General features: G+C 37.5%; 2 long non-coding RNA genes across 5 annotated transcripts in view; both read left to right on the top strand.

The window, feature by feature from the left end:
• The first annotated feature begins 78,444 nt into the window (after positions 1–78,444).
• LOC139128101 (uncharacterized) lies at positions 78,445–128,485 on the top strand. The gene is made up of 3 exons (XR_011551186.1): positions 78,445–78,718; positions 87,533–87,676; positions 128,385–128,485. It is a non-coding gene; the product is annotated as an uncharacterized lncRNA (long non-coding RNA).
• An 11,179-nt stretch (positions 128,486–139,664) lies between these two features.
• The window catches only part of LOC139128102 (uncharacterized), a 12,336-nt gene continuing 7,821 nt past the window's right edge, over positions 139,665–144,179 (top strand). Inside the window, exons 1-3 of one of the 4 annotated variants that reach the window (XR_011551190.1) lie at positions 139,665–140,113; positions 140,820–140,897; positions 143,948–144,055. This is a non-coding gene — a long non-coding RNA (uncharacterized lncRNA). Of the gene's footprint in view, positions 140,114–140,819; positions 140,898–143,941; positions 144,056–144,179 lie in introns of all 4 variants that reach the window. The other 3 variants (XR_011551189.1, XR_011551188.1, XR_011551187.1) reach the window with 3 other exon arrangements.

Genomic DNA, 144,179 nt, shown 5'->3' with positions numbered 1-144,179 from the left:
AAACCTATCTTGAAGATTTACGTTCGTTTGCAATTTCACTTCTTGCCAGTTTGACGTAATGTTCCGATTATACCAATGTTTTCGGTGCCTCGAAATATTGCATTACTAACGAAACAAACCTTTTTTGCTTGGTGAACACGTCGAATTGATAAAATGCTGAAACCTCCGATTCGGTTTGGTGATCGCATTTTCAATTGGTAAAACGAAAAGCATATTCTGAAGAAATACTGGTGGTCAAATTTAAAAGCTTTTTCCCATATAGCTAATACCATACTTTCCCCTTGGTAGCGTTTTTGTCGGTCAATACACATTATTGCTCTATGCATGTGTGATGGCTGCCTCCATAATCAATTATTAGGATCAAGTCGCCTGTAAACTAGAGTCGATAATTAAATTAACACTTCAAAGGTCACTCGCGGTTATGCCTACACTGGCACGCCCCGTCGTTTTCCTGACAGTTACTGGCTGGCCGAGCCAACGCGTTTGACCTATGCAACAGCCTAACACTAACTCGGCAGTTTGCCGAATCATATTGGTATTATTTATTGTGTTTTGACATTTATTTACCCACATGCCAAAATACATACCAGCAGGCGGTGCAGCCGCAGACAGCAGCATTACCACCCAATTCAGGTTTTAAGAGAGTTTCAAAGGCATAAGCTTTCATGAACTTTGAGAAACCAAAGCGCTTCATGTGTTTACTTCAATCTGTGGAATGTAAATGTGTCGTTGACAGGAACAGGGCAAACTGCTTTGAAATATAGTACACAAGGGGTGACAAACAAATGTCAGGGTATTAATTGTTACCACGCTATCGCGACTGCAGGCGTTGCCGAGTCTGCGGAAAAAAGGAACCAAATAACCTCTGACCGTGCGCGAAATTTATGGAACCACTAGTACTGGCAGATGATAGCTCCCAACAACGTAAGCTGCCGGAGATATTGAGCAAAGCAATTAACAGACAAATAAAACAAACAAACAAAACTGTCGCGGATTTATATTTCTAGCTCGAGCGCTTTCGCCTAGGTTTTTATTTTTTCACTACGCGTTTACGCATGGCTTAAAAAGTTTAGGCTTTATGAGTGAAAACTCAGGCATCAGGTAACCAGAACCACACTTTATTGTTCTTTCGTTAGCAATTTATACTATGTGAGCAATATCATTGCGCTCTTATCTATAGCTACGCTGTCTTATCGTAAAAACAGTTGTGTTTCAAATAACAGTTCAGAGTTAAAACCGATGTGTAAAGGATTGAGGTAATATCATATGCGCCTAAAAATTGAAAGAACAAATTTTGCTCAAATTTTCCCCAAAGAAACTTTTAACTATTCTCTTACCAAATCAAGAATAAAAAATCAGGAGTCATTGTACAAACTTTGGTACTAGAGAAGCAAATTACCTAACATTTACCGGTATTTTTCGATTTTCAAAGGCCCACTTTTACGTATCCTGTTAATGGTAAATTCAGCTTTAACCAAGAGCAACGGCTGATATGCTTGATGTTTCAGTCATTGGCAATGCCAGGGCCGGATTCCAAATGTTCGAAAATACAAGAAACCGAAACTTTGTAAGAGTTACAGATTTCCATCAAAATGTAACTATGTGAAGTATTTGCTTTATTATCTTAGACTAACATCTGATGTTACGAGATTGGAATTCCTAAACACTCGCACCGAGTCACCTTAAAGGCGTCAATAATTAACCTGACATCGATACATAGCCAAGGCAATTAGGCAATAACTAAAAATTAACGTAGGTTTATGGATTCATTTGCATGAATACATTTTGTATGAATTAACAAATGCGTGCCTCAATATATAAAAGTACCGTTCCTTAGTCTCACTATCCATTTTAGAAAGGTTTGAAGACTATGTATACTATATATTTTGTCAATATGATGACAATAAATTTAGCAGAAAGCTTGATCTGACAAAAGCATTTTAACAACCTGAAATAATTTGTTCTCTAATGCAATTATTTCAATCGGACGAGTAGAATTCCTGTAGTAATAAAGGTTCTCGATAGCTAAAGAATTTTTTCATTTCGTCTTTCAATATCCCCAAAAGTGACACGACGTTGTCAAGATATGGATATCTTGTACCTTAAAATATATACTATAATGAATTGAAAAATACTGTTAGGTCGATGACTCACTGACAACATTGCATGCAAGGGCGCCCCCACAGTCAAGAATCTTACAGCGCCAGAATTCAAATGTTCAAATATGTGTCGAGCGAACACGTTTTGATGCAAGTTCGCTTGGGAATCCAATACTTTTATCGTGTAGGGCTTTGTTTAGGTTTCAGATAAGTTATGAATCACGTGACAGTGAGTTGCACTTACAGTCATCTGTCAGCGACTGACAAAACCTTTTTCAAATATTGTCAAAACAATGCCTTTTTAAACCAGTATATATATTTTAAAATGTCTCGGTAATAAGAAACCTGAACTCGCGTTCCCATACAAATAAATCATGGATAATTTGTTGCCCATACTATTCCACAGGTATCGTCAAAGTAGTTTCCAAATGCCAATGAAGCTAACGTGTAATATTTTATGTGTACCTACATGAGTGTACCTACATGAGTTGACAACTTCAACAGGTTGGAATTTTAAGGGACTGCAAGAGACTCTTGTTAGCATCAATGTCTGAAAATCGTCTTTCGACACTAGGTTACATCTGTGCCAAGTAAACCACGTTTTCTGCACTACAATAGGCTATGAATAGACATATCGCCCTTTGATGTGGTCGCGAGTTGTATGGCAGGCCAACCAACTTCCAATTACATACTTATCAGCAAAAAAATGTTATGCTCCGATAAGGTTTGTTTGACCATAGACAGTAGAGGGGGAAGAAAACTGCCCAGATCACTGGTATATGTACCAGTAAGATAAGCCCTCTTGACAGACTTCCCATAATACTATGTATGTATACATGTAAATTGACACGTGTCGCCGTGCGCAAATAGAAGGTGAAGAATCTTGGGTTTTCGACTACTTGTTTATGGACTTGAACTTTTAGGAACGAAAAGTGACTCAAAGTTCGAAAGGTGTCTTCGAAAATTGACCCTTTCCATTTGCTCTTGTAAAATAATTCAAGAAAGATATCTGCAGCTTAGATTCCCTTGTAACTGTTCTTCACTAGCACACCATCACACAATGTTGTAACAACATATCGGAATCATTTGCTTCTAAAGCCATAAATTTAAATAATATTATATAGGGCCAAGCCTTGGTGTCGCGCCAGAAATTAGGATTAGAAATGTTATTTGTATTGGTTCATGATTAGTAATAGTAGAGGATAAAACAAAATTCATTGTTACTTGCTATATTTGATTGTATGACAAGTATGCCTAGTTTACCCTCTGATGAAAACAGTTCACACGATAGTAGTAAAGTAAAGGTGTACTTTTGGGATTAATAAGAATTTTACACCCCATTTTATTCATTTATCTACATGAAGCGAAGGAAAAATTAACCATCCATGTAACTAAAGTATGACCCTGACCTATATACGAACTCACGCACGCGCAGCAGTGCATTGTCCTGAACTAAGCGGGGAAATTCCCTGCTGAGTCAGGTCCTGGACTTGCGCAATACAGTAGCTATGACTCACAGGGTATTAGAACGGACCACTAGTGGACATGTAGAAACTTGTTCTGTCTGACCTAAATACACAACATGTATAAACATGTACGGGAAATTCCATGGGAAATTCACCATCAACTAGCCTGTATAAAGGGACTTTTACCCGTGTTGTCAGTCAGTCGCGGAGTCTAGCTGATGTGAATTTTTTCCTACTGCATGACTGAGGTCTGAATTTCCGGTAGGTTTTTTGAACTCGGAGTTCCTATCGGTGCGAACTTGTTCACCCGATAGATAAAATTTTAGTAATTTCCTCCGAACTTAAAATATGTCGGAAGACCATTACTTCAAACAAAATGAGACGTTTCAGATGAATAACACTGATATCTAAAGTGTTCACTCTTTTATCTCTACGTACAAATGTAGTTCCTAAGTCGTTCTCTACTCTATTCCCACCAACAAAACATTCAATACTCATTTCATTGCGATCTTTATCGATACTTATAATAATATCACAAGTTGTTCTGTTATCTGTTTTCATAGCATAATATCCAACCAAATCGTCAAATTCATCTCCAGTAGCTAACTTTACACATCTAATGAGAACTGTACCATGTTGAAGTATTTTCATATTATCAGTCATCTGTTGATTTACTGTCTGTAAAGTGAGAACAGCTGCCTCATCACCAACACTTTTAAGACCCAGTTTCTTTAAAGTTGTGTCCCAAAATAATCTAACTGGAACTCCGCTAGCTGTATACGAGCAATAATTCTCCCCCTCGTTTATCCACCTTCTTAGTGTATTATCTGCCTTCATTATTGTATTAAGAGGACTAATTTTAAGGTGAATCGGTATACCAAGAAGTGCAATGTATGGATTCGTAGGAGTAAGCCAACTACGAAAATCTAACAACTTGTACTTGTTAACATTGCTATCGAAATAAATAACATTTGGAGTTCCTGGCAGTTCAGTAACTCCACCTGCAATTTCACTATCCAATATATCTAATATGTTACGTGGTACATTATAAGGCATGAATTTCTGACTATCTCCATCCCACGTCAGAGCAAAAGGAGTAGGATCATTCGAAGCCTTTGTGGCGTCAATTACAGTTTCATCAATGTCTTTAAGTTCGGAAAATTCTACAGCATGTTCGTGGGGTGGCGCCGCGGCATTGGCTAAAACGAAATATTTTTCGCGGTCTTTATAACGAAGGACGTAATCCTTATTATGATTAGCAGCCATCTTAGTATTATTGTTAACTTTAACATCACTCAGATCTTCAAGCTCAAGATTTTGCATACGAATTGTACCTAGACCGAAGCCACTTGGATCAGACATACTCCGTAGGGACCTATATACAGTGAAAATTAAAATAATACCTTGTAATATACACAATCATGGCTTCAGCTATAGGAATGACAGTTCTCGGTGCTGTATTAAATGCAACGGCATTCACAGGAGGAAATATTATCGGACAAAAGCTTACGGGAATGGTGATGCTCTTATTGAAGAGAAGGTCGGACATGATAAAGCATTAGAAAAATTTGAACATGATCGCAACGTCTGGTCAGAAAAAAGATTACTACAGGCTGACTGGGAAAGAGAAAATCAGGCAAAGGATGCACATGCTGCGGCAGAATTAAGAGATACAGATGCAGAAATCCTGGAAGAAGCAGAAGCGGTGCAAAGCAACTCTACGTCAAGCTGTTCCGAAGGGGCAGTTCAATTCTCAGATTATTACCAGCCCAGTCCTGAGCAAAAGAAATATGAGATGATCTATATTGCTGGAGGATTGGTCGTGGGATGGTTTATCTTCCGATAGGGTTACACCGGTAGGGGGGGCCCTTCGGAACGCTTCGGAACGACTACAACAATTCAATACAAAAGCTAATTGGCCAGTTATTGAAATCGATCATGTTCCCATCCTGATCTGTTATCCAGATACGAATTGAATTCATCCAATCTCCCCCTTTTCTCAATGGCATAGAAATTGCTCCGTTTTTAAAATCGTAAGTAACCTTTTCACTTATTTCTCTCGTATCCCGGATGGGAAGTATTTGTAAACAGTTCGATACTTTCCCCTGTATGTATTCACCCGAACCAAATGAAACATAATTTCCAGTAACATTGACTACATCTGAATGAACTATATATTTAGTGACTGTTAAGAAATCCACTTTCTTCGGACTAATAGTACTTTTTATAACTGGGTTGTCCTCAGGTTTATCTGAAAAACCAACTACGTTGGCAAAGCTACCTGTAGCATTGAAATAAACTTTAACATCTTTAGCCAAAGTTAGAAGAACGTGGTTTGTCGGCAGATGTTTTTCAAAATTAATTTTTTGCTTCAACCCGATTGCTTTGTTTAACGTATCGATATTGTAGTTACCTGGACGTATTGATTTAGTCTTCTTCGGTTGGTCACCTTCTTGATATTTTAGTACATTATTGTCGATGTTATGTTATGCCATGAATTATATAGTCCGCACTCTAGCAGTCTTATCTTCGTAAACTGTGTCGTGTCAATACAAGGGTAAAAATTAACAGTAACAGGTTCACCTGTTTGACTTTCAATCCAAATGATCATCGTTGTACGTTGTATGTATATATTACTAAGTATAAATGTTCGATGAATATTATTATTATTCCGAAGGTGCCCATTACACAGTATAAGGTTCTGCAGGAATAATATTTTTCTGTTCAAGGAGATCTTTGGTCGCAACCGCGGCAGCAGTCGCACCGCCTAATTTTGCCAATCGAGTCAAATTTGGTCGACTTGGATCGCCAACCTCTATTTTCAGAAATTTGCTGGAGATCATTAGATATCCCATCGCAAGTCCTGCGATTACAATACCATCGTACATTGTGTTTACAACTGTTTTAATATCCATGATTGCTGACTAGTATATAAAATAAAAAATAAAAATAAAAAATATGGGGAGTTAATCCATCTCATACAATGTAGAGGAGCTGGAAACCTCCCCCTCCCCCTCCCCCTCCCCTCCCCTCGGAACCCCTGTCGGAACTGTTCTGGAGGGAGCTGCTACGGGCTCTGTTTTTTTCGCTTTCTGAAGCGGTTCATCTTTCCGGGGAGGACAAATATGCCGAGCACGCCCCCAATATAGCCCTAATGCAGTCAATGAAACTCCCACAATTCCTAAAACAAGATAACATTTATTATACCAGCGTGAGCTATCACACTGTTCTTTCATTGTAGGCGGTAGGTCTGCTTCAGTCGCTACCGCATCACTATCATTCCCCTCCATTGCTTTTAGTTTCTTCTCCCTGTTTTGCCTGTTCCATTCCGCTAATTTCTTGCCCGCAGCAACTCTCCCTGGATGCTTCGGCGGTAACGTCATTTTCTCTATGTTGCGCTGTGTCGGAGGTGCCGGTGTTGGTGGTAGGATCGTCCCTGACGGAGCCTCTGACGGAGTCGTTTGCTGAGTCGGTGAAGTTGAATCCATTTATTTCAGGTACTATATTAAACCCGATTTTTTTAAAATTTAAATGTTTACCCATAATAAACCGGTGGAAATTAGTGCAATCAGGGGCCCCCACGTGTACGCTATCCGTCCTGATAATCGTTTTATTTCACTGTTTAGAATAAAATCCTTTTTAAGATCAGTGGCATAGTTATCTCGATCATCGATTGGAACTACCTGACTTATTGCACGGGCTCCTAGATCTATGAAACTTTGAGTGATGGTATCACTTATAAGAGAACTGTATTTCGCTTCATAGACTTTAAAGGCTCGTGTTATGAATTCATCGTTCCACCTTTCCACTTCTCTAACTGTAATCTCCTTGCCAAAAAATAACTTACTTTGACCACTTGCGATGACACAGAGTATTTTTTCACGTTTCGTCTCTATTATGGATCGATTATTGTCCGACGCTGCGGTTGGTCCTTCGGAATGCGCTGCCATATTTGCCGCTGCCGATGACTTTATTAAATTCTCCATTGTTTGCAGTATGTTATCTATTCTTAGTAAAAAATAAAAAATTCGTTTAAACCTGAATCCGAAATAAAGTATTAACATAGTCTGGAATGTTAGTAACCCTAACGGAACGATTCTGACAGGGATTCCGGGAAAATTCTCCTCCATTTAAATCTGTATGTATATAGAAACACGAATAATGAGTACAGACTTATTCCCAGTTGCTTTTCAATTGAATAAGACGAGCGTACCGACAGTACAGCATGCTGATATTCCTACCAAACCGGACAGGGGAATAAAACCTATTCTCATGGACTTAGAAATATATGTAACGCCGACAGATAAATTTACTTTCCATCAACGGGATGTGTTCAAAGATAATGTAATCACTCATAGAACAGCAAAAGAAAGTAATGTCTGGCTGGGCAGCCCGCATATGAAATATTGGGACCAGCAACTGAATTTCGCTGTATGGTGTAGCACTACTGGTTGTGGTATATCATTCGCCCATCTCTTTGATAAGAAATTTCCTCCGCAAATACGATCATTCTGCCGTTTCCATGTATACTTTACAATACGTCGGATCCTTCACGAAATGGGCGTTGCACTTCCAGACGATACCCCCACCTTCAAAGCGGGCGACAATCCGTACAATCTCGTCCAATATGAACTTCTATGTACAGAATTTGGAAATATAAGCCCAACGAAGTCCGACTTTCGTTATCGAAAAGGTCAAAATAAAGGTCTTGTTATGGATATGAATATTACACTAATCGTGGGCCTGTTCAACAGCCAAAAGCGATATACAACGGTCATGACTTTTTCCTCTCCTCCGACGGAGGCGTTTTCTATACACATACCATTTTTGGAAAGAAAAAACATGTACTACCCGACAAAGAACGACCGCACTACTATTTCTTCCGAAATGATGGATCGGAGGGGCAATACAATAGTTTCATTCCTCTGACAGGAGACTCGGGACTAACAAAGGCCGGTCTCGCTCGCCTCAATGAAAGCCTTGAAGCCTACGTATATTGCATACTTGGCGCACAAGCAAATATTCGCAGTACCATAGTAGGCGATACTGGCAGTGCAGTGCAAGTAAGAAAAGAATTCGGCGTTCTCCTCGAAGATGAAATTCGCAATACCGACAAAGTAATCAGTTATCGGCGATATCAAGACACAATAATGAATACTGGTGTCAAACTTGATATGGCAGTTTCGCCCAATTTACTTCTCTTACCGTCTGAGATGGTCATTCTTTCGGGCCCGGCAATCTCAGGTTATAATAATGAATTGCAATACGCAACAGAATCTATGGTGTTCGGGGTGAATGGTGATATAAACACGGAAGTTCGAGAAAGTGCTGTACACGAGATGGAAGGAGGGGAGGATCCTGTTAAGTGGCAGGACGAGCCCGGAGGAGCGACTGATACGAGTCGGGGGGCGTCCCCTCCCCTTCCCTCCCCTCCCCTCCCCCCGCCTTCGGAACGGGAACGGGCAGCATCTGCAGACCCTATTCACGAATTCGGCAAAATTGGTTTGTTATCTTTAGCAATATTCATTACTATTGTAGGTACTGGAATAAAGTCACTAAATATATAGATCCAGAGGAAATGTCAATATACGTAACCCCACCATTCAACATGATTATAACTGGACCGACATATTCTGGCAAAACAGAATTTATGTTGGACCTCCTCACCGGTCCGTACTTAAAGAAATTCGAATATGTGATATTCATTTGCCCAACATTCATGAATAATAAAGCGTATAATAGAAGATTCATTTTCACCGATGATAATGTGTTTATATTTCCAGTCGGACTCGATGCAGTGGATGATACATTAACCTACGTGCATAAAGAATGGGCTGGAACGAACACTTTAATAATCCTCGATGACTGCGCCTCGTCCAAAGATATGAAGAAGCGCAGTAACGTTTTAGTCCAACTTGGTTTCAGCGCAAGGCACGACGGATTATCTGTCTGGGTTCTGACTCAGCAATATACTAGTATTAGTAAACCATTCAGGGAAAACATACAGATGTTAGTACTTTTTTACACACCGAACAAGATAGACAACAAAACTATTATAAAAGAATATGGAATGGAGGTGTCAGAACGGAAGCCGTGGGCCTAATCAAGCAATTGAAAAGTAGGCCATTCAGTAAACTAGTATTTCGTTTACGGAATCCGTACGACATAAAATTATTCGTATAATATAGCAATTATGGAAGCTGAAGGTTCTACCGAAGGTACTCTTAGAGAATTATATTACAACCCGAAAACTGGTTTTGGAGGTGTACAAAAATTGTATGACGCAGCACGGGCCAGCGGACTCCACGTTACTAAGAAAGAGGTGCAGGACTGGTTAAAAACTCAGCTAACCTATAATCTACATAAACCGGTCCCTCGTACTCGTGGTGCCTTCCGGAGGGGCCGGCGCGTTTTTGTAACATCGATAGACGCCCAGTGGGAAGCGGATCTCGTGGAATTCCCTCCCCCGTTCGCAAAAGAGAATCATAACATTCGATACATGCTAACAGTAATCGATGTACTCAGTAAATATGCCTGGGCTAGGCCAATACAGTCAAAAACGGCCGATGACACTCTGAAGGCACTACAAGATGTGATTAAGAAATCTGGTAGGAAACCCGACAAACTTCAGACAGATGAGGGGCGGGAATTTACTAATCGAAAAATGCAGGGGTGGCTCCAGGAGTCAGGCATTCATTGGTTTCACACCTACAGTGACAAAAAAGCTAGCGTCGTTGAACGTTTTAATCGGACTCTTAAGACGATGATGTGGAAATACTTTACATATAAACAGACACGTTCCTGGCTCCCCATTCTACCCCACCTTCTCGAGAATTACAATAACACCGTTCACGGAAGTATCAAAATGAAACCCAGGGACGTAACAGAGGAGAACGATTGGCAGGCATTTTATACACTATTCGGTCCTGAGTTGGCAGCCGGGGGAGTTCAACCCTGAATTCAAGCCGGGAGAACGGGTCCGAATTACAAAATACAAGACCACTTTCAAGAAAGGATATTTACCAAATTGGACAGAGGAGATTTTCGTGGTTTCAAAAGTTGTGTACGCAGCTGGCTTGGGAACGCCACCAGTTTACAAAATAAAAGATCTGAATGGAGAGGAAATACTCGGCACTTTCTACTCCGATGAACTTCAGAGTGCCCTTTCGGAACGGGGAGCCGACGAGCTGTACAGAGTAGAACGAATTTTGAAGACGAAAAAAATTAGAGGAAAGAAATACTATCTGATAAAATGGAAAGGTTATCCAGAAAGTTTCAATAGTTGGGAGCCAGAGGAAAATGTTATTAGAACTAACGTAAGTACTTCGTAAGTTCCTGTGTTGGTACTTGTCAAGTACTAACGTAAGTACTACGTAAGTACTAACGTAAGTATTTACGAAAGTTACTCAATAAGTACCATGGAAAAAGTCTTAATTTCTTGAAAGAAGAAAGTGACAGCTTACCATTATTCTTCCAACCACCTGGCCAAGTATTTATCATGTACTGTCGTAAGTAATGTTCACTTACTGCATCTTTTTCGGCAGTATGTGGATGAGGTGGTATCTCAGTTCCTGAACATATTAAGTTTGCAAGATCTTCAAAACGACTGTGCATGTTACCACAGTCCGTTCTTTCGAGTCCCCCTTGTTCAGCTTTATCGATAAGTTTGGTTGAAGTATAATGTACACAACTGACATGAGCCATAGACAAGTAACTTCAAAGTCCCCCCTTTTCATAATGTCAAGTGCTCGTAGGTCAAACGGAGCATTATAAGCGTGCACAGATTCACAAGCGTTAAGAAGTTTGTGTATGTTCTTGAGTGAGACTCGTGGTTGTTCTAGTTGTTCTTGTCCAGGTGGGAAGTACGCTTTTTCAAGTTCCTCCTCCTTGAAACCGTCTATTAAAAATCCTTGGCTGCCGCCGCTCCATGCAATTCCAAAGTCAAAAGCTCGTGGATATTCTACTGGTCCGACTGTCTCGGTATCAATTGTTGGATTAAGTATATTCTTGAGAAGGGTAGGCGTAAGAGATTGATGAATTACCAAACATGGAAGTCTGTAGTCATTACAAATTTCTAAGAAAGTCTGTTTGAACTTATTGTGAATCTCTTCTAGTTCTTCTACGGCAGCTATTTCATATTGTCTGGCTCGAGTCAACACATTCCGCCTGCAATAATCCCAAGGCATATCTTTGAATATGATAATGAAACTGGGTAAATGGTCAAATGCTCTAGAAACAATCTTTTTTTCTTCCGTTGCCACGGAAACGCCCCGGATTCGAGAAAAAGTCAGATGTTGAATTATGGAAGAGTCACAAATAATGTAGTGTTCTGAAGGGGTACACCCCTCCCTCACCCAAGCCTGATATTGTAAATTAAGAGTATGTTCTATAAACTGTTTCTGAAAATCGGCAATCGAAACAACGACACGCCCATTATAAAAGTCGGCAATGTTGCTGGAAAAACTAGTGTCAAATTCTGGTACGTGAGTCATCGCCAAATTTACTGCATCGTAACTCTTACCACTTCCAGTTGGTCCATTTATGAATATGTATGACATTTTTGAGGATACTATATCATAGAAATTTTTTTAAATTTTTTTTTATTAAGATATATACGATAAGACAATGACAATCCTTTCTATTTCAACTGCAATAAAAATACTTGAAACCGGAGAAGAGAATATTCAAATCAGTGACGGCAAACTCATATTTGAAGAATATTTGGTAGATCCTTTCATATACGTAGACAGTGAGCTAGAAGTGGTTTTCCCCATCGGACCTAAGTACGGTTCTAGAGATCCTGCTACATGCGATGGGGTGTGTGTCCGTTGGCAACCGAGTCTTCAAAAGTTTACTGATTTAATAATATTCCGTACCCTAGGTGAAAGTTTCGATGCAAGCACTGCTAAAAGTTATGCTGCAAGCCTGGCCGCTCACTCCAAGAATACTATCGGAACCGTCACCGAAGGGAATCCTATCGGAACGACCTGCAGATTTTACAATCCATCTAAAGTGTATCAGAAACGAGGGAGCGGGGCGCAGCCAGTTGCGTATTTTAAATTTCAGTTTAAAAGAGGGGGAGGGGCTCACGATTTCGCTACATGTATTGATATGGTTCAAGAAATTGACTGTGCTTTTAAAACAGTGAGCCCATTGCCAGTCCGAGAAAATCCTGCTATTGTACCTCGTAATATCAGGAAAGGTAGTAAGATAGAATTCTTAGCATTTAAACCGCGCTTAAGTAAGCGTGGCCTTTCTTTCACTGTTGAGAGGTTATTTTGTGCTGCGCCTAATAAACCAGAAATTCAAGATGCGGAAGAACTAGTCGACTTAGAAAGATTAGGTGAGATATATAAACAAATAAATGCTGACAAAAATATTATAGTGGATTTTGATGACCTATCATAGAATAATTATTTTTCATTTTAAAAATTTTAGGATAGTATATATCATAAAGATTATTATGGCCAGTCAATTACATACAGCATTCAAGGGAGCAGTTTTACGAAAAGAATTTCCTGAAGTCAAGCGAGTCAAGGATATCGGGGAGCTGGTGGATATTGAAGGTATGGTCAAAGAAAGCCATTCGGAACGAAAGATGTACTCTGTTTATACTGAAATGGAAGTCAAATTATCGGATCCGAAAACTGGTAATACACAAAATCGTACATTGCATGTTAAATTAAAAGATACATACACAAAAGATGTAAGAGGGGCGGATGTGGGGCAAACAATTAATAGATCGCTACGATCGTATGCTTGATACAATTGAAAATGTTGAGGGTTCTGGCCTCGTTCTCGAGGAGATACTTAATTTTGAAGTAATTCTAGTAGAAGTTTTACTCGGGGCTGGAACGCGTTCCGAAGGGGAACGGATTCAACTTCCCGGATGGTTAAAAAATAAGCATTGTGTGAGTGATCTTATTCTACCGGTGGGGGCTGAGAACTGTTTTCAATACGCCATCGTAGCAAGTATAAAGTTGGTCGATCCTGAGTTTCGCAAAAGAAATGTGGTCAGGTAAGGAGAAAATGGAATACGTACGTCCCATTTATGGCTGACTACTGTTGGGAAGGAATACCCACGCCCACGCCCGCCGATCTGACTGTATTCAGGCGCTTCGAGCAGCAAAATCCGAGCACGAAACTTCAAGTGTTTCAGATCCACGAGTCCGATCCCGCCCCGTCAGACATAACTGTGTTATATAGAGGAACCCCTGACGGAACCGTTCCGATAGGGGAAGGTGGAACGTATCAAATAGCCAATATATTACTGATAGTTGGTGAAGAGGGAAGAACCCGGGGTCACTTCGTGCCAATTACTTCGTTAAATCGTCTTCTTAATTCTCATACTAATCGAAAGAATGAGCGCAGACGGAAGTGTATTTGCCTGGTTTGTAAAAGAGGTTTTAAGTCAACAGAAGAATTAGAAATACATCAGGTGTACTGTGGAACAGACGACGCCCAGCCAGTTTTTCCTAAGGAAGTGTGTCAATTCGAAGGACATCGGAAGAAGGTCCCCGCCCCCTACGTCGTCTATGCAGATACTGAGGCAATTATTGAGAAGGGGACCGGCCGACACATTCCAATTTGTCTTTCGTATGTTATGGTGGAACGGTGGGTGGGTCCCTTCGGAACGAGGCCACCCACTGTTTATGGTAAAAGAACATTCACAGGTCTCTCCTGTGTTACAGACTTTCTAAAGGATATGAAAGAACGGGCCGAGTATTATTCGAAATCGTATTATTGGAAAATAATACCGATGAAAGATAGATCTAATTACCAGCGTGACGGATGTGATCCAGTCTGTATTGCATGTGGAGAGCCGGCAGGATACCGAGTAGTGAAGGAGGAGGCGACTTTTTATTGCGAAGGATGCCGACCGTCGAGAACCATTCCTATCTACTTTCACAACCTCAAGGGATACGATGGTTCTTTTATTTTGAAAAAGTTACATGAAATAGATGGAGGGGATGGTTCCGGACCAGAGCCTAAAATCATAGCTAAGACGAGCAATGGTGGAATTATGGGCCTCTCGAAAACATTTATTTTTCACGCCTCAATTGTTGTTGATGGGAAGAGGGAGATAAAGAAACGTTTCTTTTCTATAAAGTTTATGGACAGTGCTCAGTTGATGATGGGGTCATTGGCGAAGTTGGCAAAAACTGTGCCGGAGGATGGGTGGACGGCGGCCCACTTTCGTACCCGGACATTCAAAGGGCGAAAGGTTTCTTCCCCTACGAATATTTAGACTCGGTTGACAGACTGGGAGAGAACCAGCTCCCGGAGAGGGGGGAATTTTATAGCGAATTGACGGAAGAGGGGATTTCAGAGTCTGATTACGAACATGCATTAAGAGTATGGGACGAAGTTGGATGTAAGACGATTCGTGATTATATGGAATTCTATTGTGAGACTGACGTTCTACTTCTTGCAAATATATTTGAAAATTTTCGTGACACATGTTTAGAAGCATATAAGTTAGATCCGGCCCATTACATGTCGGCGCCCGGCTTGACATGGGATGCTATGTTACTTTACACGGGTAATAAATTTGGGCTCATTCAAGATGCTGACCAGATGAATTTCGTACAGAGGGGAATTCGAGGCGGTATCAGCCAGTGTAATATTCATTATTTACAGACAAATCATCCTGCTTACGGGAATTACGATCCGGAGAAACCGGTGACCGAAATAAAATATCTCGATGCAAACAATCTCTACGGCTGGGCAATGAGTCAGGCAATGCCTACGGGCGGACTTCATTGGATGACGATGGAAGAGTGGGAGGAATGGGGAGCGGGTTCCGGAGGGTGGGGACCTGGTTCCACCTTTCCACCAAGTTTTCTAGAAGTAGACTTAGAATATCCCCCCGAATTACATGAAGAACACAGCGATTTGCCATTAGCGCCGCATCACTATGAATTTCCGAGGCAGGGCGGTCGACTGATTACAAGTGTGATGGATAGAGAGAGATACGTCTTACACTACAAGTTGCTGGAATTCTATCTTCGGATGGGAATGAGATTGAAAAAGATTTATCGGGTGCTTGCTTTCGATGAGAGGGCATGTCTCGCGAAATATATTGACTTTAACACTAAAATGAGGACAAAGGGGGGGACAGATTTCGAAAAGAATTTCTATAAGCTGATGAATAATGCAATGTTCGGTAAGACAATAGAAGATGTTCGAAAGTACAGAGACTTTAAATTTGTTTTGGACTGGAACGGCACGGATAGTGGACGTAAAAAGATTCAGAAGTAGGGGCACGGATAGTGGACGTAAAAAGATTCAGAGTATAATCCAAAGATGAAACATATAACTTTCATAACTTCCGAAGAGGATGGTGATTCCTGCGACAGTGCCCTACTGGAACTGAAAACGGATGAGCATAGATATGTAAAACCAGTTTTCATCGGCGCCGCAGTACTGGAACTTTCTAAGCTGCTTATGTATGAGACGCATTACAATTACTTTCGGGTACGGTTCCCTGGAATACGATTGGCCTACATGGATACTGACAGTTTTGTTTACAGTGTACCGATACCGGACCCGGACGTAACTTTCAATGATATAGTTCGGGAAGATGTGGAAAAGAATGGTGAGAAGTCTATATATGATACTAGTGGGATGCCCGGACCCAACTTTCCGAAGATTAATAAAAAAGTGATAGGTAAATTTAAAGATGAGTTGAATGGTGAACCTATTCTTGATTTTGTCGGCATACGCTCGAAAGTGTATGCTTTTCGAACTCCCGTTTCCGAGACGAAAAAAAATAAAGGGGTGAAAGATGTTTGTGTTAGAAAACATTTGAACTTTGAAGATTATAAAGATCTGTTTGAAACTGGGAAGAAGCCGGAGCCGGCACAGTTTGTACAGTTTGTACGGAAAAGGCTGGAGAAATCCGTAGTGAAAAGCGCAGTAAAATCATGATGGCGCCAAATGATATCAAACGTGTGCAGTTATACAATCCAGACACAGGCGAATGGCTGGCAGAAACATGGCCGATAGGAATGACGGGTCATGGTTACGGTTTAAAATTGTAAAGACTTTAATCTACTATTTTCAATAGAGACCAGGGCATCACTGATAACATAAATGTGGGCAAATATATTATCATTGTGAGCGTCATCGCCACCCCACGAGGCATCTTTCTTCAGGATCTCAAGCTGAATTCCGTCCTTTGTGTTCATTACTTTTAAACCATTTCCATGAAACTCAATATCTTTAAAGCTACGCAGATCGATAAAGAGACAGAATTTATTCTTCAAATAATCGGCCTCATCTATATCATTTCACACCAATCTTTATCTTCAGCAAAATACCGTCGCACCTCTCGCCAAATTGTCTTGGTATCATCTTCTGAGCGTACACTTTATTTGCAATGCCTTCGATTGATACAGACACAGATTCAATGGATGGATTAAAGAAAAGTTCACTGTTCAGTTCTGACTGATTCTGATTTTTAGTGAAGAGTATAGCGATACCTCTAATGCTACGTCGTGGTACATTTATATTTTCATTGATAACCGTGTCCGATTCTTTGAATGGGATTGTTCTAAAATAATGTATATGCTCGTAAAGGTAACTTTTTCCACTGTTGTAATAACCAGCAGTTGACCTCGCGAGATCGAGGTCAGAAATTGTCTCGTATTCCATTTGAATGTTTTTTAATTTATAATTGACTGTAACAACCTGATTACTGACAAGTAATTGGTAGGCGGGTGCCAACGTAATTTCCCATTCAATATGACTCCCTAACGCTTTTGGATATGCAACTCCATGACCTGTCACGAGGGGATGAGTGAGACGAATAGCATATTTTGTTTTATATGTGTCGAAAAGTAACTTATCGCCCACGACGGTGGCATCTGCATCGGTCGCACCGCTTCTCAATTTTCTTAGATTTTCGTTCTGAATTCCGTACAGTGTCATGTTCGTTCTCTCCTTTTTATGTTTGAAGAGATCACGATAGCATTCAATAAAGTTATATTTACTCAAATCGGAAAGTGTCTGACCCTCAAATGTGAGTTTCATACGCTCCACCAAATTTTTTGCAACATTTTGTACTACTCGGTTATATTCATCTCCCGTTACTTCGAGATCAAAAACCAGGTTGAAAGTATCTGGAACTAAGAGTACTCCGCTTTCTAACTTCGGACATCGTATGATAAGTGTCTGGCCTGGATCTGCCTCACTTGGATTATGAGCAATCACGTGATGAGTTCTTTCTGACTTTGTTCCATTCGGTATTCGGTTGGTGAAAGTCGGTGATAATGTTCTATCGTACCCCATTTTTCGTGTAATGTATATAGTAGAAGAAAAAAAGAAATTAATCACATCTTTACGTAAATATTTCCGTCTGACTGAAAGATAAATCGATTGCCTGTGTCGCGAATCAATCGAAGAACCCAATATTCTTGGAGATGATGAGCCTCTTGGTCATCCTCAGTATCCTGGAATACAGCTATGAATTCTAGTCGCTTAAAGAAGTTAGTCTTTTGACATTCCTTCACGAAAGCTAATATGTTATGATAAAGATTATCATCCTTTAGTCGGACACCTGGATTTGCTCGAAGGATATGTCGATTTACCCGTCGAAGTTTGCACCATTCCAATTCGACAGAGAAACCAAACAGGTCTTTATTTTTAGAAAGAAACTTTGCAATATTCTTTTCACCAAACATGCCGATTCCGTAGGGGGTGATATATTAATACATAATTTTATTTATAATGACTAATGTTAATCCAGTTAAAAATATCCATAGCTGTTCTCCAACAAATCCGACCACCGATCCTGCTGTTTTTAATAGAAAACTGACAAGGGAGCCGATTAAACCTGGTATTGCAGCAGCACTTTTTGCGGCCAAGGTTTTTAACCATTCACCAAATTGCTTTACAATTTCTTTCGCTTTTGTATATACTTTGGGCGGACCTGAACCAGACCCGCCAGTTCCTGCTCCTGCTCCCCCTCCTCCTCCTCCTCTAGTCACAGCCAAGGCAATCGTTGATATTGTCATTCCAAGGGCAGTCAGTATTGCAGCGATTGTTATACCATTTCGTTTAAATAACTCTGTTAGCTTCAGCCTGAGTGACAATTCTGGATCGGAAATTACATCACGAAGAGACCTAGTCGTAGCCAGACTTTCACGTGCCCCGCTAATCTTACCATTTTCGTATTCAATTCGATTGTCAATTTTAGCTTCTCTTGTTATGAGTTCAGCTAGTAGTTTCTTGGCTTTTTCTTTTCCTTGGGTGTGATCTTCAGGAATTTCCTTTAACTGTTTTTCAACTTCTCTTTTCTCTAGCCTTATTTAACTTTTTCATTGTTAAGCTCGCCAGACGCATATTCGCAATCCTTAATTGATCATTAATAGCTCTATATTCTGGGTTTAGATTGTTCCATTGTTCGATTTTATTTTCAAAAGCTTGTATTTTATCTGCATTACCAGACGCATCTTGTCGTAAGAATGTCAGTTCATCTTTGTATACACCCATGTCTTCTGGCGTCATCTTCTCAGCTGGTATTTTATCGTTTTTCACATCTTCAGAATACAATGTAGAACTTACAATTCGGGCTCTGCGCTTTTGACTCCACTCCATCCGTATACTTTATTTATAAATTCAGAACCTCCTGCCCTCTTTTTTAACGTAGATTTCTCTAAAAATCTACTTCTTTTATCTGTTGTAACTCTGATTTCTTTATAATACAGTTCACCACCTTCAATATTAGTATTTAAAATAAATTCGTTTCGTGCATCCGGATTAGTAATCCTATATTTGTTTAAGAGTCGTTCAGCCTCTTGCTTTGTAAGTTCTACTCTATGTCTAGTCGAAGGATCCACCTGCGGGCTATCGCGTAGGCCAGCCTGGGAAGGACCGGCTTCTGCAAAGGTATCATCATCATAGGAAAAAGTTGTTTCAGCAGTAGCGTCATCATCATCGTCATTAAAATTTGCATCATCGAAATCCTGGATTGGTATATCTTCTCCTCCTTCTGCCATATTGTATTTCTATATTACTACAATTATTTTTATCATCCCTTACATATACAGTAAAAATGCACATCTCAGTTGTTGAAAGCGTTGAACAATTGGCTGATTACATAGAAAGAACAAGTGCTGCATATCGACGAAGTTACAAATTAATGGGTCGAATTGATATGGCTCTTAATATTACTAAGGGAATTCTTGTAAGCTCTGCTGTAATAGCAGCAATTCCAACAGTTCCGGTACTGTTAGCCTTAACTCCTATACCAGGTGTTGTTATTGATGTAATACAAGGGAAAACGGGTGTAGCAAAGAGGCGAGAGAAATATAAACATTATTACGTTCAATATAAACAGCTGCTTACACAAATACAAGAAAAAGGTGCAACAACAGAGGCTCCGGGGTCAGAACTTATTCAGAACATATTTCATCAGGCGCTAGAAATTCAAAAACAAGAAGGATTTAGTCCACCTCTGGAAAGATACCTAAGACATTATGGATTGAATGGATATGAAATTTAGTTAACTTCGTGTTCAACATCAGCTAGACTCCGCGACTGACTGACAACGGGGGTCCCTTTATATAGGCTAGTTTGATGGTGATGACTCACACAGAATTTCCCGTACACCTTCGGAACGTGTTTATACATGTTGTGTATTTAGGTCAGACAGAACAAGTTTCACATGTCCACTAGTGGTCCGTCTAATCCACGTGAGCATAGCTAGTATTGCGCAAGTCCAGGACCTGACTCAGCAGGGAATTTCCCCGCTTAGTTCAGGACAATGCACTGCTGCGCGTGAGTTCGTATATAGGTCAGGGTCATACTTTAGTTACATGGATGGTTAATTTTTCCTTCGCTTCATGTAGATAAATGAATAAAATGGGTGTAAAATTCTTATTAATCCCAAAAGTACACCTTTACTTTACTACTCACGATGTCAAATCCTGCAGATATAGATTTTCTGCGTAAAATGTGTAAAAATGTTGGACATAAATTGGCATTTTTTGCAATGATGACTACCTATTGTGTTTAACAAAGGACATATTGTGTCATCATTATCGTTGCAATAGTAATTGCACTGCTCAACTTCCACTTGCAAGCTGGCGTTCCGTCTAAAAACTGGCAATTTTTGCATCAAGTTATTGATGCAGAGGGCGCTTTTCCATAATTCAAACCAGCATTCTTTGCGTATGCCCTCGTTCATATGCACAACGGTTTTTTTTCATTTTTAGGCGTGATAGTAACGATAATTTGTATCTGTGACAAGGTGGATAATAATACTTGCTGATTAATGAAAAAGATATATTATATTAATGGCAAGTTATAAAATAATAATTTGCTCGTTTCGTATTTGTTTATTTTGAGCACTCAAACAAAAATTTGGCGTCCACGAATTAAGTCGGGTACACTTCCAGTTACTCGCAGAGTATATTATTAATCTGCGCATGCGTAGTCAGTAAGCTGCTGGTGCAACTATAAATATTCACTACAACAGTGGCTCAGAATACAGAAAGTTCAGGCAAAATGGAGACTGAAGACGAAGCCTACCAAAGTTTTTCCTCAGTTGGAGTAGAAGTAAAGCCGATATGATAGACAAAGGCACCTGGCCATTGATACCAATGCTGCCTTAACTACAATGTACATGATAATGGTATGTCCCAAACTACCACCCAGTTGAACAAGTATTACAGTACCATAGACAAATGGAAAAATTTCAAAACACACAGACATTGATGTATAAGGACAAATGGGAAAATTCCAAATACAACATATATCTCTCAAGGAGTCTGCGGCATCCGTTTATGTACATCTGTTTAAAGCTCTTCTAACCAATATTTTAAAAATCAAACCAGGGATTCATTAGGAAGCCATTATGTGACATACATGGACAAATATTTTACAAATGAACAAAATAACGATGAAAAGAAACAGAAGCCCTGCAAACCAAATTTCAAAGCAATTTCAGCATTTTTATTAATACAAAATAGTCACCCTCACATCCACAGATGTACGATTTGGTAAATAATAACCTGACCTTGTGGATTGAGCAGCAACGTTTGCTTTCTACACAAATAATATTTTTGCTTGTGAATACTTATGTCATTCAGCATACTTGTAAATGAAAAGTTGATTGTTTACAAGATCCTCTAAAGTGACGTCTTGTAGACTTATCATATGGCTACTTCGTTGCGAACACTTTTTGTAAATATGGTATGCAAGCTGTTCCCAATCTGACCAACTGTTAGTGAGATTTTTCACAAAGTTTTTCCACTTTTTCTGCTCATTAGCACATTTTAGCAATGTTAAGTTCATTTGAACAAATAAACAGATAAAATTTGCAGCAATTCTCAAGTTTTAGCAATTGGATAAGGGACTCCAGAATATCACATTTGGCTTAGCCAAAATTGTCCCCGATTATTAGATCTGTACCCAAAAAATTATTTTAATGTCTTTGAACTCGCTCGGTTTATTTCCTAATGCGCCACAACAACGGACGCACAGCAAGGGATTCTTTCATACGTTTGCGGCGCGTTCGTTCTTGACTTTCTCAAAGTTTATCCTCTGATAATCTCTGATAAAATGGTGACAGAGTACACAGATTGTGTAACTTACCCTTGCTTACTTTGGCACAGCTTTGAGGTTTTCTAACACCATGATAGAAGTAACATAGTTATAAAACTTGTTTTAATATTATCACAGGATAGATATATGTGTAAATTATCAAAGGACAAATATGTGACACAATGAAAGAGAAAAAGAAATATTTACAAAACCACTGCTAAAATTACACCGAATAGTGTACCTTACATGTACACTTCTTTGGCAATACTCCTCGAAGATAGTCTTTAAGGCCAAAACTTCGAGGAGATATATACTAGCGCCAAATTTCTTGACATGCACCGTGATGTAGGGTTATTTTGGTTTCCGTTCACAGTTTAATAATCTTGGGGGACGTTAACCACGCCATAAGGCACAAATTGTGTCGGTCCCACAAGAACAAAGTCTAGTACATGCCGTATGTTGTGGGTTCAAATCCAATTGAAAACTAGCCGTACTTTCTACCCTGGGTTGGTAACACTGCTGGTGGACAGAATTGTCCCCGAGGTTATCGTTCGCCCAGTTAAAGCGATGATTTGTTTCTTTCTTCGCTTCGATAAAGTGTGTATGTGCGATGTATGATAGTGAGCATGCGTTCGTGAGTGCTTCACGAACTCTACAACGTGTTGAACGGTCTCAGTCAGAAATATATGTAACAACTTAGCCGGCTATTGAACCACTCTTTTTTGGGAGTGGAGATTTAGCCGAGTGTTCTGTCTGTGGCCCCTCAGCTAGGCGACTGATGCCGTATGTTGTGGGTTCGAATCCGATTGAAAACTAGCCGTATCTAGTAAATAACCTGGAATAGAACAAGGTATTGTAGCCCCTGCTATTACTGGCTTGTCTGAGTAAGCAGGTCCTTATGTATTGATTTACTCCGTATAGAAAATTCGATAAGTAAACTGTCAGAGTACCGCATTGCGGGTTGCAAAGGTGTATGTTTTAAGGACACCAGAAAATACCTTGCAACAGCATAATTACTGCATCCTCTGCTAACAGCTGCTGTTCTAAACCGGCTCCTCGAAATTTAGTAATGCCAACTGTACCCAAAGGCCTGCTATACGGATGTATACCTTTAGGCAAGTAGACTTTAGGCATCCAAAACCTCTTCTTGGTTTTTGGAAGGCTTGTCGTTGAAGTAGTAGTGACATACTGGTGTTGATAATGGGATTAAAAATGGTAATACTGCCAAAGCAAAAGGAAAATTGAGCTTATGATAACATTACTCTACTGCAAAGGGCCCGGTGGAACGTCGCTCACATAGCAGCGGGCACTTTTACTAAATTATTTGCATTTACTGGATAATATAGGAAAATCAGAAGGGTAAAATAAGAAAATTACTTTTAGTAGTCACATTGGTCAAATGTAGGAAATATTACATACACCGTATTTTTTGAGGACATTGGCCAAAATGAAAGAAAAATTAAACAAACAATTAAACATACTTAATTGGTAATGCATGCGCAATTTTAGCATGTTGTTTACAAACAACTGGCTGTATTGGTATGTCATATTTAACTTAAGGTCTCTCATATCACTCGAAAGCTATAATTTCATATGCAGTCATGCAGATGCGTAAATCGTTTAGAGGAGGTCTTTGGTCCTTGCAAACTTTGCAGCCCTCTAAGTCTGCGTATGGTGATTTGTGTTCGTCCTCAGTGTTTCCCTCTATTGTGGTGTAGGGTAACATAGTGAACGAAACTTGTGCACAAAGGTACACACAGCATCGTACCTTTGGTGCAACAGAAAAAATGACAATTGTTTGTTTCTATAGATGGGGATTGATTTCATGCAATTAGCACCTAATTAAAGTCTGTGGCAACTTTTAAGAGAACACAAACGGACTCTGAAGCATTTCCTCCATGTAGGAACAGACCTTGTCCGTGATGTAGGGGACATCATAGTTCTTTACTCCATGGATCCACTATGTGGATTGGTGGGACACAATAGAAATGTTTTCTTTTTTCGGCCTAACCACATTTGTTGCAAATTTGATTGTATTTTTATTTACTGAACTGATATGACCGCCACCAACTTGAACATTTGATGTCGATTTGTGGCACCGAAGTTGATATTTGCTGCCGTCCAGTGATGCCTATTGGTCGTTGCTATGGTTACCCTAATAAGCCGTTGACCGTGATATCAGAATACACCAAACGAAATTACGTCATCCTTCTCAATGTCCACCGACTTCCAGTTCACTCGTCTTACAAAGAAATTAAAGAATATAATCTATGATATGACGCATTTTTGAATGGTTTTGAGTCGATTTTCTTTTCTTTTATGTAGAGTAGTTGAACTTGAGTTTGTCATTGATGTATTTTAAGTAGATTACAATTGTCAGCTACCGCCATGCTCCGTCACTCGTTTTGACCAGCGAAGACGCTGGTTATTAAAAAGGTGGGAGAGTGTAACGCTCTCCCCTGTAGGGATTTCGCCTCGAAGCGTCCCTCACATGACCAAGGCGTGTGAAGGTCATGGACTCAAATCGTATGGGAGGCGATAAAAGATAGTGTGATATTTTATTATTTTAATGAGAACAATCGAGGACGGGATATTCGCGGTGTAATCTTATTTAATCTTTAGAAACAATCAAAGGCTGGCGGGAAAATGATCACGTGTCAACCATTGTAATTATGTAAGCTTAGAAACGTAGTAAACTTGGTAGCGAATTTACACTAAAGACGATCATTTCGTACCGATAAAAGTATATAAGTATCGACTATTCTTTTTGAGTTTGGAAAATAGACGTTTAGTGCAGATGTTATAATAACTTAATTTCAGAACTTTCGTTTTCTTTTTGAAATGTATTGTAACAAGGTATTGCAAGGGTCACGTGGTCGATTCATCAAAGCAGTGTGATTGAGTGTATGCGTGGCGTGACCTTGCTGCCTTGTACGTTAAATCGTTTAGATCTGGTACATTTTGGAGCTCCCTTTAATCACTTCCTTTTATGACTATATGTAATTTTTGGGGTTTTTGTTGATGGTACACTTATCATATTGTCCGGCGAGGACGCTGGTTTGAAAAGTGTGGGAGTGTGTCACAGTCTTGAATTTCTCACATCGGCGTATATTTTCCACTAAGTACCGAGTGACACGAACAGGGTTTTATGATGTTGATTTATGCTGTAAAATCTCCCAGTCAGCATTTTACACGTCAGCATCTTGGCGTGATTGTACAAACTTGCAGCGCGTGATGTTTCAAGGTGACAATCCAGGTGGCAATAAAAGTGCCGACAATGACTGTAAGTTTGCAGAGTCAACATATCATGAAGAGTCAGCATTTCGTTGTATCACGAGATGGTGTGTCAATAGAATACAATGTGTATTGTCGTTTAATTAAAGGTAGATCACGTAAGAGAGTAAGCTTAAAATTGTGGTAAATGAGAAATGACATTCAGTCAGAGGGAGAGACGATGAGGAGACGATGGTGAGAGAGTTTCAGTTGTAACTCGGGCCGAGTTCCGTGCAGTAAATAAAGCCATCAATCTCAATTCTACCGGCGTGTTCGTCTTCAATTACACAAGTATTACGGTCCCATGGTACCTTCGATATCTGCTAAGGACCGGGCAACTATGGCTACTGTTCGCTACAGAGAGATTCTGGCTATTCCCCTTAGTAAAATCCAGAGTGAAGGTGGACAGAGTTGCGACATTAGAACCCACTGAGAAGAACTCGGCATGGCGTCTCAAACGAACCTTTTAGTAGTGTAACAGCTTTTTGTAGTTTAGTTCAGAACATAGACAGTAGAGGGCGACGTCCCCTCTACTGTCTATGTTTAGAACTACTATTATATAGACAACATGAAGTCTAACCAGTACATAGGCCTAGGGTAAGTACAAATGCTCAGAACAGCCATTATATCCAATCAAATACGCGTGAAAGGTGTCAAAACATTGGGCTGATCTAACATTTGTAGATAAACATCGAGAACAATAGTTTTATGCATGCGTTATAATCCCAAGGAGGCCAGTTTGTGTGTGGGGAAAAGTTGGAATGGTGAAATCAGCGATTTTCTTTAAAATAAATTTATTGAAAACTAATAGTTAAATCTAGGGTGTAAATTAAATAAAATTACACTGCGGAGCAAAAATTACTTACATCAGCTAAACTGAACCAAGGTCATGGAGGAGAATGAGCTACAAACAGTGTACAGCTTTTGTGATGTTTGGTTTTCGTTTTGTTTGGGTTTTTTTACGACAAAGGCCTTTTTTATTTGATGTTGCTGAAGTCGACATTGCATTCATGAAATATGTTAGACTTTGTTGTTGATTTTTGTCTTTGTTTTACATTTCAGATGAGCTTAAGAGAATTAAATTCCTCGTAAGCAGTCGCATCCCCCAGAGCGCTCTTAAAAACGTCTACTATCCGTTCGATATTTTTAAAGCTTTAGAAGAAAGAGGCATTATAACAGAATATAACTGTGCGTTCTTAACAAAGCTGTTAGAGACGATTGGAAGAACAGATTTGGCAGCTGATTTTAAAAAATACTTGGGTAAGTTAACTTTATTCTTAATATTTCTGTGTCTGCTCATTTTGCTTTTGCGGTCATTACCTTTCAAAATTGTCAAACAAATGACTCTCGTGAGCGTTTTACAACCACATTCAATCATATTGACTAGGGGGAAAGACTTCAGACGAAAATTTGAATGGTAGCTAAAACTGTTACTTTCTTAGTACAGTCAGTGAGTATTTCTAGTATTCCCATGGCACAAAATGGATTTTACGATCTTTTGTACTGTGAACCTGGACTTCTAAAAATAACTATTGATTATAACGTGGTTGAGGCAAAATAGAAGCATCCGTTCCTGATCGGACCTGGGGAGAGATCCGTGCACTCATGCGCACTATTTCAGGGCAACGAAAGTTATTTCAGGCTATAGGATCTTCGATATTGAGGAATGTCGTCCGATCGACGTCTGGCAGTCTAAACTCGATACTGAAAACCTGTGATGACGTACTGGAACATAATTATCTTATTCAACTTGCTAACGTTCCGAGTTGGAAACCGCGCAGACTGTACTGACTTTGACCGACATGTAAATATATCCAGGGAAAATTGTTTTAGCCCAAATTAAATAAGAGCGGGACAAAAGCTTGAATGTCGGACTTTATTGGGTATCGAATCGCATGTGTTGACGTCATTATTTTCGGTTGCAATAAGTTGGGATCGGAAAAAGTTCTAAATGTCGGACTTTATCAGGTAAGAGATTAGGCGAGATATGAACCTGCAACGTTTGTGCCGGCGTGGTTGGCACTTGTTCTCATTTGCATACAATTTTGCACCTCAAAATTACATTAGATGACACTGTTAGATCTGGGGTGCAAACTTTTTCTAGACTCCCCTCTCGCTACGTATCGAAGTGTTACGAGCGTAGCGAAGACTGGGAAAAGAAGTCTTATTACAGCGAAATATATCAATGCACAGCGTGTTTTAGTCGGGACTATTTTCACGTATAGTGTCTAGTATGCAACAGTGCGATCTTTCCATCGATTGATATATCGTGAATAATCGTTCTTTACATAAGAGAAAGAAATTTGAAGAGTAATAAAATAGAGAGGGTCCCCGAAACCGTGTTAAAGGTTGCCAGGGACCCCTACGGACGATATAAAACTATATCTATGGTAACTAAGCGATGGATGAAAGTTAAAACACATTAATTTTGAAGAGATGGATTGATGTGATGCACCAACCATCAGCTACGAAAGTATATTGATCGCGGTGTAATCTGCCATATAGTTCTATGAGTAATATACCCCAAGTGTTTCTGTACGGCTACAAAGTTCTATGCGTAACGTACGCACAGAACTTTGTGCCGTGATGGCATGATGCTGGATAGGAGACACAGTATTTTGCTGTGGAAGTAGGTTCAAAGGGTTTTCAAATGTGACTCTCCGTTCGTGCCTCAAGTATATAGGTCTCTCAAATAAAGAAATCAGGAGGGCTGTACACAGCAACTCCATGACAGCCCTGAGAGCAACCTGTACATTATGGCTAGCAAGAACACGATTGGAACTAATTTGGGATCATAATTGGATCTCCATATTTTTCAAATTTCTCTAAAGTGTTAGGTACCTTATAGCTGAATGGTGCAATATTTCAAACTACTCATGAAACAAGTGTATATCTTAAAAAGAAAAGCAGATGAGCGTAAATTTGCAGATTAAATAGACATTACTTCACCATCCAATTATCCCAAATTAGTTCCAACCGTGTTCAAGGGATAATAAAGTCTTTGGAAGTTGGGAGTTGGTACACAGACCAGAAGGGACAACAGCACGGAGAGGGAGGGTCCCTTGGGCCAAAGCCCTTAACCCGTCACCGCCCTTCCCAAGTAGGGGGCAGCTGGAATCTGTTTGAAATTAGTCCAGCTAGTTAAAATAATCCTGGGCTAGGTACAACATCTTTAATAATTTCTGTGCATGTCAAATAAAGGCGTTGTTGCAGACCAAGCTAAGAAGTGGCTCAAGACGGCCATGGTGTTAACCCCCTATGGATACCCTGATGCACACGGCATCATGGAATCAGTAAAATAACTGTAGAGATAGAATGGAACTATCCATTAAGTAGAAGCGGATGTTGTTGTAATGCGTGTATGTAGCGTCCAACCAATTTATTGAAAATTGAAAATTGAAATCACCTTCAAAATGCGATTTACATTTTAATGAAATAATAACCAATTTTTAATATTCGTTTTTTTGCAGACAAAATTTTTATTTTACCGATTTTTGGTACGGTTTTCGCGGCCAATCAATTCTCAAAATATTAAACAGCCTTTTGGCATAGAAAGCAACATTTGAAATGTTTCAATCGAAAATTATTTTTCATTTTTATCTTCGTTGAAAAAAAAAGATTGACGGCCCGTTTTAGATAAAGCTTCTGCTATTTCATTATTAATGAAACATAATTCTGTTTCACCTTTTTCATATTTTGAATCCGAAAAGCAATTTTCAGTAAACACAAATTAAGCTTTAATCATTAATTCTGTTTCATTCATTAGATTTGAAGACACAAGTTCGGGTTTACTTTTATTGAACGTTCCTTGTTTTCATATTTTGATTTTAATTTATTTTTTAAAAATGATGTTGTCATTCTCAACAAAGCATAGAAATAATTTCAAGTCTTCAACTTTATTCTATCTTAACATAACAAAAATGTTATTTCTTCAGATTTTTGTAAAATATAAAATGTAGGATAATTTTGACATTTGAAGGAGAACAAAAATGATGAGAATCGAAACTCGTTAATACTAAATCATGTACAACTAATTTAAAATGAATTCGCTGTTCATTTTGTTACTTGCGAAAATTGAAAATGGTAAGTTTCAACCTTTTTCATTTTTTTGAAAATGGTCGAAAAACGACTCATCACATGTTATTTCAATTTCTTTGCTGCCCCTGACCCTCTACCGGCCAGTGGGCGAGCAGCGATGCGTGCGAGATTTCCGGCTTCCGTCAACGCAAGAACTGGGGTAAATTTAAAATGGAGTTGTCTTCCTTAGTCTCTGAAGAGTTTATGCGGCAAATGGTTGTTTTTGAAGGTAAAACACACCGCGAGATAGCATGTACTTTGAAAGACTTGTATCCTGATCATAATCTGTCAGGATTAAGCGAGAGATCAGTGCGCAGATTTTGTGAAATACATGGTATCACGGTCCTTTTGTGGAGGGACTGTGATAAAATTAAGGGACGCCACACGCTGAACAATGACCAATAATTAGTACAACATTTACTGTTAACATAACGAGCACTAGCAACGCTCAAAATATGCCCTAAAACAAAAATCCTTATAAGCGTCCAGAAACTCCGGTCGATGCTGGGTCATGTTAATTATAATATGACACCACACACCGGATCGCTCACATGGTATAGAGTCAGTCAATAGTGGTTAACTCTCTCAATAACGAATCTGGTTTCTCCTCCACGAGGACGAAGATGACTTCATCACCACACCAAGCGGAGGGATACAAAACCAGAGAGCGACTGATGAAGGAACCCCATTTTTGTTCCGAAACACCGTTAAGACAAATTACTCAATCAAAAAACTGGTTTACCGGGGACCCAGATCACAAGACCAGGGTCAAAGCACTATCGATTCATTGGTGTCTCGCCATGTACTCCACAAAAAATTAATCAAATGATCCTTTTATTCACCATATCGTAATACTAAACAATCTTGGTAGAGCCGATGTGTGGAGTTGCCCTCAATTCCCTTTATATCGTCTTCGGTGGCCAGTCTTCTGCAGTACATGCAGTAAGCGCAGGAACAAGTATGCGTTGCGGAAACCTGAAGTCTTGTACACATTGATGATGCTCGCCCACTGGCCGGTAGAGGGCCGGGAACAGCCAAGAAATCCAAATGAGTCGTCTTTCGATCATTTTCAAAAGAAATTAAAAAGGTTGACACTTACAATTTTCAATTTCTAATTTTCGCACGCACCAAAGTAAAATTGCAAATTCCTCTGAAATCGGTAAGACGTGATTTTATTTCAGAGTTCCGTTCTCTTCATTTTGATCTTCATCAAATAACATACGTACAATGTCCCGTAATAAATTTTACGAATCTATTTTTATTTTAAGATTAGGTAATATTTTGATACTGGTAATGATTTTTTTGTTTTGTTGAAAATGAAAACATCATTTTAGGATACAAATTATGATATGAAAACAAAGAACTTTCCTTAAAAATAATCCAGAACACGTGATTTTGAAATTTAAGAAATAAAATAGAATTAATAGATTAAATTTAATTTTGTTTTCACTGATAATTGCATTTCGGATTCAAAATATGAACAAGGCGAAACCGAGTTAAGTTTCATTAATAACAAAATAATAGAAGCTTTATTAAAATTGGTCTGTAAATTGGAAAATTCTGTTTCAATCATTTGAATAACGCTTTTTGTGCTAAAATGCATTTTAATATTTTTGAGAATTGATTGGCCGCGAAAACCGTACCAAAAAATCTGTAAAATAAAATTTTGTCAGAATAAACGAATATTAAAATTGGTTGTTATTTCATTAAAACGAAGATTGCATTTTGAAGGTGATTTCAATTTTCAATTTTCAAAAAATTGGTTGGACGCTACGTACACGCATTTGTTGTGTCTTTATGGTGTCACCCTGATAATGCAAATATCAAACAATGGAACCATTATGTTAACGGAATGTACATGTATTAATCGTTAGTCTAAGACCATACTATTTTCCAAGAGATTGTTCATGTACTCATCACCACAGTGTAATACCCACCCTATGCAGCCAAGAGAGCTATTCATCGAAAAAGCTATTCCGGAAGCATTTTTTGAGGGCCGGGGAAATTTTAATTTTACTAGGGCAGGGGACATATTTTTCGGTGGCAGGGGAGCAAATTTTAGTTGTTTTTGTCGGGCAGGGCAGATATTGGTTTATTGTCATGGGGACTGGGCTTTGCGAAAACCGAGGAGAGGGGAAGATACTTTTAAAACGGGGACAGGGGAATTTCAGCCATGGTGTTTCCGGGGATGGGGACACAGTGCAAGTACTTATACCTTTTAAAGGTTACCCAGACTACTTAGCCTATCGATTGACCCAACATCTCACTCTATGTAATGCGAGATGGAAACCAAATAGAAGGCCACTGCAGTATGTTTCTGCATGGGAATGTTAATTTTCAGGAGAATTTTTTTTTCTCAGGGCAAGGGAAAATCAACAGTTTTTTTTTTTTATCACAGGGTAGGGTAGCTTCATGTCTGCAGGGGAAATGGAATGACAAAATTTCGAGGGGAATTTTTTCCAGGGCAGGGAAACCAGCAATTTTTTTTTGGTTTTTTTGCCACGGGGCAGGAGAGCTTCAAACATTCACAGTGGGGAGGGGAAACAGGCAAAAATATGTGGGGAGCGGGTAAAAATGAAGTTTGAGTGCGGCAGGGTAAGTCGAAAAATTTCAGTGGGAGGGCAAATTATGAACAGCTAATTAATTACCCTCTTGACTTAAAATTAGTCAGTTAACATTACTTGTCATGTACAATATATCTTATCATAGTAAGGACCCCTTTAAAAGTGCATTGTTCGTTGGCTGCACTTGTGTTCTGGTGCCAGCCAAGGTACAGAAGAGACCAGCAGCAAAATTCATGATTTAGAATGCCACAATACACGTTTGAAGAGCATCCTGTTTTGATTCGTCAATGGTCACGAACAGTCGATCCCTTGGGCCTTGATTGACCGAAACTCTCTACGAATCGTGCAACATGTTGACTTTTGACCTTGTACGTCAGTAACGTGACGTTCTAAATTTTGATACACTTATCGGTCAATCATTAATTTCTGAACTTATTCCATAAGCTGGATGGATGCAATCAGTGGCCCATGACTTTCACGAATAAGAGAGCATCGACGAGTCTGTTGTAATTTTCTTATAAGTTTTGAAAGTTTCCAAAGTTAAACTTAAAACTCATTCGTCAACCAAAGCCTTGAAAGATGAAAGCGAATGTTTCGGATTTAATTATTTTGTTTTTGTTCCTTGAAAACAAATTGAACTGATTATTAACTGGTCCAATGTGTAAAGTCGCGTTTCATATCACATCACATCGGTACTTCTTTCATAGTGTAACCAGGAACATGTGAGAAATACGAAATAGACTTTTAACAGAAAAAATATTGGGAATCTACAGCTGTAACAGTCATATTTTGAAGGGTACCGTGTTACAATCGATAACGTAGTAACTAACCGATAACGTATCAAACCCGATACGTAGTAAAAAATTACCGATAACGTAGTAAATTAACCGATAACGTAGTAACGAACCGATAACGTAGTAATTTTTTTCTAACCGATAACGTAGTAAAAATTTACCGATAACGTAGTAATTTTTCCTAACCGATAACGTATCAATAAATTTACCGATAACGTATCAATTGAAGTATACTCTTTTCGTGATATTACTCAGACATCACGAATCGAATTTCATCAATTTGGAAAATGCAAATTAATTGATAAGTATTCCTGCAGAATGAATTAAAGATACAACACATATGAGAGTGTCTTTATCGACACACTTTCTAAGTTGGGAGGACTTGGAAAAAGTTTTCAATATGACCGATTATAAAATTCGTTACTTACAACGTCAGTATATCAAAATGACAATAAACCTTTACAAAATAATCGTAATCATACCCATCCGTAATCTGATAACACTAGGTAAAATTCGTAATACACTAGTTATAACATAGACACAAAACAGAACAGACAGTAAAGCACCGGTACACACTCATGTAACTCTCATTCTGGGACTGAATTACAGGTAAATCTGGACTCATTGCTCAATTGAATTCCTTATAATCACAATTCATTAATTTTGCAAATTACTCCTGTAAGCAAGCCGAGTCAACAGATTTTGTAGACAACGTATTGCTTTTTCTTTCCTTTTATCCTTTCTGTTGTGATTCACGTCGATTCACATCTTATTACGAAGACATCTCAAAATTATTGAGTAGTCATACATAGTATAGTGCTGATAGAAAAAATCGCTTAGGCCAAGAAAAATAAAAAGTTTGTTTCTCATCCTCGCGCGTGTCAATTGAGACCCGCCACGTCAACCTTTTTTTCTGCTCATGAGGAATATGTATAAAACAGAACTGTAAACAAAATAACTGACACTAACATTCCATTCAGAACTGTACACATATGTCACTGTTATATTAAGCTGACAAAACTGCATTGCTGCACTAAAAGTCAAACCGCAGAACTGTTGCTGTACAAAAATACTAAACAACACTACTGTGCATTTATCTCTGCGTGCATTCCTGTGTCGTTTTCATGTTTTTCGCGCATTCTTGTTGGTTGAAGAGTAAAAGAAATGAGAAGAAAAAAACTGCGTCACCGCATCAGTTTTGCAATATGTCTAGGATGAGAAACAAATATATTTATAACAATTTACGCTAAATGGAAAAAATTAATAGAAGAAAAATAATTGAGTAATAGACAATGTGATGACAAATCGGTCTATAGATCTATCTATTCACCTATCTATTGACCATTTAATCGAATTGATCGATCGATCTATCGATTAATTGATATATCTTTCTATCGAATTGATAGATCCTTCGTTCTATCGATCGATCTGCCCATCAATTTATCTATCGATCGATTGATCGATCGATCGATCGACCATCTATCGAACATCGATAGATAGATCGGTCGATCTATCGATTGAGTGATTGATTTATCTATCGATACATTGATCGACCTATCTATCTATCTATCTATCTATCTATCTATCTATCTATCTATCTATCTATCTATCTATCTATCTATCTATCTATCTATCTATCAATCGATCGATCTATTGCTCCCCATGATTCGCTTAATCAGATATTATCAACTAATTGATACGTTATTGGTCGTTTTTGATGTGGTATTGGTTGACTACTCTATATTGTCAGTTGGTTAAATCCGTTATTGTTCATTGATACGTTATCGGTAAATGTGTTGATACGTTATCGGTTAGGAGAAATTACTACGTTATCGGTAAATTTTTACTACGTTATCGGTTAGAAAAAATTACTACGTTATCGGTTCGTTACTACGTTATCGGTTGATTTATTACGTTATCGGTAAATTTCTACTACGTTATCGGGTTTGATACGTTATCGGTTAGTTACTACGTTATCGGTTGTAACATACCGCAAAATAACAGTGTTGTAGATTTGCATGCATTTTTGTTAAAACTGTCTCTTATTTATCTGCTGAGCTTGTTTTTGAATTTAACCTGGCTTGTTAGGTATCATTAGAAAGATAATTTATTCATCTTTAGAACTAGATATTGAAACATGCAATATCTTGTATAGTTTTCATGATATATAACCAAAACTTACCCCTTATCCCAAAGTTTACATTGAAAATTTCAGTCATAGCTAAACCAAATTCTACAATTTTTTTTAGCTTGACACAAAAACTCTGGCCGTTTTGCTATTAAATCTTTTATTTGGTACAGGGACATGTGAGAAATATGAAATAGACTTTTAACAGAAAAAATATTGGGAATCTACAGCTGTAACAGTCATATTTTGAAGGGTACCGCAAAATCACAGTGTTGCATATTTGCATGCATTTTTGTTAAAACTGTCTTCTTACAAGTTATCTGCTGAGCTTGTTTTTGAATATAGCCTTGCTTGTTAGGTATCATTAAAAAGATAATTTACTATTCTTTAGAATGACATATTGTAACATGCAATATCTTGTATAGTTTTCATGATATATAACCAAACTTACCCCTTACCCCAAAGTTTACATTGAAAATTTCTGTCATAGCTAAAACCAAATTCTACAATTTTTTTTTTTCGTAGACATATAAAATCTGGCCGTTTTTGCTATTAAATCTGTTTTATTAGGTACAGGAACATGTAAGAAATATGAAGTAGACTTTTAACAGAAAGAATATTGGGATTCTATGGCTGTAACAGGCATATTCTGTGGAGTACTGCAAAATCACAGCAGTGCGGACTCATATGTGTTTTTGTTAACTTTGTCCAATTGTAGTCATCTGCTGAGCTTATTTTATACATAACCATGTTTATTTTGTACCATTGAAAAGCTAATTTACTACTATTTAAAATGACATATTGTCATATGTCATATCTTATATAGTTTTCATGGAATATGACAAAAACTTACCCCATACGACAAAGTTTATATCGAAAACTACTTTCGTAGCTATCGTCAAATTCTACCAATTTTCTAAGTAGACATAACAAATAAGCCAATGCTTTATATAAAATCTTTTTGTTTGGTACTGTGGAATGTCAGAAATGTGAAATATACTTTTAACAGAAAATATATTGGGAATCTACAGCTGTAACAGTCATATTTTGAAGGGTCTCGCAAATCACAGTATTGAAAACTCGCTTGCTTTTTTGTTAAATCTGTCTTCTTATAAGTCATCTGCTGAGCTTGATTTTTGACATAACCTGGCTTGTTAGGTATCAATAGAAAGGTAATTTACTAGTCTTTAAAATGACATATTGTAATATGCAATGTCTTGTTTAGGTTTCATGAAATAGGACCAAAGCTTACCCCATACCCCAAGGTTTACACAGCAAATTACTGCAAATCTGAAACTCTATCATTTTTTACAATTTATTAACTTTGTATACAAAAGGCAATGCTTGTATGCAATCTATGAAATCTGTGTTTTGTTAAAAAAGTATGTTACAAATATGAAATTAACTTTTAACAGGAACATAATATGATTTTGTAGCCTTTTGGATCATATTTGGAAGGGTACCCAGGTATCAGGGCAAATTCAGTGCCGAAACACATACATTTGCAATATATGGGTTCCCCCTCCAAAAATGATCCAAGCGGCTACTAAATTGTATCATCTTCCCGTTAAAAGTTAATTTTATACTTGTAACATACTTTTGTAACAAATAAATCAGATTTTAAATAAGAATTGCCTTTTGTATTATGTGCAGCAAAAAATGGTAGAATTTAAGATGAGCCGTAATTTCCAATTTGAACTTTTTGGGTATGGGGTAAAGTTTGACCATATTCCAGGAAAACTATGAATGACATTGTATATTACAATATGTCATCTTAAAGAAGAATAAATTGCCCTACTAATGATACCTCACAAGCCAGGTTGTGTCACAAAATAAGTTCAGCAGATGACTTACAAGAAGAAGAATTTAACAAAAAAGGTGCCAGTTTGCGGTACTGCGATTTTGCATTTCCCTTCAAAATATGGCTGTTACAACTATACAGTCCAAATATTTTTTCTGTTAAAAGTCTATTTCACATTTCTGACATGACCCAGAACTATATATAACAGATTTAATACCGAAACAGAGCTATTTTTATCATGTCTAGCTAAAAACTCATGGAAATTGATCAAGTTATCTATGACAGTACTTTCAATATAAACCTAGGGGTATAGGGTACGTTTGGTCATATTCCATGAAAACTATACAAGATATTGCCTGTTACAATATTTCATTGTAAATACCAGTAAATTACCTTACTAATGATACTAAACAAACCCGGTTATAATCAATAACAAGCTCAGTAGACTACTTATAAGATGACAGATTTAACAAAAACGCATGCGAATCAGGAATACTGAGATTTTGCTGTACCCTTAAAAATACAGCTGTTACAGCTATAGAATCCCAATATTTTTTCTGTTCAAAGTTCATTTCATATTTCTTATATGGCCAAGTACAAAATAAAACATATTTCATACAAAAAATTGCCTAATTTATATGTCTGCGTAAAAAATTGCTTGAATTTGACATTAGCTATGACAGTAGTTTTCGATGTAAATTTTGGGGTATGGGGTAAGTTTTGGTAATATTTCATAAAAATCTGTACATGATATTGCATGTTACACTATGTCATATTAAAGACTAGTAAATGATCCTACTAATGATACCTAACAACTTACATTATATTCTATAAGAAGCTCAGCAGATGACTTACAAGACGATAGATTCAACAAAATGCACACAAGTCAGGAATACTGAGATTTTGCTGTACCCTTCAAAATCTGACTGTTACAACTACAGAATTCCAATCTTTTTCTGTTAAAAGTCTATTTTACATTTTTGACATGACCCATTACCGAATGAAATAGATTTCATGCAATAAATGCCTGATTTAATATGTCTAGGTAAAGAAAATGGTAGAATTTCATTTTAGCTATGACTGAAATTTTCAATGTAAATTTTGGGTATGGGGTAAGTTTTGGTCATATTTCATGAAAACTATACAAGATATTATATGTTACAATACGTCAATTTAATAATTAGTAAATTATCTTTCTAATGATACCTAGCAAGCAAGGTTATATTCAATAACAAGCTCAGTAGATAACTTATAAGAAGACAAATTTAACAAAAATGCATGCAAATCTGCAATACTGTGATTTTGCAGTACCCTTCAAAATATGACTGTTACAGCTGTAGATTCCAATATTTCTTCTGTTTAAAGTCTATTTAATATTTCTGACATGTCCTTGTACCTAATAAATAGATTTAATAGCAAAACGGCCAGATTTTTTGTGTCAAGCTAAAAAAATTGTAGAATTTGGTTTTAGCTTTGACTGCAATTTTCAATGTAAACTTTGGGGTATGGGGTAAGTTTTGGTTATATATCATGAAAACTATACAAGATATTGCATGTTACAATATCTCATTTTAAAGATTAGTGAATTATTTTTCTAATGATACCTAACAAGCAAGGTTATATTCAAAAACAAGCTCAGCAGATAACTTATAAGAAGACAAATTTAACAAAAATGCATGCAAATCTGCAACACTGTGATTTTGCGGTACCCTTCAAAATATGACTGTTACAGCTGTAGATTCCTAGTATTTTTTCTGTTAAAACTCTATTTGATATTTCTGACATGTACCTGTACCAAATAAAATAAATTTAATAGCAAAAACGGCCAGATTTTTTGTGTCAAGCTAAAAAAATTGTAGAATTTGGTTTTAGCTATGACTGAAATTTTCAATGTAAACTTTGGGGTAAGGGGTAAGTTTTGGTTATATTTGACAAAACTATAGAAGATATTGCATGTTACAATATCTCATTCTAAAGATTAGTGAATTATCTTTCTAATGATACCTAACAAGCCAGGTTATATTCAAAAACAAGCTCAGCAGATAACTTATAAGAAGACAAATTTAACAAAAATGCATGCAAATCTGCAATACTGTGATTTTGCAGTACCCTTCAAAATATGACTGTTACAGCTGTAGATTCCCAATATTTCTTCTGTTAAAAGTCTATTTGATATTTCTGACATGTCCTTGTACCAAATAAAATAGATTTAATAGCAAAAACGGCCAGATTTTTTGTGTCAAGCTAAAAAAATTGTAGAATTTGGTTTTAGCTATGACTGAAATTTTCAATGTAAACTTTGGGGTATGGGGAAGTTTTGGTTATATATCATGAAAACTATACAAGATATTGCATGTTACAATATCTCATTTTAAAGATTAGTGAATTATTTTTCTAATGATACCTAACAAGCCAGGTTATATTCAAAACAAGCTCAGCAGATAACTTATAAGAAGACAAATTTAACAAAAATGCATGCAAATCTGCAACACTGTGATTTTGCGGTACCCTTCAAAATATGACTGTTACAGCTGTAGAGTCCTAATATTTTTTCTGTTAAAACTCTATTTCATATTTCTGACATATCCCTGTACCAAATAAAACAGATTTAATAGCAAAAACGGCCAGATTTTTTGTGTCAAGCTAAAAAAATTGTAGAATTTGGTTTTAGCTATGACTGCAATTTTCAATGTAAACTTTGGGGTATGGGGTAAGTTTTGGTTATATTTGACAAAAACTATACAAGATATTGCCTGTTACAATATCTCATTTTAAAGATTAGTGAATTACCTTTCTAATGATACCTAACAAGCAGGTTATATTCAAAAACAAGCTCAGTAGATAACTTATAAGAAGACAAATTTAACAAAAATGCATGCAAATCTGCAATACTGTGATTTTGCAGTACCCTTCAAAATATGACTGTTACAGCTGTAGATTCCCAGTATTTCTTCTGTTAAAAGTCTATTTGATATTTCTGACATGTCCTTGTACCAATATAAAATAGATTTAATAGCAAAAACGGCCAGATTTTTTGTGTCAAGCTAAAAAATTGTAGAATTTGGTTTTAGCTATGACTGAAATTTTCAATGTAAACTTTGGGGTATGGGGTAAGTTTTGGTTATATATCATGAAAACTGTACAAGATATTGCATGTTACAATATGTCATTTTAAAGATTAGTAAATTATCTTTCTAATGATACCTAACAAGCAAGGTTATATTCAATAACAAGCTCAGCAGATAACTTATAAGAAGACATTTTAACAAAAATGCATGCAAATCTGCAACACTGTGATTTTGCGGTACCCTTCAAAATATGACTGTTACAGCTGTAGATTCCTAGTATTTTTTCTGTTAAAACTCTATTTGATATTTCTGACATGTCCTTGTACCAATAAATAGATTTAATAGCAAAAACGGCCAGATTTTTTGTGTCAAGCTAAAAATTGTAGAATTTGGTTTTAGCTATGACTCAAATTTTCAATGTAAACTTTGGGGTAAGGGGTAAGTTTTGGTTGTATTTGACAAAACTATACAAGATATTGCATGTTACAATATCTCATTTTAAAGATTAGTGAATTATCTTTATAATGATACCTAACAAGCAAGGTTATATTCAAAAACAAGCTCAGTAGATAACTTATAAGAAGACAAATTTAACAAAAATGCATGCAAATCTGCAACACTGTGATTTTGCGGTACCCTTCAAAATATGACTGTTACAGCTGTAGATTCCCAATATTTCTTCTGTTAAAAGTCTATTTCATATTTCTGACATGTCTCTGTATCAAATAAAACAGATTTCAGACAAAACATTGCATTTTTTATTATGCATAGCTAAAACATTGGTAGAATTTGAGATTTACTTTAATTTGCAATGTTAAATTTTGGGGTAAGTTTTGGTTATATTTGACAAAAACTGTAGAAGATATTGCATGTTGCAATATGTCATCTTAAAGAAGAATCAATTGCCTTTCTAATGATACCTAAGAAGTGAGGTTATGTCAAAAAGTGAGCTCAGCAAATGACTTACAAGAAGACAGATTTGACGAAAATGCATTTGGCTTGGAAAATCGTGATTTTGCGGTACCCTTCAAAACATGACCATAACAACTATTGCATCCCTATATTTTTTCTGTTAAAATTCCATATCGTATTCTAGGGATCCCAAGGCTTCTGAAAAATACAGGTTTGTTATCCTGTGGGGGTGCACGTAGACCCCCTCTAGCCCACGGACTATTTTATTTCACCCATTATTTCCATAGAGCAGAAGACACCGAGCGCTGCCGTTTCACAGCGCTACATAGCCAACACTACAGGAAAAGCCGATGCACGACCCGTGGGCTTCAATTATTTTAGCTACCTGCCTAGACTCAAATCCTGGCAGCCATGGCACCTATGCTGATTGATTCGCGCCTGCGCACTATGTCGAACTTGCCAAATGCAAATCGAACTTTATCTCCTACCGGTAATCACCCGTAAATCGCTAATTACTTCTTGGGCTAACCCTACAGACCGTTAGTACCGAAAGTTAACATCTGCTCACGCACTTTCAAAAAAGTTCAATTTCCTTCACCTTTTACAACTTTTTCATGACATATTGCGAAGTCTTTGCAACACAAATAGCTCACTTATCAGTAGTTATTGTGGTGGGGAAATCTGAAAATCACTAATATGTAGTTCAGCAGATTTTCAATCGGATTCTCAACGTACGGCACCCAGTTACCTAGTAAAGACATCCCAGTCAAAACCGCCCGACAAAATCCCCACCCTTAAAAAATGGTTCAATTAACGACAATGAATTTTCATTTCGAAATCGAAACAAAATTGAAAACGAATAATATTTTAGTTTCAAAAGTCAAAATTTTTATGGATATCAGAACAATTTCGAAATGACAATAGATATTAGAGTAGAAAGTCAAAAGTAAAACAAAGAACAATATCTCAATGAAAATAAATTCAAAGTCATAATATAGAAATTGTACACTTATAATGAAATTGAAAGTAAACATTAGAACAGAAATGAAAAAAATAAAAACTAGTGTTAATTTAATTAAAATTAAAATGAGTTTAGCTTTGAAACAAAATCAAAATTGAAAGGCAACCTGGAGTCAAAATTGCCATTAAATGTGAATATATATATATATATATATATATATATATATATATATATATATATATATATATATATATATATATATATATTGCCATTAAATTTTAATATATATATATATATATATATATATATATATATATATATATATATATATATATATATATATATATTCAAATAAAGTCATAATGGAAATATAATTTAATAATCAAATGATATGACGGCTAGAAAAAATATCGTTTTGAAATTGAGTAATCTCATAAATAAAAACAGTTTGATGAGCCTTCCCGATTGCCGTACTGCAGCGTGTGGAGGGGTTGCAGTCGGAAAAATTGTCACAAGTTTGCTCTGCTTCAGCTGTTTTCATTTTTGAGTTTGATTTCAATTTACATGTTTATTTTTTTGCATTGTCATTTTGAAATTGTTCTGATTTCCATTTTGATTTTGACTTTCGAAACACTGAAATAATTTCTTTTTGATATTTGTTTTGATTTTCGTTTTGAATTAAAAATGAAAATTCATTCGTTTTGATTTTACAATTATTTTAAACTTACCCTTGTTTTTGAATTTAAATTTGAAATCACCCCCAGTTTTCAACCTTTTGAGTGATCTACCCATGTTCTTGCTGTCACGTCACTGGCTTGACTGCTAAACCTTTGTTGTTGAGTTGGTGTGAAGATTTAACGACAAACCGTTCATCGAGGTACTCGCAAGCCGTTAAAGTTATGTCAATCTAGCATCGTATGCTAGAACTTGATACGTTATATCCCCGCGAACATCCGATCTCGCTAGTAGCTGTGCAGGCTTGTTGGCCGGCAACAGTACACATCCCTTCCATGTAGCGCTAGCATCCAATCCAGCTCCTTTGAGAGCACCGCGATGGCCGTAGGGCGTACTTACACGCTAGCCGGGCACACTGTACGCATTAACTGTAATTGAGAATCGTGAGCGCCAGCCTTCCGAATAGCAAAATTAACCTACGGTCACAGCTGTACGGGCAGCTTTGAATCTATCGAACCTTGGGTCTATTGCAACATTAATTTCAACCTTTAATCACATGTGCGTCTCTTCATCCGCTCTTGACTGAAAGATTTCGCCGAAACCACGATTTTTTGCGTTATTGGTTGATTTGGTACGTTATTGGTTGATTTGGTACGTAATTGGTTGATTTGATATGTTGTTCTTCACTTGGCTACATTAAAGGTTTATTTGATACACCATCTATCTATCTATCTATCTTTCTATCTATCTATCTATCTATCTATCTATCTATCTATCTATCTATCTATCTGTCTGTCCGTCCGTATCTATCTACCGGTCTATTTATCGATCGACAGATCAATCTACATATACAGAGGTATCAATCGATCTATTAATCGGTCGATAAATTCATACATTCAATTGATCATACAATCAATAGATCGATCGATTGATAGATCAATACAACGATAGATCGATCAATCTGTCGATCTTTCAATGGAGAGAATATATCTTTCCCCGTGAATCCCTTAATCCCATACGTTATAGGTTGATTTGATACATTATCGGCTAGGAAAAATTACCACATTATCGGTAAAATTTTACCACGCTACCGGTTTGAAAAATTACAACGTTATTGTTTCGTTACTACGTTATCGGTTGATTTGATCCGTTATCGGTACATTTTTACTACGTTATCGGTTTGATACGTTATCGGTTAGTTACTACGTTATCGGTTGTAACAGGGCCTCGGCTTAATGTAAGGGAGCTATGACCCTCACGATACGGTAACAGTAGTTCATTTTGGTGAAGACATCTTATTAGCTTCTACCACTCATACGTGTTCAAAGTTGAATGAAGGCAACCCATCCTCTACCATAGGGAAAGTACCACACTTTCCCGTCAATCGAACTAGGCTTTGCATTACATCTTGTTGGGTTTTTTCACATGCGTAGAGCACATTGACAGGAAGTAACCTTTTGATGTATTTATCTGACAAGACCACAAAGACAGGACAACACTCTTTTATTGTATCAAGACGACTACGCAGCAATATAGAGCATGCTCATTTGCCAGTGTTACCAATCAAACGATGTGAAGATATTACAAATACTTACATTACTATCCCTTGTTCAAATATGTTTAGCAACAAAAACATTGTAACATGCATCATGGTCCAGTGGGTGATTTTCAACTTTCCTGCTCGCAAAAGCAAAGTATCCAAATTTACTTGTAATAAGGGTATATTTGTTAAGAGAGAAGCAGTCTCAATTTGTCTGAAAGATCAGTGTAATTAATTCTTCATAAATGTTTAATGCTGACAAACGTTGAAGTGAGAGTTGACTCAATCAAAAGAATGAGAATTTTTTAATGATGTATTATACATTTGCTTAAGAAGAATTGAGAAAAGGTTTCCGACAACTGGACTTCTTCTGGGGGTGTTATTTAAAAGAAAATCTTAACTGTGATTTGGTATTATGAATTACACATTTGCAAGGCGGTTATAGATTCATGTCTAGAAAGTGGTATGTGCGTACGATGATAAAACTATAGATAAGTCATCTTTCATATACACGCAGTGAGTTTCGTTGATATTCCCGTGCTTTAACTATCTATTAAATCTTTATAATTTTGTAACAAGGCCCTCTGTAAACTTGGCCTTTTTTACTTTAACTCGAGCTGACAGCGGGATCTCACGAAATCAACATAAACTGATGATGTTTTCAGAGAATCTTTCATCCAAGGATCCAGCGTTCGTAAATGGCAATGATATTATATTAGCTAGGAAGTACAGATGGGTTCCTCCCAGTGTGCATACTACCTTGTACAGTTTGTTGACACGCGTCTTGCTTCCTGGAGACTTCTTAGAATAATACAAATCAGTACAAGAAAAATTTTGATGGCTGCTTACCAAAGTGCCCGGTTGCAACAGTTAGGCGTAATTTGTTTATCTCACGAAAAATACCAAGCTTTGAATTCTAAACCTCGTACCCTATGTGACTACGGATATATTAAGCCCAACACGTGGTACGGAAAACTTATCCCGATAATACAGGGTATCATGCAGTCTTTCTGTTGTTTAACAAAATCGACACGACCCGAGGGATGACAGTTGAACTGGACTGGAATAAACCACTGACTTTGGAAGGGGTTTGAGAAGAGGACTTTTCACTACTTATGTTATGTTATGTGATCCTTAATTGGCATCTCATCCATTGTGGGATCTGGATTAAAGTTACAACAAATGTCTTAATACAATAAAGTTACAGGCCGAGAAAAACAACACCAAACAAATAAAATTATATGATATATCATGCTACAAGCGCCAGTCTGGTTGAACGAGAGCTCATTCTACCGATGCTAAAATATTGTTTTGCAGTGGAGAAATGGCCCCTGAACCAGCATTTTCGAAAATTGCCCAGTCGGTGGATTTGAACATACCGAATGATGTAAACTTAATCAAAACATTCCTCTTTGTTTCAAAGACCGGAGTCCGATTTTCGATACACAGATAAAAGTATGGGTCTGTAACTCACCTCCTGGTGAAAATTATGTGGGGTCAATTATGAAAGACACCTCTGAAGCAGCACACTTTGGTTTGATGTACACAAATCATTGCATTTGGGCAACGGCACACCGTGCACTTTTGCTCGATTCAGCAAGAGTCGAGACGAGACACACAGCTCTTTAAAGGTGAAATGAAAAGAAAAAAATAGCGAAAAAGTTACGCTGTTCCATGTATTAAGTATGTACAGGAAGATTAAAGACAAAAAAGTGCAAAGAAAACGTCTAAAAAACCACCTTTTCGTTTTGACAAAAACACGATCTGCAAGTCTGACCCAGAATCAGTTTTGTTATCGATTTCTCAAAGTCACCATCAGAGGGCGTCTAGTGATGTCATATGAGTCAAACAAAATGTCGCTCAATGACAGCGAGAACGGTTCAGACTATTCAGAAGAAGACTTAGCCAGAGTAGAACGGTATTCTGGCCTAAAACTCTCAATATTTCATTCTTTTTCTATTAATTCAATATTGTGAAAGACCAAGTTTAAAAATAAAAAGCGCACAATTTTGTGAATGACTACGTACACATACCTACATGATCAGAATACTATTTCCTATGGCGTCGAGGCTACGACACCCGTACGAGCGCGTTGAAGCAATCGAGGTACTCCAGCCCGGGTAATGCTGGAAAATCTTTACTGCCAGCGACGCCAGCTGATGATCGACATGGCCGAAGTATTTCAATCCCGTTCCCGGTCACGGAGGTTAAGGAGACTCATGCCAGAAAATGCCAAGACATTTTGACCGGTTGACCTCGCTGTTATTTTATGCAGGAAATTACAATAACAATGCTTGGTCGAATGACGCAGTGCCTTGAGGGTGGGATCGCCAGTGGTATATGGGGAGGAGTACCTTCCCGATGGTGATAAGTGGTGCAGATTACCGTCGCCTAGGTGACTGGCGTATATGCGTGCCAAAAGACACCTATGGTTGATTTCCTGTTGACCAGTCGGATGGCAGAGTTGCAAATACCTGGACTGAACCATTTGGTTTTTTGTGGGTGTCGCTGTACTTTGACAATATAAGTAAAGATGCACATATATTGAGTTTATTGTCTTGTTTATGAGCGGCCAGTATTTCCAACAGCATAAATTATGTGCATTTGCCCTTGAAGAAATAAATAATTTCGAATAAATCATCGCGAATGTAACCACATTCCTTAAGCTCGACGTACACTTAAGTGCCCCAAAGAACCATGAAATCGCCAGACTTTCGATTGAAGAGATGAGTTTTGCCAAACCGCGTATACAGAAAAAGTGGCAGATGACTTTATTTTTAGAATCATAGACAGTATAGCGAGATGTAAAAAATGTGAAACAGGCTCCCCACCTAACTATCCTAAATGTTTTTGTGTCGAGTTTGTGTTTGATTCTTTTCGAAAATGTGTTCCTACATTCTTATCCGATTGTTTGTGTTCATGATATGTTTGTTTCGCTTTGGATATTTGTAGAGAAGTTTGGATTAGTGTGTACGGTAATGTTTTGTTTGTGTGGGAAAGCTTATGGCGAGACGCAGCCGGACCAATGTTGTTACAAAAGTTGATAGAGTCGCCCTTTGACGCTTGCGTTTCGAAACCCGAGTATGGTTTCTCATCAGTCGCAGTGTAGATTCTTTCCTTAGTTTGTGTTTGTGAAAATTTATTTTAATGCTTTTAGTGGTCTTGCTTTCCGATTAGCGAGGCAAGTATATTAATTTTGGTCACGTTGTGAGTCCGTTTGGTGGTTCGGTTTGTTTGTTCTATATTTCTTTACTTCGGTAAATTTTGTTTTGACTGGTGTGTCTTTTAGATTTTTGCGGAGGTTTGTGAATTTTTAGGCAATAAGTACCACTGCGGGGTACGGATCATGATACAAGTATCCTGGTTGATGTGCTTGTTCTCGTACATTTTAATTAATAGTTCGTTTACTTTGTTTACTGTTTGTTCTGGCTTGTTGTGTATAATACTGAGTGTTACGTAATTGCCTTTCGCATTCGAGTACGTAGTTTGTGTTGACAATAACGAAAAACCGACCCTTGTCGAAGGGTTATTTTCCCAAAATTTGTCCATTGTTTGCAAGCTGGTTTATCGCGATTCTTTTGGCACGCGATATGTTTTGTTTCCTTGTTTGAAAGGGTATCTCTAGAAGTGCGAGTTTAGAAGCTTCAGATAGCTTTCAAGTTTTGGTTTTTTGTTGTTCGTGTAGTCCAATTTGACTTTTCTTTGAATTGGTGTTGCGATTGTTGTGTCTCACGATGTAGCGTAGTCACATTATACTACTTTATTTTTTGAAATCCTGAGGTTGTTTTATTCTGTTTGGTTTTGTTGGTGTCCGAATGAATTTTAAGGCTTTTGCCTAGTACTATTTTTCGGAGTTTCATAGTTTGAGCGATGATAGGTTGTTGTTGAATTTCATGTTGTTGTCGGCTTTTCTTTAGAACAGCTGATTTATTTCCACGGCCATGTTTTCTGTTACGTTACTGTGATTGTTTATTTTGTATTTAATGTTGTGTTTCAGTTGTTTGTTATGTGTACGATTTTTGTTATTTATTTTAAGTCTTTGTGTGTTCTATGTCATTTTATCGTATTTTTTGGTAGTTCTCTTTTTGGAGTATTTGGTGGCCCTGAAAAGGGCCGCTTGGTATGGGTTTTTGTTAGCGCTTGGCGCGTTTGTTTTGGCGATGAGCCTAGCTTTTTTATGCTTCTTTTCGCCGATTCGATGTGCTTGGTGAGTAGGTGTTTGCCGCCTTCTTGTCACTGTGTGTGCGTACATGGACAGTCTGCATAGCCCTTAATGTGGTCTCGATTTTGATCAAACTTACAATTTAGGAGTATATATCAAAACTGATAAATGATTTATGTGATTACTGTAGCTATAGATAGGCTACACTCAGGACGGGCAGCGACGGGCAGTAATTAGTAGGCAAAACAGGTGTTTTTCACCGTGGGCAGAACTCGGTGCAATGATACTGAACATTAATAGCAAGCCTGTCACCTTGAAGGTAATACTGTAGGTGAAACAAGGACTTCAAACGCACGATGGTACAAACAACACCACAAGTGAAACGTACACATAGAAATACACGCGTCCCTACGTTGTGCCCACCCGGGCCACGCGATTAAAATATGACTGATACTGCTGGATAGTGTTAATTGGGTCGGTAAACAGTCAATTAATAGTTTAATTGACTACCTTGGTGATTGGCAGGTCGTGTCCAACGACGCACATGCAAAGCAGGCCAAAAGACAAAAGCCCCCAAAGTTATTGACAGCTGGCCAGGGGTCACCATGAATACGTAATGAAGCTTCACTACGCAGAAACTGCGTAGTCAAGCCCTTCTTAACCGGTCAAACTCTCTTGGCATTTTCCCTCATGACTGTGTTCGCGGACGCAGAAACTTGTTTTGACTCCCTGAACTAGGACATCGATGTCATCTACGGGGTGTAGGAGATACTTTGCCGGCCATGGCCTGATACTGAACCGTTATAGATGCGATCATCAGATGATCAAACATAGGGCCAAAGTCCCTGAAGCTACTATAGACATGGATACAAAATTAAGTATTTCCTGAGTGTATGAAATTATCTCATTAAGGTCATCCTTGGGACATGTAAACCAAATATTAAAGCTGTCTGACCAGCGGTTTTGAAAAAAACAAGCGACTCACAGTTGACAGAGCTCTGCTGTGTTATGTAGAGAATAACCTTTTGTGACACATGTATTGATGAAGAAGGTGGATATCTTTGATAGCTCATTTCAGGATGGCCTGACCAAAATGGAAAAAAATTCTGTAAAAATACAGATTTGCATATTTCATCAGACTATATTAGTCTATAATAGCAAATAAACGAGAGTTAATTACATTCTAATTAGAGTAAACAAGACTTGCTTAAATCAAGATTTACGTCATAAAAAAACAGCATATCTGTCAGGTTATAAAGAATCTTGAGCTGGTTATCTTTTAATATCAGTATTTTCATCCTACTAACCAAGCACATTTTAACTTTCAAATTAACATTGTAAGTAAGTTCTGTTAAATAAGTTGAGACTGTGCGTACTCAGAGAAAGCACACTGAAGAGACAAATGTTTGAAACTTAAGAGTTCAAGGTCATCAAAAGCATTATAAGGAATCATGTTACACTTTCATTGCACTGTTTACACAGATTGCATAAGTGCTATATATAGCATATGAGGAATCTTACAGCCAAGATTTACCATAAAAACCCTATCACTTTGACCACTCTTTTAATTGACCACTCTATTTTTTTCCACAAAAAGTACCAAGTCAACCATAAATGGAAATTAGAACTTTCTCTACCTCTATTTATTTGACCACCCTATCATGACAAACTATTATGAGCAATTTCTTTTAGATAACATAAATGGTGGTTCAGAATATATCAAAGTTGGGATTCAGGAAATAAGATGCCTTTACATGTTTTAATCCTCAAAGATGGTAAGCATTTCACTATGAACTGTCAAAAAAAGTTGAACTTTCTGATAATTCCACACTAAAATTATTTTGGCTTTGATGATTTCCTAATTAATTCAATTATCTAAAATCATATCAATTATTTTTTTCAGGGTGAATTGATAGGGTTTATACAGTACAAGAATTACATACAATGTAAGTCAAGTTTGACCAAAAATGACAAAAAAAAATTCCTGGAAAATACACATTTGCATATTTCATCACAATTTGAACAAATCTAAGTTGGGTTATCCCTAGGGACCTGCATACCAAATAACAAAGCTGTCTGACCAGCGGTTATGAAGAAGAAGATTTTTTACCAAAACACCTTTTTTGGCATTAATTTGCCTATTTTCAACAATATCAAAAAATTAAAAAAAAAACAGTTTCTCAAAATCATATTTTTCATCTACACAACAAATATCAAATCAGTAAGTACTGCGGTTCTCAAGATATTTGAGTGGACGGACGCCTCACAAACGTACGTACGTACGTACGTACATACATACATACATACATACATACATACATACATACATACATACATACATACATACATACATACATACATACATACATACATACATACATACATACATACATACATACATACATACATACATACATACATACATACATACATACATACATACATACATACATACATACATACATACATACATACATACATACATACATACATACATACATACTGACGACGGACGCCGGACGGATACCCATCCCAATAGCTTCTATAGACTATAGTCTATAGTAGCTAAAAACAAAACGGCAATAGGCCTTTTCAGGGCCACCACATCCTCCAAAAAGAGGTCATCCGTTTAATAATATTAAGATTCTACATCTTACCTCTGACACTCACAGAAAACTGTACTTGTTCACGCGTCCTACACACAGTACATGCACGCGTTCTCACAAATTGGCGCATTCATGTCACACATTTTGCTACTTTTTTGCGTCAGTGTTCTAAACCGCAGCATGCAGCGCTGCGACATTGAAGTGCCGGCGATGCCAAACGAGCCTAATTTTGCAGGATTGTGGGGCTCTAAATTTATTAAAATTTTCATCACTTTGTGTTTGAAAACATAATGGTCTAAACTACTGTAAATATGAAAAATACAATTATTATTTCTGTCACAGGAGGGACTGTGTTTCTGTACAATCCACTTGACTGTAAACAAACAACTTGCAGTTCTAAAAGCTAAACACGACTGAGGTCTGATTTTTTTGCCTACATTTCAATTTTACTTTAAAATTATGACTGAATTGTACATGCGATCATCAATGATACAAAATGTAATGCCAGTGTCACAGTTAAAAGTAATAGATAAGGAAAGGGATCAGACAGGCCTGCTTAAAATACCCCTCGCCGATGTTTCTGCATGAACCTTTGTGCGCGGTCGTACGATATCGTACACCTCTCAAATCTAGCTGGAGAACTTCCCTGAGGAGTCTTCAATGTTCCTGATCAGAATTCCGGTAATAAAAAAGTGTTTGAATAGCATTCGGCTTCAGGCGTTATGACTTTTTTGTAATCAAATTGATGCTATGATGCTCGGAGAAACGACAAATGCTGAGTCTTCAAAGTGCACCAAACACAGCCATGAGTATTGACTCGGCTGCCAATATTTTCTCTGGACTGCTTCAATCCATTTTATTTTCTGCATCGCGGCTCTGTAGGGAAGCTAAAAAAAGCTTGCTCCTGAGCCTGTACCGTAATTGCAATTAAATGCAACACAATAGACAATATTGGTTTCTGTTTACATATGGCTGACAAAGAGCGCAACAACTATTTACATATAAGAAAAGATAATACACTCTGCTATAGACCGTCGCCGTGGATAGCCATCACGCCACTTGTCTTTGGCTCAAATGACGTCACTGACCACAGACCCGGAAGTAAGGACGTTGGCGGGCATTTCAAATTGCGTTTTGTGGGCGGGTCTGACACCCAACTACATTTTCGAGAAATGCGATTAATTTTTCGCATCGCCGACAATTTTTTTATCATAATGAGCATATGTGAGATAGGATAAATAAAATGCTATAGATTTTGCACATTTTAAAATTATTTTTTCATTTCATCTTTAAAATGAAGCTTGTATTCGTTCATACACAAATAAATTGACACTTCCTGACAGTAACAGTATGTCAAACATTCTTTACCAAAGTTTGGGCTCTAACAGACGAGGAATTTCTAACGATGTAGACCAAGAAGTTCAAAATAACAATGGGATTATTCCTGGTGACTGCGACGAAAGTTGACATACAAATGCAACAAGCAGTGTCAGCGTCCAGCTCTCGCTGAATCGGGCAGCACACTCTGCAAAACTGTTGATCACAGTTGCTGTCATCCCAAGCCTGGATTATTTCAAAACTGCTTGTTTGCTGGTACAATAACGTCCAAGTTTGGACTACGTTGACAACAGACGCACACAGTATCTTACGATAACATACGCATTACGTTCATCAACATTGCATTTTATTCACATGCAACGTAAACAATTAATTGCGACCTGCTGCAGACACAGAAAATGGGTCAAGAGTTCAAATCACAAGAAAAAGTAACAATTTCTGTTGTCAACGTAGTCCAAACTTATAAAAATGTTCGGTCTCGGGCGCTAAATTTCCGACGTTCGAGCTCTCATACGTCCGTCCGTTTTCTGCATTGGGGCTTAGAGACGAAAATACCGTGACCAAAAGCAAGACAACAAAGACACACAAGCTGATATAATATAATAGCAATAACCCCCGCCGCAGTCGCGTTTACACTAGATTTTGATACAATTCGCTCCATATAACACTCGCCTATCGGTTCGTGCTACACGATATATGAGGTAAGATGTGTACGGGTGTCTTTTAAGGCTTTGATTTAGACCTTTATGCTGTTTTCGACTGAAGATGTTTACTGCGTATTTTGGTAGAAATTACTATTGTCTAATGACTGTTGGTTGATCCGCAGTTGTATTGAGATAACGAAGCCCAGTTTCAAAAAAAACGTTCGGCTATTCTATTTAGGCAACTAGTTCCCATGACAACATACGTTGGCGGAAAAAAATTGCGTTTTGTAAGTATGATTTGACAACGATGAAGATTCCTTGCCATGTAGTGTATTGTTTAATCTGTGTGTTTATAAATAAATATTGACTGCACTTTTTTGAAAAGGATTTGCACATGTTTTGGCAAATACGACAATTTCCATTTTGTGCCGAATTTGAATCTTCATCAGAAAGTTTTATTTTGATTACATGATACGGGGGTTCGACCTACGATAACCCACAGTCAGCACACAATGCAATTGAAATATTATCCTAATTTTTGTTCTATAAAACCCTTTACCTTAATCTTTTTCGTCATCTGGACAACAATTATGGCTAACAATATCTGTTGAGTTCATTCCATTTGTATAAACATGTTGTTTAAGCAGAAGACACACGTTTAAAGCGTTTTTGAAAAGATTTTTGTTCTATTTCAAAATTTGAGTCCCTGCCACATGACCTTTACATGGGTGAAAATGTCGATACAATATTGTGTTCGGAAATGCTTAAAATATTATCAAAATGATTTATTTTTGCGTTCTACGCGTACTTTTACATTCGATTATCTTTACTGCGTATGGATCAGTCAACAGATTATGTTAATTTTTCGATTTTAGTTTTGTGCGCATGCGCATATTTCCAGCGTGTTGCATGTAATGGTTACCGTAGCCAAAACGCTAGCAAGGTTGAATGAAGAAAGCGAATAAAGTCCTGGACGGGGTAACCAGAACTAGAGTAATATTGTTTGACTTGGGGTCATGCTACAGTAACGTGGCAGACAATATGTCGTACGTGATTTTTCTTCTGCAAGGAGAACCTCATCAATACGGTGAGTTTACCCCTTGGAGACCAGTTGTATTCAGGAGTTTGACAAAAGCCGGGGATAACTTGCTTATGCCGAAAACCCAAAACATGCCCGTTCCCTGATTGTATTGTGCATTTGAGTCCATACCTGATAAATTACAACATTCAAAATTGTTCCTGCTGCGAAATAATTAGGGCCGAAAATAAAACATCACTCCCTTTTCTGGAGGTATTCTACCCGTCGGTCAAACTCAGTAAAGTCCGCACCGTATTCTCCGATTCCGAACATTATTACAGCATGGAGCTAGTCCGTGTCTAGCTCCATGATTAGAGTGAATACAGATTACGTACTACAATGTCACGACAGGTTTTCATTGTCGTTTGTATTTTTAAAATTTTGGAATGCGACCGGGCGACAATCTACTTACATTCGTATCAACTCTCATGAAATCTGACGTACAGAACTGTCCCCGCTCTGAACGTACTGCGGCCAAATATTACATCTTTTACCCGCTCTGAACATATGTGCCAAAATTGTGGCCGGAAAAACATGTCTTTTACTGATGACATTTTACATGTTGTTCCAACTCAGTAAAGTCCAATCAGTATTCTAAAATGTCGCGTTCGTTCTTCAACTTTGAACGCTACAGTGAATAAAGTTTGAGAAGTGTACGTCTTTTTTGGTTCACATGAGGCAAGCCCATGCTGAGCCTGGATGGTGCGTTAGTGCAGTACATGCTTACTCCACGGTCCGGAACTCCTGAGTAAGCTCTCTCAAACGCGGAAGTTGGCGCGCCGATTCAGTCTGCCTACCAGGATAAGCTCTCTCTAATGCAAAGGTCGGCGATTAAAGTGAATATCTATGTGAATGAAACTGGATGAAGTGTCGAGTGCAGCCGATGCATATGCATAAATTTCGGGCGTGAGGTCCGACGTGACGAACGACCTTCACTGATACACGCTATGGCTTCCATAGCATGCATCGTAATGGCTCGATGTCAAAATGAATGCCGTTCTCTGATACTGTCGCTTGCGTAAAATTTCTCAGTTAGTCTCTGGCGGGCATAAAGATACTTCTAACCACGGTCCCTCCATCGCGGAGGGACTGCGTTCTAACTAAAGATAAACGGATTGAAAATACTTGACGGCCGTTTCCAGTTAACAAGCTTATTTTTCGTTTGAGAAACAGATTAGTCGTGGCAGTGTTTGTTAGCTTAATAAACCGCCCTCATTCCTCGCCACATCTCCAGAGTTTAAAGTCAATTTCTCCCAATTTTCTCGCTTTTTGTGGTCTTCCAAAGGGACACTTTATGAAAAATACAAAGCATTTAGTCTCTACCTTGATGCAAGTTCATGAACCAGAATAAAATGTCAGGAAAGTCATATCTATGATCGATTTTTTTGTACATGGAAGGGGTGTTCACACAATTCCTTGATTCCCTCGCGTCCGATTGGGCGTGACGTACGCAATTTCAAAAGAAATTAGGTGGGCGTTGGGATCACAGATCAATCTGATTTTTTACCAGGCGACGGTAAAAATTCTTCCCCATAAAACTTTTTCTCAGATTTCCGGTAAAGTTGATAAAGCAAGAGAAATGTTGGCTGAAGTGAACAAAAAGCGGTAATTTATTCAAAACCAATAGTTGTTACTTTCACAACTCATTGTGCTGAAGGTAACAGGAATTGAAAAATAATTTGTGTGGTGCCAAATGTGAAATTTAATGAGAAAAAATGAATTCAAAATAAATATCCGCAAACGTGTATCTACCTTAAGTTCTGCTGTGAACATAAGCTACAGTCAAGTAACACGGTAAAGACCCATGAGCTGTAACTCTGTGAAATTTGTCCAAACTCAAGGTACCTCCAATTTCCTCAGATATCCATAACAATCTACAAATTGAACGATATAGTCATTAACAATGCCTCAGCAACATTTACTTGTGGTAGAATAGGTACGAAATTGAACAGAATTTCGTTCATTTTAAATTTCCCGCCCTTTTCAAAATCATGCCATATTAGGTGAAAAGCCGAGATTTTTTTCAATTTTTTTTCAAATTGGAGTGAATCCCTTTCCTTTCCTTATAGTCGGTTGAGTAAACATCCCTCAGAAAGATTCTTTCTATGAATTAATTTTAATCTAAATATAATATCATGAAAATAATAACTAAAGTTGCAGCTCATGTGCCTTTCAGTTTAAGTTAAATTCATAATATACATGTCCGTCAGCAATAAATTAATTTATTACATCATTGTAACACAGCCTTGTGGCAGTAAATGGTAAGTTATCTATCATAAGGGCTGGTCAATTGGAGCCATAGTCCTTCCCGGGATCTAATGGAATCTATCTTTGATATCTGTGTACGTCAAAAGCTGCGAGTCGACGTCGTCGTGTTGAGTTGGAATAGACCTGGAGACGGTGCATTCTATTTTCAAACAGTAGTATGTTGTGAAGAAAGCGACATTTAACATTGTCAAAATCGAGACGCCAATTCTATGTACTGCCCTGTCTGCCACCAAGATTGAACTTATCTTCGACCTATTAACGTGTCTGAGCAATCAAAAGCTATGGCTGACATGCGACATTGTTTGAAAAGCATTTAACGACACACAGATATCCTGTATGAAGCAAATCCCTCTAGAGTAACAAAATGTAATAAGATAAACGTACCGTAAATACCCATCATGCAGAAAGGTCTTTCCATAAAGGAATCGCCAGTATATCGAAGTCATTCCAAATAAAATAATAGGGAGTTCAGGCGCCAAGGAATAACATCAAACCTTCAGAGCGTATCTGTTCGGATAACGAAACGGCGATTCTGGGGTCGCGCCAATTTTCTGTTACTTTCGCACAATCTGGCAATAGTGCGTAGGTCAAACATTTAGAATACGTAGACGCAATTGAAGTAATCAGTGAGAAAATAAGTCACTCTGCACCAACACTCCATGCCACTACTAAGAGTACGGTAAAGTGATGGTGTTCCACTTGGTTGCACGGTTTTCGCTAATGCAAATGAACAAACTGGAGAGTAAAATAAGGCCAAAGTAATTAAATTCTTTGTTTTTCGTCCCCACCCGCTTAGGTTTTTAAGGTTTACATGAAAAACACACACAGTGTATTTGAATAGGAAATTTTAGAACACACCCGCTTAGCTTTTCTGAACTAAAAATTTGTTACAAGTTTTTATTTGCTGCAATCAAATTACATTGTGTTAATTTTCTTGTGTGTGTTTTCAGCCGCTTAGACGCGTACCTTTTCCCATTTGGAGTGGACGCAAAACAAAGAATTTAATTACTTGGGTCTAATGACAAAAATGTAACATTGATACGCTGAGTAAAAATCATTGGTCCCACTGAACTTCCTGTGAGGTAGATTTTTGCATACTTTCTTGAACGTCAATAATGTTTCTGTGTTAAATATCCTACATACAAGTACGAAACATAATTGTAGAGACGCTTGTACGACGACTATCTTACAAAACCTAATTACCCGAAAAAAATGACTAATTACTGCTTGTAACCTTACTCATTTGTGGAAAGTAATCCCCCACACAATACTGCGCCTGTCAAAACACACAAATGAAATCATAGGACTAAATGTTATCAAGCCTTGCCCGTTTATCTTTGGCTTTCCTCTCGCCCTTGCCAATATATAAATGTTAATGGTCAGGGTGTCGCCCTTTATTTCTATAATAACGTCTATCAATCATGTCATCTTCACACTCCGGGTACATGTACTGTAGTGATACCTTTAATGAAGGTGAAGAAGTGCGCAGGCTAAGTGAATCCCTATGTTATTGGTAAAAAGAGTTGTGTCAGATAAAGCATGTTTTGTCAGATAGTCGACGTTCTGTTATATTTGTTTCGTACAGTTACATCTTCATCTCTTACGTTGGTTTAGGATATTGAAATATATCGAGTGGGGCGGAAAACAAGTTTTTTGGCCAATGATTACTTCATGATTTTGCTTAGTGTTTCCCTTCGTTTTCAAAGTTCTTAATAACAGTCATGTTAATTATAACAACCATTGACCAATAAGCAATCGTGTTTTGTCCAGCTTGATATAATTTCATACCGTGAAGCAACATACGAGCGGGATACGTTTCGAAATACACAGTTCAAACTGACGATGTCCATTTGCATTTCATCCAGACTCGATAATTAATTCAATTAATCAATCACTCAAAATTATCTGTAATTTGCTGAAATCAATAAGCCATGTTATTCCAAGAAGCCAAACTAAATTAATTTGCATATGCCCCAGCAAACAAAAAGTTTTTGATTTTATGCTTGAAGCTGTTTGCAGGGGATACATGTCGAGGTCGCACTGTAAGAAATTCCAAAATCGTGGAGTAATAAATAAGGAAGCTCTTACTACTTTTGCGTTCACTCATAGCTGAGCTACGCAACATTAATCCTATGTGTTAAATACCAATATTACCATATTTGTAGGGCGTACGTAGATCTTGAATACATACTGAAGGTTGTCCATTAAGAGCTGTATAAGTTACTAGCAGTTTGCAACAAAGTGTCGACGTCCGTTGAACTTTATTCAAGTTGAAGTGGTGAAAGACAAGATGTATATGACGTGACTGTTTGGAGCTTGCAATAATTACAGAAAGAAAAAACACTACAACAGAAGAATCAAAACAGTTACTTAAGTAGTCCATTTCGGAAGACAACACTGCCGCTATTATTTCCTGGCAGCCACGTTTAGGTAGTACAACACATAATGTTCTTTCATAATGTTCTTTATAAAGTTACGTTAATAGCGATAGGAAAGTCTAAACTGTATTGCCTCATATTCTAATGCAAATCGAGTTTGTGAAAGAATTAGTACATTGCAAAACAGTTAAAGGACACAAGTTTGCGCATATTTTAATTCGGCATATTTGGACGTTCACTTAGGCTAAGGGCAAAGAAATTCTCTGGTTGAGTTTCTATTCTATATTGGAGAGAGAGAGAGAGAGAGAGAGAGAGAGAGAGAGAGAGAGAGAGAGAGAGAGAGAGAGAGAGAGAGAGAGAGAGAGAGAGAGAGAGAGAGAGAGAGACAGACAGACAGACAGACAGACAGACAGACAGACAGACAGACAGACAGACAGACAGAGAGGAAAATAAAACAAAGTGTTATTGAAGATGACGGATTTTTACGTGACAATACAACGCCGATATTTCTGGTAATGAATATAAAGTTTCTTCGTTAACGGATTAAACCGTTTTGCTTCCGATGGGAATATGTGCATAAAATGTCCAGATAACTTCCAATTCGAAATTGACGGTCTGTTGTTTTCTTGCATTTGCAAACTAATTGCACCGAGCATCTGAATTATATGGAGTAAGAGCTTGTATAGTAAAACATCAAAATAATTTAAGACTAGTCCAACAAAACAAATGTTCTATTTTGTGAGTTTCCCGATAAACGTACCGAACAGCCATATTATGACCTGAAAGGCATTTTTCACGAGGTCTTAGCATAAGTTGTGATGTAATATATTTGTATCCAATGATTCTGCCTTTTCTGTACTCGAGGTGACCAAGGATCTATGAAAGTAGTAGGACACATATCAGAATTAAACTCAAAATCTCTCCTTCTGCGTGTATTCGATTTGGCAGTCATACTGCGTCCTTGATAAATTTTTAATAGAGGCAGATGTTTACCTATTGCCAAATGTTTTGTTGTCAATCGGCTGTTCAAGTTCAGGTGGAATAGAAAATCACTTTCTCTATGGGAGACTAATTGTTTTTTAAACATTCACATTATTTCAATGTTGTAAACAACATGTTACCGGGCATTTTTTCATTAACAATTTCAAGTGCAGTCGAGGACGGCATTCAGTATGCTAAAGACTTTTGTTTCTTTTAATATGTTAAATAACTGTCACAACTCTGCTCGCAGTGGAGAACTCATATAGCAAACGTTTCACTATTTATAGTTACAGTTCATATACATCAGAGTAAGTGAAAAACGACAACATGGAGTAACACAAGTTATGAGGGGGTTTTATCAAGCACCTGTAGCCTAGTCTTTATTTGTGCAATAGTGCCCGTTTATTTCTCGTCATGGTGTTGAGTTACCAGAAATACGTCACAATCTCCCTCAGTCGATGGAGATGCATTTCTGGCAACGTACGGGCCCGGCCGCCGGCTTAATAAAAGGGAGCTATAGGCATGAGGACACGACAATAGCTGTTCATTTGTATGATGATATCTAGCTTCTTGTCTTATAATTAGCACTAATACGCGTTCAAAATGTAATGAAGATGACTCGGTGTGTGCAATAAGGAAAGTGCCACACTTTCCTGTTAACCGAATGTGGCTTTGTATTACATCTTATTTCTTAAATGTTTAGAGTAAATCTCCAGTGTAACGTTTTGATGCATTTATCTGACAAAACCATATGGACTGAACAGACAATTTTTTTGACGTGTGAAACCAACTACGCAGCAATATAGCGCATACCCTGTTGTTAACGAAACGGTGTGAAAATAATACAGAATATACGTACAACACGACTGTTACTAATTTGAGAGAATAAGATTTTTAATTGTTCAAAACTATTAAAAGTTTTAGGTGCCCTATAGCTGAAAGTTGCTATATCAAAAATTACCCTTAAAACAAGTGAATTAAAAAAGTAGATGAGCTTAAATTTGAATATAGTACGCCACATGATCATTTCGTGTCGCGATTCGCCAGAATACGTCACGTAACGATAAAATAGATACGTCTAGTCCCCACCGAATCTACAAAGTGACGTCAGAGAGTATATTTTGAAAGCTATTTCTCTAGGACAAGTTTTGACCGAATTTGGAAAGTGCCCGGTCAAGTGGCCATAGTGTTGTCTGCAGCTTTGCAATAATGGCGGGTGACTAGAACGTGATGTGCTTCCGGGATAAGCGACGACACTCTCTCTGAAAGAATTTTCCAACATTTTCCAACATTTCAACGGTGTAGGAACTTGAACAGCTCATCGAAGACAAACATCAAAGTGCAACTAAGGATGTTGCTAGGTATGCTTAGGATATTTTTTGAACAACTGAAACCGCAGTGGAAACATCGCCTAGAAAACTCGTCACAATGGATTGTTGGGGTGCAAAATATCAAAACAATATAACATTAACAACATGAGTATGTGGTATGTTATAAAAAACCTATAACGTGGTCTTTATTCGGGCTATAGCGCCGTTTATTACCCCTCGCGGTCGTGTGTCACCAGAAACACGTCGCTATAACCCCTCGGTCTACGGCCTCGTGGTATAGCGATGTGTTTCTGGTAACACACTGCTCCGCGGGGTAATAAACGGGCGCTATAGCCCTCATGACCAGGTAAGAAGTGTTCATTATTAAACCACCGTTACTACAACATCCTATTCTCCAAAATTATAACATTTCTCATAGAGCTTTTCATCAAATTTTGTTTCCTATCTTTGTTTCAGTCTGTCACTTTATTTCATTGAGACATTTGTTGCAATTTTAATCCAAATACCGGATAAGCTGAGATGTCTAAGGATTGCCGTACTTGTCCAAGTTTAACTCCATAGTTTTACAACACAAAACTGCGATTATACAGGTGGAGGGACTTAACAACGTTCTGACAGGGCATAATAGTACAGCCAAATCAGCTGAATCATAGTAGATGCATAACGTTTTAATGTATTATTCACCTTTGTCGGGATCAAATGCAAACTATTATTTCTCTGAACATGTCAAAATGATAGCCAAATCTAAATGATGGCAGCTCCGAAGTGCAATTTTCAAAGCAGTGTGATTTTATTAAAGTTCCATAAGGCATAGGTTTTTGATGTATCACATTAGTTTTTGTTCAGTTTTCAAACGATAATCTTTTGGTCTGCTTCTAAATCATGCAGACATGCCTAATGTTCAATTGAGGAAGTCTTGAAGGAACATTGCTATTGCCAACAAATAGATTATTGTCTGATAGTGACATTATTCGTCAACATTTACAAATATACATTACAGGGATAGTATTTCACATTTTAACTTGCATCCGGGAGACGACGATAATAATAATACTTGTTTTGTGTATAAATATATATATATATATATATATATATATATATATATATATATATATATATATATATATATATATATATAAATATATATATATATATATATATATATAATATATATATATAAAAAACTACCACTAATGTACTGGATGCCCAAGATGCATAAGAACCCATCCAGAGCTCGCTTTATTGTAGCATCAAGCACTTGCAGCACTAAACACTCAGTATAGCGACTTTAAATTAATTTTTGAACAAGTACACAGATTCCATCTAAAAATTTTACAGCAACATCATAACTTAATGGGTTGTGAAAAATTTTTTTTCCAGTAATTATAAAGCAGAACGTCATCAACACTTGGGAAAAGTCCAAATGCATCTCAACATTCGATTTCAGTACACTATACACCAAAAGTGAACATAAGGATCTACTGAAAGAATTGTACAACGTAGTTGACTTTGTATTTGATGGTGGAACTAAGCGACATATTGATTTCTCTTCTTCTAAGGCATTTTGGCGCAAAGAGAACAAAGCCTTTGTTTTTCTCAAGCATCACTAAAGTCTGCTATAAAAAATCTCATAGTTGAAAGCTATTTCCGGATAGGCAAGATACTCCTTTTACAAAACACAGGCATTCCTATTGGTATTGATCCAGCACCATTTTGGGCAAATTTATATCTACAAAGGCATGAGTATAGATTCATGTCAAAACTCATTCATACCGATATAGCTCGTGCTCGAAAATTTCATGGATGCGCACGATTCATCGATGACATATGTCTTCTAAATGATGGTGGAGGGTTTTGTAGATCACATGAGCAAATATCTCCTGCACAGCCCACGTTGAAGTGTGAGCATAATGGACAACATACTAAATTTCTCGAATTGGACATATCTATAATAGATGGAATATTCGTCTATAAACTCTTTGACAAGCCAGATCTTTGAGAGCCAGATCGCGAAGATGACATCCATTGGTGTGTGTTTTTATGGCATTGCTCGCGCGGCACTTCTGGTGGAAGATTTCTTCCGGGAGTTGCCAGCCTGTGCGGCATGATGTTGTCTCGGGGAAGACGGCAACCTAGGTTATCAGACGGTTTCATAGGGCTATGTCGGGGCGTGCTCGACTTTTTGAGAAGTGCAATGTGGCGCCGTGGGACATATGTGACATAACACTCAGAGTGGCTTGGGGTGTGGTGGTGCCTGATCAGTGCTGCTACGGGAGCCAGGGCAGTTGACTGTGTTGTTTTCGGGTCCCCGAGGCGGTCGCCTTGGTAAGTGGCTGATGAGCACCTGGGAGATTTTGATGATGTTGTTTCTTTGCTGTATATTAGTTGTTATAAGCTGGTCCTGCTAATGTCATGTCTTCGTCATTCGTGTGACACAATCGTGGAGAACCCGTGGTGATTTATTGCTTGCACTTGCATGGCGTTATTTTGCGTCATTGCTGTGTTTGTTTCCATCCGAGTGAATTTACACTGTTTGACTGCTTTTGACTATATATATATTATAATATATATATATATATATATATATATATATATATATATATATATCATGAGAGGAAATGCCTAGAGGTTAAGAAGGGCTTGACAACGCGATTTCTGCGTAGTGAAGATTCATTACGTATTCAAGGTAACCCCTGGCCAGCTGTCAATATCTTTGGGGGCTTTTGTCTTTTTGCCTGCTTTGCATATGACGTCGTTGGACACGACCTGCCAATCACCCAGGTAGTCAATTAAACTATTATTTGACTGTTTACCGACCCAAATAACACTATCAAGCAGTATTATCAGTCATATTTTAATCGCGTGGCCCCGTTGGGCACAACGTAGGAACGCGTGTATTTCTATGTGTACGTTTCACTTGTGGTGTTGTTTGTACCATCGTGCGTTTGAAGTCCTTGTTTCACCATACAGTATTACCTTCAAGGTGACAGGCTTACTATTAATGTTCAGTATCATTGCACCGAGTTCTGCCCACGGTGAAAACCACCTGTTTGGCGTACTTACTACTGCCCGTCGCTGCCCGTCCTGAATGTAGCCTATCTATAGCTACAGTAATCAGTAAATATTTAATACCCCGCGCCCTATACTTTTTATATAAACTTATAAAATCATAGTCCGAGCCGCAAAATTGTTGACTTTCGATCGATATACAGGCTGATCGTTGAATCGCACCGGCGCATCCATGTTTACTTGCCCCATAAGCTTACTACTCTGCGAAGGGGGGTAGATGGAATTTCTGGGCCAAAAATGAACCCGGGGCGAAACGTTTTGTGAATCCATGTGAAAACATAAATCATTTATCAGTTTTGATATATACTCCTAAATTGTATAATTGTATAATTGTATAATTTTTTTTCCAAATTTCTTAAAAATGTTAGGTGTCCTGTAGCTGAATGTTACCATATCACAAAATACTCATAAAATTATATTTAACTGAAGAAGAAAAGCAGATGAGCTTACGTTTGCAGATTAAACAGACATTACTCCATAATCTAGTTATCCCAAATTAGTTTCAATTACGTTTCCAATAAAATCCTCAGCTTAACAAAATTTTTACAGCGCACGTGACACTGCTTCGTTCCCCACTGAGCTCGCATTCAGCGCAGCACTTCACTGTTCAGTGATTAAAACATTTGTGTAATACAAGTTCTAAGGCCCCTGTATCTTTTGCGGTGCGGAATTTTCGTAAATTGTGACTTTTTTCTTCGGTTCATCGATAATTTCATGGAAATAACAGACTCCACCCTGATCATCAGCTCGGGAAGCCTCGCCCGTCAATGTTTGGCTTTCATCTCGCCCTTGCCCATAAATAACATTAGCATTGTAATGGTCAAGGCGTCTCCCTTTATTTCCGTCTCGTTAACTATCGAGATATTTTTGTTTCTTATTTGTGGCATGTGTGTATTTGTTACCGCAGTATCGTCCGTAGGTTTTAAAGTCTACTTTTTATTTGGTTTGAAACAGCATAACAGTGGGGTTTTTAAAAGAGCGGATTTTTTTCTAACACTAAACTAACCACTCTCGCATTAAATGCACTCACTTCTGTTCACAATTAAATCACTGTTTAGCCTATTGAAGTTGTCATTTTTCCTCTTTACATGAATTTTATCTTTTTTCTTTTTTGCAGATATATTGGTAAGTGAACAATGTCTCGAAGCTGAATCCAACAATTACGGAGCTAAGGTGATTCTGTGAAATTTCGCATATTGCTGCTATTTGCCATCAGCACTGCCTGTTGTGTTAATTATGGCAGAGGATTACACGAATCAGTCACCTATCTTCGAAATGACAAAGCACAATGTTTACAATTCTTTAATTCAGGGACTTTAAAGACACCCCAATTTGATTCTATGTGACCCATTATTTGCTAGGTATTATCACGTGGAGGCAGTGTTGCACTCTACCGTCTATTTTGATTTGTAGTCCTCCCGATCGGTGACCTGATTGATTTGTCTCATCTAGACTTTACCATCAGTCGCGCGCACAATTAAGCGTCATCATTCCTGAACCGATGTCTTTCAAACTTGGCACAACAAGGATAATATGTTATACCTTCATATGCACGTCAGATCGTTCTTGATACGCTAAGGCATTTCATGAAACGAATATAATAATTTGTCAGTTTTTAACTATTTTTTCACGTCGCTCTTGTGGGCCTACGTGTCTTTACCGATTTTACTCAAACGTAGCACAATACAGTGCACGTAGTTATACATTTACACGTTATTATTTTCACGATCCGAACTAATATAGCATGAAAAGTCTACTAAATACAATTTTGTTTCAGTTTTGTATGTCTAGTGCTATTATTCGGACAAACATCATAGACTAATTTCAGGTCTACGTTGACTCAAGCTGAGGAAACATACAGTAAACAGCAAGTTACATATATGCGTGCATTTTCTGGCGCGACCGAAATTTATATTATATAATATTTTTTTTTATTCTAACAAAGTGAATTCAATGACAAAACTTTTCAAAGGAGAATTTTCACTTAAGCAATCTGAAACACCCTTATGCAATATATTTTCAGGATGCTAAACTTTTCCCTTTTTTGAAGCTGAAAATCCAAACTATGACGTGACGAAAGTTTACACAACACTTGAACTGAAACGTGCACGTGTCAGGACAAACGAACTCATTTTATTACCAAGTCATTAAGTATAATATATAAGTCAGAAAGTGGACATAGCAGTGGAGGGTTCTTTACTTTGGCTACTTTCTTTCCTGATATGCGGCTGCATTCCTGAGTGGCAGATCTTAAAACACGCTTTCTTAAAAATACGTTACATTCATGATTTGTATGTTTTGAATGAAGGAAGTGACGATAATTTTCTAAGTATGAAGTTAATCATCTAAAAAGCATATTGCCAGTTTCATATACGATACAAAAAATAGTATATGCACATTTTAGACAGTCGGAACCAATATTTGAAAACACCACACTTCCGTCTTGTACAAAAACTTAACCCGTAAAAAGCACCTAGCCCGGTGCAAACATAACTGACCTCTGATCAACCATGACGTTAATGTCACTGATGAGAAATAGAAAAAAGTTGATATTACGTAGGCTACACATGGTCAACACGTCAAAGACCAATGGCAAATGACATTAATGTTAGTCTTTCGTGTGTAAAATGTGGGCGAGGCACCCGAACACTTATGAAATACTTGTCTCTGCATCTCTGAATTTGGCTTTAGTTTTTCAGCATTATTATCATTTTTTGTCTCATAAACATATGTAATCTTTCTTAATATCGTGAAAAATATTAAATAGGAAGGTTCTGGCATTAGTGGTACCAAGAGTACGCATTGCCTACAACGTGCCCTCTGACTGATAACGAATAAATTCTCATCTGCCTAACATTAAGTTAAAGCCAACAATATCGGACATTACACACATAGAGACATTTTGACATGTTAGTATTACAGAGAAAGACAAAATTGCTCGGAAATTTGCTAAAGTTGGAGTTAACGATTTTCTTCAGTACATTTTCGATCAGCATATGTAAAATGTTCCTTGCGTGTTTTCTATATAAATCTACCATACAACAAATGGAAGCCTCCATGCTTTTTACTTTCAGTCACCTCTGGAAGACATCCCAGTAAGCAGGTAAGACGATCACAAAACGATTCAATACATAAGCAACAATAAATAACTATATATATATATATATATATATATATATATATATATATATATATATATTATATAATATATATATATATATATATATATAACTATATATATATCTATATATAACTATATATATATAACTATATATATATATATATATATATATATATATTATATAATATATAATCTCCTAATATTTCGAACAAGTGTGACGTCACCGAAGACGAGGGTTTCAATTGAGCTGTTGAAGAAGTGGCAGAAGCTAACTGAAAACCGCGTTTGGCGTACGTAGCTACAGTAAACATTCTCGCTTTTGTACACACTACCACGGAAGTTCAACAGCAATACAACACTTTGTCGATGCTAAGAATTCAACTTAGAAAGGAAATACTCGTAAGCAAAGTGAAGTTTGTGCCTGGGCATCTCTTAATTTGGCTTTAGTTTTAAGAAAGATTGGACGATGTGTTGATTTTGACACATCATATTCTTAATATATATTGGATTCTTGTTTGGTGATAAATTTTGACGATTACTCAGCTGTTTACGGCTTGTGACGAGCTAGCACAATGGTAGTAGGAAACGTATGGAGCAGACGATAGTTTACGCTCTCGTTTTCCCTCCTTGAAAAAAAGAGACAAACTGTCACAATCATTGCTATCAAAATCTTTGACGTTTAGCTACATATTACCTTTGCCGCATTTTTAGCAATTTCCATTGTGCCCACTCGATTTTCATCTGCACGAGAATGCTTACAAACAGCTTCAGTAGAAAAAGTGTGAACCGTATACCTCTACTTCTGATGTCAGAAGTAGGGTATACGGAAATCCTGTAAACAGTATACCTATAGTGTGACGTCATATTATAGGGATTACTTGGTCTGAGAATGTGATAAACACACGCATATATATATATATATATATATATTATATATATTATATATATATATATATATATTATATATATATAATATATATATATCGATAGATCGATAGATAGATAGATAAGTAAGAAGGAGAATTCAATATCTGAGATTTGACAAAAAATGTCGCTCCAGTTCGCCAAGGGTTGATGACTCACATTCATACTCCCGTGGTACAGTCTAGGAATAGGACAAAGGTTAATATATTGTTCCCATAGAGACCAACACCCATGCATTTTATGGTCCATCAGGATTCTTATGCATTCACAAGCCCTCGCAGACCTAAAATTATGTCTGTTTAAGTTTAATTATCTCGACAGAGAACATGGCATCACTGATTACATAAACCTGGGCAAATAGTTTATCATTTATGCTTTTCATTATACATGACATGAATATTATATGCTTTTTTCCAAATTTCAAGTTGTATACCGTCGTTTGTATTATTTACGTCTTGTCCATTGTTATGAAATCCAATATGTTTAAAGCTACGGAATTAATTTATTTTTAAATAAACAAGTTAGTCCATGTAAATTTCACATCAATGCTCATCCTTCGCAAAATACCGATGTGATTCATACCAAAAATGATGTGGCTTTTTTGTTCATATATTTGATTTGCGATCCCCTCAATGGTTACAGAAACAGATTCAATAAATAGATTTACAAACAGACCAGTTTTCAGTTCAGATTGATCCTGTTCTTAAGTGAAGAGTAATGATATACCTGTCATGCTACGATGTGGCACATTGACATTTTCATTGATAATTATGTCTGATCCATTGAATGGAGTTGTTCTGAAGTGCTGTGGTGCTCATATTCGTATAGAAACCGTTTGATTGTTATAGTACCAGGTGTAAATATTGCTTTGTATCATCCTTCAGTGTTTCATACGCTATTTGTCAATAAATGTTTGACAGTTTTTAACCTGCTGTAGGGAAATTTCCATTTACAATTAATTATGAGATGGATGCAAGGGTACTTTCCCACTCAATGTTTCTGCCGAGTACTGATGGATATGTAACCCATGACCTGCGATGAAGAGATTACTCCGGTTAATGGCATATTTTGACTTGTATACCCAAGAAGTCAATTATCAACCACAACGTTATCATCTGCATTTGCCCCACTACTTCTAGATTTCAGAGATTTTCGTTCTGAATACCTCTACTTTTTATGTTTGTAGAGATCACGACAAAATTCAAAAGCGAAACTTGCACCCAAAATGAGAAGAAGACTAGCCAAAATTGAAAATCAAATCGAAGTGTAACATTACCTAATCAGTTGGGCACGTGAAAGAACGGCAAAATGGCGCAGATTAGGTCTCTCCGTAATGTAATTTTACTAAATAACCTCCGCAAACTTCTTCATGCTTGTGAGACTATATGTGCTGATAAATCTTCATTCAAACTACTCTCACTGCAAATCTTTATTGACCCTGGCAAAGATACATGCCTGTAAGGTTCATGGCCGTTAACTATATCATTCTTCAGCCAAATCTTCTCAAGAAAGTCGAACACATTCTCGAAAGGACAGATTTTGGTAATATGAGAAGTCGTTTTGAAGATCTATCAAACCAAATTTTCTTGGAGGATGTGTGGATCCCACCTCCTCCACATAGATTACACCAGAACGCAATAAATGAACAATATTTACATGGACACATGATAGAAACCTGGGCGGGTGGATGGAATAATAATTAACATTTCAAGAGACCCAGTTCCTTTTCCCAATTTTCAAGAGACCCGCTCCATAGTACTTATTGAATAACTTTTGCAGTTACTAGGTCAAGTCCTATTAAAACTTTCTGAACAATAATCTCATTATATTTTCGTATTTAGTATTCACTCGCGTACAGCTCACCCTCTGTATTTCTTATCCTCTGTAGTTCATCAGCCTAGAATACCGACCGTGTCCTCTCCCTTTAGGTCCTTTATCTTGCAAACAGGTGGCGTCCCAAGTCCAGCTGAGTAGATAACCTTGATAACTAAGAAGATCTCCTTTGTCCGTTTGGTAAATAATCTTTCTTGAAAATACCCCTGTGTTTGCTTTGGACCCATTCTCTTGGCTTGATCTCAGGATGCACACAGGCGACCGTGAACTCACAGCCGTACAATATAGGAAAGACTGTCGATCATTTTCCTCTGTTACGTCGGTGGGTTTCATTTTGATACTTTAATGTAAGGTGTTGTTGTAGTTCTCGAGAAGCTGTGGTAGAACAGGGTCTAACCACTGATATGTCTGTCTGTTTCTATATGTCTGTCTGTTTCTATGTGAAGTATTTCAAGATTAGGGACTTCAAAGTACGATTGAATCATCCCACAACAATGGCATATTTGTCACTGTTTGTATGAAACCAATGAATGCCCAACTCCTCAAGCCGTTCCTGCACTTTCAAGTTCGTTAATTTCTGCCCGTCATCTGTCTAAAGTCTATGAGGTTGGCAGCTACTTTTATACATTATGTCCTGTAGGTCAGCCAGGGTGTCATCGGCCGTTACGGCCTTTATTGCATGGCCTAGCTCATACATATTTACTGAGTACATCGATTACAGCAAATATATCTAAGAGCAAGTTATAATAACCGAATTGAACTTCTTCAATAGCTTAATCATGTTTGAGACCTCCTGTCAGGATATCTCCAAACCATACTCTTTTTAATAGTCTTGTTGTCTGTTTTACTAGGCGTATATAAAAGTACTAACATTTGTATGTTTCCCAGTGAATTACTGACACTGGTATATTGTTGAATCAGAACCCATAGTCCCCCATGTCTAGCACAGAAAGCCAATGAAACAAATCATCATTGATGACACAGTCCCCGCTGAATTGAGATTATTGCTCTAGTGGAGCTGGTGTTGGTCTGTTTTCACTCACTTACAATGCGTTGTTGTGATATGATTTTGGGAGTGTGTGGTATTTTGATAGTTCATGAATATCGGATATGATAGTAGATTTAGTGTTATTGATGTGTGTGAAATACCAAAGTGACTTAATTCAGTCTACAGTATCTGTTTTGTTCATTGTGGTCGAGCTAGGGCTACTGCAGTTACAGCACGTTCTTTCAGAGTTGGTGTATGATGGACTGAACGGCAATCATGGTTGACATGGTAAATGTAACCTTGTTTACAGAATGTCAAAAGGCGCCCTCACACGATGGTGGTTTAATCAACCAGGTAAACATGGATCCAAGGGATTACTTTGAATAGGGATGTTCCCGGAAGTATTACCATGGTAATAAATTCTTTTTCTGGAACCAAGCAAAATTAAAGTAAATGGTTTGGAAAGTGGCCTGCTGTGAAATATGTAAATAGCTAGTGGATCAGAGGCTTACACCTATAGTGGCTGTCCAAGTGCAAGACCTGGCCCCGAAAATGTACAATATATTGTAACGCCCCTCCCTGTAGAAACGCCCCTCCCTGTAGAGATTTTATCTTGAAGCGTCCCTCACGTGGCAAGGCGTGTGAAGTTCATTGACTCAGATCGGACGAGAAGCAGATAAGAGATAGTGTGATAGTTAAATTAAGTATTGGTTAAGATTTCAATGAGAACAATCGAGAATGGGATATTCCATGGTGTGATCTTATTTAATCTTAAGAAACAATCAAAGACTGGCGGGAAAATTACCACGTGATAACTTTTGTAATTATTTAAGTTTGGAGATGTATTTAACTTTGTAGAGAGCTTAGACTTGACACTTCAGATCAGACCTTTGACAGTGAACGACACGGTCGCCATCTTGTAATAAAGTACAAGGTTGTGTTACAATCTACATCTTGGTGTGTCAGCTTCAGTTACTGAAAGCATTACGATCCAGACTGGTACCTCAACTCGTAATTCCCCTAAATACGAGCGCGACAATATATGTGTGCACAATTGTGTAGAAATGATGCGTTTCAGTTTGCTATGCGATATCTGTTGGATTGTAAGTATATTTTGACGTTATAGTTTCAGACACGATATTGCAGTCACGGTCATCTTCTGTTTTTGGAAGCTTTGATATAAATACTTGTTTTCTGGGTGATGGAAAATCATTGGCCTGTAGAGTGTTTCCTTTCTGAGATATATACACATCTTAGATAATTATTGTTGTCTTCTCATTATCATTTATGCTTGTTTTAGAGTGGTTATTTGAATTTCTTCAATTGTTTGCTTATGTTTTCTTGCATTGACAAAGTTTGTTTTATGGGATGCTGATGAAATGAAGACTGTTTCTTGAGTCATTTTGGCTGATATGAACCAATCGCCAGTCAATGGCAAAATACTCCAAAGAGATAATTTAAGGAAACTTGAACATAAACACAAGAAACCATATCAAGTGCAAAAAGAAGGTGATAGAACTGTTGTGAAGGATTGTTGTTGATGTTGAAGCTTATGCCAGACTTAAGCGAGGAGTTAAACTTGTGTGATATTTTTGTTGCGCGAATAAATGTCATGTTTTTACACGGCGCACAAAAGTGACTTCCCTACCATTGTGTCAACTCTTCGATCTTGATCTCTCCATTGTTGCCGATGTTGGAGAGAGATGTTGCGTCCAATATATCATTTAACTTTACGATATGTACGATACGCAATATTTCGTCCCCTGCTTTGGCTGAGCCACCGTTGTCGTCGAGGGGTGTCCCCGAAATTGTGTGTCATTGGTACGACAAGTCATCGAGCATCGGCCTTAATTTTTGATTGTAGTATGATCCTTTGACATTCGCAGGCTGTATTTTGCATTTATTGACTGTTGTTGTTCTGGACTTTCGAGGGCCTCATTTTTGTTTTCTTCCTTTCATGGTCGCATCACGCCTCTACCTTTAATGCTGAACATGTACAATCACATGTTTTTTCTCCTTGTTTGTCCGTGACATGTAACGGTCTATTCAGGCCTATTGCAGAAAGAGATACCAAGATATTCGAACACTAGAAGATCAATATTACAGGAATACTTTTCAGGGAAAATACGTGTTTTCGACATGAAATACCCTAATAAAGGCAAAAAGCGACCTTAAATGTTTACGTTCCACTGCAAGTGACGCAGTATATATAGGCTGGATATGCACGATTTAAGGCAAGGTCGAAGAATGCAATAGCATGTTGTAAATACGAAGTCAAAGCGTGAATTCACGAATGCGAAGGAATTGTAATCCACTAACTATGCATTTTTTTCCGTTTGGGTCGGTTTTAACCCAACATTCATCCTAAGTTCGTACAAATTATTGTTTGTATTTTATTGTTAAAGTAATTGGTGTGCATTGTGATGCCGTAGAGTACTACACTTAGGCCAAGCTGTTTAAAAATCACTTCACAAATGCCAGAGAGATCGCTGGTGACGGACGGATCGACGGACGGCCCGATGCGACCTAATCTATACGTCTGCCGCTGCGTGGGCACTAAGAGACTAACTTTGGTATATTCATGTAAAATGGATCTGGTTCCCCTGCCGTGTCTGGGCCAACAGGGCCTCAGTCTGCCATTTATCAGCATTCTCGGACCCTGCTATTTCACAATCGCCAGTTTCTTTGATTTCTGATTTTTTGTCGGTGTTTAGTCCAACTACTTTAATATCCGTCGCACATTGCAAGTTATTATTGTAACCAGCGATAGCAGGACCCGAGAGAATTACTATTTAATATTGTATGAGAATCAAACTGGACGAAATAGTAATATCAATTTTTATACCGGTATTTGTTATTCTTTCTTGATATTGACCTTGTCCAAAAAATTACAAGCAGATATACTTTGGATTTGAGTACCGTAAGGCTGAAACGAATCATTTTGTTTTATCATTGTCCGGGTATCATTTTCCAAACTCACATAGCCATGGATCAGCTTCATTTATCTCTTGTTGACTAAAAAGATTTAGCAAATTGCGTACAAATTGATAGAACGAAGTTTGGATAATATGGAGTTTTACGTTGTTAATAAACATGAGCAGGCGGATGATTCTTGGAATGAAAGACGATCGAAACTATTAACCAACCTAACTAATAAAATGTTATATATATTCGGGTTGCTCAGTATAGGGGAAGGAACCGGCAGCTCAATGTCAGCTATAATGATCTGCAGGTCAGTATAAGGAAAGAGTGGTACCGGAATGTCTATAAAATATGTGATGCCAATGATGATCTAAAGGCAAGATGTTTGAATTCAAAAGAGGCCATTTGAGGCCTATGATGTAGTATGCAGCTTGACAGATCCTCTCACATGGGTTGGCGAACAGGAAAATGTAGGAGATGGAAACGTTTATAATAAATATTCAATTATCAAGACCTCTCAACACAACAAAGATCACAGATCTCTAAAAGTCACTTTTTGATTCTTTTACATAATCAGTGATGCAATAGTTTCTGTCGAAACGGTAGACTAAATTCGACACTTTTGTATATCAGCGTGTTGTACACGTATAGGGTATTCAACGTCGGTGGTGTAGTAAATTGAATTTTATCATCTTAGCCAATCCATTGCCAATACAGAAAAAATTGTGAATGGGCGTTAAATGACATAATATGCCACTTTGTTATACCGCCACATTGAATATATTCGCAGGGAAGACAGTATCTCCATGCATTTACTTTAATACCAGACGTATATGCTCCTCTAAATATCTAGAATCAAACTTAATTTACAATGTAAAATTTAAGGATAATGTCTGAAATTGGTTATAAATGTTTTGAACTGGGTCCCAAGGATATATTTAATGTCGCAATTTAGTTCAAACTAATCAATCATCAAAATTTGCTATTAGATTCCCCTTCGTTTTGTACGTACGGAATAAGGTAAAAGCTGTATCCGACTATATGGGTCATACAAGAAAATCCATGGCATATTTCGGCCAGCAAATAAAGTAATTTGCACATTCAATAAGAAAACCGAAATATAGCTAATTTTAATTTTTAAACGGTTTAATCATCTTGATCATTAATTTTTAGGCCTATTTTTAAATTTAAGACCTTTGGTCTGAGATTGAAACATAGGAAATAGGTATAGACTGCTGTCAGTATGGCACTTTGTGGCCATTCTTTTAACAAACTCTTTTTCCCACAATGCATATTTCGTTTCCCCAATTTTCAATTTAACAAAGATCTCCTTTTCCTATTTTATTTTGAGCGTGGCAGCTGATAGTATCTATCTTGGCCTAGGAATGCATCAAATTGTTACAGTTTTTTGCTCGGGCAACGTGTTCAGTGGATCGAGTAAGGAACATAGAGAGAACAATTGTGTTGCCGCCGAAAAGGAAAGTCCGATATAATCAGATTGACGTGACCTGCTAAAGTTTTGCGCGCTTCTCGTCAATGTCTAAAACGTGTACTTTGTGTAAAAAATTGTGACAGCCATCAGCCCAATCAGAGTCCGGCATCCACATTTAATTTTATCAGATGAATTTATTCAGCTGTCAATCTTGGTACGCTACGATGTTCTCCGCATAATGATCTAAGTACCCGTCATAGTTTTTAAACTGTATACCGACCCACTCTATGAAATACATCCATTACAACTCGATCGGCGCTTGATATCAAGTTTTGAGGAAGTATTGTCTTACACTTCGTCATAGATACCTCTTGCCCTAGGCAAAACATTTTGGAGATGAACACTTATTTCGCAGTAACTTCTTCTTTCATCAATCATTTCTTGAATTTGTTGCGGCTGAACGCACCGACTTAAATTCATTGCCTGAAGTACACGCACTCTACAAACCAAGAACAGTGTTTGCTTCTCTTCCAGTATAACTATGTCGGTCGTGAGACGATGTTATTCCCGCTAATTTTTAAAATTATCTTCTGCAATTATCGTTACCGAGCCCCCCAAGTACATTTATTGCACCTTTATTCCATTTCGATACCTTTCCTTTCGCCATGGTATCCAAATATTCTAAAGACAAAGACGTTGCGCCACGCCCCAAATGAAATGGGAAGATTTGATATATTGGAAATTGAAAAACGGCAATATGCATTATGGGAAAGAGAGTTTGTCAGAGGGAAATTTGAATGGCCGCAAAGTGCCATCCTAAGGGCAGTATACACCTGTTTCCTACATTTAATCTCAGACCAAAGATTTTCAATCAAAAATAGGCCTTAAAGTTAATAATCAAGATGATAAAAGCATTTGAAAATTGAAATTTGCTCCATTTCGATTTTCTTTTTTGAGGGTGCATAATGTTTTGGGTTGGCCGAAATGTGCCTCGGATTCAAGAGGCTGTACTCTAACCTCAGGCGCTCATGTAATTCAAGTTCTTGAATGTGAGTCATGAAACCTTCAATGACAGAATATTGCATAGTTGTAGAAAGTGAGTAAGCTAATTATCCTATTCTTTCAACCAGTAAACATTTCATTACGAGAAACTACTTTTCTTGCTTCGTTTCTGGGCGACTTTCGACCTGCTGTAAGCTTAGATTTGAAGCGTTCAATCTTCTGAAAAGCCATCATCGCATGCCACAAATTTAGTGCTTTATGGTAAAGAATTTTCCAGAATGTACTATATGTGTGAATTTTCTTTATCAATATATAAATTCGATGGTGAGTAACTCTTCCTGATTCAGAGTTTGTTTATCATTCGATTCGTGAAGTTATTGATGGAGTTAACTTATTGGATTATTTCGTTGTTGTATTCATTGAGCTATGAATTTACGCTGTAGTAATTTCATGTGAGTATTTAAAATATTTTTTAAACAGTAACATTAACTCACAATCACCTGGACAATTAGATTCCACTTAGTTTATCTTATTCATGTATGAATATCATAGTTTTTAAAATGTGTCTTAAAGAAACTGTGGCATCAGCTTCAAGCACTGGCCGATGATGGAGAAGCAACAAAAGAGGTATACAGGGGCCGAATAATGTTGGTTGGTGCATTTGGTGCTGGGAAAACATCAACGAAACGAAGTCTTTAAATCAGCCGTATGAATGTAGGCACTTAAGTACTGATGGAGCTGAAATTTACTCTGTCGACATAACAGATTGGGTTATAAAAGGTCAGTCTTCAACTTTATTTGACGAGAACCTCGACAAAACTGAGGAATAAAAACTGACACAAATGATAAATGCTGTTGCGCATTTCTGATCAATCACATGACAAACGTTTGAGTAAAAGAAATTATTGACATTTTTTATTATCTAAAAAATTTTTAACTAACAGCTTAATTTGAAAATGTGTTGGTTCATTCTGATCGCTATCGCTAAACATATATAAACACTTTTGTCGACATAACAGATTGGGTTATAAAAGGTCAGTCTTCAACTTTATTTGACGAGAACCTCGACATAACTGAGGAATAAAAACTGACACAAATGATCAATGCTGTTGCGCATTTCTGATCAATGACATGACAAACGTTTGAGTAATATATATATATATATATATATATATATATATATATATATTATATATATATATATATATATATATATATATATATATAGATGAGAAACTTGTTTTCTTGTTTCCTTTCGAAATTAATCATGTGGGTTTGCCGGTTTTATTTGCAGATTTACGTTCAATCGCTACAAGTCCAAAAAGTCAGTAGAAGTATTTCCATGGTTGATAAATTAATAAATTCTGATCATTTACAAATTTATAATTAGAGACCATGCTTACTGACGTTTTGGGTGCCGTTCTGTGCACTTATTATTTATATATTTATATGTAAAAATTCTGTATTTAGTCAGTTTTGTGCTACATCAATACATATTTCAAATTTAATTTTGAATAATATCTTCGTAATAACCTGCATTCTATTTAATGATATACAAATAAAGACAAGCACAAAGTTCAGGAATGACATGATGTAGAGAGTCATTTTTTAAATCAGTCCCCTAGTATTATATATAAACAATTCAAGGACTTTTGCACATACGTGGAAAAACTCAGGGGTCTACGATGACCTGAGTGCTAACTATACGTCACAGCACTGCTTGCGTATTAATACTTCATTCAGCTATATAAATATAAGATATTAAAACAGTTTTGTCCGAATTATTGGCAAACAAGAGCATATTTACAAATAAGAATATATGTCACTACTGTACTCACATTATGTTTGTATCTAAATCTTTAACATAACAAGATGAAATATACCCCTGAATCAGAGTAATCGACGCTGGTTATGTATTGACAAAACACTTTGTTGTTGTTACTCCCTAAAAGTGATTATCCTAAGATATCCAAGTTATGTGCAATGGTGCTTGATTGTTTACATATGATACTAGGGGACTAATTTTAACGAATAAAGTAGTGTATTATGTCATTTCCTTTAATGAAAAAAAAAGCATAAAATGACTGGTGTAGCTCGAAGTGAAGAATAAGGAAGTTTTGACATAGGTATTAGTTAAATAATAACGAAAGATGTCATCCCATGTAAACATCAGTCAAATAACACACCTCATGGTGCAGCATTGTAACAATTGCATTCATATACTACTTTTTTCCAATCATTCAAAAACTGAGAGACAACAAATATGTTTTGTCGCATAATGTAAATCAGTTAATGCAATTTTTCACCAAACATTGTAATTCAAAGCAATCTCCCAATATATTGTTTACCTAAGATGGCACAATCCTCTCATATGTAAATTGTTGTGTTCGACGGAAACTTAAAATTGAAATTTGTCATTTCAAAAATAAGTTCATCATACAATTTTTTGCCACTAAGATACATCAAGCCATCACAACAAACGATGTGCAGAAGAAACACAGAAGCTAATGACTGATGAACTTATCCGTAATGTGAAGAGAAGAGACCATGTCGCATTAATCCAGGGCAGAAGACAACGTTAAAGGCAGACTTAAAACTTGGCGGGGAAAAAGATGATGATGCCATTAAACGTATAGAACAGCGTCTCAGAACATTAGAAGACACAGATAAGCCGGATTACTACTTCTCGCTATGGGATTTTGCCGGTCAAAGTATATACTACCTAACACATCAGGTTGGTATAGCATCCAATTTAAGATATTTTGAGGTTAATGTGTGGATGCATCCTTTGCGATATTTTTGTAATAACCTTATTATTATGCATCTGACATTGCATACTGGTAAATCAAATTGTCAGAGTAGTGACCGTTTTAGAGCAATGCAAACGCTTTTTCTCCCGATTTATAGCACAAGTGTGGAATGCGATCTCGGGCGCGCTTCTGCATCTTATAGATAGTACGCACGTAAGTACAGAGTCACTGATATTCACAGATAATGATCGTATCCGGTGGCACTGGTTTGGGGTTTGGATACAACGTAAGTTACTAGGGAAAGTTAAACTTTCGTTTAGGTTGTTGAAGGAAGAAGTTTAGTGTATTAAGGCAAGCCAGTGACTAAAATGTGCGAGCAGACGATGTAAATACCTTTGCAATGTTTGTTTGTACAGCAACAAAATCACGATAGTCGGCTGCGTTTATGAAAAAAAAGGACCTTACCCCCAAAAAATTGCTACAAAAGGTTTCTCAACGGTTTTTTATAGAGTCAAATGTGCTTAATAACATAGTAAAAGTCTACCAAAATCTGACCACCAGAAACGCGTCATTTTCAAAATGGCGTCCAAGATGGCGGTTATTTGTGTTACCAAAATCAACCAACACTTTACTTAACATCAAGACACGTAGATTACGGGTACGTCTTGCCATGGCTAAGCAACACTTTACTTAAAACAGCCAAACATGACATACACTTATATTATACACAATTTCATACACAAAGCGCAAACAACCCAAATATGAACGATGTGTGGAGTTGCTTTCCCTTTACTACCTAACCTCGGAAATTGTGAAAATCCACATGAGCAACATGTTCCGGACGAAGAATGTGACAGTGATTATTTTTAATACATGTACAAATATGCAAATTATCGGACTTATGACCACTTGCCTATAATCTAGATACCACTAAAACATGGTGGTAGACACAGACATCACTAGTCTAGGTTTAATATTTAAGTAGTTATGGCCATTTTAAGTATATGGCGGCCATCTTGGACGCCATTTTGAAAATGACGCGTTTCCGGTGGTCAGATTTTGGTAGACTTTTACTATGTTATTAAGCACATTTGACTCTGTAAAAAAACCGTTGAGAAATCTTTTGTAGCGATTTTTTACGGTCAAACCATATTTTCAGCCGACTACGAATGAGTTACGACGCTACAATTAAGTTATAGTATACTCACTTCACATTTTCCCTAATCCGCTCACCAGTGTTCCCTCCAAAGTTTGAGTGGGTGAGCAACTTGTTCCCTGAAGGGCATGGCGGCCGTCCCGGCGGCCGCGGGGTGGTGGTACGGAAGGAGAGTGTCCCCCTTCCGGCCGAAGGCTTGAAGCAAATATTTACATTCGTGTGTGCGTTGATTTCAAAACTATTTAGTTGCTTTTAGAGAAAGGAAATGACACTTCACAACCTTCTGTTTATTACTTATCCAACACAGCCAAACTGAATTTAAGACTGGACTTAAATTTAGTTGTCTACAACAATATTAACAATGCACTTGAGAGTGACTTGACTCATATTCAAGCTGAATATTGAGTGTTTGAACATGCTTGAGAAGAAACTGTGGTTGATACACAGATGAAAAACGATTAAGGTACTATCAAAGTTATAGCTATTGTCCCTTTAATATCATTTTATTTTCAATTTCAAAATGCTGCAGATGCAGACAAACACAGTAACAGTAGCAGCAACATGTGTGTATCTTTCCTATTATGTCGCTGGAGGTACTCCTTCTTCCATCCTTTGTCTGGACATTTATTTCCAACGGCAAATCATCCTAGGCACTAGATCTTCTACGGTTCTACAAATAAACAGATCAATCAAAAATAACATTGACACAAAAAGATGGAGTGATTAAAAATAACATTAACAGTGCTAAAACAGCCACTCAAGCCCTAGTTACTCTATGCAACAACAACAAAACAAAATCTTTGGGGACAAAAATTTATATTCTACATGCGACAGAAATTTTGTTTGACAACTACTTGTTCATCACAAGCTAGTGGCCTCCAGCTGGTGGACTATGCCTAACTAACAGTAATATTAATAATGTAATATTTGGTTCTTATATAGCGCACATATCCACAAGTACATGTGCTCAAGGCGCTTTACAATTATTATTACCCCTGGTCACTGGACCTAATATGATACCACTCAACTCCCTGGGGAGCAAACTACAGCTTACACGTGCAGCCGATAAGCGCAGCAGAGCTAAACACACACGTTACAACCACTGTCCTACCAGGTACCATCACTCCTGGGTGGGGAGGAGCAATGAGGAATAAAGTGCCTTGCTCAAGGACACAACACCATGGCCATGCCGGGGCTCGAACTCACCATCCTGTTATCGTGAGTCCACTGCTCTACCACTGTCCCATGATGCTCACGATGTTGTAGTACGTGGGTATGTCCGATTCTACTACAAACTGCTTGACTGAATTCAAGCAGATGTTGTGCCAGTATATGCTACGAAAGGTGCAAATCAACTACTACTAAACGATCTCAAACGTGTAAATTTGGCAAGAATAATGAATGACGTCGACATACCTCACAAATGTTTCGAGAATTCGGTGAATATATCGATACTCACTCGCAAGTTACCGTGTTGCTGACTTCGTCGTAAGTGAAATATTCCAACTGTCGTCTGCAATGAAGTCAAAAAACGTCCCCTACCATGTACCAGTGTGATTCGGGAACACTTAATTATCTGTCGCGACACTTTGAACTTCATCTTAGTCGTTTAAAGGCGTCGTGAGATACTCCTCAGCCATGTCCGTTCATGTAATATATATATATATTTATATATAATCTCCCAGTATTTCGAACGAGTGTGACGTCATCGAAGACGAGGGTTCCCCCAACATAGCGGCAGTATCCCTCCGAGCCGGTAGGCGAGGAGGGATACAGCTATGTTGGGGGAAACCCGAGTCTTCGATGACGTCACATGAGTGAGAAATACTGGGAGATTATATATTTATCACATGCATAGACCCACTTTTTTATTTTCACTTTCCCGCGCGATGTAATTTGGACCTTTATTATGTCGGCGTGGCAGATGAAGTGGTACGGCTCCAGCTGATTCCGTTCACATTCGGACGCACGTTCCTCTCGATGCGTCAGAGTAGTCTCTCGCTGTCGGATTTTCAGCGCAAAACTTGAATGGATATAGCCGTTATCAGCGAGGACAAGGGAAAGGAGGATGATATAGTATCTTCAGATGTATTATTTTGTTTGAAGGTAAAGTAATAATGTAAATAATGCATCGAAATTTAACCTTGTCTTGCTGTTCATAGCGGTGCTTATACGTTGTTTACATGTAATGTATATACACTGTACGATTCGAACGAACACGCTGTGCAATGCTGCAGTCGTCATTTTTACTGCTGTCAGTTCCTGACTTCGGTCATAATATATGAATAAAACCACAATTGAACTGTATCACATCGTTCTTGTTGGTCATTTATGCAACCACACACTGTACCTAGGAAAGTTTTATTGCTCGAAACTGGCGAGGACTGGAGCAGTGGAGGAGTACGATGCCGTATGAAGATCGTACGTTCGCATATTCTCAACGCCTTGGACGTTTGAAATTGAGAGGAAAAGTGTATTATCGTTCGTTGTAATTATGAATGAAACTAAAATAATAAACAATCAGAGTAAACAAAGCGCAAAAAGAAACTTTTAACATTTGGCATGTAATGTTCATTCGATCTCGATTTTACTGGTGTCTTATGAAAACACTTCATTGTGGCCGCGGCTCCTATCGAGCTGTCGACGAAGTGGCACAAGCTTCTGAAAACCGCGTTTGCCGTATGTTACTGCAGTAAACATTCTCGCTTTATTACAGCCTACCGCAGAAGTTCAACAGCAATACAACACTTTGCCGATGCTAAAAAATTAACCCGTCACCTGACAGGATGGGATGTTGATTTTGATACATCATATTCTTAATAGATGCGTTGGATTCTTGTTCGGTTATAAATTGGTCGATTTTGAGCGATGTTCGTGACGAGATAGTACAGTACAGTGGTAGTAGCAAACGTAGGGAGCAGACGACAGTGAACGCTCTCGTTTTCCCCATAGAAAAAAAACAGACAAACTTTCACAATCGCTACCAAAAGCCTTGATGTTTTCGCTATTTATTACCTTTACCGCATTTTTCAGTAAACTCCTTTGTGCCCACTCAATTTTCATCTGCACGAGAATGCTTACAAACAGTTTCAGTAGAAAAAAAAGTGCCGACCCCGTATACCCCTACTTCTGACGTCAGAAGTAGGGGTATACGGAAATCCTGTAAACCGTATACCTATAGTGTGATGTCACACTATAGGGATAACTGGGTCTATGTATGTGATAAATATATAATATATATATATATATATATATATATATATATATATATATATATATATATATATATATATATATATATATATATATATATAATATATATATATATATATGATTATTTATTGAGGTACATATGTGCGGCGCTTAACTGACAAAAATAACTAATCATTGCTTGTAGCCCTACACATTTGAGGAAAGTATCCTCCACACATATTTTCGCCTGTTATAACACACGAATGAAATCGTAATTAAAGCTGTCTAAAATATCAAATATCACAAAATGGCCATATAATTTTTATAAATACAGTAAATTGCAATGATTGCGAAAAATTACCAAGCCCGTCGTATGTATCCCACGATAAACACATAGTTAGGGGAGAGCGCTCCAAGGTCACATGAGGTCGCCTGCCGTCGCAGTGGTGCGAGTATCAAAATCATCACATTGGCAAGCTGAGTACTTCTTCTTTTTGTTTTACATCAACTTTCTCGATCGCTAATCGCCATTTAAGTACATAACTTACTCAATAAATATGAAAGTGGGAGATAAGAAAAAAGCACCTACATGTAGTGTCTCATTCTGAACATGAAGCTAGCTCACTACAGTGAGCGATTCCGGCCGATGCAAGAACAACCATAGACGATGTAAAAAATTTGAGAATAGTTAACAGAAATAAATCCTTCGTATAGAATACTTCGCATTAAGGGAAATCGGCACAATCTGTGTACATGTACTGTAACCCTTGTTACACATCAGTATGATGCTCAGCTAGATGCTGTGTGTTGCCGGCTTGAGCACACTGCATGTTACGCAAGGCAACATGTACCGCATTGATTCACTAAATAACGGCGGAGAAGTACGCTAGCTAAGTGACTCCCTTCGCAATTTTGTCCGATAGGCGCCGCGCCGTACATACGTGGTTAAAACGTACAATGAAAGTTGGTGGCAACTGCGCCGCCAACAGGCACTAAACTCGAAAAGCTAAAGTAAAATCGCACCGCGCCGATCGAAATGACTGAGACTCAAGTTGCGCAAATTATGAAATTTAACTGCGAGAGCAGTCAGATACACTGCGCAACTAGCGCGCAAATAATCCTTAATGGCTGCCTCAAGCCTTGCGTTGAAGGTAGCCCAAAAGGAATTGCAGGCAAATAGCTCCACCACAACCTGCCGTGTATGCCAGAAGCTACTTGACGGAGACTCTGTAGGCAGTACCATGGCATGGCCAACAACGCTTGGAACCTCAAGTTTATATAGAAAATTTTCTGTTAAAATCAATAATAATTGAATCTCTATAGACATTAAAGGATTATAAATGTAAATAGAAGTAACATAGAATTCTGTGGAAACATTTCATGAATTTCTATAGAATCAATATCCACCAATTTTCTATACAATTCTTTAGACTTCTATAGTTTTCTATAGAATTTTATAAAGTACATGTTGTTAGTAAGGGGTCTGCTCTATATACGCCTCTCTGTCTTGATTGAATTTCTCTATCGCCCTATCATGCCTTCCTCTCACCGCTTTGGAGGCTTTCTTCTGGCCTCACAGTTTCTTTGCAAGCACATTACTGCTGGTGAAAGGTCATGTTGAGAATCGCACTGAAAACTGCCATCAAGGCTGCCTCTGCAATGAATCGCATTCAAAGAGTGGGTTCCTTTGGAACAACATTCCTTTGCTCAAGCAGGTCTTTTGACACAACAGCTGCTGCTAGAGCCCCTCTCAGTTTACGGACTATGTTTTAAGGTTTCCAAGGTTGCTAAAATCTGTCTTCAGTATTTGTTTCATGCTCATAGAGTAGACATAAGTCAGTCCTGCCAACAGAGCCCCACCTTACAAAATGGTGACGAGGGTTTTGGTATCCATCGTGTACAAATATGCAAATATAAAATCTGAAAGTCGGAATTACCCCTGCCGTCCCACAGGTAGTAGTGTATAAATTGTTCTGTTTGTTAGGAGAATAGTGCGGAGCGGGAGAATGAGGGCCTTGTGGCGTGGCTTACAACTTTCTAGATGGCAGGTGGATGGGCTGGAGGTCAAGTGTGCTTGCAATGTGTGTAGTACAAGCCCAGGGTTGTCAAAGCCAACATTGCCATCTCTACGATATATAACAATCATTGTACCAAATCAATCTGAGGGCATGCAGCCTGCGGTGCCTCAGGCCCCTTCTCTAGAGGCACTGCCCCAGCCATGCGGGACTTTTTTCTCTTGCTTTTTCTGCCGGCTGATCTCAGCTAACCTCTTCTCATTCCACTCAACTGGGACCCTTCTCTTTCTTTGTAAATGTAAAATCCTTCATTTCGCGATTTCCGAACGCTCTACAGCCAGTGTTTCAATGGTCTTTACTGCTAGGGGTTTCCTGGCCTCCACTGCGTTTTCCCTAAGGCAAGGTCATTTCCTTCTGCGGTAGTAGAAAGATTATTTTTGCCCTTATTTTTAGGTAGAAGTTTTTTTTTCTGTTAGCAGGCCAACACCGGCTACAGCAAGAAAGGACCCCCCAAGTTTGAGCCAAGCCCCCACAAGCTAATTCAGCTCAGTTCAAAGAAGGAAATCATCGCTCAGATCCTGACACCTTAATAGTGCTGCCCATCAGCGGCAAGCAGCCCATGCCCTTGCAAGCTAAAGAAACAAGGTTCTTTACAATGTTCTCACTTACGCAGGCATTGAACTATCTTGTAGATGACGCAGTGTTTGCTGACTATCTCCGGCTTTCTTTTGCTCGATAGCCTCTCGGATGAGAGGCTAGCAGTGGAAGTCTTTGCTCTGGTCGCCTGCCACCATGCACAACAGGCATCGCCTTCCCTTTTCTATGGTGTCCTCCTCTGGAAGGGAAGGCCGTTGGGTAGCCAGCTTTCTTCAACACATTTTACATTTTCGATCATCACTTCTATCCAAAAAGGGCGTTCCTAAATCTTCATTCGACCTAAACCGACCAAAAACGATTCAAACATTCAAGCTGCGATAGGCTGTAAGATCGACTGAAACTTGGCCAAGAAAATAACTTCCATACCTTTTGTATCAAATCGAAGATAAACCCAGATACATCAAGTTTAGGGGTCCATTACTATTCTGCTATGTACATGCCCCGGCATTAAAGCAATTTCCAAGTATTATAACTTTATCATACAACAGAAAAATATCGATGAAACTGGCAACAAATCACAACATAACAAAATAAGTCAATTCTGACTGCAATGGCTTGGCGTTCCTAAATCTTCATTCGACCTAAACCGACCAAAAACGATTCAAACATTCAAGCTGCGATCAGCCATAGGATCGACTGAAACTTGGCCAAGAAACTTACTTCCGTACTTATTGTATCTCTTGTAGATACCCCCATATACACCAAGTGAAGGGGCCCATTGCTATCCTGCTATGTACTTGCCCCGGCATTAAAGCAATTTCCAAGTATTATAACTTTATCATACAACAGAAAATATCGATGAAACTGGCAACAAATCACAATATAACAAAATAAGTCAATTCTGACTGCAATGGTTTTACTGTCGAAAGTCAACATGTAAACACAAAGGCTATGGGAATGGCACCGAGGGCGTTATCCATGTCAACGCGTCGGGTCAGCAAGGCTGGTATTCGTTCTGGATCTAAGAGCACCTTAGCAAAGATGTATTTGATTACGGCTTAGTCTGGGCCGCCGCTCACTTGCTGGCCGGGCACGTCACTCTTTGCTTTATTTCTGTGAGCAGCTGCTTGTACATGATGTAGTGCTGTCTGTATTATTCTCGTTTTCAAGCCACCCAGAACTCATCTCAATGGTCATGATGGCGACGCCAGAAAGAGTGTTTTACTTCTAAAATTTCATACCATTTTTCTGTGTTTCTATGAGACTTGCTAGCTAAGGTTATTACAGTCTGTTGTATCATTTAAAAAAATATTGTGAGAACTATAAAGATGTTATGCGAGTCACTTCTATCCCGATCAATTGACAAACAGTCACAGTCAAATTTTTAAACAACATCTCCACGTTTGCCATGAATAATCTACTTTCAAAAATTCTTGCATCAATATAGTGTTATAATTGCATATCCTAGGATTATTTATACTGAATGTCATCATACATACATGTGCAAAATTTTTACTTGCGCAAAGACTGCATGAATCTCAGCTTCATACAAATAAAAGATTGTTTTTTAAGCTGCATTACCGTGCTAGTTTTTTTTCAGTAAAACTAAAGAGAATTTATGATCATGACAAGATAAAGAATGTCATTCGGTTTTATACTGTGTTTGGGCCTAGTGATAGCTTGTAACTTCAGTCAATGGAACCCAATATACACAAAACCAAGTCATTCTATGTTCTTGAATGTTGCATCCCTCACATGATTGGAATAAGATAACCAAATGTAAAGATTTATCTTGAATTTTCATTTTGTAGTAATTATTTCTTTTGATCATATTCCAGGTGTTCCTTTCTTATAGATGCATATACATTTTAGTGACGGATCTGACAAAAGCACTGGATGAGATTATTCCATAAGTAAGGAAGGTGCTGAAGAAGACATTGATCATGCAAAGGAAGTATGGAAAGGAGAGTGGAGTGTGAGTGGTAAGAGAATATTTTGTCGTGGGGGGAAGCAATAAAAAGCATTTTTTAGAGTTTGATTATAAGGAAAACGGTATGCATCTGGTGGCATCAACCTTTCAGATAATTTGTCATTAATCTTAGGTTAGTCACAGGTTTCCATGGTAATTGTTATGGTGCCTAGAGAACATTTTTACTGGTGAAACTACTGAGGAAAATCCAATCAAAACAGCAAACACTCTTCAATATGGATCCATCTGAGAGAATTCGGTAAATTGTCGATGAGATTCGAACTCACAACATACAACACCCACTCATATAGCGAAAGCATAAATGTATGAACAACTAGCTCCAATAACCAAGCTATGTTGCGACAATTTTCTGACAGCAACCCTTTCACAAACTATAGAGTTCATGAAGCACTAGAACAAACATCCTCGCTATCCTTCACCGGACAAAAATCATAGGAATGATTCATCGCTCAAATTTATGAAGTTTGAAATAAATAAACAGACAGGTCCTACATGACGATCACAAATCGCTGACCACGACAATTTAAAGGTCGGGCCGACTCCATGTAATTCAATTAACCAGATAAAACTGTTTCATGACATTGGCAATTGAAAATGCACTACAGATGGCCGCTGAATCGACTATGCGTTCTCAATATAACAAACCTTATCTTCAAAAGTAGGCTTGACTAACAATTAACCCAAATGAATAGAAAAAAAGTTCTAAAATGATAACTTACCAAATAGCGATCTGTATTAAATGACGTTGTACGTTTGCGGGCAAGTGCACTGCACGTGCAATTCATGCTGCAGTGTTCATAGACCAGCAAACTCCCCTTGAAAATCTTTTGTGGTGGGGAGGTGGGGGTTACAGGTCCCAGCCGCTCAAAAGCAACAAATGCTGATTTGAAAACCAGTGGGAGCAGCTACGGAGGAATTTGTACACTCCAGTCCGAAATTTTCTCGCAAAATCGGTTTCGCAACCCATCGCATCTACCAGGCATAGGATGTCACGGTATTTGTCGATTTTGCCTAAGTATTTCCAGTTATTCAACCGCCATAGGCAATGGGTGTGAAAAAATCCGCCATCTTGACTAAAAGACTTAACCCATACGTCATGCTCTCGGAGTTTCATTTTCGAACAATTTATAATAATGGAATCTATCAGGCAAACTATTGACAATTTTCCCCCGCAAAACAAGCTATATCTGGACATTTATATATGTTTGATAATATATGTAAAGGTACTTTGCTTGAAGTAGGAAGTAAAACGTGCATGTGTGTACAAGAAATTGGATTTTGGAATTTCACTAAAATGTTTATTCACTATACATGGCAGTCTATGAGGAAACTATGAATAATTTTTTCCAATACAAAACTAGGGAAATCTGTTTATTTAATATGTAAACTTTATTATTGATATAAATGTAGTTGATTTGACTAGCTTGGTTAGAATTGAATGTGTGTGCAAGAAATTGTTGTTTTTTTATTTCACCGAAAAATATTTATTCACCATAATTGTTAGTTATAGAGTTATGATTTTTAGCTCCCATAGCCATATGTATATATGGCAATGGAAGCTATTCTTATAGGCTAGGGAAATGTCTGTATGTATGTATGTCTGTATGTCTGTATGTCTGTATGTCTGTGTGTCTGTATGTCTGTATGTCTGTATGTCTGTATGTCTGTCCGTCAACATCAAAAACTCCAAAACCGCTGTACATTTCATCTTGATATTTGGTGTGTACATGGACGATGGGCTGTAGATGAGATTTTGTTCAAATGAAGTTGTCATTGCCAAAAATATGCAAATTAAGTGAAAAAATGTAAAAACAGTCAAAATTGAAAAAACTCAATAACCACTGAGCAGATTACATGAAAAATTAGCATGTAAGTACTTTGGGCTGACATGAAATGATTGTGCACATCTTGGGTCAGTATCTTGGACTTGCTATTTTTCATGAATTTTTTTGTAATTTTCTCCCATTTTTGGTCAAAAAATCTCCTGCTCTGAAACCACAAGTCCGATTGATTTGAAACTTGGTATGGAGTGCATAGGAGTGACCTTTGCCAAATTTGGGCAAATCGTGGTGAAATTTGCATATTTTTAGTTTACACGTCCATAGACTCCCATGTATAAGGCAGATCTCCATAGACTCCCATGTATAAGGCCACGAAAAATAAAATTTAGTTTCTCATCGTATTCATATTGCAAAAAGGATGCAGTGACACAATTTTTAGTCCCCAAGGATGAAGTCCATGAGCTTATAGATTGGGTCATGTCCGTCTGTTCGTCCATCCGTGAGTCCATACGTTCACGCAGATATCTCGGATATTTTGACAAAATGTCATGTGACCTTGATGACCTTTGATCTCAAATATACATATTTGTCCATAACTCAGTAACCACAAGTGCTACCACCCTTCATATATGGTATGATGGGACAGCTTGTGACGCCACATATTGTACCTCATTAATTATGCACATATCTAATTTTGAGCGAGCCAATAGAGCTAGAGGTCTGATTTTTGGTATATAGGGATAACTTAGCAAAACAATTTTTTGACAAAATGTCACGTGACCTTGGTGACCTTTGACCTCAAATATACATATTTGTCCATAAATCAGTAACCACAAGTGCTACAGCCTTCATGTATGGTATGATGGGACACCTTATGACGCCACATATTGTACCTCATTAATTATGCGCATATCTAATTTTGAGCGAGCCAATAGAGCTAGAGGTCTGATTTTTGGTATATAGGGATAACTTAGCAAAACAATTTTTTTGACAAAATGTCACGTGACCTTGGTGACCTTTGACCTCGAATATACATATTTGTCCATAACTCAGTAACCACAAGTGCTACAGCCTTCATGTATGGTATGATGGGACACCTTATGACGCCACATATTGTACTCATTAATTATGCACATATCTAATTTTGAGCGAGCCAATAGAGCTAGAGGTCTGATTTTGGTATATGAGGATAACTTAGCAATACAATTTTTTTGACAAAATGTCACGTGACCTCGGTGACCTTTGACCTCCAATATACATATTTTTCCATAACTCAGTAACAACAAGTGCTACAGCCTTCATGTATGGTATGATGGGACACCTTATGACGCCACATATTGTACCTCATTAATTATGTGCATATCTAATTTTGAGCGAGCCAATAGAGCTAGAGGTCTGATTTTTGGTATATAGGGATAACTTAGCAATACAATTTTTTTGACAAAATGTCACGTGACCTCGGTGACCTTTGACCTCAAATATACATATTTGTCCATAACTCAGTAACCACAAGTGCTACAGCCTTCATGCATGGTATGATGGGACACCTTATGACGCCACATATTGTACCTCATTAATTATGTGCATATCTAATTTTGAGCGAGCCAATAGAGCTAGAGGTCTGATTTTTGGTATATAGGGATAACTTAGCAATACAATTTTTTTGACAAAATGTCACGTGACCTCGGTGACCTTTGACCTCAAATATACATATTTGTCCATAACTCAGTAACCACAAGTGCTACAGCCTTCATGTATGGTATGATGGGACACCTTATGACGCCACATATTGTACCTCATTAATTATGTACATATCTAATTTTGAGCGAGCCAATAGAGCTAGAGGTCTGATTTTTGGTATATAGGGATAACTTAGCAAAACAATTTTTTTGACAAAATGTCACGTGACCTCGGTGACCTTTGACCTCAAATATACATATTTTTCCATAACTTGGTAACCACAAGTGCTACACCCTTCATGTTTGGTATGATTGGACACCTTATGACGCCACATACTGTACCTCAATAATTATGCGCATATCTCATTCTGAGCGAGCCAATAGAGCTGGATGTCTGATTTTTGGTATATAGGGATAACTATAGGAGAGAAATTTTTTGACCAAATGTCATGTGACCTTGATGACCTTTTACCTAAAATATATGTTTATGTCAATAAATAAGTAACCACAAGTGCTATGTCCTTTGTATTTAGTAGGATGGGAGACCTTATGACAACACACGCTTAACCACGCTTTACCTCATTAATTATGTACACATCTAATTCTGGGCAAGCGAATAGAGCTAGAGATCTGATTTTTTGGCGTATAGGGATTAATTAGCAATATAATTTTTTTTTCAAAATGTCATGTGACCTCGATGACCTTTGACCGTGATTATACATATATATGCATATTTCAGTAACCACAAGTTCTATACCCTCCAATTTTGATAGGATATTAGACCTTAAGATGTCACATCTTGTACCTCATTTATAATGCGCATATGTATTTCTTGGCTGGCCAATACTGCAAGAGGTCTGATCTTTTTTCCCGATTTAGAACCATAACTTAGACATGCCTCATGTGTTTCAAATTGGGAACAACAACATAGAACTATGTGCCCATAGATCTCAACATATACACTCCAGTGATACTTCTTAATGACCACATTTTCCTGCCCCATCAAGACTAATACTCCTATTACAAGTGGGGACTATGTCATTGTAAATGACTTGTTGAGTTAATGGTTGTATCACAGTATTCGATATATCTAATTCTGTATTTTTTCCATTTTATATTCTGAATAATTACATTAAACATATTTCACTGTCTCCAGTACATTTCATTTAGTATTTTCACTTCATGCACTTTATCCTTTTCACACATGTTCAAATATCTGACCAGAGAACAAACACTAAATAGTCCAGGATGGGAGCTACAGTGTCATTGACGCTATTTTTTCCTATATAAAACATAAAACTAACAATATCTTTTCATTTTATATACGTTTCATAGTTGACATGCACTTTGCCAACTTTCCCATATGTTTTTGTCTTTTGTTTTTTATCCTTTTTAACTGTTCAAAGTGTTCAATGTAGGAGACCACTCAATCGTTATTGCTTGTGAAGCTTGTCGATAATGTGAATGTATTTAAAAGAATCAATGTATTTCGTTGGTGGTTCACTTTTGATGAAATGTCACTTGGACAATGGAAGGTTCGATCGTAAATTAGCTTCTGTCGAAAGTGACCCTCCTCCGAGATAGGTTGATAACTAATGACCCTACCCCTTGGACAGTTTTCTAAAAAGTGACACTCCCTCCAATTCCCCTGCTATCCTTACCTGTAATTACTGAAGGCTCCCTTACTGTAGCCTCACCATGATATCCTTCCATATTGTCTACCAGTGGACTGATGTATGATCTTTCATCTGCTGGCTGTACCATCTCATTGAATGGTGTTTAGTTAAAGGGACAATGTTGGCCATTTTCATGCATATAGTTTGATACTAGATACTATTTATATAGTTTGACACGTGAAAAGATCCTAATGATTAGTTGACCATGCATATATTCCATCCCAGTTTTAGACACGATAAATAAAACCATCGCGAGAAAAAAATGAAAGAATAAACTTCAGCAGACTTTCTCGTTATATTGAGGTGATCGCCAGATCGAAGCATATATACTTTGGCGGCCGATGCGTACATTATGTCAACCGCTTGTTGTGTATGCCAGAACCTCTGGTCATGACTGCGTGAATAAGTCATACAATAATGTTTCAATCAGTGAGACATACACTGTACTTCTACTTTTTTCTAATCAATTCTACATGAGCAACATGGCAGTGCGATCTTCGTTTTCCCGTGTTCGTCGCACCTTGAGTTCTTCTTGGCGGCCTATGACCAATAGCTGGCAACTGTTTAGGCCACATTGGCCAAAAGCTGGATGGAAACACCCAAAACGAAAGTCCCGAATTCCAACTTTTGTTACTGACCATCTGAATTGCAAGAGGTCTTGTGAACATGTTCGGACACGGGTGCTACGGCAGATTCCAATCTCTCAACAGGTGGGTGCAAATAAACAACGAGTTATTCAAACTGTTATAACACCTATGACTGTTTCGCCGACCAAACATGAAAGGAACTCAGTTCTGGTAAAAATCCCGAGGAATTCCACTTGTTTCAGGATATTACAGCTGAATGCAGCACTATGGCACGCGTGTTCGATGAACGGGAAAATCGCTGGCATGGCAACAACCTTGGTCGAGGAACATCTTGACATTCTGGTAATCACAAAAACTTGGATCAAAAGTCAGTCCGATCCAATCCTGGCGGAGTTTCATTCTTCGATCAGTGGTTACAAGGTCAGCCAGTAACCTAGGGCTAAACAGAAAGGTGGTGGTGTGGCTGTTGCAACAAGAGCTAATCTTCACGTTGTTGAAAAGCAATCCTGCGCATTCCAGTCATTTGAATCATTAAACGCAACTCTCCGTTCATCCAGTAAACTCCTGAACATTATCACCATCTAACGTCCACCAAAGTCATCGAACAAAATCGTAACTTTTAATTAATTTATCTTCAAATTTTCAACTCTTCTTGAAAGCACCGTAAATCTACCGTGTCATCTTGTTATCGCCGGCGATTCAACTTCCACTTTGACGACACCACTTCACCGGACACTATCGAACTCTAAATCTTCAATCTATTTCAGTAGATGGCATTGCAGCAGCATGTGCATGGTTCAACACATATCAAAGGACACACTCTGGACTTACTTACCACAAGATCAGCTGACCAGTTTTTACATTCTATCATGATTGACGATTCTCTCATCTCCGATCACAGCCTTGTCCATTTCTGCATGAAAGTGCAGCGTCCACAAAACTCCAAAGTCACTACTTCTCGCCGGAACTTTCGGTAGATGAATATCAATGATTTTCAAGTCAAGCTGGCAGCCAAAGTCTCTGATTACCCGTGGACGAACCAACCCTGAAATATTATCAGAATTTTTCCATGCGACTGCTATGGAGGTGTTAGATTATGTTGTTCCTGTTACTACCAAAGTTATAATCAATAAAGTCCGAGCACCTTGGTACACCGAGGAACTCCTACTACACAGGAAAAGTCTACGGCATCTAAAAATGAAATGGAGAAATACTTAGCTTGAGATAGATCGACAAATTTCATCCGATTTTCATCTGAATACTTTCTTCGCTCTGATGACGCAAAATCTAGGTACCATGATCGACGTCGTATTCAAGAGGTAGACTCTAGGAAATTACTTAGCATTGTTGGCAAACTTTCCAAAGCGAATGCAAGTAACAGCAATGCATTGCCAAACACATACCTCTCACTGACTTGAGATCCAAATTTCTCAAATACTTAGAATACAAGGTAGCAAAGCTCCAAAAAGTCTTACCATCGGACATTATCAAGAATCTGTCAATTGCTCGCTCCGAACAGGCATTGTCACAGCTCACTTCAAATCCTCCGGACATAGACAAAAACATGCTGAAGAGCTATAGACTGGTGTCAAATCTTACATTTTTTTAAAGTTCTGGAAAGAATTGTTGCACAACAACTACATAGCATCTTACCAGGTTTGATCTGTTCTCGAAGCACCAAAGTGCATACCGTCCTAACCACAGCACCGAACAGTTCCGGTGGCGGGTGCATGATGACATCATATGCGTGTCCTAAACGATAAAATTGACGTCATTTTACCATATTGGATTTGTCGGCTGCGCTCGATACGATCGATCATGACATTCTATTACACAGACTGAACTCAAGATTCAGCTCACTGGCACCGTTCTGTCCTGGTTCCTATAATCTGTAAGATTGCAATAAGTGTGTCAAAATTGGCAATTTTATATCGTCCAGTTCGGTATACCACAGGGATCGGAACTCAAGCCAATCCTTTTCACACTATATACATCAGCTTTGGAGGATATCATCGAAGGCCATGGTCTTGATTGTATGATCCCTTATGAAAATTTTCTGTAGAAATTCTATTGAAATTGATGACAAAATTCAATTAAAGTGATACAGAATTTCTACAGAAATTCTACTGAACCTTTATGGAAATTAACGGAGTTTAATGGAGTTTTGGCCCCTTTTTCTGTAGAAATTCAACAGAATTTCTGTATCATTTCTGTAGAATTTACAGAATTTCTATGTAAATTCGATACACGTTCTACAGAATATCTGTAGCACTATATTGAATTTATACCACATTCTACAGAATTTTTATGTAGAATTTCTGTAGAACTATATTTAATTTCTGCACTCTTTTACAGAAGTTTGTTTGTCTTATACGAGTTCAATCTCTTAGAAAGTATGACAACAATATGTGTTAAACTTTTATTAAGTAAGGAGTACCACCTTATGATATGCCATAGATACCAATGCAATGAATTACTGCAAAACTCACAAAAAATCAGGCAGCAAGTAAATTATAAACATGTAGTTTATTTCTAAAAGAATTATGATTAACAATCGTTAGAAACTTGATGAAACATACAGGGACTACAAAATATAAAGCAACCTACACATATGAATGCAAGGCCTACCTCTCCAGTCTAGCAGTTTTGAGTTGTCAACTCAGCCAAGTGCATAATTAAAGTATTGTGTATCTTAACTCACGTAATTTTCAGTTGATGCTGCAATGTGGATCCTTACAGTTGTGACATATTAGTGAGCTCCCTTCTCCATAACACTGTTAGAATCTTGCTAATGGACCTTGGATCCTAATTTTCCATGGAATTTGGAGTTGAACTTTAGTACTTTTCATAAGAGCCATGTGCACTGTGGACTGCCTCAAGTTCAAATGAATAATGCGTGGCTACACTATTATGTAATCAGCCCATTGTAAAGGCAGGAAACTATTTGCATAACAAAGCAAAGGCACAGGTCAGCTCACTTGACCTAGGATCTAACAAAGAGAGTCAGGTTGGTCTGTGTACAGTCATGAAATGTACAAAAACAATGGCAAAAGGGATGGTACAATTGAAACTGTATACATTTTCCTGGCACGTGTGTGTAAATGAAAATAACTTTTCAGAATTAAAGGGTACAGGAGAATGTGCTTAGAACTCTCAATAGGTATATGTCACTACCTTTTCCATATTGAAACCAGCTATATATATGTCACTGAGTTCTTATCAAAGCTCATGCCAACATGCAAAAACATGAACTTAAGTCTGAAACAGTGTAAACTGTGGGAAAAAAAACAGAAAAAAAATTTCCACAAAAGCTATGGAACTGAAAAATTCCATAAAAAATATGTTTAATTTCTGCAGATTTTCTACAGAAAATTATCAGCAAACTTCAATAGAATTTAAAGTTTCTATACACATTAAAATTCTATAAAATCTAAATTTTTCTACAGAATTGTATTGAAAATTTTCAATTGAATTTCAATGGAAGCATATTTCCATCAGATTTCCATAAAATATACAGAATTTCTATAGAATATCAGAGTTCAATAGAATATCTACAGACTATTTTCGTAAGGGATGTACGCTGACGACACCAAGGTCTATGTTATTTGCATACACAAAGATAACGTGCGCACCTCTCTTCAGGAATGTATCGACGATATACCTAGCTGTATGAAGTAAGTACTCATTCTGAACGATGACAAAACGGAAGTTGTCCATTTCTCGTCACACTTGAAATCTGCTGCAACGTGACTGTCTAACCTAAGGATCAGTGACATTGATATCATACCTTCACACTCTGTCCGTAATCTTAGCAGATTTTAAACAGGAATGGTGCTATGTCTGATCACATAAACCACGTTTGTAGAAATTGCACATATTAAGTCCAAGATTATGTTAATTACTTTTAAATTAATTAGAGGTTTTGCACCTGTGTATTTGACAGAGCTGACAGAGCAGTATGTTCTTACCAAAATCTCCATTCTGCAGACAAGTTACGTCTGATTCCACCGGATTCCACCGGATTCCACCGGAAAATTCAGTAAAGCATACAGCCAGAGGGCCTTATCAGTGTGTGCGCGATCATTGTGGAATATGTTGACTGTAGAGATTTATACTGCAAGAAATGTTGAGTCTTTTAAACGTGGTTCAATCTGTATTATCATTGATTTGCTTATGCTTTGTGGTAAATTTTCTTCACCACAGGACTGCTCGTGTGGTGCGTTTTATGCTCGTGTTATGCGTTTTATCCCTGACACTTACAAGTTTTGTTTAGTCCCCGCGTAGCGCAGAGTACTAGTAGATTGGATACCGTCTGTCCGTCCGTGCATCCATCACCAATGATATCTCGGTCATTTGTACAGTAGTTTTAGAACAACTTGGCCTTAGTATAGTACCCTATGACCACTCAATGCACGCCACTTTTTTCACAAAATAATCCAATTTGACCACCAAAGATTCACTTTTTTGGCTATTCAGAGCTACATCCTTTGAATCTGAATCCAAAATTACCCTTGACATCTGGTATTCAGACTCGTATTTTCTGAATCCGAATCCGAAGTCATGTCCATCCGTCATCTGTAACGAGCCATTTCTTGGTCATTTCTGAAGCGATTTGTCGACAACTTGGTTTAAGTAAAGTACCCTATGGCCTCCCAATGCACGCCTGTTGTCTTCACAAAATACCCAATTTGGCTACCAAGGATTCACATTTTTGGGTTATTCCGAGGTACAACCCCTAATCAGAATCTAAGAATCTAAAATTACCCTTGGTGTCTGGTATACAGAGTTGTTTTCTCTGAAGCCGATTCCAAAATAAATGTTGAATCGTCTCTACAACGTAAACGTGAAAAGATACTCGGATCTCAGTTTGTTTCTTGTACAAAGGACGCGCCAACTCTCTACCCAAAATTCGAGGGATAAAAGGTAGGTTTTTTTTACTATGGCAATGCTTCGCCTTAGTATATATAGATCATTTCATTCAATTGTTTAATGGGAGTTATAAACTGGGACATGGCGAAGACTATCGATTGTGTCTTGAATGATGATAATATATGATAGATGATCATGGAGCTACCAAAACATCAACGTGTGATGAGTGAGTGTAACTACACGGCCTGAAAACCATGTGCACCTGATGTCGACCTTTAGTTTTCAGATGTAGTTCGTGCGTTAGCCTTGGTAAAATCATATTTAAGTCTAGGTTTCCTGACTCTGTGGTTCAAAATGTGTACACGGTAACAAACTCACTTTGGTAAAGTCATTTTTATGTTAAGGTTTCCTGGCATCTTTGCTCAAAATGCGTACACACGGTAACAAACTAGCCCTACGAGTATGGCCATACAACCGCCTAGGCCAAAAAGTGGAGATTTGCGGTCCCAATCGGGAACACAAGGTAACGTGTGCCAAATTAGCAAATCGGTCCTGAATCCTGGGTCGGATTATCTGTATGGGCACGAGATATTTTCGAAAAGGGGTACGATCACAACAACATCTTCATTTACTTAAAAACAATGAAAAACTGCCTCTAAGAAGCAGATGGATCGACGCGTGCCGCCATTGTTATTCTCGCTTTGCGAGATCAAAACAATGAACATCGACTGTCTAAACCTTGCTTTCTCATGGTAGTTCACTTTATCACGGTTACACAGTGGGGTAGAGTAACCGTGACTTTATTAACACACGTCATCCCATGGAAATGCTGAATCGGTTACAACAATTAAAAAAGATAACTTTACAAGGTTTAAGAAAAGATTCTTTGCAGTGAAAAGTGTAAAGGCGTTAATTAGCCTGCATTATCAGGTCAAATTTTAAAAGTACAATATAAATATGCATGGCTTCATCGTGTACTGTGCTAACATCGCATTTTTAGTAGTAAAAATTAACTTTATTCAAGCAGTTTCTGTGTCCCTGACAGCTGTTTTACGATAATGATGAGCTACAACAAATGTTAGTAACCCAGTGCCACTCTACATCATACAAGTTCAGCTTTTCTCATGGTATAAATTTTGAATGATTTCCTGAACAATTTCTGCAATCTTCAATCACTGCAAAAGTTTTCCAGTTTTTTTTTTTTTTCGCTGACATCACTGACATTGCATATGTATTTGATGCACACAGCAAGTTGCATAGCTTATCAACAACATACATGTATGTCTGTGACTTACTGCCAGTCCATCCATATCATCAGTCCAGGTATGTCCATATAGAGGATAGTTGGAAAGAGCCAATGGCGTACCGTATATGTAACGAGGTTAAGGCAAGAACCAATCACGTACTGTATATGTAACAAGGGGCAAAGGTTATGTTGGTTCACTTTGAAATGTTATGCTCAGATTGCGATCTGACCTGACAGATCCACCGATCGAGTGAGACTGTTGGCTACCTGGAAGTATCTCAGCCTGAGTTGATTCGCGACGTTCTACAATGTTTATAATTGTAAGATATCTTCAGGAATAGTTTTCTGAGTTTCTTTACCCTTGACCATGTTCTACAAAGAGTTATTGTACGTTTTCGTTCTCTTTTCCAGCTTTTGGTTAACTTCTCAGCGATTGATCCGTCGTGCGTTTTTCTGAGCGAAGAGTCAATCGTACCGGAAAATGCACGGTGATCGAAAAAAAATCGTGTTCCATCGTGCTCCGATGACCGACAAGAACAGTTGACCCATCTTTGCAAATCTTGAAATTCTCCATACCGCAGATGGCAAGATTAAACTGAAATTTGACCAAACATAGGCGACATTTGGCGACAATAACTTACTGTAAATTTACAAGGTCAAATCAGGATTTCTAGGAGTCGTACATGGCCAAAAAAATCATCCAAAGAAGTAATTTTCGATGTACAAAACCACTTGCGTTGGTCACCATCTCGACCGTACTGAACATTGTGCGTAACGTCTACATCTAAAAACTACCAAGTGCTAAAAATAAAGGGTTAAATCAAGCCGAAATGTTCCGAACTCGTTGCAATGTACGAGCCCAGGTTTGCACGGTTAATTATTCATGATGTTGCGACGGCAGGTTCGCTGATTTGTTTATCATAGTATCCTCTATATGGACATTACCCGGACTGATCATATAATTTTGGCTTTTCTGATAGTAGAAATTGTGAATCATTTCCTGAACAATTTATTTTAGGAGTTTTTTTAAATTCAGATAACAAATAAACCTTCCTGATTTGTAGTTGTGGTCAAGCATTGCAAGCGTGGTTCAAATTAATGTAAGGCCAACATACGGTAATGAGCTTATGACAGAATGAATTTTCAAATAATTTTAATTCTACTTTTTATTTTTTGCAGGTGTATACTCCAGTGATTGGTAACTGGTCTGGCTTGATATCAACACAAACATCATATAACACATACATTCTACAGACACCAATACGAAACACTACTCAAAGCATGAGTTTTTCTCTTCAGTAGAGATAAAAGTGTGACTTGTCAAGCATGTCAAGTTAATCGCTAGCCAGATAAGGCTAAAAAACCGGAAGTCAAAAACAAGCATAACAGGAGATAAATACTAAGGCATATAAGAGGAGTCAATATCAAGGTATATAATGAGTTGAAACAAGGAGTTGTGAAACCCATGTTACTGATATAACTTGTCACTTGCCAAACGCAATTACTGACTGACAACACCAACAAAATCGAGAAGAAACAAAGACATACCAGTATACTTCCTGTGTAAAAACTCTTCAAAGTAAGATATACAACAGTTCGAGCTATTAAAAGAAAGACATTTGATATTTTCCTTCACAAATATCTTTGATACGACTTTAAACATATCACAGACTATCAATCGGCTGTTTTCATTGTGTTCACTGTAAAGTTATCTTAAATATGGCACAACAACAGAATTTTTCTATAACATATATATATATATATATATATATATATATATATATATATATATATATATATATATTATATATATATATATATATAGTGCAACAAATCTCGTACTACAACTGTTTATAACTCCGCCTTCCTAAGGTTTTATAAACTTCACGTCATGCTACGTTTAACAGTATGATAATATATTTTTATAACTGACAAAATCTAAAACAAGTTGTATCAGTTGTGTGTAATTAGCTAGATGATGTACCTGGTAAAACCAGACACTCTGAATAAAACCCTTATGTTGGTTTATTGATGTGTTAAAACAACCTTTGCATAAGAGTCATTGGCTCTAGAATGTATATAGTGATCCATGAAAACAGACCTAGTTTCCCAGTGGCCTAACCTCATAATGTCTGGATCACAGGCAGTATCAATAGCCACTGTGGCTCCTGTCGGTCCCGAAATACTTTGTCGTAACCATTCCTACCAAGGCCACCTAAAGTTGATAACCTCATCCATGATCTTAGAGACAGTGGGTACTGTGATGGCTTTAAATTAGAGTTAAGTAATATAAATACAGGTTTATCAAGTGTAGGTCTATCCCTTTGTGTTTTCTTTATGTATTTGCGCAGCGTTTGCACTGTACTGGGTCCAATTTTCGCCCTACACTTCTGGGTAGAGTAACCTTAAAACCACTTCTCAAAGTGTCATTTTTGAAAACATGCACTGGGCAAAATGCTTGATATACAGCAATATATACATATATGCTGATTCTGTACACGTGTCAAATACGTTAAGTATACAAGTACGTATACTAATAAAATGCAAAACTACAGTGTACACTTAGTGTGCAAAGATCTGCATTACGTATACTCATGATCTGCATAGAAATACACTACGCATATCAACGTATCGGAATGTTCCATATACAAAGATATACGTTGCGTATGCAATTAATATTGTGTCCCATATACGTCGCATATCAAGCATTTCGACCAGTGATTGAAAATGAGATTTTCGGTAGAAAACACAACTGGTTTGAAGTCTCAGACACTGCATCAAATACAAACTCTTAGGTGCAATGTCTGATGGATGCAACATTAAAGTCACAGCAAGTAAAGTTATTGCCCTTAAGCGTTGGTCCTTGAGTGACAATCCATAAATGTCTGGCCAGCCCATGACAGTCTCCAAATTCAGCAATGGACGATGCCGTTGAGTGTCTCATAGGTTCTTTTATAGTTGAATTCACAATTCTAGGTCAGACTTTGCGTGACCTAATGCACTAATAAGACATGATATTGCTGCCATAGCACATCAACAAGCAGTGAATGCGGCTTATTAGAGGAATTAGCAATGTGACAAAAAATGTGACGAAACTGAGGTAGACTGAGGGGGAAATGAAGCACCATGGTCCAAACCAAACTTAGTGCAATTTGTGCAACACACTATTGTACAGAAAAAGTGTTGGCACTGCCAAGGCAAAATGAATTACGGTTGATACCCTCTCTGACCATCCTAATGCCTGTAATCTTGACTTCCGACCATTCTCCTGGCATACGAACGCCAGTGACGATTCCTGAGTGGTTTCGGTCGTGGCTCATGTGCCAATATTGTCCTTGGGGTATTTAGCAAAGGCATCGAGGCGCTTGAGACATTTGCTTTAACTGATGGAGCCATGTCTTCACAGTCAGAGTGGTGCAATCACAGTCTCTTGTGCGCACTATATATTCACTACTTCAAGTACTCTCGGTATCAAGTTAAAAGGTGCATTGACGAAGTTGTTGTGTTGTTTCCAGTCCTGTTTACCTATTCCACTTGACATTGGGACGAAGAACTGCCTGTTGTACACTTTTAACTGGCTGTTGTGCATACGGGCGAATCTGTCTACAGTATGTGGTCCCCATATGCGTTGATATACAGAAATAGGCCTTGGTGTAGCTACCATTTGTATTTTGAGTACACTCAAGACAACTTGACTGCATGCTGATTGTCTCTTCCAGCTAAATACTTCACAGTCAATGTTATATTTAACTCAAATGCTTCTAGCCACACTGCTGTAGCTATAGTTGAGTAACTTGGTGACTTGGCCCACCTAAGTAATTCACATAGGCAGTTGCTGTAATGTTTGTCTGTCAACATCTGCACAGCCTTCCTTTCAGCAATGTGCCAAATGATTTCAGAGCTAGAAGAGTTGCCATTAGCTTTCTGTTATTTGATGGCATAAGACTCATGCGATGGTTCCAAATCCTGATGCTCCCTGGCCATTGTAAGCCGCTCCCCTGCCTGTTTGTTAGGCGTCGGTTCTTACTTGTGCCCCTATTGGTTTGGTATGTATGGCTCGTCCATTCCTTGAGTTTAGAGTGTTCAGCCACCATTCTAGGTCGAGGCAGGTTGCTTTGTCTATAGTAATCATATCTTCCCATAAAGATCCCCTTGCACGCTGTCGATACAGATTGTGTAGTAGTAGTTTTCCAGGTAGAATGGCCATTCTTAATATCTAAGGTTACCAAATAATGATTTGGTTTGATAATATTAACGTCTTCATACTGAACCTTTGCTGGACTACAATAAGAGTTCAAGTAATAAATCGCTACTTTCCCCGCTTTTGGGTAAACATCCTATGGATATAAACACTTTTGTTTATAAGAACACTGTTCAATGGCAAAGAATTTAAATATTATCCTATCTCTTCTAACAAAAAATTCATGAGCCTTAAGGGGACGATGTTTAATTCAAAAACTGGTGGTTCGGTGACAAGAGGTAGCTTTACCCCTTTCTCTATCCAGTTTGTAATCACTTGTGAAGTTCCTATCTCTCTCCAAGCATCACTGAATGCAGAAATATTTGCTGCTTTAAATTGCTGCAGCAGCACATACTATGAAATGTTGAACAGTCTAATCAAAACAAGGTCCGTCTAAGATTGTTGGCACTCGACTATTTGCCATAGGATCTACTATTTGGCTGGCTTCTCTGTGGGGAATTTCCATGTTGATGTTCTTCAGGCCAATGTGTAGCCACCGTTCGATTAGAAAACTGTCGATATACATCGAAAGTGCTATAATTGTATCGTGAACGATTTCGTCGATTATCATACACGCTATGCCTGTATTGTAATTCTTCTATTGTTTAGACAGTATTGATATGAACCCGTATTTTAACATGTTAAAATACGAATTATATTTTCACTGTAACCGAATTACTTACAGCGACGCATAAGCGAGACCTTCGCTGGTATGCATGACCTTCGTTGGTACGTTCATTATGTAAAACAGCTTAGCGAATAAGACTTGTGATTTTCCGAAATGTAATTGTGATCATGGTCAAATTTTGTTGTTTGCAGTCAGTTCATGGGCATTGCACTTAGGTACAAGAACAGTTGTACAAAAAACATACAACGAATTTGTATATTTTGTCGACACCTATCATCGTTCACGGTCAGTCCTATACGGTGCACTGCGGTGTTTTCATGTCGTCTACGCTGCTGAAGATTATGGTCCCATTTGACAGTGCATCATGATAGAACCGCTATACGACAAGCTTACTGTCGACTAGTTTAAATATCTAGATGGTGAATTGCATCATCTACAGCCATCATTGAGCCACAAAAATCCAACCGCACTGAAAATACTCGCGACAGACAAGGTGCGCATATTATCCGATTTGTACCTGTAAGTGAGATTCCCAGGGCTTAATTGTGTCCGGTGCGGGTTTCGGATACAATGTAAGATACTAGGGAAAATCTAACTTTTGTTTAGGTTCTTCAAATAAGTTTAGTTCTCTTTAGGCAAGCCAGTAACGAAAATAGACGATGTAAATACCGTTGAAATGTTTCATTCGTACAGCTACAAAATCACGATCGAGTTACGATACTACAGCTTACAGTGTTCTCACTTCATCATTTCCCTAACCCGCTCACAAATTCCTTTCTAAGATCGTAAATTCGGCATATTTGACGTCTGAGGGCATGTATAATTCTTGGAAATAAACTGACTGTTATGACCATTAAATCCACTGTGCATTCATAGATGTCGCAGAGCTGCTTGCTCTAACTTTTCCATCTGTTCATACTCGATCGAATTTGAAATCGAACGCCGGCGCGGCGCGAGTATTTTGATCCGATTTGGCGGGCATAATAACTTTCGTGAAGGGATGAGGTGATGTTTCACAACACGAAAACACACCCGGTTTACATAATCCAGGCTATGTTTTACGTCCACCGCCATTTTTAGCTCGAAATAAATCTTCTACAAATTGTGAAAACCTGTGACGATATCTTAATGTTTAAATTGTTGGCTTTAAAAGTGTGCCATTAACCCTCCCTTGAAGAGGAATGGCCCAACTGAGGAATAATATCAAGAAGTGATACGGTTGTATCACTCCTTAGCAACTATTTTTTGTGAGCATAGAGAGTAGAAAGCTAGGTCGATTTCAGTTGATTTCGTCACTAATTTCGGAACGTCTGTAAGAAAACAGTCGTAAGCAAAGTATGCATGTATGATAAAGGGTTATTAATGTTAATCTAACAACTTCTAATTGTCTTCGTAATAACCCTTATTAGACTGCTGCCGGTTTCTAGACATTGTACCTGCAGCTGCAAGCTGTGTAGCAGTACACAAACTTCTAAAGCGTCTGGAGTTAGGCCGGAAGTATGACTTTGAAGTAATCTGAAAATACGTGATGTATTTCTATTATACTGTTCCTGCATCAATTAAACTGTGTACTCATCTTGCAGGTATTTAAGATGGGCTAACTTGATTTTAAACAAACCCAGCAGATCATTCTCTTTTATAGTCTGAGCTAGAACCGTGCTCAGAAGTGTGATTAGATTTCTAAATATCTTGCAGACTTACAATATTGTAAGTTGGTTGGTCTTCACGCCTAATGGCACGTTTACTGTCCGCCAATTTTAATTCTGATGGTAGGCGTACTTTCTGCAACGAGTCCTTCAGGGTGTTAAATTCCCCTTGTACATCCCCAGAGCCGTAGTTTTTCTGTCTGAGCAATGCGCTAGCTACACGTGCGTCACTCACTCCAACATGGCGGGAACACCACTATTGCCACTAGTTACACTCAGATTTTGGTGTCAGAAAGTTCCATCTCGTAATTGAAATTTTCCTTCCATCGACTCGACATGCGGTCATTGTCTCTCTCGATATCATTAACTCTGACTCGCATTTAATATAAAATCAATCTTAATTCGTCTCAAATCTGACATATCAGTCATCGTGTTTCCATCGAGCGTAAGCGCACTGAGCAAGGACAATATAATAGTGCGACAAATGTGGCACTACAACTGTGTAAAACTCCGCCTGACTGCAGGCTCCTCATTGCAAGGCTGTGTGTTACTAGTTATAGGCCTCTAGTAGCTAAGGGTGCATGTCTAGGGGAATCAGTCTTGTGGTTTCGATGTACAAGCAAACATAAAATTGCAGAGATAAAAGTTCAAAATATGTGTTCATGGCATGAAATTTACGGTATTCACAGCAATTATTTACTGTAAGTGGCTGTTTGTGTTTGTTTAGCGGCCTTTGACTTCGGGCAAACTACTATAAATCAGTGCTGCAATGCTGCAAAGACTGCCATGCGATGTGATTGACCGGAAGACAGGGGCGACTGCTGCCATTTGAGGTCCCTATCATTGGTATCAATGTACTCACTTGTGGTTCGAAATACCGTTCAACTCTAACAAATAATTACAAAAGGCACAGAGAAGTCCCCCTTTCAATAACATTCGCACAGATTTTGTGTGTTAAAAGGCTGTTCAAACGCAACAATAATTCGGATAAAACCAGTATTTATGCGTTGCATTGACATATTTGCAGTGTATTCTGGCTGAGAAATTAACTTTTGATGGATTATAATAGTTTTGAAGCTGAGAATACGATGTTTTTTTTCATCATCGCGGACAACTGAGCAGCTGATAATGTAAGTGTTTTTTACTGATGTTCTGTAAGTTTTCGTGAGATTTTCGGTATTAAATCGATTTTAAAATCGATCAAACCAATTTTGTTGCATCACTTATGATCTTATTGTGCTAGATTTATATAACACATGTCCTGACTTATTTTTTTTTAATGTTTTTTTTTAATCTGCCCATCTGCCCATTACCATAGCCGTGTTGACATGTTTTACACTTTTACCGGGTATTGTTTTACACACAAGAAACCATGTTTTACCACCAATTTGTTTTTACACTAGGGATAAGATTAATACCATGTTTAAATGATCCGTGATTTTTGTATCACCGTGATAAAAAAAATCAATGCTTTGTATGTATAAACTCAGCATTATTGACACACACATTATTGTGTGAGGGATGTATCAGTGAACTAAATCGGTGTTTGGTGAAGACATTACTGGTGAAAACAACACTACTTTCTGCCTGTTTCATATTCAACTACCAATTGTGCTTTCACCGAAGACAGCAAAGAGCAGAAGGACATGTAAAAATAAAAGCTTTGGACAAGTAATGGAAATAATGAGTCACAACTGAATAGGAAAATATAAAACATTTTACGGAGAGGTCAAAAGTAAGAATATCATATAAGTAAAGGAAGGCCACTGAGTAAAGATAAAAACAATAATAACTCTTGGAATGAACAGTGTGACATATATGTGCAGTGATTTGTCAATGTTGATGTCAAAATGAATAAAAGAGGAGGAGAGAGCTTTAAAATATCTTTTTCTTTTGCAAGGACAATGCGTTTTATGCATTCAGTGAAGAGATTTAATGTCCAATCGCCCGACACATAATAAACAAGCCATTCACATTCTGGGATCCAGCACATTTTGTAACAATTGTATATATGCAACTGGGTATTATATTCACAAGTCTAATAGCTATGTTCTGTCTGTTTTCTTGTTATAGATATGACTCAATTGATAGGCCTCCAATACCTTCTTTTTAAATAGTCTGTAACACCTTTCAAACCCTTAATAGAGCTGTGAAAGGAGATGTGCTCCAATGTTTATGGACTGTGTGAGAGTTTGATGCAGCATGAATATCAGTTAGCATGAGTATCAACATCAAAGAAATGCATCTACCACTCTATACTGCATTAGCTAGACCACAGACTTGCCTAAACTGACCCCATACCCAATTCCTTTCCTGTCATAAATCAAATCCATGTGATACAGAAATTAGTTCACTATTTGACGAGTTGGCAACATCTATGATTACAAACAACCTGAAGACAAGCAGAATTAATGATAGAGGCTGTGCAGAGTTCAAAACTGCACTGATGGTAAGGTGAGTGTCAAATAAAAAACCTTAGTTTTAATGTACATTGATAATGTACATCTCTCTCTCTCTTCTCTCTCTCTCTCTCTCTCTCTCTCTCTCCTCTCTCTCTCTCTCTCTCTCTCTTAAGTTTCTAACTTAGGCCATTATAAAATTATTGAACTCTTAATTTCCAAGATGCTAAATTAAAACACAAAAGAGAAATTTCCCTGATGCATAATGGCACACATGGTTAACAATGATTGAGATATACTTCCCCACACACTGTGTGCCAGATCATAACTGCTCAAAGAAACAAAATGGAAGGTTTGTGTGTCTAGGTGGAATCAGCTATTGATTTCATATGTGTCAATCACTTTACTCTGTAGACCACATGTACCAAGCTTCATAAATTGTTAATATATGACAAACATATACCATGTACAGCTTACTTCAAGAAAATATGTACACCCCACACTTTACAAATAATGGCTGAGTAATTCTACTCGCCAATGCTATACTTTTTGTCATTGAATAATTGTCTGTATATATTTTCAGGTTGCTATCCCTGAACTCCAAATATGTCTAGTGTTGTTTTTTAAGTTTTTTTTCTCATTTACAGTGAACATTTATGCAATCTTAAAGCTATGGAGTTGCAGGGTGATGCGGATAAGCCTGTCCCGAGACTTATAAAGTTTGCTGGTTTTCACAGCTTAAGGAAATGCAGAATCTGAACCAAGGAGCTAGGGAATATCACAGAGACCGTAAAGCATGCATCCTTTCATGATGAAAATTATAGTTGTGTTTATGGTGTATATGAACTCTCATTGAGTGAATTGAAGAAAGGGAGAGTAAAATAGCTTGTAGAAAAACAAGCAACTAAAGTAAGCATTGATTTACAATGGCGGTCAGATAGAAAGAAATTTTATATGTAATGTGTAATAGTTTGTGAAATTCATTGCCAATAATAGCATACTTGCATTCAAGTAATTGTGGGCTATCAATTAATTGCAAATTATATTGTTATTTATTTGATATTAGTTTTTGACCACATAGATACAATGATTTTAGTTATGTATTTAAGACAGCAGATATTGCACATCACTCACATGGTGCATTGAGACAAATCTACCGTGGCTACGCCTCCATTAGCAAATACGTGAACAAGTAAAGTGTGCTACACACATTTAGTTTTGTTCAAGCGATGGTGATCAATCAAACTTATCACTAACAGAGAGAAAGAAAAAAATAAACAATTTATTTGTGAGCTATATTACTGAAAGAAATGAACAGCCATACAAGCCACAAGAGAGAGTGAGTATGTGAAGGACAATACAGGGGTAAATAAGCAATAACTCATATTTTTACCATGTAATTAACATACACAGTTTAGTACAAAATTATTATCAATTTTACGCATGTTAATACATCAGTATGTATCAAGGTGGAAGATTGTGCAGAAGTGCAGCAAAGATTAATTGTTTTGGTAAAATATCCGTGCTACATATACCATCTACAGTATTATTCACAAATGTCAGATGATGGTGTGCCGATGCTGGGGTTAAGCATATTAGTCCAGTCAATCTAAGCCAAAAAAGGGGTCAACCTAGGTCTAATTGCAACAGAAATTATTTCTTCACCATGCATTTTGGAAAGGTCCTAGAAATAACATACTAAAAGTATAATAAAATCTAAGGGGTGCAACAGTGCCGAATTTGCATAAATGTAAAGGGGCTCATGGTTATAAATTTGCGCTGATAGATGGTTTCTACTTAAAATATTTGTCTAAACATAATTTCGATACAGTTATTTTTGCTGGTTTGCCTCCTTTTTGGATTAGGCAATATTGATGGACATATTTTTTCGTCATAGAGATATTCCTCATTTGCATAAATCCAATATGGCCGTCACAACACTTCACTTTTTTTTGTTTTCTCTAATTAATAACTATTTTAAGCTACTTCTGACAGCAATAGAATAATTTTTTCACTTTGTGTTTCGGAGAAATCTATTCCTAGAATAACATATTATTAAAAGCGTAGTACAATCTAGATTTGTAAACAATGACTAATTTGCAGAAATGTAAAAAGATTATGGTTACAAACTTGGTGCTGATAATATGTTTCTGCTAAAAATATTTGGCTAAACATGATATGTTATGCAGGTTTTTGGCTTTATTTGCTTCGTTGTTGGTTAAGGTAATGTTGATGGAAATATTTTGTCGTCATAGAAATATTTCTCATTTGCATAAATCCAATATGGCCACCGCAACCTTTATTTTTCTTTGTATTTTTGTTGATTAATAACTATTTTTAAGCCAATTTTGACAGCAATAGAATAATTTATTTACTTTGTTTTTCAGAGAAGTCCTACAATGACATACTAAAAGCTAGTACGATCTAGAAATGTAAACAATGCATACCGTTAATTTGCATAAATGTAAAAAGGTTATTGTTACAAACTAGGTGCTGATAGAATGTTTCTACTAAAAACATTTTGTAGAATCATGATATATAAAGGTTTTCCGCTTCTTTGCCTTGTTTTAGGTTTAGGTAATGTTGTTGATGGAAATATTTTGTCGTCATGGAAATATTCCTCATTTGCATGAATTCAATATATGGCCGCCACAACACTTCTTTTTCTTTGAATATCCCTAATTAATAACTATTTTAAGCTACTTCTGACTGCAATAAAATTATTTTTTCCCTGTGTATTTTAAAGAGGTACTAGAATGGCATACTAAAAGTCCAATACAATCTAAGTGGTATAAAATACCTAATTTGCATAGATGTAAACGGATAACGGGTGCACTACATTCACTGATAAAGGAAATATGCATATTGAATTGAGAAAAATGCGACATTATGTTCAAGTAATGTATGCATTTATCTTTGTCCAGGCAATATTTTTGAATATATTTTATCACCCAAGAAATATTCCTAATTTGCGTAAATCAAGTATGGCTGCCACTGTGTTTCATTTTTCACTGAATTTCACTTAAAAATTATATTTAATCTACACAAAAAGTAGTTTATGTTTCCACTTTGTATTTCGGGAGGGTCCCAGAACGACAAACAAAACGACTAGTAAACTCTAAGCGGAAGAGGTGAGACAGTGCATAATTTGAATAAATGTAAAACTCAGAAATGGGAACAAAATCGTTGGTGTTAATAGATTTCTTAAAATATATTGATCAAATTGACATTTTATTCGAGCAATTTGATTATTTAACTTTTTTGTGTGTATAGGCAATGCATCATATTATTTAAGATTCCTCATTTTACATAACTGAATAACTGCAATGTGCCCCTCCAACCACTTTACAAGTTTGCCTTTCTTTGACCCATAAATGACTATATGTAATGCTAAAAAACAGCAGAGATCATTAGAACTATTTTTTTCATTGTAATTTTAGTAGGTTCATAAAAATTACATACAGTAAGTTTAATGCAATCGTGCATAAGACAGCTAATTTACCCAAAGGCTAAATGGGTCATAGCTCTATACAAACCTTGTGCTGATAATCTTTTTACGAAAGTCATTTAAGAGATAAGCAGACATTGTAATGAATATGTAAGATCATTTTTGTGTTTTTAATTTAGGCAATGTTACTCAATGATGAGTGACAGCATATCAAATTTTGAATCACAAAAGTAATTTGGTGAATTCACCAAATAACAATGGATTTGTCGCTTTGGGTCAATCTTGAAGGGTGCGGCTAGCTGGCAGGGTACGCTTACCCATTCCGGACACCTGGTACCACCACTATTTTGTGGTTCAAGATGACCCCGTTGTCTTTGTCATTTTCAATATGTTCCTTGGACCCTGTAAATTTCTTAGTTACCTTGAATGATAACGATTATTCGACCTGATTTGATGTCTATTTCAAATATATTTTACAACAATAAGAGTTCTTATTTGCATTAATTCAATAGTCAACTGTGTCACTTCCTTTTTTTAAATTGGAACATCAATTATTTCTTCACCTTAAATATTTAAAAGGTCCAAAAAAGGTATATTCAAAGTCTAATACAATGTACATTGTGCAAAAGGGCTAATTGTAAAAGAATTTATAGGAAATGCCTACATTCTATTAAATGTAATACTTAAAACTTGAAATGTTATACAATATCGTAAAGAGAGATTGGAATTTTTTACAACATTGCTAAATATATTTTACCTATTTTTTGAACGATTTTTCATGTGCATAACTCCTATGTGATGATCATTAAAATAAGTTTCTTTAATTTTTAGCTCATATTTGGTTTTATATATAAATACCAAAAAGAGCTTATATGATGAGTCTGAGTGGCGTCAGTATGTCTGTATATTTGTGGGTATGTGCAGATGTATGTCCGTCACACACAAAGGCTCCTATACTGCCAAAGCTACCGTCTCAGTATTTGGTGTACAGGTAGATGTAGGGTTGAGATGTGAATTTGTTCAAATGAACACATCAGTGTCAAAAATGTGCAAATGAGGTAAGAAAAAGAAAATTCTGCAAATGTTCTGGAGTGGTGGCATGCCATATTGCTACTCCACTGAGCCTGAGTCATTTCCTGTCATTGTTTATGAACTGTTACATATTAACAGACCTGCTCAAACTAAGGGATGGACCATTAGATCTGGGAGGGGGTGGTCACAATGAAATTGTGAATATTTTTATAAGCTCATATTTGATTTCATATATAAATACCAAAAAGAGCTTATATGATGAGTCTGAGTGGCGTCTGTATGTCTGTATATTTGTGGGTATGTGCGGATGTATGTCCGTCACACACAAAGGCTCCCATACCGCCAAAGCTACCGTCTCAGTATTTGGTGTACAGGTAGATGTAGGGGTTGGAGATGTGAATTTGTTCAAATGAACACATCAGTGTCAAAAATGTGCAAATGAGGTAAGAAAAAGCGAAATCCTGAAAGAGGCTTGAAACAGGCTTACTCCACTGACTTGAGTCATTTCCTGTCATTGTTTATGAACTGTTACATATTAACAGACCTGCTCAAACCATAGACAGTAGAGGGGAGGAAGACCGTCAGTAGAGGGGAGGAAGACCGTCTATGGTCAAACTAAGGGGTGCTAGCTGCCTTTCTGCCATGCATGTTGCTAAAGTTGACCTCTAGTACCTAAAGTTTCAGACCTTAATTACTTTTGTCATTCTTGTTTTTCTGGTTTAAATATTTCTTGTTGTTTTTCTGGCGGTACTGTGCAGAAATCATTGTCATAACATCAACGTAGAATTTTACCGCACTGAACAGATAGAAATAACATTTATTGTTGATCTTTGGTACCCATACTGATATGTACCATTCTGATCAAATTTGAGCGACACCGTAAAATTGCGGTATTTTTCAAATTGACGTTAACTTATTCTAATAAATTATATTATCAGTAAAATGAGAAGTTACATTAAGAGACAGTACTACTTTAAGTACTTCCTATCGAAAGTTGATCATTTTATGACTTGAATGAACATTTTGCCAAGTACAAAGAAATTTACTGTATTTTTTAACTCATTGTAATGATTATTTACTAATAGGGCGTACAGAATGAAAAGCCCTGTGAAACTAAACAATGATTGATTCGTATAGTTCGTTTCAATTAATAATGTCAAGACAATTTAATCCCTATACCTGCCAATAAAATTTGAACTTTCTGGCGGATTTGGATTATCTTAATGCATACCAAAATGCTTGGCCAAATAACCAACGCTTTGTACTAAGGGAGGCTGAAAAAAATTTGTTTCAGCTCTAATGGTTTCTTCTATTTTCACCCTGGCCGGTATTACTAATATAGATTAAGTGTTGGTAAAATGTAATTAAAGACCAGGTTATGTGGTCAATGGTAAATTAGATATACTTTTGACTGTGTGCAACTTGCCTGTTAATGCCACGTACAGAAATTTATGATAATAATGATATAGAAATACAATTATAATGATCATGATGATATAGAGGTACAATTATTATACTATACTGCCAATTATCATGAAATATGTGATGAGCAAAGCTGTTCCTTAAGCAGCTGGACACTGCATTTCTCAAAATTATGAAATTTCTTTAAAACAACAATTGAAAATTAATATAAAGTCATATAATGGACTGAAGAGAGAGATTTCCTGTTTAATCTTACAGTGCACAGCCATAGAATTTAAGGAAAAATTGAAAAAAAATCTGTTGACTGAATCATGATAATCTAAATCACTGGTAAAAACAAATCTAGATACTTTTCATAAAGTTACATGGTCTAGCTGCTCTTTCTAATTTTTATAACCGTGAAACAAGAAAACCAAAATGTGAAGGGATTTGCATCACAGAAGCTGCCGCTAACGAGTTTATCAATTAAGATATCACATTTTTGACATCAAATTATCATATAATTGGTCATCCTGTATTTTGAACCTTATGGAAGTCTCACCTCAGATTGGCCAGACTGTCAATTCCTTGAATGATCGATCTTATTAGTAATGATACAAAAGTCTAATTATCTGCAAATGGAAAGTCCATTACATAAACAGCCCCATGAGTGATACTTGCATATCTAAGATCTGATGTGATACGCGGTACAATTATACCATCCCTTGCCTTACAACTTTCCTTGAATTACCCTTCCCAATTCTTATGGGTTCTACGATGAACTGCAAACTCTAGACTTTCTGTTGTCAACGAAAGGATTCTAGCTGCAAACAAATGAACCACCTAGAGAAAGATGTGAACAGGGAGGAAGAGGAAGAAATTTATGATATGATTACAATTATCATAACAATTATCATCACCACCACCATCATGATAAAGTTTCAATAGAGCCGTGTTGATCTTGACTAAATCTTGTGAATATTGTTGAGGGTAGCACACTGTAGATCAACTTTTTTAGTATGATATTAGCTTTCGGAGACAACAGTCTCCTTCATCAGATGTACTTGCAGAATGGACAAAGAAGCAAAAGGCCAAAGGCACCATCATGGTAATTCAAATGATGCTCGATTGATACCAATGATAGTTCAACAATGAGAAAGATGATTCACAGGCACAACAGATAAGTGAGGTGAACCATTTATTGGTAACTGAATATTTCCATCGTCATTGAAAATACTGACGAAAAGCATAAAAATTCCTTCAAAAATTTTACTGCAATCGAACATATTGTAGGAGAAAATGACTGAACTATTGACAATGGATGTCAAAAAATTGAACAGGTCCAATTATTTTCCATGAATAACGTTAACGTCGTAAAAGAAAGAAGAATATCCAAAGAAAGTATTCTGATTCCCTTTATTTAAACAGTAATGCTCTGAAACTCTTCTCTTTATTCATTGCATTTCTGAATAACCAGAAAATGTCAATGGAAGCTATTGTAGTCGTATTGTATTCAGAAGACAGTAGACAGTTTGTGTCAATTATGCAAATTAGGCCTTTTGTATTTTAAAATAATTAGCACGCAATTAGGTCAACCTCATATTTTTGGGGATGGATTTTGATAATTCTTGCAAAACTTAACACTTTCATAGGTAAACAAATTGTTTATATATGAGCTTAAACATTAATTTTGTCTGAAATAATGGAAAAACTGCGAATATATGCAAATTAGTTAATTTTCCATGATATTTATTTTCAAGACATTTAGAAAATAACTTGTTGAACCTTACTAAATTGTGTTGCAATGAAAAAAAGTCACTTGAATTCAGTTTACATGCCCAATATGTGAGTATGGCAGTCATTTTAAAGGCGATATATAGCTAATTTGAATATATGCAAATTTAACCAATTTGCACCCCTTAGATTTTCCTATACTTTTAGTATGTCATTACTGAGACCTTTCCAAAGGTCATGGTGAAAAAATAATTTCTGTTGCAATTAGTCCTAGGTTAAACCCTAAATTGACTGGACTATATATATATATATATATATATATATATATATATATATATATATATATATATATATATATATATATATATATATATATATATATATATATATATATATATATATACCACCAGATACCAGTTTTTATACATAGACAATCATATTAAGTTATGTATTGGAACTTTTGATTAGTTTTTCACTAGTATATTTCTTTTCCAGGGTATTTTCTGTTTTTGCACTTCCTAAGTGTGTTGAGATAGTATTTTGATTCCAAGCTAAAGATTTACGTTTGTAACTGCATTGTTTACGTCAACAAGAGAATTCAAGTCTGAACTGAATTCATATATAATAAGATGAATTCATTTATGCTTGCAGACACTGGGTTGGCAAATCATATAATAGATGTTTAAGCTTGCTTTTTGAAGTACTGTGAGACAATGTGTTTTACATTAAGAAACGAATTGAACATTTTTTTTTCGGTTACAAGTACTAGGCTACAAATGTTTCATATCAATAGTTCAATTGCTTTGACATTAGAGTGATGGAAAATAACAGCCACTTATATAATAAATTACCTAACGCAGTATTATGTTGCAATAAATTTCAATGTTGACAATATTTATGAAAACTTTGTATATAAGTCTACAATCACTTTCTCTTAAAAACTTTGTAATTTGGGAAGATTTGAAAGTGTAACATGTTAAATCCATATTAACAAACAAAAATGCATATCTTGGCCTTTTTTGAATCAAAAAAAGTATCGCACTCATGCTTCAGACCAATATTGCTGTGTTTTTGAGTACAAGCTTATTTCTCATAATAGCCGCACAAGGGCGTTGGATAAGACGCCATACGCAGGCGGCAGAAGTTGCAGCTGAAAAATGATCTGAGAGAAGCGCTGCCCTCCGGTAAACATGTGCACAACATTCAATGACGTCACAAATTATTTTTAAATAGTCCCAGTCCGCGTACCAATCTCCCCTGAGGGCAGCCATATGAGGTGCTGTCAGGGCAAACATACATTTCCTAGCATTAACAGCGCATTGTACAGGCTATCTCTACCAATCTCTTGTGAGGGCAGCAAAATATCAGAGCTGCCCTCAGACTGACAGACTAACAGTTCCTATCCTGTTTACCAATTTGCCCTGAGGACAGTTATATATATGGGATGCCCCCAGGGCGCACATACATTTCATATACCTACAGCGTTGTATAGTGTATATCTACAAATCTGCCCTGAGAGCAGCAATATAATCATTGTTGCCCTCAGGGCAGAAATTAACATAATCTATGTAAGAACACTGTCTACAACTATTCACATGAAGAAACTCAGAAATTTCTAGAAACTGCGAACTTCAACTACAATAATGGCAATCATACCCATCCGTAATCCATCACCATATGTCAAAATTCGTAATACACTAGTATAAATATGGGCACAAAACAGCACAGAACAAGAGTAAAGCACTGGTACACACAACAAGTCAAATTCATTTGAAGTGAGTTGATTTTGCATCGATTGATAAAACTGAATATTAGTAATCTGAAGGACTGTGTGAAGTAGCCAATGTATATTCCTTAACAGTAAACACTCTACCTTGTGAATTTATCAACATTCAATGAATGATGGCATCAAAAAGAATTAGTCCACCCCTGTACAGTGGATATTGACATCAGATTAAGCTGACCAGATAGGGCCTTGGCACATGCCAGAGAGAAGATTTCGAAGGACTTTGACCCGCTCATATAAACGCCTCTATGATGTAAATGCAAGAGAGGTGAGAACACTACACGTGTTAAAGAATTCTATGATTAGTGGCTATTACTGATTGTCAGATACTACCAGTCTGAATCAGAATTATGTGCAATACTGAATGAACAAAAACTGAAAGAGCTTGAGACATCATTGCAAAAGAGACAGGAAGACATTCAAGCCTTCCAGTCATTTGTCACTGACATATTGAAGTCTGCACAAGTCAAACCAAAACCAGCTAATGCTAGACGGATGTGTCAGTGACACAGATGAGTGCGCATTCCATGCATTCCAGCAAAAGTGTCGAGAGATTACAAGTTGTTGACTGAAGGAAGTCAGACTTAGCAGGTAGTGATGCATTATTGAAGAAAAAACAACAGCTGGGCATGCAAATAAAAGAACTTGATCTTCAAATGAAGATGGCAATCTTAGTGTTAAAAAAATGAAGGCGGGTTGAAAAAGGAGAAGGCTAGAAGAAGACATACTGGACTTCCAGTACTTAGAGATGATGAAACAGACCGTCAAAGTGAGTGCAGCTCAAAGTACTCTGATTCTGTTTCCCCTGGGTCTTCCGTACACTCTAGCCGATACAGTGTAAACTTAATACACACCGGGCCAGACACTAGTACAGAAATTTGCGAGAAATTTGTGAGAAATAGACACTTTCTCGCTTTATCCGAGAAGTAGAGAGAATACGTAACTTTCTCGCAATACCTTAGCGAGAATTTAATTTTCTCGCAATCAGCTGGCGAGAACTGTATTTTCTTGCTCAGCATCTGCGAGAAACTGAATTCTCGCAATCAGTCAGCGAGAAATTTGTTTTCTCGCTCTGCATCTTCGAGAAATTGTATTCTTTGAAGTAAGCATTTCAAAAAAAAAATTACAATTTCTCGCAGATGCAGAGCGAGAAAACATAGTTCTCGCTGATTGATTGGGAGAATTCTATTTTTCGCAGATGCATGCGAGAAAACACAGTTCTCACAGCATGATCGCGAGAAAGTGTGTATACTCGCTTACTTCTCGCAATACAGCGAGAAAGTATCCATTTCTCGCAAATTTCTCGCATATTTCTGTACTAGTGAGAGGTTACATAGAGTAAACGTATGACATCACCAAATTGCGATGATGACAGAGAGTTTTCTGTACTGCAAAGGAATTCATAATCTCTTGAAAAATAAAAATGTTGAACTTCCAAGAAAGGAGCCAGATGTCTTCAGTAGTTGCATATACGATTACCTAATTTGGATAATTCATTTGATGCATCGATCGAGATGAAGATACCAGTAGCTGCCAATAGACTGTAATATCTAAGCAAGTACACTTCCGGTGAAGCAAATATATGGAAGCATAGGAAGCTATCAAGTGTTTGCTCTCACAACACACAGATGAAGCATACATAATGGCTAAGACGCTACTTGCTGATCGCTATGGCAACAAAATGGCTGTGGCAGAGAAATATAGAAAGAGGATCCATGACTGGCCTCTGATAAAGACCGGAGATGTCCAGGGCTGTGGAAATTTGCTGCCTTCCTACAACAATGCCAGCCAGCAGTGTCAACGATGCGATACCTTAGAGTGTTGAGGAGCAAAAGAAAATACTACAAAGACTCCCAAGACACATAGACAATAGATGGGACTGCAACGTCTGCAAACACATGAAGAGTTTTGATGTTGATCTACATGATGATGATGGAGATAATCCATATGGAAGTTTCCCATCGTTCTCCAAGCCTTGTGACTTCTTGACCAATGAGGACGAAATGTTTTGCGGTTCAGCGCACACAAAGACAGACAAGAAGCCAACAAAGAATAAATAAATGCTGCCAGGAGCTTCAAAACTGGCACCAAAAAGATCAAACAGTGCCCTCAACAGAAAAAGAGTTCTACCTCCTCCAAGAACACTAACACTAGTGACAAACCTTGTGTTGTTTACCAAGGACAACATAACACCGAGTCTTGCGATGACTACCTGAAGATGACCTTAAGTGAGCGTCAAGCTTCAGTGATGTCATAAAGGCCTGTGCATTATATGCCATAGATAGGGACACAGGCGACGTACGCGACTGTCGAAGCAAGAAGGTATGTGGCACTTGTGGACAAGGCCATTATACAACACTAAATGATGATTCCTCTAACAAGTGTGAGAAGAATCCAGACAAAAACAAAGCTCCACAGAAAACAGAGGGAAACCAAAAAACTGCTGTATCCAGTGTGCGAAATTAAGAGAAAATAGCTTCAGGTCATAAGGGCCTGCACCAAGCCAAAGCTTCAGGTCCTTACAGAAAACTGCCGGTCCTCAATAAATGCAGTTGTTAACGACCATTAAAGTCAACTTCTCCACCAATACTATGTTTTTGAATGTTGTAATATTTAATTTTTCATGTCCTTTTATCAATAGAGTCAGCAAGTATTCACTCCAAAAGACTATTGTTTACATAGCTTGCAGAGTAGTGTAAGTGAATGATCATGAATCATTCATCTACATTATTTGCAATCTCAAAAAGATCACAGCCCTCGTCTTTCTCACTGTCATGCGCATGCATTTATCAATATTTTCCACCATTGGGGGGACTATGGGACTAACAGGAGAATTTGACATTTTTTCTAGCCATGTCAAATCCTCCACTCTCGGACTATAAAATGATGTCAAACACCCAGGGGCCGGCGAATACAGGCTCATGCACTGGCTACATGTGGCTGATGAAAGCGAGAAAGTTTGTCTCTCATGACTTTCTATTGGGGATGATGCTCTCTACATGGCTGTGTACAATTGTAAACTACACCCGGGAATGTGATATTGTGATTTGAAAATGGTTGGCAACCTGAAAATCACTTCTGAAATTAGCATATGCGAGTGATTGAAGAGTGAGTGAATAGCTTAGTACCCTGCTAGTCATGAATAAGGGAGTATAATAATGTCTTTTTTTGAAATGTAAAATAGGAGGAGAAAATACTTGGTACATATTTTGATATGACGTATGGATTACTTTCAATTTTTTTCAAAAAATAAATATGCTTAAATCTGGCCTCTGTTGCATTCATGAAGAAACAGATGAAGTTGTACTTTTAATTAAAAGGACAAGTATCGTAACTTTTTCTCGATTATAGAAATTGCAGACAACATGAATGGCACACGTCGAAGAAGTGTTGCCTGAGCGATTGCTGGGTTTAATCGCCCTTTGAAAGCTTAAAGTTATTAAAATGACTCTGAAAAGTTTGACAGACACTCGATACTGCTGAAAACCATCGACACGATCAGTTAATGATACCGTAAAATCTTAGAAATCATAACGTTTGGCGACATTTAGGCCTACAGCCCAGGATGACGGTGAGTTTTGCATGTCAGTCGTAAAACGGTATACATCAAAACTCTACTCTCGGCCTCTGAGAGTATATAATACACGACGGATCGTGTAACTCGACAAAACTGTTCTGATAAGGCCGCTCTGTTTTATAAAATATAAACTTGTTACCACGTCGATATATCGTGGTAACAGTCAGCATTGTGAACTTTGGTTAAAGCCCAACGAGCAAGCAAGATGTTCTAGCGGTCCACAAACAAACGCAGCGAAACGTGAACTTGATTGTCGACTGCATGTAGCACAATTGGGCTGTCGTGTAACATCTAGTCCTTGTATCGGGCGTAGTTCAAAACCATAGAGGTAAAAAAATACCTCCATGTTCAAAACCAAATATGTTTAGTCAACAGCACTGCTCGTAGTAGGTTTTTGTCTTAAACTCTTCTATGAACCGTTTATATTTTGAACGCTTCAATGGAAAATCAAAGCAAAGAAAACGGAGTCAGTTTGATAAAATGAAGGGCTGTATTATGTACATATGTACATTTGTGTAAATTCCGAACACTTAAAGTGTGGAACTAGTGAAGTGATACTGGGTGTTGTTGTCTTATGACACAGATATGCTAACATTACCAGGGTTACACTCACTAGACGAGTATTATTATAATATTGTGTCGCATTGTTGCACCAAAATCAATCCATTCCATTGCTAGAATCTGCATGCACGGACGTAATTCATACTGATCTGAATGTAATCAGCTGCACCATGCTATGCGCGTCGATCGGAGGGATTAGACTCTTCATAAATGTAAAACGTCGCAAGACAAAATAATTATTATGTTGCCACATTGTCAACCCCCCCAGTCTGGCGTACCATAGAGATCGAATTCCCCACTACCAGGACACAAAGTGCGATCAATATCCCCTGTTGCCCCGCACTCCCACGGTGGAAAACATTGATAGGTGCATAACATTCAAGTCTGAATCACATGATTCAGAGTCAGTCATCATCTGCATCTGTTACAGGTCTTGACGGAGAAATTTTCATCATTTATTCCAAATTTCAGTCGGTCATAAGGACCGACATTTTGCTAAAAACTTTCGGCCCCACGAGAAATCTGTCGGTCTCGGACCGTCGGACCGACGTTAATTTCGCACACTGGCAGTATCACACTGACTCAAGGTCAATAAAGAGTAACTGGCACATGTTGAGGCAAAATGGGTGAATGGGAACATTGTTCCTATTCACTCATTGTGCCTGTATACCTACATTACATGACGACGGCAGCTGCACAATCACTTGTGTGTGTCTTGCTTGATCCACGATCTGACGCCTGTTTCATAACAGAAGATACCCTGAACAAAATCAAGGTGAAAGGTTGTTGGAAGTACAACTGAAACGATCCACCGTGTTCGATGATAATTTTGTGGTGTCATGCAAGAAGATGGACGCTTTAGTCATCAATGACCTGGATGCCACAACCTAAGAAAACCTGCCTAATGTTTACACAAAATGTCATTCCAGCCAATCACGACCAGATTCCAAAATCACAGATACTAAGAGAATGGTCACACCTATACGGACTTAAAGAGAAGTTGCCTCCATTCAGAAATGATGTTGAAATAGGCCTTTTTATCGGGTACAATCATGTCTGTGCCATAAAGCCGACAAAATGTTATACTTGGCGAAGACAACGCACCCTTTGCAGTCAAGACTATTCTTGGATGGGTTGTTATCGGTATTGTGAACAAGTCAATAAACTACAGTGGTGTATGTGCATGCAGACTTGTAAATACAGAAGAAAGAAGGTGTCACTTTGCCTTCAGAACACAGGCAAAGGAATTCAGTCCAGCCAAGGTGAAGCACATGTTCGAGTATATGGTGATTTGTTTGATCGGGTTCGAACTCACAAGGTACGGTACCCAGTCACCTAGCGGAGAAGCCACAGACAAAACCGCTCGGCCCAATCCCCAATCTCAACAAGATTGGTTCAATTACAGAGCTCGACTTCAGGGAAGGGAAATTTGACAAAAAGGTGTTGGTTTATGACACATGATTTGTGACAAAGGTACATGAAGGAATCCTCCTAAGAGATGATGGACACTTTGAAATTCCCCTTCTATTCATACAAGATGAAATAAAGTAACAAGATAACAGACATTTAGCTGTTAAATGCTTGGCTAGATGAAAAATAGACTGATAAGGACAAGAAATATGAATCAGATTATATTACCTTCATGAATGACAGCATAGACAAAGGTATGCAGAAAAGGTACTAAATGATGATGAGCCACAGACAGACCGTCGCATCACATCACATCACGGCATGTATCACCCGAAGAAGCTAGGTAATACGGATAGTTTTCAATCGGATTCGAACCCACAACATACGGCATCAGTCGCCTAGCTGAGAGGCCTGAGACAGAACCAGTCGGCTAAATCTCCACTCCCAAAAAAGAGTGGTTCAATAGCCGGCTAAGTTGTTACATTTTTCTGACTGAGACCTTTCAACACGTTGTAGAGTTCGTGAAGCACTCACGCACGCATGCTCACTATCATACATCGCACATACACACTTTATCGAAGCGAAGAAACGAATTTCATCGCTTTAACTGGGCGAACGATAACCTCGGGGACAATTCTGTCCACCAGCAGTGTTTACCGACCCAGGATAGAAAATACGGATAGTTTTCAATCGGATTCGAACCCACAACATACGGCATCAGTCGCCTAGCTGAGAGGCCTGAGACAGAACCAGTAAAATAAGAGTGGTATTCGACTGCAGCTCTGAATATCACATCAAAGAGACACACTGAACAGCAACCTGCTTCAAGGACCAGATCTGACAAAAGACCTGGTCGGAGTTTTGTGTCACTTGAGACAAGAACCTATAGCATTCACTTGTGACATTGAAGTGATGTTACACCAAGTTGAAGTCGACGTTAAACACAATGATTGTCTGAGATTTCTTTTGTATGAGAATGGGAATGTTTGATCAAGGGCCGACCGAATACAGAATGACAGTGTACCTGCATGGAGCAACGTCCTCCCGAGGTTGTGTTAACTTCACCCTAAAGACAACATCTGTTTATGGAAAGGATGCTACCAACTTCATTAGAAAAGAGACTTCTACATCGATGATGGTTGAAGTTAATCCGTGAGCCATCAGAGGCAACTAACCTGATTGTGAGCAGCAGACAATTATCTGACAGAACTGGCTTCAAACTGCACAAATACATATTGAACAACAAGGAATTCGTTGATGGTACTCCTCCGGCACAACGAGCTAAAGACAAACAAACCATCGACCTCTGTTGCCAGAATCTACCGATCGAGCACACATTGGGTGTGCAATGATGTGTTAAATCTGACATATTCCAGTTTTGAGTCCAGCTGAAGGAAAAACACACTGACTAAGACGAGGCTATCTTATCGACCAGTAAGTTCGGTTTACGATCCCCTCGGACTTGTATCCCCACTTATTCTCGGAGGCAGACACATACTGCAAGAACTATGCAAGGACGGTGCCGACTGGGATGATCCGATACCAGAAAACACCATGATTAAGTGGGAAAGATGGAGAAGAGACATACTTCTTCCATCAAGTTTGAAGACACCAAGATGTTACAATCCATCAACTTAGTAAATTGAAAAAAGCAGAATTACACCATATCTGCAATGCCAGGCATTATGGGTATAAGTCAATGAATTACATATGACTCTTTGATGATGAAGACAGAGTTGAAAGTTCTCTCATCATGGAAAAATCCAGATTGGTTCCAACCAGAACAATGACAGTTGCACGATTGGAGCTATCAGCATCTAAGAGACAATCTACCTGCCTTCCCGAGAGATAATCTAACATCAATAGCAATCTGCAGCAGACAACCCAAGAAATACCTGAACTCGACATCGACGGTCCTGAAGTGAAGAAGGAAGCAACAGTCCTCGCTTCTCAAGCAAACGAAGACTATGCCAATGTACTGACAAGATTAGAGTACTTTTCCAGTTGGCATAGAGCAAAAGAGCTATTGAAGCGAGTATGCAGTTCAGAGAGAAACTACAGAAACACACTGTGCTGTTGAACAGCAACATGATGACAAGTTTCTTTTTAATTCAACATAAGTTCAAGCTGAAATATCATCAAAACGTCACTCCTGATATTGTGTTACAGTTTGATTTGAAACAGCTTCAAGAAATACTGTTTCAGTTAAGCTTGGAATTTATCGCTGTCTTTTGCTGTTTTTTGCTATAATTGTCTATCAGAAATAATGTGATCATGGCATGCCACTTCATCAAGATCGTGAGATTATAAATCTTTTTTTTGTCACTTGTAAAGTCTTTGGACACCACCACTGCTTATAGGCTGTGTGTCATGTATGAACAGTATTTGGACTGGTGACCCCTCAGCTGTAGGAATTTGCGTTGGCAGTTACCGTGGAGTATTGCATTACATGCTGGGATTGTTGAATAAAAGTATGGCTGACAGTTGTATTGCAGTCACATGTACGTATGTGTGGTTCAATCCGATATAATACCCAAACATTAATTAATTAAAAAATAAGTATATGCATATTTAATGCGGGTGTGAAAAACCGATCAAAGGTCATCCAAAATTACAAAAATATTTGTGATAGTTTTTGGTGTCCTATAGACTCATGAAGATCAATCGCATCACCTTTGTACCAAATATTGAGCTCAAAAAGTGATTTACAATATGGCCGCCATACGGCTCAACTAAACGGAATTCCTTTATTAGTTTTTTGCAGACATAAGTATTTTGAGTACTTGCTCAAACTCCAACATCACTGTGCATGCTGTTTCATGAGAAGGAGATTATTTGAGTTTCAATGAGATTTCAGAAAATCCAATATGAAGCCTAAACTTATTGTTCAATGTCAATTTTTTTGGTCAAATTGAAAGGGCAGAAGGCAAACATGCCACACACAAAATTTGAAGTCAATGAAGCCTTAGATGGGCATACTTGAAAAATGCAGGTCATATGACCGATCAAACGGTCTGGTTAATATCCACGAGTACTCATGTGTATCTATTAGCTCTGCAAGTTTGAGAAGTTTACGTCAAGCGATTTTTGAGTTGTAGATGAGCAAAAAGGTTCCGGAAGGAGAAGAAGTTTAAGAGGAGAAAGAAGAATATTGAATTCTGAAAAAATTAACAATAGGGACCAAGCCGAAGGCTTGGGCCCCTAGTAATTGTGATAATTCACCATAATCATCAGAGTAATTTGTTCAATTGTGATTAAAATTTCACTTAAAAGGAGATCCTTCATTGAGATTACTTTCCCCTAAGAATTTACAAATACTCTTCATTTACACATTTTATTCCGTTTTTTAATTGATGTCTTTCGCACATGTTCCCGCATATATTTTATCCCAGAGCAAGAGCAAATGTTTCCTAATTACTTTTCATTCGTTAGTTTGTCATTATTTATCATTACAAACATATATAGAAACATGAAAAACATAAAGTGCATGCCTACAATTTTGTTACAATCCGCATATCAAGATTTTATCTTCGCAAACTGTGTCAAAATATGTCAAATTTTATACGTTTAAGGACATGTAGTAACTTTTGCTGTTCACAACCAGATATGAAATGAAATGTCACTTGTTTCAGTATATATTGTAAATTTTAACTTTTGCCTCATGCTTCCATCTTCATTAAAAGCGTTATGCTCAATATTCGCAACAAATTAATTTCAAGGTCATTAGTGAATAGATATTTAATTAGCTGAAAGAAATATACTAAATTTCTTTGACTGTGCCATTGTATTGTCTCTTTATGCCTTTGGTCAAGTCCTTCAAGTCGATTATGCCACACTGTAAAGGTCGTTAGATATAGAAATTATAAATTAGCTGACATGAAAATGCAAACTATCTTTCACTTATACGAAATAATTGTCAATCAATATATCAATACACAAAGAATGGTTCATAACTTTTTTCAGGGTCCTTCCAGTCTTATATTCCTAATTGCGAAAGTTGCTTTAATATGTAAATTGTGTAAAACTGTGTAAATTATGTACGTTATTGTCAATACAGTAATATATCCCTGTCAATCCCTATATATATCCCTAATAAGGGAAGTTCGTTATATATGTAAATTAGCAATACGTTTATCTACAACTGCAAAAACAGCTTTATAATTGTAATATCAGTGTATTTCATATGTTCATGACAAGTTTCAAGACACATTTCAAGAACCTTCAAAATGCTTGCTTTACAATCGAGAACCTACAGAAAAAACACCACCTCTCCTATCCCTGAACAACTCTAAATTCAGATTCTGATCGTGACGGCTATTATAATTTATCTCAATATCAATTGAAATGACTTACGCACTCAGGTACGGAAGAGAAAACTACGAAGTTATATCGAGATCGGCTCCTGGGTCACTTGCTTTATATCAGTTACGCTCCTACGGCTCGCTTTCAAATTTTATGAGTGATGCTCGTAAAACATTGCTTCTTTCTTTGCAGTTTATTTTATGTATATGCAGCATTTTGTCAGTCAATCGATGTTCGAAAATCAAGTATGGATACATACCCTCTTGTACATTCACCACACGCAAGTTGGCAAGTGTAGTGAGATTTCGTGATGAAAATGGTTCAATAATTCTTGTCTTGATAGAAACTAACTTTACATCTTTATCATAAGAATATTCCGACACTATTAATGGGCTGACGCTAATCAGATTTTTAATAAGGAAAGTCCTATGACTAACCAAATGGGCTTAAAGAGTCAAGGTAAATTGTAGATGTGGTATCATGAATGAGCAAACAAATTTTAAAAACGACACAAGGCCGTGCTTCAGAAAAGTGTATGAGAGTTAAAATAAATTGATAACTACATGTGATTTCATTTGTGTTCGATTTCTTTAAATTTGTGTATGAAAGGAAAGAAGTACATGACTTACTTATTCAATAGTCTACATTTAATACCCACAAAACGATATCCAGAGTTCGAATTTTCTCTTTGATTTCAGATTTTTTGCTATTTTGGATTAAGTCGATACACTCGCATTCCATGGAAAACCTTTCAGAAGAAGACAGACGCCAAGAACAGGGTAACAAAACACCTGCGCAATCACCCCTGTCGTCATTCTAGGCACAAGAAAGACCTATACCAGATAAGTAAGAACATAGTTAACATACTACAATTTACACTGCTTGTATAAGTATCCGTTTTTCATTTGATGTTAACACAATCCTTACAGAGATTTTTAACTTTGACATAACATAGAATATACCATGTATTATTGTTTGATTCATCTTGCACTAGAGACATTAACTCATTATCATTATGTGGATTTAAAATGGAAATATATTAACTTTTCTTGTGTCTTGATAATTAAAATCAGATCCTGAAATTTATTGTGTTTGCCATATAGAAAAAAATGAATTTATACCTAAATCAAAGAATATATAAGTTAGTGAACACGATTGGAACTAAATTTAGATAATTGGAAAGTGTAGTAATGTTGGTTTACGCTGCAAATTAGCTCATCTGCTTTCTGTTTTCAAAAACACTTGTTTTAATGGGTAATTTGTAACATTTCAACTTTCACCTAAAGGGCACTAAACACTTTTGATAGATTTGAACTGTTAAAGATCCAATTCTTCAAAATTACTTCCAATAACTTAAGTAACATTTTGACACAATGCAAACGACTTCAAGCATATACCTGTCATTGTTTGTTTTGTGTATAGCAAATTGGAAGTAATCCAATTATTTGGTAACGTCTTGGCCACAGTGAATAACAACTTGAGAAAGTCGACACATATTCTTCGTGTATAGTACTATAAGGAACGCCAAAGTATTTCAGACACAATTATTTACAATTTAGGGCGCCACATTCTTTTAGTATTCTTCCTATAAAATTTCCTGTGTTCAATGCTGCCTCTGTAATATTTCACGTTTCTGCAGTAGTACAGGTGCACCAGTCTGCAAGGCGATAAAACAGGGTTTCGGTCTCACTAATTATATACTGTTTACACTGGTTCTGCCACAAAAGATGTCATGGTCATCACAACCCAAGTATTGCCTTAATATTTGGTTTGATTAACCTACAAGAATTTTTTGTTTGAAAAGGCAAGAATTAAACGAGTATAATCGCCATTTATCAACAACTCCACTCACAGTCAATTAGACAGACCACGGCGTCAATGTGCAACGTATAGCTGAAAGACTATTTTTCTCATTGCGATTTTAAGCCCAATTTTGTAAGGAAAGGGACATGTATATGTACGTATATTGAAAATAGCAGAAGACACATTTGTAAATGGTTTGTGTTCATTTATGCATCTCTTGAAAAATTTGGGGGTTGTAAGGTATAACAGTAGTGTAAGAATAATAAGGTTAGAATTAGTAGCAAAACTTAGTTGACAGCAATTAAGATAACAATATTGTACAAAAAGCTAAGGAAATCTGAATGAAATAATGTTGAAAGTAGTAAATGAAGCTAATATAGGAATTAACTTAAATTGCTGCTAAAAATTTGGTAGAACGCCATCACAGGAATTGGTCCACACAATGGTGGTAGAAACGCAAGGCTAATCTTGCCTGCCAACCTTACTACAAGAGATCCTGAAATAAGTCAACTGAATTGACAGGATGTTGTTAAACGTTTCTATACCATATTATAACGCCGATAGATTATCATATGTACCTTTCTACATAACATTTGATGCAGTGCCTTTAGACATTTAACCTAACACTACTAATTCATTATGTTTTTAAATAAGCCATTAATTTAAACGATACTGGTAAAGAATATAGCATCCTATTACAGTACTCTGAGACTAACATCTGTACCAAGTTCATGAAATTTGATGTTTTATTTCTGGACATATCAAACTATTAAGAAAATTCATTAAATATGCAAATTAAAAATTGACTAACATGACACTGAGAAATGTCTTTATTCACTGTTACGTTAAAGCAACATGACTTCAACAGCTGTACCAAGTTTCATGAAATGCGGTGAAGTATTTCTTGTTCTATAAGCATAATTACGAAATTCATTATACATGCAAATCAGCACTCAATTGACATGATACAGTAAATCGTGGTCATCTTTTTTGTCTCATACATTGTGTATGTTCAAGAAATTTACATAAATCTTGCCATAGATATGTTGCTAATGGACAATTACTGTGTTTCAGATCATTTGAGAGCAATCCATCCACGACAAGTTTAATTGTAATATATATATTTTCCTATTTAAAGGACAGAAACTCCTCAATTTTTGGCCCCCTATTATTTCCTGTGAGAACACAGGGACAGGCTCTAGTGCAAGCTTGATGACCAACCTTAAACCAGATATGAACTGAAATGCTCACGTGTTTCATTATAAAATTGCAGTTGTGTGTAAACTTAAATTTTTGCTTCATGTTTGCAAATTCCTTAAACGTGTAATGATCAATATCATGAATAATATTTACCACATATTAATTTTAAAAGTCATTAAGTATATATAATTTTTATGTAAATAGCTGAAATAAAATAATAAATTTCTTTGACTGCTATCATTGTATCACCACTTTATATAGCTAGTGCAATTGCCTGCGGCCTAGTCCCTCAAGGTATAAATGCCAAGTGTGAAGGCTCGTTAGATATGCAAATAATGAATTAGCTGACATGAAAGTGCAAACTGACTTTCAATATTGTTTTAACCTGGTATCATCGATGTATGGTACATAGCATGTTTGGCAACTTAGATCAAGAAAATCCCAGCATATATCCGTCATTAGGAAAGTTCATTTAATATGTAATTTAAGAATTGGCTGAAATAAAATGCTTAATGACTTTAAATAATGTTGTACAGAAGTATCTTCACTTTACCAAGTTTCGTCAACTTTGGTCAAGTAAATCAAGATATCAATCCTGAATGAGGAAAGTCAGTAAATATGCAAATTAGGCATTGGCTGTAATTAACATGCTTTATGTCTTTCAATGATATTATATCATAGTATCTTCTATATAGTACATACCAATTGTTGTCAATTTTGATGCTGTAAATTCAGATATACCGGTATATCCCTAATTAAGAAAGTTCATAAAATATGCAAGTGAATATGCTGAATGACTTTCAATAATGTCATATCATGGCACATTCGATGTACATAACAAGATTTATCAAATTTGATCACGTCGATTCAGATACATCCAAAATTATGAGAGTTCTTTAAATCACTGTATGAAATCGGGCGTTTACGATTTTATAAGCTAACGTAAACGCGCCTTATCCACTTCCTGTCCCGTCGATTAAGCCAGCTTATATTTCCTAGGGTTGTGACCGGCAGAAACTTACACATCCTAAATCTCACACTTAAGCTGTTACAGGCCGTGTACGTCGAATCTACAAATACGCCCAAATGTACGTTTCAGCAGGGTGATTCGTTGCAATTTTCAACTATAGTGCTAAGATAGTGATCTACGTTGTCTTTAACATGCACTTTTGTGGTTTACGGAGCTAAAACTGGATAGAAAATATGGTTTTGAGCAGGGTTACTCAACTATGTCGAAGTTGCTAGCGAGTGGCGTCAGTGGACAGGCGGGGCAATTGTCACCACTGTCCGTTGTGATTACATAAGCAACGCGCTCGGGTAACACACGGGAAGTATGAATCGCTTCGGTTACGTGCCTTACTAATACTATGACCACACTCTTTTAGTTCTGGTATATAAAGGAACATTAATAGTGGAGCAGCCTCGGTCAATTTTAGCACAGAATGTCTCCCAGTAAATATGTAGTCTTCCCAGTAACTAAAGCTGACGGTAGCCAGCTTCACTTGGACACCCGGACCATTTCGACAGGAGTTATTCGACGTCTAGTTTTGCCGCGGCCACATTGATTCCCCTTTTTAGTCACTTCCAACAAGGGAAATTCTCATTTCACTCCTTTTCTTCATGTTAACGCACGTTTTAAGGCGAAGCTAATTCTAGGTACTACATGTAGTACGTTCAAGAACGTGTTAACTCTCACTCCGAGGCACGGTAGCATGGCATTCATTAGTGTCTACCAGCACGCATTATCGCCTAGCGCCTTCTTTACCTCATAACTATACATGTACTTAACTTTGAATCATTTCAACCCACTCTGATTTGATTTGTAATTAGCCATGGATTGACTGCTCACACAAACAGCTTGGCGGTCAGAATGATCAGGATCGAAGTGGCAATAATTCTGGCTGGACGTTGATCAGTAATTGGACGATGTCGTTACCTACTGTCCTTAGGTGCGCGCGAGCTACTTTTGATTTGAGCCTAAAATAAGTTTCCCGAAACTTACATTCAAAACGCTGGCTGGTCAATAGGGACGCACAAAAAAACTATAAAATTAAGAAAGTTCACTAGTAATTTTTGAAATGCGAAAAAAAGTTTAGTGTAAGTTAGGGTCGTGTTATAGAAAAAAAAGGCATATTACGCAAACTTTCGAAAACAATTGTTCCTGTTTTTGAAGGTCAGTGAACCGCTAAATACCGTGGTTTCAGTAAGTTGCGACGGAACGATGTTCCGATGTTTTACAGGACGAACAGGATAAAAAGTTGTGAGTGACAGTAAGCCGGTACGACTGACGTTTAGAACGATCAAGGGACCGTGTTTCCATGAGTGAAGTGAATTATCCCCCTGAAATCTCCTCGAATGAATAGAATAGCTGCCAAGAATACATATACTATGGGAAATGTCGCTAATTATACATCAATTTATCAATTTGACGATCATATGTACAACGACAGTCCCTCAACACACAACTACATGAACAACGCAAAGCGTTTCTTCGCAAACGCCGATCACGCCTGTTCTGAATGTGAAATACAATAGAGCATGGAGGTGTATCTGGTACTTATGTGTAAATGTAGTTCTAACCTCTTGACACCTCATGTTTCGCGATGGAATCTGCGATTGCATGATATGAATTTTCTTGCCACTGTGAGCAAACCAGCACTATAATGTTTATATCGCTGGGAACTATGATATACTTACAAAATACCGCAACCTCAAAGACAGATGCAATAAGCAATTATCATAAACACATGATGGACTTTCGTCAATTTATAATGGCGCTTCAGTGAAAACTGGGAAATTCCTGAAAAAGTCCACTGACTGGAAACGCCATGATACTGGCCACGGTCCCTCCTGGCACGTATTTTAACATTTATTTCCGGGTTAAATTTCTAGATGTTTCGGCATAAAGTCGTAAATTCCGACCGCAAGCCGTTTCGTGTCGGCCTCTAGCATGTTCTATCTTACAGGGAACATGGTAAAACACAGTAATATCTTCACATCATTTTCAATTCTGTGACACAAGTTTATCGATAGCACTAGCCGCTGATAAAACAAAAGCTTGAAGGCGGATCCGTTGGAGAAAAAACAAAATGCACGTAAAAGTAAAGGTAAGAAGGCAAAGGTCAATCAAGCTTACGAATACAACTAGTCAGTCAATGACTGATAAGTTTGCCCCCCCCCAAAAAAAAAAACCAACAAGAAAAACAAAACAAAACAAAACAAATCGAAACAGGGATGCTGAAACGACTTAGGTCACGATGCCGATGTGACTTGCGGCCGGAAATTGAGATCGTAATGACATGGGTTGAAACGACTGGCTGGAGGCCACCGGTAGCCAGCGCTACGCAAACCCTTTTATTCCACAAGCTATCAGTCTTTTTAACGCAAATTTTTATCGTGGTAATTACAGTTGTCAAAGTGTAGGTCAGGCCCAGATCATTCAGCTATATCATGGCTGTGAGGTAATTGGCCTAATGGCTTCCTCAAATATCCGAGAGAATTTCTGAAAATCGCCGTTTGTGAAACTTTCCTTTGACATCTAAACCATGCGATCAGAATTCGTCCGACCTTCGCGACGTCAGAACTACGAGTGAAAGACAAATGATGGAAACATAACTTTTTTCCAAAATGCAGAAAAGCCACTGACATGAACAATTATGCAACAAATCACCGTCCCTCCGTGGGTGGAGGGACGGTGAATAAATGTAGATCGTGTGAAACGGGTACGCTTTTCCCGCAGAGGAAGTCCTTCAAACGGTGTTTTCTTTGTACAAAACGTGTCAATTACCATTGCGCCAGTGTACTCTCTAAACAATCATGAAAAAAATATTTCAGCCGACAAACATTGTAGCCAAGTCAGTTCAATTTAGTACAAAAATGAGATAAAAGTTCACAGGTCCGCATTTGATAGCCAATATATTCCCGGAGAAATAACCCATTTGAGAGATTGTCGGACAAGTGTGTCGAGGTATCGAGAGAACGTACCGGCTATCAAATACTACGCAAAATAGTAAAGAATGACAGTGGAATGAGCTACAAAATCACTATAAGTTTTAAGTTGCAGGTAGAATAAGTCAAGCAAGCTTGTCGAAGAGAATGTTGCATCGGACATTAGAGGTATCGAAGATAACATCTGACAAGTGTGTCACGGGTGTCGATCGACTAGATGGCTTTCAATTCTACTGGCGGACTCAGAAGGAAAAAATCAAAGAAAAATTAGTCAGAGGAAAGCATTAACGAAATCAAGAAAATCAGTGTATGTCTCATTGTACTTGTCCGTGCACAGTCCCTCCACCAAGGGACCGTGGTCCGCGTAAGCTCATTTTTAACCACAGGCTTTGTTTCTGTATATGGTTTTACTGTTGGACAAAAACACCGTAATGTTACGCTAAAATTATAGAATTGATTTCCTTCCCAGAGAACTTTTTCATATTATGATACGCAGATCGATGGGGAAATAGTTTAATGTTAGGTATTCTTAGAAGTCGGCTGTCCTTTGTTTGATATTATGATTAGCAACTGCACCCTTCGTTCATTTGCATCTAAATGAAGCCGTCTTGGCTTTGGATTTGCACATATGCATGTGAAATGAGATTTCAACCTGTCGTTTTCACGGGTTGAAGCGATGTTGTAATCACCGTCCCTCCACCCACCTAGGTGGAGGGACGGTGTTGTAATTAATGGTTCATTGTGTATGCACAAGGGGCAGATGAAAGTCCCCGGGGTGGGAGGTTTTTTGTGCAACGGTTTACCTTATTTGATTTTATTAATTTTGACTGTGATATTTCAAATAAAGCTTTCGAATCCAAACTGTCTGACTGTGTTTCCAACGTCCTTATCTCCTCTTCAACCAGTGCACATACCACTCTAATTGCTGCGCAAACATTGCCAACTTGTATCAGCGTATCAGCGGATTGGCTTATTAATTACGTCAACACCACATTCGTCCCACATGTGTAGGGCGGCTGTGGTGTTGACTCAATCACTTAATCTGCTGATACCGACAACGGATTAGCAAGTTGGCAATGTTTTCGGAGCAATTACAATGGTGTATACACACGTTGGAGAGGAGATAAGGACTTGTCGGGTAATATATAAAACAGTCAGACGGTGTGGAGTCGAAATCTTTATTTGAAATACCACAGTCAAATTAATAAAAGTAATTTTATTAATTTTGACTGTGGTAAAATTAATAAAAGTAATTTTATTAATTTTGACTGTGGTATTTCAAATAAAGATTTCGATGATCAAGAAAGCAGTCAGATGGTTTGGAGTTGAACTTTATTTGAATATCACAGTCAAAATTAATAAAATAAAATAAGGTAAACCGTTGCACAAATAAACCCCCCTCCCTACCCCAGGGACTGATTTCTTTCGCCTATGGTGTATGGTGCGAGTATTATCAGTGTCAAAGAGGTGAAACGATAATGGTGGTGACATTTCGGGCATTCTCCAAAACAGTCGGTTTTCACTGAAAAAAACAGCCTTTAATTTAGGAGCGGTGAAGATCGCCCAGGTCCCCTGCTTCAAGCCATCGTTCACTGAGCACTGTTGATCGCCACGATTTAGCTCCGCACCGAAAACTGACGCATCAGCAATACAGTATTTGCATCAAAGCACGTGTTTGCATGACTTTGCGGTCCCATGACACGCGCCGATAGCATTTTTGTCAAAGGATCAACAAAACATAGCTAAACTTCTGTAAGGCGAAACTAGATTCTAACGCCTCCCCTTGATGATAAACATATAAATGAACAATATCTGATTGGTAAGACAAGAGACGTTACATGACCGCAAATCTTCTCAACAGTCAAAGACTAATTCTCAGAAGCAGTTGTCACTAGTCTCTAACGGACCCATCCTACGGGTGAGAAGTTACGCAATTTGTGTGATTTGTTAATTTCATTGCCACTCCATTTTGTGGGTGACGGCGGTTATTCGGGTAAAATTCCATAGCCTGGGATCCCCCAGGCCGAAGAAACTGACCAGACCCATAGTGACAGTTGAAAGAACGCTAAATTTTCAGGTACAGGTAGTCAACGGAGCTGTTCATCGAAAAGGGGCAGGGGAATCGTTTTATTTTTTAATGGCAGTGGATATTTTAAGGGCAGTGAAAAAATATTTTAACTGGATGTGTGGCAGATTTTGTTTGTTTGCTGGTGGGTAAAATCACATGATTGGCGTTTGGAACGGGTTATTAACGACTGGCGAGACAAAATGCTCGTAAACTTGTACAGAACAAGAACATTTACGATATACAGCGGAAACGCAGTCAGATGTGTCCCTCGGTAGCTACATGTAAAGAGTACACCAACAACCGCACACTATCCAAAATACAGTCAAAATGTAATAAAGTTGAGGAGAGCTGATGTACATCGACTTTCATCTGTTTATATTACCAATAAATCAATTATGAAGTATGAAGCTTTTTATATTTTGTTCTTCCCCCGAAGTGTATAGAAAATATACCGTATGGCGACATGTCTGAACTTTTCGTATTGTTTTCCCAGGCATAGCATTCCAATTGCTAAGAGTTAGCGAGTATATAGAGATGGAGCGTTTTACAAGATGGTCTATACCAGACTGCCTGATTAAGTAAAAAAATCCTGCATGAGAGATTTAGAATTGACGGACGTCCGAATTCTACTTGTCCAGTTTATTATGAATCATTGTACGACGTAAGCGATCAAGACTTCCAAAGAATTCTATAGACAGGCACGTTTTATAACAACTTTATAATCTTATAATCCGCGGACAACTAAGATCATAATATTTAGCAAAATGCTCTCGTTTCGATTTGTTAGGGTTGCCATCGCAAATGTCGCTCATTATATGACAAATATGTGCAGTCAGCAGACGACACTCTCTTGTGAGTTCAACTTTGTTAAAATTGATGTGACTTGCGACGAAAATTGATTAATTGACACATAACTATAGGAGAGCTGCATTACATTTTGTACCGGTGTGTTTTCGAATATTGCCAATACACTCTCATTAACATTCACCAGGGGCATCAACGACATCAACAATCGGCTCGAGGGTGAGTCAAGGTTGTTTAGCGACACTGCTTAGCAACGCAGAAACTTATTCTTGGAAACAGGACGGGAGCATAAGTCAGGCCGGATTGAGCACAGTACCTATGGAAACCGGTGGTTATTTCTTACAAAATATGTGATTCGACTGCGTACTTCTTCTTTTGGCCTTGGACTTTCGCCGCCTTGCCCCAAACGTCAATCAGCAAACAAATCATAAGATAGTTCAGTCACATTAATCTGTACATTTTGATGCATAAATCTTTTGTGATTTATTGTTATTCTGACTACCTAACTCATACACCGGTACCTCCAAGCTCCATCAAATCCCACATCAAGTTGTGGTGAACACCGAGCTCAGTTCCGCATGTGAAATCGCGACCGTGACCCGATGATGATGAATTGCATAAAAAAGTGCTTATATTTCGCTTTTCCCGTCATAGGGGGCGGGGTGCCTACAGGTTGATAGTTATTATACCAGGCTGATTCCAAAGCTTATTTAGAAATTGAAACAGATACGATATCCAACTAAAAACCGTGTTTTATACAACTGATTCGTTATCTTTTCGCCTAGACCTTGTTGTGACATCCTTACTTCTGGAGCAACCTGGTTGAGCGCGACCGAACTACAATATTTCTTCAATGTTTCAAAACATATTGCACCACGTTGGCGCATTGGACACGTCCTTGTATTTTCGTCAGAAACTAAATACAGTAGGTTTGGATATGACATCGGTTACAAATGATGGAATATTAAAGATTAAAATACTTTTATCGATCGACAAAAAAAAAAGAAAGAAAGAGAGGGTATGTTGAATCAAAGTCGGGAGACACGATACTTTCCACGAATTAATCAACAGTGAGCAACGACCATGAATATTTTATTCAACTTTTAAAATTTAGTTATCGACTTTCTTTGACACCCCCGTTTTTTTGGTTAGGAAATACTGTCTTCAGTCGTTTTGGTACCTCTTAGTATGACTGACACACGATTGCAGGCCTTACCCAAAGTTTTAATTAGGCCTAATTGCTGCTAGTTTTTACTATTTTGAAAAAGACCTCGCCAAATATCCGGTTCAGCCAGGTGCAGCCAACGAACAATTCACTTTTAAAGGGGTCCTTACTAATGATAAGGTATATAGTGTGAACTGACTAATTTTCAGTCGAGAGGGTAATTAATTCATAATTTGCCCTCCCACTAAAACTTTTTCGACCTACCCTGCCGCACTCAAACCCACTCCCCACTTATTTTTGCCCGTTTCCCCTCCCTACTGTGAATTTTTGAAGCTGCCCTGTGGCGAAAAAAACTTGCCAATTTCCCCTGCCCTGGAAAAAAATTCCCTCAAAATGTTGTCATTCCTTTCCCCTGCAGACATGAAAAGTTATAAGTACTAGCCCTGTGTCCCAATCCCAGAAACACCATGACTCACTTCCTCTGTCCCCGTTTTAAAAGTAGCTTTCTCTCTCCTCGTTTTTCGCCAAGCTCTGTCCCCAGGACAATCAACCGATATCTGCCCTGCCCTACAAAACAAACTAAAATTTGCTCCCCTGCCACTTAAAAACATGTTCCCTGCCTGAGCAAAATTAAAATTTCCTCTGCCCTCAAAAATCGCCTCGGAACAGCTTTTTTCGATGTTCCTGTTCTGTGCACGGGTTTGGCACGTCTGTGTGCGTAACACAGAATATTCATGAGGATAATATTGCGTAAATACGATACAAGCCGCAGTCTGATAGCACGGCAAAACTTGACCCTCTAGCCTGCTGCCCTTGAGTTTGTACATTTATCTGGTGTAAGACAAAGATGGGGCTAAGTTAGCAATATTATTGTCTAACGAGAGCGAAAAATAACATTTTCTTCAAGATTGAGTAAAAAATGATAGTTATCATCAAATTCTTCGCAGTTCGTTTCGTGAATATTTGAAAACCTAAGGAGCCGTAAGCCATATTGGTCAAAGGTCAATCAGAAGACCCAGTGTGGTGTCGGCGTGGCGTCGCGTACACGTACCGCCAACAATGATCAAAATCTCCAGTCGTTCATCTTTTAGCGTTTACTGACATGTCCCGCCCGTGTTTAGGAATGTCTACAGTCTACCTTGAAATCCTGGACCATCTCGACGACTACGCTGTACGTTTTAATCTAGTACAACTGGAGAGTCCAATCGTGTCGATGTCATGAACTTAGTTACGTTTAGAGCTACTACCAGTTCTAAGCTCAACGGTTCGACAAGCAGCAAGTTTATTCTCCGTTCAATCGGGACGAAACTCGTCAACCCATTTTAGCAATTTGGACGGAAGAGGGCAACTCTTTTCGCACAAGCGAAAGGTCGACCCCTCGATCGCTGCTGAGTCCTGCTTCAGCTGGACGGAGGTCGTGTACAGTATACCAGGTACAGGTATGTATAGTTAACTTGTCCTCTTTGTCTTATTTATTCTTAACCAGCCATATGTAACCAGCCCAAGTGTCTTTTCGTACATACGTCTACTCCTTCTCGTATAAACGTGTTCAGCAATGTCTTTATCTTGCAAAAATGTCTAACGTTTGTGTTGTTTAAATCATCGATATTGCTGATAAAATTTCAATAAACAATGAACATCTAATTCCCAGGCAACTTCATGCTAATGTAACCTTTTCGTGGCGAGGGACTGTACAGAAATTACGGGGGGGGGGTGTTAGGTTCTGGTGTTGGTGTTTCGAAAATATAGAATAATCACCCTTCAAAAGTGTTTTCAAGAAAAAGATTGCCCCCAACATTCATTTTGTCTTTTGTGTCACAGTCTTATTTGATGTTTTATTAATAACTGACGTAAAATTTCTTATTTGACCTTTGAACTTTCAAAGAATACCCTAAACCTTTAGAAACATGTAATCACTTGGGTGAAAGTCCAATAGCATATTTGTTGTTCACATCTGCTTTCAAACGCTATTCTCACCATCCGGTACTATTCGAAAAAACCAAATTTCGTGCACCAACATTCATGATTCACTAGTAACCAGCTCAGTCTAATTTAAGTACATTAATATCAATAATCAAGCGTCTATAAATACACAGATGTGGCTAGTTCTGTATTGAAAAATAAGATTTAATGGTTTCCTCATAGATACAATGTGAAGTGAATCACCGTCCCTCCACCCACCGGTCTGGAAACAGCTCCTGTTTGCTCCGAGCCGCGTTGCTGGTAAATATATCAATTACAAAAAATCTCTGAATCTCTGACACCTTAAATGTGACAAGTACGTGAATTTGCATTAAAAATATGCTAATTTTATCCAAAATGACCAGAATGCATGGCGATATTCACTACAGCGATTTTGCTGGATAAACTTGTCGAGACCAAAATATTTGTAACATAAACATTTTGATATTGAGGTGGGAGCCTCAAGGTTCTTTCACATTTTTATACATAAAAATTCATTTCTTTTCAAGCTGTCGCGTACTCTTTTGGCCTCCAAAATAGAGCTTGCAAGGAATGATGCTAGACAACTGTATGCGACAGTATCCCTTAGTTACACAGCGGAGCTATATCGGCCGCTAGGTTTGAGTAATGTTAGAATGAAAATCGATTCTAGAAAATAAACTTTTAGGAAGACTTACACCTCGCAATTCCCCATTTTCAAAAATAGGTAATATTACTAAGGACATAGAACATACAATGTCTAAGTTGAAAACATTCAGCGCTCTGCATTATACATTAGACTACTCTGTGCACTTTATGTGAAGATTTCAGTGCAGGTATGCACAGTATCCTCAGTGTTTGCATGTTTGGGCAAATATTTAATCACAGCACAATCTTTACCTTGTGCAAAATTGCACATACACCAAAATTACTGTATTTTCACAAACTTACTTCAGCTCTGAAGGATGTTGGCTTTTACTGCAGTAGGAAACCATACATTTGTGAAACATATGATGAGTAAATTCAAATTTTAACAGTCATTTTGATTTTGGTAATATTCCTAAGGAACAGAACATGCAACGTCACAGGTGAAAACATTCACCTCTGTCAGTGTTCAATCTGGGATGTCAAACAGGGGTCACTGTAAACCCCTACTCCTGTCCCAAGGGGACCATTTTAGAAATTCGGGGACATCAACACACATGTAAAACCCTTGAATCTTCTGTGGAAATTACTATATTCTGTCAACGTGGGATTTAAGGACATAAGCTGTAACTTGTTGCAAGTTTTTCAGTGTTCTGCTTCTGTATATCAACTACTGTGTCTGATCCTAAAAAGTTTGTCATGCTGAAATTTCAAGTATTCTTTTTGTCAACACAGCTTGTATGTGTGTAGTGATCATTGTTTATTGTTTACAAATGAATTCTAGTCCAGGCTTGAATGCAATTTTCAACAATACCGTAATTTCGTAGATTATACTCATTTAGGTTGTGTTGACATGCTAAATACTTGGCATTAAATTACGAATTAGAGATTCAATGCAGAAAGTGTAGGAAAACCACAAAACAAAAGTTCTGAAAAAATAGCCAAAAGATACAGCTTATGGAGCTTTAAATAAAGTATATATCAACTCTTAACATACTGTTAACTTGTATGTATTTGAAATTAATGATCATTGGTTCTGACCTAAGGGTTTTACATAGCGCTGTTTCTCTGGAAAATCAGATATGTCTGACCTAAAATGTTGCTGTTCAAAACGATCATAGCTGGCCCTACATGGATGCTTGCCTTGTAGTGTTCAACCTTTGTATGGGTGGTAGACGTTGCAGACGCTTCAATTTGAGGGCATGCCCCGTCACCTTTGTCTAAAACAGGGGTGCATCAACTACTGGCATTAAAAATCCAAGTCGCAACTAGCCTATCGCCATTATGCACAGTCTATTTTGTCTTGTTTACATTCATTAGCCATGTCACATGCACACAGCTCTACACTACATCAGTCCTTTCTACCAGCTTCTTACACACCACCTTATACACTCTCACAAACTTATTTCAACTTGAAAGTTAACCCTTTTCCTGCCAGACAGTATTAAGACTATTACTTCCCAATCAGCCAAGTCAGTAAAACGCGGTATTGAGCCCAAACATGGCGTTTTTTCACCTGCTTGGCTTGGCCTGTTATAGCATCTTTAGTCCAAAAAAATCAAGCTTACAATATTTATGTTTTCTACAGCCTTCAAATGTACAATATTATGTTAAAATACACCATATGGAATATGTTGTGTTTCATTAATTTTAACCATCTTGACCTGATGGTGAAATATGGACTTGGCAGGAAAAGGGTTAGCGCATAAAATAATGCTTAAAGATACTGCTATTGGGGCTTTAAAAGCCGTGAGCTGCAACACTGTGAAATTTGTCCAACCTCAAAGTACCTTCAATTTCTTCAGATATTCATTGCAATCTACAAATTGAACGATATATAGTCATTAACTGTGCCTCAACAGCATTGGTTGTGGCAGAATAGACAAGAAATTGAGCACATCTTTGTTAATTTTAAATTTCCCGCAATTTTCAAATCTTGCCATAATTAATAGGTGAAAACAAGAATTTTCCTCTAAGTGGAGTGAATCCCTTTCCCTTCCTTTCAGTGGGTTGCACCATGTTGTATTTGTAAAGATTTAAATGTGTACATCCACCATTTACGCTGTTTATCATGTAGTTGCATGTAGGCAGCCATATTTGGGTGTGGCACCCATTTATTATTTGTCTTACAAGAATCTCCTCATGCAGTCCAACTCTGTGGATAATTATACTAGAGTAAACATCTCTGAGTTGTAGAAATTTGCTATGAACTGATTTTAATCTAAATATAAAAATCATAAAAATAATGTCAAAAGTTGCAACTCATCTGCCTTAAAGTAAACATGAGAATAATTCTGATCTTACCTAAACATGGTATGTCATTTTATTTTGCATCACTTCATTAATGATTTCTAACTTTCTAAATTAATGCAATTTCTGTATCAAATGAAATATGGTCTTATTTTCAACATGAACATTTTGTATTATTGTATAACCATGGATGTAAAAAGAGTCAATCTTTCATCCATGCTTAGTGCAGTGGGAATCCGATGATGTCAAGCCTTTGTAGGCCATGGGAATGCTATTGTCTGATTCAAATGTGAATACCAATTGATATTCAGATTAATATGATTATTCATTGTCATTATTGTCACATGAAATATGATGATTCATCATCTGTGTTTCAGATATTTTGATTTTTCACAGTAAGATTTTAACTCTTTTATTTATATCCTTGCAAGTTGCAGGCCCCTTGGAGATGTTTATTAGGCACTGAAAAAGTAGGGAAAGGGTAGTGTCTCAAGGAAAGACAGAGTTACACAAAAAGGCATGCCAACAACAGGAGAATAAGAGAGGTATGTACTACAAAGTCTGCACTGATATTTTTTAGTCTAAACCAGTGAACTTTGAAGGACAAGGTAACCAAAGCACCAGTGTTGGTGAATTATAGTACATGTACATGGTAGAACCATCATGACA

Source organism: Ptychodera flava, unplaced genomic scaffold, assembly GCF_041260155.1.
Source record: "Ptychodera flava strain L36383 unplaced genomic scaffold, AS_Pfla_20210202 Scaffold_43__1_contigs__length_1316584_pilon, whole genome shotgun sequence".
Taxonomy (NCBI): Eukaryota; Metazoa; Hemichordata; class Enteropneusta; family Ptychoderidae; genus Ptychodera; species Ptychodera flava.
The sequence above is the reverse complement of the archived record's forward strand: the minus strand, read 5'-3'. Positions and strand labels throughout refer to the sequence as shown.